This window comes from Lissotriton helveticus, chromosome 8 (genome assembly GCF_964261635.1).
Source record: "Lissotriton helveticus chromosome 8, aLisHel1.1, whole genome shotgun sequence".
NCBI classification, from domain to species: domain Eukaryota; kingdom Metazoa; phylum Chordata; class Amphibia; order Caudata; family Salamandridae; genus Lissotriton; species Lissotriton helveticus.
This window is the reverse complement of record NC_136069.1, coordinates 1,387,880,751-1,388,024,929: the sequence shown is the minus strand read 5'-3', so window position 1 is coordinate 1,388,024,929 and position 144,179 is coordinate 1,387,880,751.

The window sequence follows — 144,179 nt, the reverse complement described above, 5'->3', positions numbered from 1 at the left end:
GTCCGACTTACTGCAGAACGGTGTGCAAAACATTTGACCGCTGTTTCTTTGTTCTTTGCTGAAAATCAATATGTGCAAGTTATGGAGAGCTTTTCATTTGCAGTTTAACAGATTTTTGGCATTGTCATGGGTGATATTTTTTAAATGGCTGTGTGTGTGCGTTTTCTAATGACATGATTTGAAAGTCTTTCACTACATCCCTTTGCAGAGCCAAAGAGAGGAACTATTATAAACAAGTCACATATAAAGTGCAAAACAGTGTTCCTTTTGAGAATATTTTTTAAAGGGTTAGCTATAATACACGTTTTTTGTCATGTTCATCATTCAAGAGTGATGTGCTGGTCGACCCATAAAACATGCCATAAAAGTACCCAGCACCAAGCTTCTTTGAACTCTTAGGCCAGATGTACGACCCGTTTTTGCATGTGCAAATGGGTTTGCGACCCCTTTGCGAATGCACTAACTGTCCTCAAAAAATGAAATGAAAATGTTTCATTTTTTTAAAATGCATCCCGTTTTCTTTTAAGGAAAACAGAATGCCTTTAAAAAAAAATCGGCTTTATTTAAAAGCAGTCCCAGACATGGTGTTCTGCTCTGCCCAGCAGGCCACCATACCTGGGAGGGCCTGTCCTTCCCAATGGGCTTGCAAATTGCGAGAGGCTCATTAATATTAGGGAGCCTCGCAATTTGCGGCACCATTGGGAATTGCAAACAGGGGTCAAAACACTGTTGTACATGCAAAATAGTGCTTCACAAATTGCGAGTCGCAAAAGACTCGCAATTTTCGAGGCGATATTTTGCGCATTGTACATCTGGCCCCTTGTCTTTTGTTATTAAAACTGTTGATTTCAGTCTACGCCATTGCTACCAGACTAGACTTGTACAGTCAACCAAATGCCATGCCTACCTACAGGGCCTGCATGTTTCTTAAGCCTATGCCTACTCATACTCACCCACTTATAGAAAGTTGGTGGCTTCATTTTACGCCCCACCTTTTTTAAACTTTACCAGTCGCACCTGATATTTTGCACACTATTTGTAATTCTTGCAAAGTGGTATTTTATCTTATTTTAAAACATTGATTTTTAGATTATTTGAATCTGCAAAATGATGACTACTTTTGAATACTTGATAAACTAATTATCTAGTTGAACTAATTTGTTAAATAATCCTTTTAAACTCATGTTTATTCTCTTTGTTATTTCTTGTGAAGTCCCAAGAGGTCTTCACTGTTCATGGAAATTAATGTATATTGGTAGCTCCTTAAACACTCTCTTTGATGACTAACAAAGGTCCATACCACCAATGGAGTGGTGATGGTGGATTCTTTGATGATTATTCTTGAAGTTTGAAATACAAGAACCCCCGCTCCGGCAATGTCCAGACCTGCTTAACCACCAATGAAAATGCAAGTCAGGTACATTAAGAGCAGTCTCTGAAGTAGTCATGCGTGTGGCAAGAACTGTTACCACACATGATGAAAGTCCAAATTTTGCAGCTAACTCGCACCCCCACAATTTTCCCCAGATACATTTATTCTGTGGGTTTGTGTGTTGTAAGTTTGGTGTGGTAAGCACCAAAATCTACATGTTATGCCCCATTTTGCAGGTGTGAATTCGGATTTTCGCAGCTCTTCAATTTCGACCCATAGAGAATCAGATTTTAGCTAATTATCACAAGGCTGAGATAGGCGTAATGTAGGACTCTTTCAGAGTGCTCACAGCAACACTCTCTACCAGGACACTCCATTAAGCTTACAACAGAACAGCTTAAGACAGAGTCCCGAACATGCACGGATCCGACGCACTCAATGTATATCTTTAATTGGTTTTTACCACATCCAACACCACTTGTTACCACCAATTACTCCGATTATTTCAAGTGTGTTTTTGTGTACGTGCCCTGTTTAGTTAATTTAAACAATCCACATGACATGAATTAATAGTTCATTATAATTTCATTATTTCACCAGCCTGACGCTAAAACAACACAATGCAATTCAACAAGAACTGAAAGGAGTTCTCCAACATTAAATGAAGAAAATATTTTTGATAATAATTTTGCAAGCAACATTTACAGTTAGAGGAATGCTACGGTGCACGACTCAACTAAAATCAACTAACTCTCCAGCAATTTACATTTCACCTAATATGAAATTCCGTTCATCAGTGTAAGTCGTTTTAAAAAAAAAAAATCTTGCTGTTTAGGTAGGGCAAACGATGGAGAAAAATTCGGCTTCGATTTCCCGAAATTAGCTTTTGTGTGCGTGGTCTATTCAGTTCACTTAAACATTACATGGGACGTGAATTAATATATCAATTATAACTGCGTAATTTTACCGGCCTTGAAAACGCTGCAATGGAAATCTAAGCGCGGTCTATCTGCAATTACAAAAATACCGTTTTTTTCATTACGTTTTTTGTAAACAAAAAATTCATTGCAGCAGTGTGCTGAGTGGTGCATGCACTCAACCAAAACCGAAACTAACACTCCAGCAAGTTCGTCAATGTGTTCAACGAGGTTGCTCCCAATAGATCACCTACATCACAGCCACAGCTGTCAATGAACTGTACCTATCAGCTCCCTGGACTGTGTTTCTTCGGTAATGGCCTTGATAGTAACAGCTGAGAACCCCGAGAGAAAAATGCAAATACATTGACTGTGCTACTAGCATGTGTTTTTTTCGATAAAAAGATATTCATTATACCGCAAATTGTATTTTTTAATAGTTGATAAAAAAACATGCCAGATCAGAACTGATACAAAATATATTAGGATTTGTCCGCTGTAGTCGTACAGCCCATTGCTAGCTCCACTGCAGTTTTTATTTTCTGGTATCCATTCGCAAAACTGTGCTTTTTATTATTATTTGAAATTGGAATGATGGAAAAGGAATCGTTTCGTTTTCGTTTTTTTGAGTGAAAATATTCACGTCTTACCTGTGAAACGTCACCGTACCCTTTTTTGAGACCTTTTTCTGTTTTACTTTTTATCTCTCTGAAGTCATCAGTGATGTCATTTGAGATGTCATCAGTGATGTCATCAGTGATGTCATTTGAGATGTCATCAGTGATGTCATCAGTGATGTCACTGACCATGTCATGAATGATGTAATATGTGACATGATCAACAGTGGATTGCGGGTGCGCGATATATAGTTAGTGCAACTAACTATATATGGAATTTCAATGGTTTTGTGTGAGTAAAAAAAGGTTTTTTAAATGCTAATTCCTAACTATGGGGTCGATTAGGATCGCGGACGGACTTGAGTCCGTCCGCGACCCCTGAGGAGGAGGGAACGTCCGCATGGGCTGCGGCGTTCCCTCCGATCAAATTAGGATGTGACCGCCAGTGTGGCGGTCACATCCTCCATCTCTAACATTGCGGCGGGTGCAGCTTCAAGCTGCATCCGCCGCAATGTAAAAAATCCATGCACAGCATTTGCGTGCACAAAGCGGCAGGCACCGCGCGGTGCCTGCTGCATTGTGCACGCAAATGCAGGGGGGTACCATAGGTACCCCCCATGTGCACCCCCCACCCCACCTTCACCCAGGGGGCCCGCAACGGGCCCCCGAAGTGAAGGTCCGTATGCTTTTCCACGGCGGTAAAGTCGCCGCGGAAAAGCATATATTTTCAGACATCCTAATATGCCTGGCGGTGTCTGATAGACACCGCCAGACATGTTAGTGCTTTTCCGCCGCGGTCGCCTTCCGACCGCGGCGGAAAAGCGGCGGACAGATTATCAGACCCACCAGCCATCCTAATTTGGCGGTGGGTCTTTGGAGTCTCCGCCGCGGTTTTTCCGCATCCTCCAGGCCGGCGGACACTTCCGCCGGCCCGGAGGATGCGGAAAAACCGCCATCCTAATCGACCCCTATATATGGTCTATAACCTATGGTTTTTTCAGTGAATTTTCAAGGTTTTGTAAATGCTAATTCCTAACTATATATGGTCTATAACCTATGGTTTTTTCAGTGAATTTCATTGGTTTTTTAAAAGCTAATATCTATAGCTGTAAAATGTATTCTTCTTTAAATCAAAAAATATATTTTATATGTTTATTAATAATTTTTTTTATTATTATTTTTTTTTGTTCGCTCCCGGTTCGCGAACCGGGAAGCTTCCCGTTAGCTCAATTTGCTGCCGCGACCCGGTCCGCGAACCGGTAAACGTTCCGTTTGCGCAACTGCCGCGTTAGAAATCAACATCGTGACGCGTCGCGGAAGCGCGACGTATCGCGTTGTCGCGTAATGCGTCTTATGACGCGCCGCGTTAGCGCACCCGGAAGTGCTCCGGTACGCGAACCGAGACGCGAAGCGCAGCTCCCCGGAAGCGATCCGGGGCGCGTCGCGAAAGCGCGACGTATCGCGTTGCCGCGTAATGCGTCTTATGACGCGCCGCGTTAGCGAACCCGGAAGTGCTCCGGAGCGCGAACCGAGGCGCGAAGCGCAGCTCCCCGGAAGCGATCCGGGGCGCGTCCCGCAGCGCGTAACATAAGCGTAACAGGTCATGTGACTTGTTAATAAAACTTTTCATTGGTTAATTTCACTTTTGGTTTCCTAATGATGTAAGGCTAGGTCATGTGACCTAAAAATAACACTTTTCATTGGTTTAGAACTATTTTTTTTCCAAAATGATGAAACCCCCACCTTTTTTCTCACTCTGACTTTCAACTTTGTGAAAGGAAGACCTATTTTGCTGAGAAGAAAATGGCTTCAGTAGTAGCTGCAGCTGGTGCACCCCCACCACCACCACCACCTCCTCATAGGAAGAGAGGACCACCTTCACAGTTCCTTCCCAACACAGAGGAGGAAGAGGATGAAGAAGAGGAAGAGGAAATACAGGCAACACAGTTTTTACGTGAGGAGCCCCGGATATCTCACCATAAAAATAGTTTCATTTGGCAGTTTTTTTCTTTTCTAGAAGGACAAAAAAAAGTTAATGCTCGCTATGTGACATGCCTCATATGCAAAGAAGACTTATCTAGAGGCACAGATAAGAAGTATAGTTACGGCAACTATACTATGCACCGTCACATGCAGAGGTGGCATCCACTAAATTACAGCAGGGCAGAGATGCGTGACCTCCAGGACAACCCACCAACTCCTGTGGCCAGGACATCGGCACAGGTAACTCTGTCGGGGCCAGAGGCACGGGAAACAGTGCCAAACATTCAAGACAACTTTGTCCACATGAAGATAGTGTGTTTATATTGTGGTACCTTACTCTCATGTGGCAATAAGAGTATTAATTTGATAAACAGAGCATTTGAAAACCACAAGTGCTCAAAACGCCCCAAAAAATAAATATTTTTTTTGCTCCTGTTGAGCCCTTTCCAATGCCTGTTTTTCGTTGTTTCCCCCCCCAAAAAACCAAAAAAAACATAAAATTGTTCAAAAAATACAAAAAAAACAAAAAATGTTCAGAAAAATAAAAAAAATATATAAAACAACAAAAACATTAAAAAAAAAGTTATTTTCAGAACTACCTCCCCTTTATAAAAAAATTGCTAGAATGTTTAGCACTCTGGCAACCTCTATTTCTTTTGGTTCGCTTCCCGGTTCGCTCGCCGGTACGCGAACCGGGAGCGAACCAAAAAAAAAAAAAAAAAAAAAGAGTAAGTATAAGGGAAGTAAACAGAGAGTAATGTTAAAAGAAAGACAGCTATAGGGACTAAACCAGAGATACTGTTTAATAGATCTATTTATCGAAGAAAAGATGGAAGAGGGTATAATTGTGAAAAACAAAATAGATAAGGAAGTGAAAGAAAAAAAGGAGAGTAGAAGAATAACAAAGAAGAGTTTCTTAGAGAATGTGAGTGAATGTTCAAATTAAGATTAAAACATGTGGAATAACAGAGAGAAAAAACAGAAAGCAGAAAAGAAGAAGTAACAGAAAAAGAATAATTGAAACAGCAAAGAAATCTAAATAACATAGGGGCATATTATCAACATAGGCAATAAAAGTTTTGCAGCTTTTATTGGCAGAAATGTGTCGCTAAAGCCGCTTTTGCTGCAGAAAACTGCCGCTAAAACCGCTTTTGCAGCAGTTTTCTGCCGATAAAAACAGCAATAATTTTATTGGCTGTGTTCATAATATGCCCCTTAGTGTGCTTCAACTACACAGAGAAAGTATAATGAACAAGTAGTGAAAAAGTGATCAGTCAGAGACACTAAGAGTAATAGAGACGGAGTGAGTGAACAAGAGTGAGGAACTATGAGAAGAGAAAGACTGAGAAAAGGAGTGGAAGGAGTAGAGTAAGTAAGTAATAGAGAAAGGAATGAGGGAAGTAGCAAAGGCAGGAAAGTGAGGGTTAAAGAAATGAAGTAGTGAAACTAATAGAAGTTAAATGTGATAGAAATGTAACGAAAAGAGTAGAAAACATTTACCTTATAATTGTCGTTAACTTAGTCACTTGTTATTTTTATACTTTCAATCTGTGAAAGAGAGAACAAACATTTGAAAAATATTAAAACATGTATTTGAAAATTAGAAAAGACAAGGGAAAAGATTGAAGGACAAACAGTTTTTCAACAACTTTGACACTTACAGAAGCTTCTGCTTCTCCAGGCCCCCTACACAGTCCTAAAGATATACATTTTAAACTAACAGTATCTTGATGCAGATGAAGTGAGGCCTATCTTGGAACATGGTGCATCTTTTGCACTGCTGTTGTCTCACAAAAGTGACGCAATGGCAGAGCAAAAGAGGTGCACAATCATCATAAAACTGTTCCTATTATTTTAAATGATTGTTTCAGGATGGCAATAAGGTGTGTCCTATCCAGACGTTTGTTTCAGGTGAGGCCTACTCAGGGTTGCAGATGAAATTTAGGCTGTTGAAGAGTACAGAGGAGATAATACATGTCCAGGCCAACCAATAAAGTTCAGACCTCCTCTGTTTCCCTGGACAGGCCTAAACTTCATCTGCACAATGTGATTCGTAATGTTAGGAAACACAGGTAATGTATTTGAAAAACGTGCAATTTCATTTGCTCATTTCACAATCACATCACTTGTGTTTCCTTTGGTTAGGTATCTCATTGTGTAGATGTAGTCCAGCATATGAAAGAGTATGCACTGCATGCAACAACTTTGACACTTACTGAAGCCTCAGCTTCTCCATGCCCCCTACCCAGTCCTAATTATATACATTTTAAACTGACGGTATCTTGCTGGAAATGAACTGAGGCCTATATTGCAACATGGTGCATCTTTTACACAAAAGTGACGGAACAGCGGCGTAAAAGAGGCACACAGCCTTCATAAAACTGCCCTTAACATTTTAAATGATTGTTTGTAGATGCTGATAAGGTGTAACCTATCCACAGATTTGTTTCGGGTAAGTCCTACTCAGGGTTGCAGATGAAATTTAGGCTTGTTGAAGAGTATAGAGGAGATAATACATGTGCAGGTCTAATAACGAAGTGAGTCATGTCCACTGCACTCTTGAACAAATGTCAGACCTCCTCTGTCTCCTGGAACAGGCCTAAACCTCATCTACACAATGTGATGTGTAATGTTAGGAAACACAGGTAATATAATTGAAAAACGTGCAATTTGTTTTGCTCATTCCACAATCACATCACCTGTGTTTCCTTAGCTTAGGTATCTCATTGTGGAAATGTAGTCTATCATATGAAAGACTATGTAGAATGTGAGCACTGTATGCAACAACTTTGACACTTACAGAAGCCTCAGCTTCTCCATGTCTACTACACATTTCTAAATGTATATCATAAGTACAAAAAGTACAGAATTAATTATACATGTTAAATGGTTTATTTTTGCTGTTCTCAGAATTTATCAAATTTCACTTAAAACAGTGACTTGAAGGTATTCATCATATAACAGCGGGGAAAAAAACCCACAATCAAAATGGTTGTGTTTAAAAAACCCATATAACATAACCAATCAGAAATCAAAACTCCTCAAAAGTAACTTACTTTCCATGACGTCGAAGGATGTCCTATGAACAGCTTACACTCTGTTGTGCTGTTTTTATTTTCAGCCCGCCACTTTCTGAAAGAAAACCTCCATCGTTTTGAAAAATATGTTACATACAATAAATGACTTCTCGCTCTCTATCACACGTTTCCACAAGGCCAAATCATGTAAGAGCCATTTATAACTCTTGGAATTCTTGTAAGCAAATCCCGTCAATTTGTATTTCCGCAACTTTCAGAAAGAAAACGTTCAAGATCACTTTCACAATCCTGGACTAGTAATATCTTACCCTTCTTGCTCACTCATGTTCTACATTTCCTATGCCACTGATACTGCTTACTATGAAGCAGACTTACACTACCTCTATAACTACTACAATTATTTAATTCTCTACATCACTTTTAATCACAAAGCAATATAAAACAGTAGATAAAATTATATCAACCCCTAAAATCATTATAGGCCAGTTACCTACCCTAAATTCTGTCTTCTGAAAACAGAAAGTAAGAATATTTTTAAGTTAAAAGGCAACATTTTTCATAGTCAAATGTGAATCATTTCCGAAACACCAGCTTTTTTTACATTTTAAGCTGTGTAATAAGCGGATGTTGTCAAAGGACCATCATGTCATATAATAGATGCAGTTACAAATGTTCTTCCTAAAATCAACGACTGTGTAGCCACAACATTTGTAATTAAAGTTGAAGACTTACTTTCATCAGGTTTATATAGTTGGAATTTTAAAATGACATTATAACCAAAAGTTTGGTCAAATAATCTAGACAGCATTGCAGACTTACATTACCTCTACTCCATGTTTTTATTGGCTGCTTGAATTAGCTTATAAAAAGAAACAGTTTTTCTGAACTCATTCAAAGTGCAGTTATTTTTCCATGACGTCAAGTGTTATGGTAAGAACACCGTTTGCTTTGGGAAATACTCTGTTGTCCTTTAACTAATCCGTGCCCACCACTTTCTGTAAGAAAACCTTCTTTTTTTCCAGGAACTATTTAAAACTCAAAAATAACTTTTGACTCTGTACTACACTTATCCTCAAGGCCAAATTGTGTATGAGCCATTAGAACCTCTTGAAATTCCTCAGAGCAAATCCTGAGATTCCTTCCCTAAAATTTTGTTTTTAAAAACACCAGGTAAGAATTTTTAAGGTCAAAAGGCAATTTTTTTAAAAAGTTAAAACAGAATCATTGCAGAATGACCAGCCATTTCTAGACTTTAAATAAGCTGTGTAATGTCCTGATGTTATTGAAGGACCGTCATGATATATAATTGCTGCAGTTACAAAAGTCCTTCCTGATATTGACAACTGTGAAGCCACAAAATTGTTTATTAAAGTTGTCAATTTTGTTCCATCAGGCCTACATCGTTGGAACATTAAAATGACATACTGGCCATATGTTCGTATAAATAATGTTGACAACATTTCAGACTTACATTGGCTACACTCCATGTTGTGATCAGCTGCTTTTACTAGCTTATTAAAGGACACTGATTTACTGTCTGGCAAAGTTAAATATATAAATCTTTCTGAGTCTACACTAGTAGTACTTGATACCCTACAGTTCTCGCAGTCATGCTGCCATTGATAAGAAAGCCCAAACAGGTGATCTACATCTACACCTTCAGCATGCAATACATCAAGCATATACATTAAAAACTCCTGACAATCTTGCTGAATATTTTGAGAGAATTGTGTTTGACCTGAACATCTGTCTAACAGATTTCGAATTTCAGACACAATTTCTATTTTTGTTCTATCAGTGCTACATTTCTCTAACACAGAATTCAACAAACTGCAAAATCTCTGATCCGAATTGACCACAATCTCTTCTTTTACATTTTCTAGAGAAAACAAAACATTAACCACTACATTAGCATAGCAGTTGACACCAGAACTGTTTTCAAATTGAAAACCAACAACATCTTCAACAGAATCCTTTTTCTTTCTGCTTATAATTTCAGGTTCATCGACTTTTCGTCTTTTTGCTACAACCTCCCTAGTATTGGTCACATTTCTTCGTTTCCGGCCTACCACACGTTTCTCAAACAAAGGATATTGAGGCAAATGTGGCGCATACTCTCTTCTTAACCTATTGTATTCCTTAACACAATCTAGATCCGCACAAATGTTTGTGACATCACACTCAATCAAGTACAATCCCGATAAAGTTCTAACTCGTGACAATGCCACATATGCCATACCCTCCTTGAACACAGAACTGCCAATATTCACCAATGCACTGTCTACACTTAAACCTTGTGATTTATGGATTGTCACCGCATATGCCAAGCAAACAGGAAACTGCTTACGGCGAACATATAAGTCTTTTACAAGCAAAAATCTAGCAGAACAACTACCAATTAGCTGTACTTCCTCAATGCCATCAAATTTAATTTTTAAAAATTCAATTCCATCTCTATTTCTGTATTTCACAAAATCAACAACATTACCCATTGATCCATTTACCAGACCTCTTTCAACATGTAAATTCCTTCTTAAAATTATACGGCAATTTAAGCACACATTCAGAGTCTTTTCAAAACCCGCAGTTTTAGATATAGTCTTCTCTAATGAATCCAATTTTGTTTTCAAATTCTCAGACAAAATAATTGTTGATCCCATATGCTCTACTCTGTCAATAGCTTCCAGTTTCACAATCTCTTGGTTTTCTAAATACAACATTTTGTTGTTGAAGATGGCACATTCTGCAAGAGTTGGCATCAAACATATTCCAGATTTCTTCTCAGTAATTTTCTGAAAAATATTCTCAGGCACAACATCTTGTTCTGGATATAAATTTGACAGTAATCGTGCATGTAAAGCTTCTTTCCCATGCTCGGTCACTTTTCCAATTCTAACATCTTGTAGAATATTCTGGTAATCTTCATCCTTCGCCTGACGCATATTTTCATGCAGTTCAGCATAATTGAAGTTTAACCATATATTGACGTTGCCAATGCTCCCTAGGCACTTCCTGGTATCTTCATGCGTGAGCATTTTGAACACAGGTTGTCCTTTCACTGGTGTCAGCTGCAGAAGATCTCCGAAAACAATGATGTGTTTGCCACCAAATAACACATCATACTCTGTTTTAAGAACTTCTTGCATTCTCAAATGCACAAAGGCAAGCATGACATTGGAAACCATGCTTACTTCGTCAATGATAAGAAGTTTCATTTTCCTCAAGACTCTTGAAACTTCACAACAAGCATCTCCAGATAACTTGTGGTATTGTAATTTGTTATCATGCTCCCCTGGCAGCATAAGTAGACGATGCAAAGTAATACCTTTAATGTTATGTGCTGCCAGTCCAGTTGGAGCGGTGACAACACAAGACAGCGATGACTCAGTCCTTTTCTGCAAATAACATGAAATTGCTTTAATGAGGAAACTTTTTCCAGTTCCCGCTTCTCCACTCACGTACAGTCGGACAGGCTTCAACGACGTACATGAGCACTCTTTCTTCTCATGACTTAATCCATGATCAATTTTGTTGGTAACCTCGTCATATATTTTCCTTTGCTCAACGTTGAGTTGTCTTTCCAAGTCTTCTAAGTTAACCGCATCCTCCTGAGCATGTGCCATGGCTCTTTCCACTTCATTCATGGCAGTGGCAGCTTCATTTTCGATAACAGGTCCTCCTAGTGGATCCTGACTCAATGAAACAGAACTCTGACTGTCCTGAGAACTGTCTCTGACAATCTCGGCTGCAATCGTTGCTTCCTGCTCGATTTCCGCATTCAACATTTCTAGATATTTGGGAAAAGCAGGACATTCTATGGTCTCCTTGGCGGCAGTGAAAGAGTCTTCGTAACAGAGGAAATCTCCAAGCAGTTCCTCTTCAGGCTTAAAAAGTTGCAAAAGTGCTAAATAGAAAAACTCCTTTTTTTCAGGAGATTCGCCACTCAATTTTTGATGGTTTACCAAGTGGCATTTTCTTTGCTTGACCAGACATCCCTCACTTCCAATTACAGCATACACTCCTTTATCAATATCTTCTTTGATGTTCCTCTTGAATATGTAATTTTGTAGAACCTCATACAGACAAACATTCTCGAGGTGACTGCTTCGATTTGGATAATATGTATCCAACATGTTGGTCTTCAAAATATCGGTACTGTTCGGCTCCTTTTCTGCCAAATACTCAATTTCCCGCACAGGTTTCAGAACTCGATTACGCGTTGCAGCAAGACCAAGACTCGCCCAAATGATACTCCTGGATTTGGCATAGAGACTTGCTGAAGACAACCGGTCAGAACATTCGTAAGCTCCGATTTCTCGATGTGACAACATCTTCAGACTGAAACTGTACAACTTCTTGCTGAGGCTCTTTTCATGGGAAATGTCCTCCCACATATCCTTCAATTCTGTCTTTTCTTTTTTGGTGATGTAAGATGTCACATACCGAGCCACAGCCATACAGTTATCAGCCACAAACTGTATATCCATGTTAGCATTCCACATGGACAAAATCACTGGGTTGTAGTCGTTGACGTACTTGGACTCTTCGTTCCTTTTCAAATTGTATGTGTTTTTAGGTGATTTCTTCATCACATTATGTCGCAGCGAAGACATCAAACTGTTTACTCTTCCTTTAGAAATCACCGGTCGTGGAAAGCCGAAACGACATTTGGTGTAGAACTTGTCCTTGTTTCTGAATTTACGACGACAGTACTTTCCACAACGATGGCTTTGGAAACGTAGAACTTGTTCTCTTAGGCTTTTCTTCTCCTTTGCGTTTGGAACAGCACATGTAGAATACTGTTCTATGAAACTCATCACTAAGTCTTCTGGATCCGTTCCAAATTTAGGTGCATCCTTGATCCACAGAAGCATATGTATATGAGGAGCACCTCTTGCTTGGTACTCCTTTCTCCAGAAGAAATCCAACACCTCTCCAAGAGGTAGATTTCTCTTGTTCATGATGAAAGACATCATAGCTTCAAATCTATGATTGAAGTACCTGCATACATTCACTGGATCCAAAGAGCACAGTTCTCCGGGTGTCTTGAATTCGATATTTTCAATGTTTCCATTTGCCTCTCGTAGAAATTCAAGTAAGTCTTCACAGCCATACTCGGCACAGCTCAGAGTGAGGAACCATGTGGGAGTTCCTAAGTTCCTCAGCATACATTTTAAATCACCATGATGACGGTACCAGTACTCATTAGTACCACGCTGACACGCCATGAGATTAATCAGGTGACAATCCAAAATACTGTCTTGCACATTGACTTTATCCATAAAGTCACTTGCCGAGATGTTTTGCATCTGTGAACCACTTTTCAAGATGTGGTTCACTGCATATGACAGTCCAGACAGATCGCTTTCAAACAGGAGATGAAACAAATAGGGAATGCATTGTCGAAACCTAGGATCTTCTGCATACAATCGTAAAGTCCGGTATTCAGAAGCAGGAATTTGATGAGGTCGCTCATCATATCTTCCTCCTTGACCTGTTGGAAATAGCTGTGGGAAACACCGAGCTTCCAAACTTTCCTCCCAAACACTAATGGGACTCCCTTTGGCTTGTTTCATTTGAAACAACTCAATAGCATTCCCCATGACTTCCTTGGAATGCAAAGGATGAACACTATAATGTTCATATATTTCTTCACTTTTAGAGGGTTCTACTTTCTCAATTTGACCAGCTCACAAATCGCTATCCTCTTCCTCACTTACTTCCTCTTCTGCAACATATACATTCTTATAGTACTTATTATTTTTTTTCAAATACAATGTTGCCTTTTTGACTTTCCTAACATCCACTAAATCTTGCCATATTTTCTTATTCTTTGTCGGAACCCCATTAACTAAGATAACCAGAGGTTCCTCTTCCACTTTTTCTACTCCAATTGTGTTAATGTTTTTCTTCAAATCTAGAGGCAAATAAACAACTCTTCCCTTTAATCCTCTCTGTAAATCTGATGGAGGCAATTTCCCTGTCTTTGGCTTCATTCTTACAATAGCCTGAAAGGGATGGATACTTTGAATCAAAATAGATTCATAAGTATTTAAATCCTTCAATTCAGAAGGAATCTCAACCAATTCCAGATTATTATGAACCGCTCTAGCAGGCATCTGGTTTTGATTTAATTTATTACAACAATAAGTACACACACGTTGATCCAATCCCAAATCAAAACAATTTTCTACCATCAAGTATGTTGCGAAATCCTTCCATTCACTATTATTTTCCCTTTCACTTTTTGCATATAAATCCACTAACTTAGTCTGATTCTTATAATAAGTGCGTCGACAACACACACAAGTGAAATTAGGCCTCTCACTTGATTTCACCTGAAACGTGGCAATTTCCTTCTGAAAATTATCTGTACTGGAAACCTGTACACTATCTTCCACATTACCCTCTTCTTCTGGGTCAATTTCAACATTCTCCTCTTTACTTCCAAAGTAACAAAACTCAATTTCTTCACAAATATTTTTCACATCTATTTCAGAACCATGCAAAAGAGCAGCGCATAATTGTTTAAGCATAGTTGCTGGACTCTTAGCATAATACAACATTCTAACTAATTTCCTCACTTTATTATGATGCACTGCTAGCATCCTGAAATGATGAAAAACACTCTGGCATACTCTCCTGGAAAGACAAGCCAGTGAATGACCATGCAAACCTGTCACTTCTCTCACTCTGCAAGGATCTAATTCTTGCAACAACATCATTTTCTGCTTCAAAATGTTCTTATTAAATGTCCGTACAAAATCACAAAGCAAATTGATGGAATCCTGTCGTACACTGCAAATACTACTACACTTCCAGGTGTACACAGGACCCTTAGGACGTCTTCCTAAAACCTCATTACCTAACACCTCTTCTGTCTCTGTTGTCACAAGTTTTTCTTTTTCAACTGGACAACCATCTTTCACCTCATAAGCTCGACCATTGGTGTCAACTGCATGCACCAAATCATTATCCTGGAAATAACTCTCCTCATTAAAAAATGCCTCACAACTTGAACTATGCATCCATTCTCCGGAAAAAACTTCACAAAAATTACTACGATTAACTATTCTCTTCCATCTACTATTTCTTTTGAAATCATAAATTGCCTTGTTTAGCTTCCTAATTCTATTGATTATCAAAATAAATAACTTTCGTTTAATTTCAAATGCCTGATCAATAACTTTCTCAACTTTTTTTTTCTCTTATAAAAAACCACTTTCTGTTGACCTTTCTTAATATTTTTTAACAAATTGCCAATTATCCTGTTGCGGAACATTCGTTTACGAATGTCCCTAAACTGTTGTTTCCTTCTACTATCATGCACAGAGTAATCTCTTGCTCTAGCAGTAACATTTTTGATTGGCCTTTCCTTTCCGTTTAAATTGCTTCTCTTTTTCTGGACTAAAACATTTTCTGTAGTACTACTTTTTTTTTTACAAATGTTTCTTATGAATGATTTCGTGGTCTTACCCGGTGCTTTCTTGGTGACTTGACGATTTTTTATTGTAGAGTACTGCTGCATTAATTGATGAACCTGCTGTCTTTGACGTTTTGTAGCCTTTCTGATTCTATCCTTAGACGGCATTCTCAAAATTTGAAATGATCTGCAGTTGAATCTGTGGTAAAATATAATAAAAAATGTTATTAACCACTATTACCAAACAGTAAATCAATAACAGTCATCAAAAACTTAACACACTACTTGACATTTTTACCTAGAATATTTTTTAGTGCTTTGGCAAATTTAGAATACACAAATAGCAGAAAAGAAATGGAATTCTTCTTCATTTTACCTGTGCTGTTTTATATGTGAATCTGATCTAATTTTATGAGCATATTTTAATATTTTATTGAAGACACTACACATAACCTGTTTTTGAAGGTGTGTTTAATTTTAAATGAAACGGTTTACATTTTTACTTTTCATTTATTGTAAATTTTAAAAATAAATGTTTATAGTTCCATAGGCACAAGCAGGTCAGCTTCCCACCCTATGTCATACAATTCTGACAAATCGGCATCCTCATCATGTTCTTCATCATCCTCAGGATTTAAATCATCCAAGGGATCTACTTCCACTGACGTTTCAATTACAAGTTCAATGATAAGGTCGAGATCAACTGATTGCTGATTGTCACTCATGGTTGATGTTGTCGTTATCTTTAAAGAAAGAGAACAACAATGAGATGTTGCAGAGTAAGAGACAAATCTCAGAGATTATAATAGTAAAATTGTTTAACAAGAGTAACATTTTGCAGCTATTATTTAGCCATGTCCAGCGATGCTGAGGAGGTGAGGCCTATGTCCACGTTTTCAGTGAACAGGACTCATCTCTTCTTAACCTTGGATAAGCCTCACCGACTCTGTGTCCCCTGCTCATACTTAAATGTAAAGGGGCAGATTTATGCTAAGTGGCGCATCCCCACGGATGCACCAGTTAATGTGCACCGCTGCTCTGCCACCCATGGTGTGCCGCATTTACAATGTGGAGCACCATTGAGCAAAAACAGCACAGATGCGTCGCGCATCTGTGCCGCAAAAGCAGCACATTGCAGGAATCACGTCATAAGAGCGACATGTCTACTGCAATGCACAGGAGGAAGCCTCACATTGCATGGTGCATCACTTCTTATGCCTGTTTCAAACAGGCGTAAGGATTTGATTCAGCAATGCTATAAAGCTGACTCAGTGAAATCTTCTAAATTTCACTGTGTTAGTTTTACAGGGCTTTCATGCAAATTAATGCATACCTTGCAACAAAACACCTATATGAAAACTGACGCAGGTTTCATGTGGCACAGGACTTTACAGCATGACACATCTGCCTAGATGCATCAAGTTGTAAATATGTCGCCACATAGCAAATCTTTTGCACCGCCGCTGCGTCACAAAAGTGACGCACAGTGACGCAAAAGAGACATACACCTATCATAAATCTGTCCCTAACATTTTAAATGATTGATTCAAGATTACGATAAAGTGTGGCCTATCCAGAGGTTTGTTTGAGGTGAGGCCTACTCAGGGTTGCAGATGAAATTTACGCTTGTTGAAGAGTACAGAGGAGATAATACATGTGAAGGCCTACCAATGAAGTAAGTCATATCCACTTCACTCTTGAACAAAGGCCAGACCTTTTCTGTGTCCGTGGACAGACCTAAACCTCATCTGCACAATGTCATTCGTAAACTTAGGAAACACAGGTGATGTAATTGAAAAATGTGGAGTTTCTTTTCCTCATTTCACAATCACTTCACCTGTGTTTCCTTTGCTTAGGTATCTCATAGTGCAGATGGACTCTAGCATATCAAAGAGTACACATAAGTTGAGCAGTGTATACAACAATTTTGACATTTACAGAAGATTCAGCTTCTTATCTTGTTGGAGATGAAATGAGGCCTGTCTTGCAACATGGTGCATCTTTTGCATCACTGCTGCATCGGTTTCATGTGGCACGGGACTTTACAGCATGACACATCTGCCTAGATGCATCAAGTTGTAAATATGTCACCACATAGCAAATCTTTTGCACCGCCGCTGCGTCACAAAAGTGACGCACAGTGACGCAAAAGAGGCATACACCTATCATAAATCTGTCCCTAACATTTTAAATGATTGATTCAGGATGACGATAAGGTGTGGCCTATCCAGAGGTTTGTTTAAGGTGAGGCCTACTCAGGGTTGCAGATGAAATTTACGCTTGTTGAAGAGTACAGAGGAGATAATACATGTGAAAGCCTACCAATGAAGTAAGTCATGTCCACTTCACTCTTGAACAAAGGCCAGACCTCTTCTGTGTCCGTGGACAGACCTAAACCTCATCTGCACAATGTCATTCGTAAACTTAGGAAACACAGGTGATGTAATTGAAAAATGTGGAGTTTCTTTTCCTCATTTCACAATCACATCACCTATGTTTCCTTTGCTTAGGTATCTCACAGTGCAGATGGACTCTAGCATATCAAAGAGTACACAGAAGTTGAGCAGTGTATACAACAATTTTGACATTTACAGAAGATTCAGCTTCTTATCTTGTTGGAGATAAAATGAGGCCTGTCTTGCAACATGGTGCATGTTTTGCATCACTGCTGCATCGGTTTCATGTGGCATGGGACTTTACAGCATGACACATCTGCCTAGATGCATCAAGTTGTAAATATGTCGCCACATAGCAAATCTTTTGCACCGCTGCTGCGTCACTAAAGTGACGCACAGTGACGCAAAAGAGTCATACACCTATCATAAATCTGTCCCTAACATTTTAAATGATTGATTCAGGATGACGATAAGGTGTGGCCTATCCAGAGGTTTGTTTAAGGTGAGGCCTACTCAGGGTTGCAGATGAAATTTACGCTTGTTGAAGAGTACAGAGGAGATAATACATGTGAAAGCCTACCAATGAAGTAAGTCATGTCCACTTCACTCTTGAACAAAGGCCAGACCTCTTCTGTGTCCGTGGACAGACCTAAACCTCATCTGCACAATGTCATTCGTAAACTTAGAAAACACAGGTGATGTAATTGAAAAATGTGGAGTTTCTTTTCCTCATTTCACAATCACATCACCTGTGTTTCCTTTGCTTAGGTATCTCATAGTGCAGATGGAGTCTAGCATATCAAAGACTACGCAGAAGGTGAGAACTGTATGGAACATGGCTATGTAAGTTAAATAATCAAAATCTAAATGTGCCAAGCACACATGGGGGGGTATTTACAAGGACCTTGCACCACAGGGAAAGGTCTTAAATTAAAATGGGAAAAATAACATCAGAGAGACTCAAAGGCCTTATAAATATGCCCCAAGCAACCTATGAAGCTCTAGCATTACATATCAAGAAACCTAATTGATTTCAAAAATCGTTTTTAAACACATCATCTAAATCAATTATATACCTACATTCATCGGGAAGTGACTTAAAATGCCCTAAGACACATGAAAGCGTTTTTTTTAAGCCCTTGCTCCATTTTTAGATCACTTTTAACATGGCTCTGTAAGTCAAATAATCAAGATCTAAATTTGCCAAACACAGATGGGGGCGTATTTACAAGGACCATGCACCACAGGGAAAGGTCTTAAATTAAAATGGGAAAAATAACATCAGAGAGACACAAAGGCCTTATAAATATGCCCCAAGCAACCTATGAAGCTCTAGCATTACATATCAAGAAACCTAATTGATTTCAAAAATCGTTTTTAAACACATCATCTAAATCAATTATATACCTACATTCATCGGGAAGTGACTTAAAATGCCCTAATACACATGAAAGCGTTTTTTTTAAGCCCTTGCTCCATTTTTAGATCACTTTTAACATGGCTATGTAAGTCAAATAATCAAGATCTAAATTTGCCAAGCACAGATGGGGGCGTATTTACAAGGACCTTGCACCACAGGGAAAGGTCTTAAATTAAAATGGGAAAAATAACATCAGAGAGACACAAAGGCCTTATAAATATGCCCCAAGCAACCTATGAATCTCTAGCAGTACATATCAAGAAACCTAATTGTTTTCATAAATCGTTTTTAAACACATCATCTAAATCAATTATATACCTACATTCAAGGGGAAATGACTTAAAATGGCCTAAGACACATGAAAGCGTTTTTTTTAAGGCCCTTGCAACATTTTTGGGTCACTTTTAACATGGCTATGTTAGTCAAAAAATTAAAATCAAAATTTGCCAAGCACACATGGGGGCATATTTACAAGGACCTTGCACCACAGAGAAAGGTCTTAAATAAAAATGTGAAAAATAACATCAGAGAGACTCAAAGGCCTTATAAATATGCCCCAAGCAACCTATGAATCTCTAGCAGTACATATCCAGAAACCTAATTGTTTTCTTAAATCGTTTTTAAACACAACATCTAAATCAATTATATACCTACATTCATGAGGAAGTGAGTTAAAATACCCTAAGACACATGAAAGCATTTTTGTAAGACCCTTGCACTATTTTAGAGTCACTTTTAACATGGCTATGTAACACAAAGAAACAAAATCTATTTGTAAAACACTTGACACAAATCAAAATTTTAAATGCACAACTTTCTTCATAATGTTCTCCCTAAACCCTACTATTCTCTATCTAAATTAAATGAATCTTTTCTCACCTTAGCAAATACTTTATGCGTTTCAAAACAGTATCAGAAACACACCAAATTGTCTTTAGCAGAGCAAAAGGTATGCACTCCAGAGTCTGCAGCTATAAAAAGCACAGAAAAGCTGTAATTCATCACACATATCACTCATGTCACCCAATCAAAACTCTTCCCTCACTTTTTTCAAATCAACACCCTTCCCCCCTCTACCCTTTCTGCCTTTTTTGCATAGCAACCACCTCCTGAAAGACCTCTCATGTTTGCAAGTTCACACAACAATGTTTCAATTGAACTCTGAACTCTCAGTACACCTGCATATCCAGTGCAATCTTTCATAAAATGATTTTTTTTGACCATTCAAATTACATCTTTCAAAGAACTCATCCATGCACCCTAACTTTCTGTTTTCAGCAATCAAAATCCACCAATCACTGCTACTGCTTCATTAACACAGAAACTCCACAGTTCTTTTCATTTTAAACTCTTATTTTTTCAACTCCCATTTCATTGCCACACTTCATCTGACTGCAGCAGAACCTCCTCTCACCATGTTTTCTGTCTGGATTGTTGGACATAGTTACATCTACTGGGCTCAGAGGTATGCTGATAACAGAAATTTACCTAACCTCAATTTACAAGATGTGGAAATTAAGTGGTTTGGCCACAGAGTATTAAAATGTCACCAATTGATACCATTGGTGAAAACCTTTATGCATTTGCCTAAACCTGACCTGTTAATTGTGCACTGTGGAGGAAATGACTTGGACACTTTGACTGGGGTAGGTCTGGAAATGCTTTTAAAGGACACCTTTGAGCAATTGATGGCACTTTTTCCTCAAACTGCCTTGGTATATTCAAATATATGCCAAAGACAGAAATGGAGGTGGTCGAACCAATTTTGTCCACAAATTGAGAAATCGAGGAAGCATGTAAACAAATCTGTTTCAGCTTACATGAGAGACCGTGGAATGGGCTCCATCTACAACAATAACTTACGTTACTACATGCAAGATATCTACAGAGGAGATGGAGTTCACTTCTCAGATGAAGGGAACAGAATTTTCATTCTGAATTTAAAACTGTGCATTGGTACCTACTTATAAGTACCTAAATGTACCATAAACCCAAAAGCTCTTCTCAGAGCTACCCTACATCTGATCACTCACAATTATTATTTTACTCTAACTTTTTTCACTAATTTTCAACAAAGTACGCTCCCCGGAGCGCTACCCGGTACGCGAACCGGAAGCTAACCGCGCGAAATTTATGGGCCTCCTCAGCCACCCTCAGAAAACCTAGGGGGTCAAAATACGTCTACCGTGCCCCCTTCTACCCATTCTGAACATTATTTGCCCTCCATCTTGTATCTTAATTCGACCGAAACACAAAATGGTGGACTCCCGTAACGCTGCCGGTTCGCGTACCGGGGCGCTCACCGGGAAGCGCTCCATTAAAAAAGGTGGGAAAGTAATTTACAGAAGAAACTCTGGAGACACTTTCACCAAATATAGATTAGCTCATACTACATACCAATCCCTACCATTTTCACACATTTGGTTGGAATTCCATTTAGCCATTTAGCCTGTAGACCTCTCTAAATACCCTGAGGTAAATTACTTCACAAAACACATCTGAAGTGTTGGAATTGACAACCAATTAAAATGTTACTTTCATTTTCTACTTTTTTTACCTGACATTTGATTGGTTATGTACCTGAATATATATAAAAAAAGAGAGAGAAACACAGCCATTTTGACTACTACTTCCTGAACTATATTGCAAGATCATTTTCACTCACAACTTAAACTTGTTTTTAAAAGGTAAGATATTATTTTATACATTTGAAAACATTTTCAGATAGTTATATACTATCCCTCTGTAAGAGTTAGACATTGAGAAAGGCTTGTTTATTATAATTATGGATTGATTTAGGTTTCTGTGGTATTATTATGAATTTACATAGGCTTTCTCACAGGCACTTTTTAATAGTACTACTTCATGCCTCAAAAGTACCTGTCTGAACTTAAACCCAACAGTGCCCTATCTCTACTGATATATTTATTTTTTATTCAAATTTCAGCACAAAAATGCAAGGAGAACAGAACTTTTTCTTTGAAATTGTCCTAGACATGAATAATGAGGAAATAATTGAACCCATTGACTTGGAATTCATGGATGAATCACGAGACCATGAACTTCTACAATGTGTAGAATCTGTGGATCATTTACTTCATTATGATGACGGTCAAATGTGGGAAGTTATGTTCACTCAACAAGAGGACATATTGGACAGTCAAATGTTAGACGTTCTATTAAATTTTGAAAAAGAATCAGAAAAATAAAATTATATTTAATATTAAAAAATTGTTTGAGTCTTTAATCATTTTTATATGTAATTCATAAACTAGTACCAAATTGATTATAATGTAAAGTCAGACTTATAGTATACTGTGCACAATTCCAAAAATACATTTATATTTAATAATCATAAATACTGCTACTTAAATAACAAAAAAACAAAAAAAAAACAAAAAGAACAATCAATAAACATACAATATTTCAAAATATCATAGTCTATCATTCTTTTTTCCTTATAGTACGCTCCCCGGACCGCTTCCCGGTGCGCGTACCGGGCGCTACCCACGCAAAAAATTTTTTGTTTTTTTTTGCCCTGCGGGGCCCTTTTAAAGCCTCCACATCAAACCTAGGGGGTCAGGAAGGATCTACTATGCCCCCTTATGGTCATTTCCCCCTTTGTTTTGGCCTCCTCTTGTCTCTCAATCCTACCGAGAGACAAGATGGCGGCCGCTCCGGACTGTTTAGAATGTTGACAGACACCGGAGAGCCAATCAGCTTCGCTTTGCGAAGTTCCGTTACGCATCAGGTACGCGAACCGGGGCGCTGCCCGGAGCGCGCTTACAGATATATATTTTTTTTGAACGTTAATTTCTCAAAATCCACTGGAGCACATATATTGAGACCTAGCAAAGGCACATCGGGCTACCAGTCCCTACAATTTTGCCAAGTTTCGTGCAAATCCATTCAGGCGTTCGGGCTAAAAGTGAGGCCAACCGCCCTATGGAAATTAACATGGGAAAAACGCGTTTTGGGACCCCCCTTTTTTCTCGGCCCCCCCTAGACGAACCCCCCCAAATTTTTAGGGGCTGCTCAGAAACAAAATGTTCAATTTTCCTGAAAATCTCAGCCAATTCCGTCCACAAACGCCAAAGTTATTAGACATAGAATTTTCAAAAATCCCATAGAGAAAAAATCCTAACTATATATACCTACTGGCGACCGCCAGTAGGTAATACATATATATATATATATATATCACAGCTCCAGTCCCTTTCACACATGCCCAGCCGGGCCAGGAATAAAGACACGGCACTCCCCGGTTCCAGTTCATATAGCGAAGATGTTTATTAAAGCAAACGCGTTTCGGGACAACGTCCCTTCGTCAGTGATTTCAACAATGAGCAATGCAGTTTCATGTTTTTAACAACAGCGCCAATGCCTAACATAGACATGAAAAGCGGACTGGTCTGTCCATAATAACATCGCGCCATTTTGGAGTGGTGTCGGTCTATTTTAACGTAATGTATTACTATATGAGATTATACAGAAGTTTCATGCCGTGTATCGGCTAATGTGACTCTATTTTATCGTCACAACAACGTTTACTCATATGTTTATCTATATTTATACATATGCCTGCTGGAGTCTGTTCTTATTGTGGGACATAGTGCTGTAAGCTGAGTTACAGTCATGATGACAATCATGGTCAAAACGACCAGTGATTAAATTGTGTTGAAGTTCACTTCAAGTTTGATATTGCCGTGGATCGGCAATGGCAGCCTATTCGGCTGCGTATATTTACATGCACGTTGTCCCTCTCTAAGAACATCTCTCAATCCAATGATAATAAACCAAACCACTACTCAAATAAAAACTTTTTGATCTCATAAGCCACCACCCACCACATCAATTCAACATTTCATGTTTATCAGTACATCATTTCTTCATTTTCAGAGATTTATTTCTCTGATATTTTGATTTTTCATATTTCAAACAATTAGTTAGTTCGTTTCAACATTATCATAACTTTTCTGAGTCTGAACATCTTAATACCTATGTAGTTCGTTATCCCAGGTGAGTTGACATCTCCTCCCCCATATTAAGGACCCCCGGTGCCTTGGTTTCTAAGTCAATTATGTAACGAGACTCAAGTCTCCTAAGAGTCTGCAATCTATTCCCTCCCCTTGGATTGTCTGGAACACAATCCAGACAGAAAAACCTAAGCAGGTCTCTGTTGCTGTCATGTTTGATCGCAAAATGTCGGGCAACGGGGTAGGTGAAATCTTTATTTCTGATTGCCCTCATATTAACCAATACTCTTAGTTTTACAGAATTGATCGTGCTGCCAATATATTTCAGTTGGCAGGGGCACTGTAAGCAGTAAACTGCATGGTCTGTCTGACAAGTCATACATTTCTCGATCCTTCTTCCATTTTCACAGCCTCGCACCTCATAGGTAAGTGTACGTTTGCTGAAGGCGCAGGCCTTACATTTCCCACATGGGAAAAAGCCCTTTGCCTCCTTCAGTGTGCCCTTCGTGTTACGCATAGGTTCTAGATGACTATGGACCAATTGATCTTTTAAAGATCTCGCTTTCCTAAAGGTCAATTGTGGGGATACAGGTATATCTGATCCTACGATATGGTCCGTTTTTAGAATATGCCAATGTTTGGCCATGATTGCTCTGAGTTTGTAGGAATTCGCCGAATAAGTCGTTATCATGCGAAATTAACCTTCTACATTGGGTCTTTCCTTTTTCTCGAACAATACATTGCGTGGCAATTTTTTTACCCGATTTAAGGCGTCAAGTAGAACTTTAGGTTTATATCCCCTTTCTTCAAATCTGTCCATACTTTCCTTGGCTGCTAGGGTAAAGTCTTCCTCATGGGTACAGTTTCGTTTTAACCTGAGAAACTCCCCATAAGGGATACTATTGATGAGTTTGCGTGGGTGACTGCTGGTAGCAAACAGAACACTATTCCCAGCTGTTGGCTTACGATAAAGGGATGTCGAAAATCTTCCCCCCTTTATTGATACCTGTAGGTTTAGATAATTGACCTGGGTTTCACTGCTCTCCCCCGTAAATCTCAAATTGCAGTCATTGTGGTTCAACATCTCAATATACTCTTGTACTTCATTTATAGACCCATCCCATACTAGGAACAGGTCATCAATGTACCTGTACCAAATCACCACTTTGTTGTTTCATGCGGTGTTTCTTGGACTCCAGGCTTCCTGCTCCTCCCACCAGCCCACGAATAAATTCGCGTAGCTGGGGGCGAAGCAGGAACCCATCGCTGTGCCCGACTTTTGCCTGTATAGGGTCTCCTGGAAAAGGAAAATGTTGTTATTTAGACAGAAGTCTACCAATTCAAGTATCATCTTGTTATGCATTGCACATTTCAATTGTTTTTTCCTCAAGAAATAGTCAATTGCATTCATTCCTTGACCATGTTCGATACAAGTGTATAAGCTTGTAATATCTAGTGTGATCATCACATAAGAAGGTTTCCATACCAGACTTTCGATTTTCTCAATAAAGTCTGTCGTGTCTCGAATATAGGATTTAAGTTCTAACACAAATTCGAAGAGATAGTGATTGAGGAATTTAGAAAGATTTTCAGTCAGACCTCCTATTGAGGAGATTATAGGTCTCCCTGGGGGTTTGTCAATGTTCTTATGAACTTTGGGCAGGTGGTAAAAAGTGGGTATGGTAGGGTTGGTAGTTTTCAAGAATAGATATTCTTCCAGTTCTAACATCTGTTTACCATGCCACTTTTTCAAAAGTTCATGAAGGGTTGCAATGCTGGTAAGGTATTCCTTTTTGTCAATCCGTGTATAGCAGTGAATGTATAATCTCATATAGTAATACATTACGTTAAAATAGACCGACACCACTCCAAAATGGCGCGATGTTATTATGGACGGACCAGTCCGCTTTTCATGTCTATGTTAGGCATTGACGCCGTTGAAATCCGCAACATTCTATTGGGAATAACTTTGGCGCTGGTGGACGAATTTTCGCGAATTTCTCAAATTAGGTGGCCAGTTCCGCTCCGCTCCTTCCCTGAAAGTTTGGGGGGGGATTCGTTAAGCGGGGGCCGAGATAAAAGGGGGGTACCATAACCTGTTTTCCCTATGTTAATTTCCATAGGGCGGTTGGACTCACTTTTAGCCCGAACGGCTGAATGGATTTCCACCAAACTTGGCAAAATTGTAGGGACTGGTAGCCCGATGTGCCTTTGCTATGTCTCAAGATATGCGCTCCAGTGGATTTAGAGTAATTTAGGTTAAAAAAAATATATATATCTATAGGCGCGCCCCGGTACGCGCACCGGGGCGCGCTCTAGCGCGCTACGCGAGTTTGCGCGCGGAAAGCTGATTGGCTCTCGGGTGTCTGTCAACATTCCAAACAGTCCGTAGCGGCCGCCATCTTGTGTCTCGGTAGGATCGAGATATAAGAGGTGGCAAAAATCAAAAGGGGAAATGAGCAAAAGGGGGCAGGGTAGACCCCCCCTGACCCCATAGGTTTGATGTGGGGGCCATAAAAGGGCTTTGCGGGGCAAAAATAAATAAATATTTTTTTCGATTTTCGCGGGGGGGAGCGCCCGGTACGCGCACCGGGGAGCGTACCGGGGAGCGTACCATGGGGAAAACCCAGTGAAACAGTAAAATAATAATTTAAAGTGCTTAGAGGTAGGGTAGCTTTGCATAGAGTTGTTGTGTTGTGTTGGTGATTTAAGTACCAGCATGTAGGTACCAATACAGAGTCTTAAATTCCATGTACACCGTCTCCTCTGTAGATAAATTGCATGTTGTTACAGAAGTTATTGTGGTATATGGAATCCATACCATAGTCTGTCAGGAAAGCAGAAACAACATGGAGGCAGGAGATGAAAAAGAGATGTGAAATACACATTGGAGATAATATAGTGGGAGAAAGGAAGTAACTATGAGCAAAATTACTATGTAACACAAAAAAGTTGCACAGTATACTATAAGTCTCACTTTATATTATATTCATTTTGGTACTATTTCATGAATCAGATATAAAAAAGAATAATGTCTAGAATTTTTTTCAATTATTAAATAAAAATTTATTGCTGTGATTTTTCAAAATTTAAAAGAACTTCCAACTTTATATAGTCAGGAATGTCCTCATTTTCAGTCAATGATTCCATTTCTTCCACACAATTAACTAACTCTTCGTCCAGAGACTGATCCATAAAGTCAAAGTCTTCCTCAGGATTGTTCTCCAGAAGAATTTCGAAAGAAATATCTGGGTTTCCTTCCATTTTCTGGCTGTAAATTGCATTAAAAATAAATATATCAGTAGAGTTAGGGCAGTGTTGGGTTTAAGTTTAGACAGGTACTTCTGAGTTTTTATCAGTGAAGTTATCTTTGTGCAGTGTATGGTATGAGGTAGGAAGTAGAAATATAAAAAAGTGTATGTGAAGAAGCCTAAGTAAAATCATAATTATACCACAGAAGCCTAACTCAATCCATAAGTATAACAGAGAAGCCTATCTCAATCTATAAGGGACAGTAAATAACTATCAGAAAACGTTTTTACAAATTAACTTAAAGTGCCCCTTACAAATTAACAACTTACCTTATTAAAGGTGATGAAGATAAATGGAGAAAATTCTTTCAAGATGTACCTCAGGTAGTTGTAGTCAAAATGGCTGTGTTTCCCTCTCATTTTTCATATATATATTCATGTACATAACCAATCAAATGTCAGGAAAAAAAGTAGAAAATGAAAGTAACATTTTAATTGGTTGTAAATCCTAACACTTCATATGTGTTTTTGTCATGTAATTTACCTCAGGATATTTAGACAGTGCTACAGTTCAAATGGCTCAATGGAATTCCACCAAATTTGGGAAAATGGTAGGGACTGGTATGTAGGAGGGCCTATTCTATATTTGGTGAAAGTGTCTGCAGTGGTTTTTATGTAAATTAACTTTAAAAAATTTTTGGGAGCGCTTACCGGTGCGCGCCCCGGTAAGCGTACCGGCAGCGCAACGGGAGTCCTCCATCTTGTGTTTCGGTAGATTTGAGACACAAGATGAAGGACAAACAACGTTGGGAATGGGTAAAAGGGGACACGGTAAAGACCCTCTGACCCCCTAGTTTTTATGAGGAGGCTTAGGAGGCCCATATAGGCCCAAAAAAAGATATTTTTTTAATTTTCGAGGGGGGAGCGCACGGTTCGCGCACCGGGGAGCGTACCGGGGAGCGTACTTTGGTGAAAATTAGTGAAAAAAGTTAGAGTAAAATAATCATTTTGAATGATCAGATGTAGGGTAGCCCTGAAAAGAGCTTCTGGGTTCTGTGGCTGATTTAGGTACCTACATGTAGGTTCCAATGCACAGTCTTAAATTCAGGAGGAATATTCTATTCCCCTCATCTGAGAAGTGCACACCATCTCCTCTGTAGATATCTTGCATGTTGTAACGCAAGTTATTGTTGTATATTGAACGCATTCCATAGTCTCTCATGTAAGCAGAAACAGATTTATTCACATGTTTCCGTGCTTTCTCAAATTGTGGACAAAATTGGTTGGACCACTTCCATTTCTGTCTTTGGCATATATTGGAATATACCATGGTAGTTTGTGGAAAAAGTGTCATCAATTGCCCAAAGGTGTCCTTTAAAAGCATCTCAGACCTACCCCAGTCAAAGTGCCTAGGTCATTTCCACCACAGTGCAAAATTATGAGGTCAGGGTGTGGCAGATGGTAAAAGGTTTTCACCAATGGTATCAATTGATGACATCTCAATCCTCTTTGGCCAATCCACTTGATGTGCACATTTGGTAAATCAAGGTTGTGAACATTTCTGATAGCTGCATACCTTTGAGCCCAGTGAATGTAGCTATGTCCAATAATCCAGACAGAGTACATGGTGAGAGGAGGTTCTGGTGCAGTCAGATGAAGTGTAGGAATGAAATGGCAGTTGGAACAGTAGGAGTTTGCAAAAACAACTGTGGAGTTTCAGTGCACTTGAATCACAAGCAATGATTGGTGGATTCAGATAGTTGAAAACTGAAAGTTAGGGTGCATGGTTCTGTTCTGTGAAAGAAGTAATTTGAATGGTTAAGAAAAAGTCATTAAAAGAAAGATTGCACCTGATAAGCTGGTGTATTGAGAGGTCAAACATCCTTGCTGAGTTCATTTGCAACATTGTAGAATAAACTTTTAACCCTGAGAGGTCAGTGAGGAGGGAGTTGCTATGGTAACAGGCAGAAAGGGCTGAGGGGGGGAAGGGTGTTGGTTTGAAAATAGAAAGGGAAGAGTTTTAATTGGTTAACATGAGGGATATGTGTGTAGAATTAGAGGTTTTCTGTACCATTCATGGTTGCAGTGCCTGGAGTACATACCTTTTGCTCTGCTAAAGAAATATTGGTGTGTGTATCTGACACTGTTCTCAATCTCCCAAAGCATTTGTAAAGGTGAGTTATGATTCATTCAATATAGATAGAGAGTTCAGATTAGGAAGCACATTGAGCTTCTTTGCTGTTGGTTTGTGTGATGCTTTTTGAAAATGCATGGTATCAATATTTGCAAGATAGAGGATTTGTATTTTGTGAAATAGTGAGGTTTTAGTAGTGAAATTGAATGCTTGTACATAGGACCTGCGCTCTGTTCTAAAATGTTATTTAAAAATCGATTTTAGGGCAAATCAATGGGTTTCAGTAGTGAAATTGAATGCTTGTACATAGGACCTGTGCTCTGTTTCTAAAATGTTATTGAAAAAACGATTTTGGGGCAAATCAATGGCTTTTACATTTTTGAGAAGGAATAAATAGTGTGTGCATGATTACATAAAAATATTTGAACCTTTCACAATCATGTCACCTGTGTTACCTCAGATTAGGAAGCAGACTGAGCTTCTTTGCTGTTGGTTTGTGTCATTTTTTTGGTAATGCTTGGTAGGAATGTTTGCAATAGAGAGGAAATGTATTTTGTAAAATAGTGAGTTTTCAGTACTGAAATGGAATGCTTGTACATAGGATCTGCGCTCTGTTTCTAAACATTTTACATTTTTGAGAAGGAATAAATAGTGTGTGCATGATTACATAAAAATATTTGAACCTTTCACAATCATGTCACCTGTGTTACCTCAGATTAGGAAGCAGACTGAGCTTCTTTGCTGTTGGTTTGTGTCATTTTTTGGGTAATGCTTGGTAGGAATGTTTGCAATAGAGAGGAAATGTATTTTGTAAAATAGTGAGTTTTCAGTACTGAAATGGAATGATTGTACATAGGACCTGCCCTCTGTTTCTAAAATGTTTTTCAAAAAATGATTTTCGGGCAAATCAGTGGCTTTTACATTTTTGAGAAGGAATAAATAGTGTGTGCATGATTCCATAAAAATATTTGAACCTTTCACAATCATGTCACCTGTGTTACCTCAGATTATGAACCAGACTGAGCTTCTTTGCTGTTAGTTTGTGTCATTTTTTTGATAATGCTTGGTAGGAATGTTTGCAAGAGAGAGGAAATGTATTTTGTAAAATAGTGAGTTTTCAGTACTGAAATGGAATGCTTGTACATAGGACCTGCGTTCTGTTTCTAAAATGTTATTCAAAAAACGATTTTGGGGCAAATCAATGGCTTTTACATTTTTGAGAAGTAATAAATAGTGTGTGCATGATTACATAAAAATATTTGAACCTTTCACAATCATGTCACCTGTGTTACCTCAGATTAGGAAGTGGATTGTGCAGATGAGGTGAGGCATGTCCAGGGGTGCAAAGGAGTTGAGGCCTGTGTCCATGAGTGCAATGGAGAGGACTTACCTCCTCTGACCCTTAGACAAGCATTATCTAATCTGCGCCCCTTGGACAGACCTTAATACATTGAGTATAATTGATGGTAACAGGGTGCATATGAGAAGAGGCGTGTCCAGGGGTGTAGATTAACTGAGGCCTGTCTAATGGTGCAGATGATTTGAGGTCTATTCAGGGTTGCAGATGAGGCGAGGATTGTCCAGGAGTGCATAGGAAGTGATGCCTGTGTTGAAGAGTGTAGTGGAAGAGAGGTCTGTCCAGGGGTGGAAAGAAGGTGAGAGCTGTGTCTAAGAGTGTAGTGGGGGACAGGCTTCATGTATTCCAGTACAGTGCACTCTTAGACACCGGTCTCACCTATGCTCCCCAGGACAGGCCTTACCTCTTTTGTACAATCTGCTTACTAATCTGAGGAAACACAGGTGATATGATTGTGAAATGTGCAAATATATTTTTTAATTATGCAGATACTATCTAATGTAAAACCAATTAATGTGCCCGAAATATTTTTTTAGAGTAACATTTAAAAAACAGAGATAAGGTCATATGTATAAGCATTATAGTGTTTATATTGTTTGCTTATTGTCATTGCTTTGTTGTTTGGTAATAGTGGTCTATAATGAGTTTTTTTTTTAATTTGTTTACCACAGATTGAAATCAAGATTTCAGTAGTAAGGAAATATGCCCTCAAGGCAGAGGACACGGAAAGATGCTAAGCGGAAAAAATCAAAAACAGCAATGGAATTAAAGCAGTCTCCTACAACAAATACTTCAAAAAACGCGAAAAAAGCTCCAGGTAAGACAACTAAGTCTTTTTTTCGGAACATATGTAGATCCAAAAAATACATGTGAATGTACAGAAGGAGAGAGCAAAGTTGAAGAGGAAGGAGAGATCCCCAAAAAATGTTACTACTGCAGCAGGAGACAATAATATGTATAGGAATAGAAGGCAAAATCAATTTAGGGACATTCGTAAACGAATGTTTCGCAATAGGGTGGTTTTAAATTTGTTAAAAAATATTAAGAAAGGTAAACAGAGAGCTGCTTTTTATAAGAAAAAGAAAAATGTAGAGAAGATTGTTGATCAGGTTTTTGAAGTTAAGCAAAAATTATTTATTTTAGTAATCAATAGAATTAGGACACTTAACAAGACAATTGATGTTTTCAAATCAAAGAGTAGATGCAAAAGAGTAATTAATCGGACTAATTTTTGTATGCATGGTTCAAGTTGTGAGCCATTTTTTAATGAGGAGAGTTACTTCCAGGAGAATGATTTGGTGCATGCAGTTGACACCAGTGGTCGAGCATATGAGGTGAAAGACGGTTGTCCGATTGAAAAAGAGAAACTTGTGCCTAGAGAAGCAGAAGAGGTGTTAGCTGATGAAGTTTTAGGGAGACGTACTAAGGGTCCAGTGTACACTTGGAAGTGTAGTAGTATTTGAAGTGTGCGACAGGAATCAATCGATTTGCTTCCTAATTTCTTACGTACATATAGTAAGAACAGTTTAAAACAGAAAATGAAGATGTTGCAAGACTTAGATCCTTGCAGAGTGAGAGAAAACACAGGTTTGCAAGGGCATTCACTGGCTTGTCTTTCTAGAAAAGTATGTCAGAGTGTTTTTCATCATTTTAGGATGTTAGCAGTGCATCATAACAAAATGAGGAAATAAGTGAGAATGTTGTATTATGCAAAAAGTCCAGCACTTAAGCTTAAACAATTAAACAGTGCTCTTTTGCATGGAACTGAATTAGATGTGAAGAAGATTTGTGAAGAAATTGAGATTTGTTATTTTTGTGAAAAAGAGGACAGTGTAGAAATTGACACAGTAATACAAGGTAATGTAGAAGACAATGTACAGATTTCAAGTACAGAAAAGTTTGATCAGGAAATTACCAGGTTTAAGGTGAAATCAAGTGAAAGGCCTAATTTTACTTGTGTGTGTTGTCGACGAACTCATTATAAGCATCAAACTAGATTAGTTGATTTATATGTAAAAAGTGAAAAGATAAATAATTATGAGTGGAAGGTTTTTGCAACTTATTTGTGGGTGGAGAATTCTTTTGATTTGAGTTCTGATCAGCGTATTTGTAAATATTGTTATAATAAATTAAATCAAACCAGAATGCCTGCTAGAGCTGTTCATAATAATCTTGAGTTGGTAGATATTCCTCCTGAATTGATGGATTTAAATACATATGAGTCTATTTTGATTCAATGTGTCCATCCTTTTCAGGCAAATGTTCGCATGGAGCCTAAGATAGGGAAATTGCCTCCTTCAGATTTACAGAGAGGATTAAAGGGAAGAGTTGTTTATTTGCCTCTAGATTTCAAGAAAAATATTGATACAATTGGTGTAGAGAAAGTGGAAGAGGAACCTCTGGTTATTCTAGTTAATGGGGTTCCGACAAAGAGTAAGAAAATCTGGCAAGATTTAGTGGATGTTAGGAAAGTCAAAAAGGCAACGTTGTATTTGGTCAAAAACAATGAGTACGACAAACATGTATGTGTTGGAGCAGAGGAAACAGCTGCAGATGAAGACAGTGATTGTTCAACTGGCCAAATTGAAAAAGTTGATGTGTCTACAAGTGAAGAAATATATGAACATTATACTGTTCATCCTTTGCATTCCAAAGAAGTAATGGGGAATGCAATTGACTTGTTTCAAATGAAATCAGCAAAAGGAAGTCCCATTAGTGTATGGGAAGAAAGTTTGGAAGCTCGTTGTTTTCCACAGCTATTTCCAACAGGTCGAGGTGGACGATATGACGATCGACCACTTCAAATTCCAGCATCTGAATACCGGACTTTAAGATTATATGCTGAAGATCCAAGGTTTCGTCAATGCATCCCATATTTGTTTCATCTACTGTATGAAAGTGACTTGTCTGGGCTTTCTTATGCAGTAAACCATATACTGAAAAGTGGAGCACATCTGCAAAATGTTTCGGCGAGCGACTTTATGGAGAAAGTCAATCTGCAAGACAATATTTTGGAATCTCATCTAATCAATCTCATGGCATGTCAGCGTGGTACAAACGAGTATTGGTACCGCCGTCATGGGGAATGGAAATGTATGCTAAGAAACTTAGGAACTCCTACATGGTTCCTCACTCTTAGCTATGGCCGAGTATGCCTGGGACGACTTACTTCAATTTATACGCGAGGCAAATGCAAATATACAAAATATAGAATTCAAAACACCTGGAGAACTGTGTTCTTTGGATCCAGTGAATGTATGCAGATATTTCAATCATAGATTTGAAGCTATGATGTATTTCATTACCAACAAAAAAATCCTCCCCTTGGAGAGGTTTTGGATTTCTTTTGGAGAAAGGAGTATCAAGCAAGAGGTGCTCCTCACCTACATATGTTGTTATGGATTAAAGATGCACCCAAATTTGGAACAGATTCGGATGAAACAGTGATGAGTTTCATTGAAGAGTATTCAACATGTGCTGTTCCGAAAACTACAGAGGAAAACAGTTTAAGGCAACAAGTTTTACTCTTTCAATCCCATCGTTGTGGGAAGTATTGTCGTCGAAAATTCAAAAACAAGGAAAAGTTCTACACAAAATGTCGTTTCAGCTTTCCACGACCAGTGATTTCTAAAGGAAGAGTAAATAATTTGATGTCTTCTCTATGACATACTGTGACGAGGAAATCACCCAAAAATACATACAATTTAAAAAGAAACGAAGAATCCAAGTACATCAACGACTACAACCCAGTGATTTTGTCCATGTGGAATGCTAACATGGATATTCAATTAGTTGCTGACAACTCTATTGCTGTGGCTCGATATGTGACGTCTTACATCACAAAAAAAGAAAAGACAGAACTGAAGGAAATGTGGGAGGATATTTCACATGAAAAGAGTCGAAGCAAGAAATTATACAGTTACAGTTTGAAGATGTTGTCACATCGAGAAATTGGAGCATATGAATGTTCTGATCGATTGTCATCAGCAAGTCTATATGCCAAATCTAGAACCATCATTTGGGTGGGTCTAGGTCTTGCTGCAACACGAAACCGAGTTTTGAAATCTGTACAAGAAATAGAGTATTTGGCGGAGAAAGAACCAGAAAGTACAGATATTTTGAAGACAAACATGTTGGATACATTCTATCCAAATAGAAGTCCTTACCTTGAGAAGGCTTGTCTCTATGAAGTTCTGCAAAGATATATTTATAAGAGGAACATCAGAGAAGATATCAATAATGGAATATATGCTGTCATTGGATGTGAAGGATGTCTAGTGAAACAGAGAAAAGGTCATTTGATTAATCATAGAAAATTAAGTTGCGAAAATCCAGACAAAAGGGAATTTTACTATTTGGCTCTTTTGCAACTCTTTAAACCATGGCGTACAGAAGAGGAACTACTTGGAGATTTTCTCTGTTACGAAGACTCTTTTAATGCAACCAAGGATACCATAGAATGTCCTGTTTTTCCTAATTATCTTCAAAAGTTGAACGAAGAAATAGAGCAAGAAGCAACAAGTGCTGCAGAGATTGCGAGAGACAGTTCTCAAGACAGTCAGAGTTCTACTTCATTGAGTCAGGATCCACTAGGAGTACCAATTATTCAAAATGAGGCTGCCACTGCCATGGATGAGGTGGAAAGAGCTATGGAACAAGCTGAAGAGGATGTAGTTAACTTAGAAGATTTGGTGAAACAACTAAACCTTGAGCAGAAACAGATATATGACGAATTCACAGAACAGGTTGAACATGGATTCAGTCATGAGAAAAAAGAGTGCTCATGTACATCATTTAAGCCTGTCTGACTGTATGTGAGTGGAGAAGCGGGACCTGGAAAAAGTTTTCTGATTAAAGCAATTGCAACTTATCTGCAGAAAAGGACTGAATCACCGCTGTCTTGTGTTGTTACCGCTCCAACTGGGCTGGCAGCACATAACATTAAAGGGATTACTTTACATCGTTTACTGATGCTACCAGTTGAGCATGATAACAAATTACAATACCACAAGCTATCTGGAGATGCTTGTTCTGAAGTTTCGAGAGTCCTAAAGAAAATGAAACTTCTTATCATTGTTGAGGTAAGCATGGTCTCAAATCTTATGCTTGCTTTTGTGCATTTGAGAATGCAAGAAATTCTTAGAACAGACTGTGATGTCTTATTCGGAGGAAAACACATTATTGTTTTTGGAGATCTACTGCAGTTGACTCCAGTGAAAGGACAACCAGTGTTTAAAATGGTCACGCATGAAGATACCAAGAAGTGCCTAGGAAGCATTGGAAACATTAATATATGGTTAAATTTCAAATATGCAGAACTGCTTCAAAATATGCATCAGGCAAAGGATGAAGATTATAAAAATATTCTACAAGATGTAAGAATCGGAAAAGTAAGTGAGCATGGGAAAGAAGCATTACATGCACGATTAATTTCAAATTTGTATCCAAATGAAAACATTCTTCCAGAGAATATTTTTAAGAAAATTACTGAGAACAAATCTGGGACATGCTTGATGCCAACTCTGCAAGAATGTTCCATCTTCAACCACAAAATGTTAAAGTTAGAAAATGAAGAGATTGTGAAACTGGAAGCTATAGATAAAATAGAGCATATGGGAGCAACAATTATTTTGTCTAAAAATTTGAAATCAAAATTGGATTCATTAGAGAAGAGTATATCTAAAACTGCTGGTTATGAAAAGACTCTGAATGTGTGTTTAAATTGTCGTATCATTTTGAGAAGAAATTTAAATGTTGAAAGAGGTCTGGTAAATGGAGCAATGGGTCATGTTGTTGATTTTGTGAATTACAAAAATAGAGATGGAATTGAAATTTTAAAAATTAAATTTGATGGCATTGACGAAATAGAACAAATTTGTCGTTGTTCAGCTAGATTTTTGCTTGTGAAAGACTTATATGTTCGCCGAAAACAGTTTCCTGTTTGTTTGGCATATGCGGTAACAATTCATAAATCTCAAGGTTTAAGTGTAGATACTGCTTTGGTGAACATTGGAAGTTCTGTGTTTAAAGAGGGTATGGCATATGTGGCATTATCACGAGTCAGAACTTTATCAGGATTGTACTTGATTGAGTGTGATGAAACAAAGATTTGTGCTGATCTAGATTGTGTTAAAGAATACAATATGTTAAGAAGAGAGTGTGCTCCACATTTGCCTCAATATCCTCTGTTTGAAAAACGTGTGGTAGGCCGAAAAAGAAGAAATGAGAATAATTGCAGTGAGGTAGTAGCAAAAAGACAAAAAGTAGATGAAACTGTAATTGTAAGCAGAAAGAAAAAGGATTCTGTTGAAGATGTTGTTGGATTTCAGTTTGAAAACAGTTCTGGTGTCAACTGCTATGCTAATGTAGTGCTTAATGTTTTTTTTTCTTCAAAATGTACAAGAACAGATTGTTGAAAATCAGGATGAAACATTCTGCTGTTTATTGAATCCAGTGTTTGAGAAATGTAGCAGTAATAGAGCAAAAATAGAAAGTGTTTCAGAAATTCGAAATCTTCTAGACATATGTTCTGGTCAAAATCAATTTTCACAGAATATTCAGCAGGATTGTCAGGAATTTTTAATGTATATGTTTGATGTATTGGAAGATGAAGGTGTAGATATAAAAAATCTTTTTAGCCTTTCTTATCAATGGCAGCATGACTGCGACAACTGTAGTTTATCAAGTAGTACTAGAATAGACACTGAAAGATTTATATATTTGACTTTACCAGACTGCAAATCAGTGCCTTTTAATAATCTAGTTAAAGCAGCTGATCACAATATGGTGTGTACCCAATGTAAGTCTGCAATGCTGTCCACATTATTTTTACAAACTTATGGTAAATATGTCATTTTAATGTTCCAACGATGTAGACCTGATGGAAGTAAATTGTCAACTTCTATTAAAAATGTTGTGGCTTCTCAGTTATCAATTTCAGGAAGAACTTTTGCAACTGTAGCTATTATTTATCATGATGGTCCTTCAACAACATCAGGGCATTACACATGTTATTTAAAATGTTGTAAAGGTTGGACCCACTGTAATGACACTCATTTGACTTTCAAACAACGTTTGCCTTTTGACTTAAAAAATTCATACCTAGTGTTTTTAGAACCAACATTTAAGTAAAGGTAATTGCCCTATGAAGACGGGAGCAGTTAATAAAAGTTAGTCTGCTGTTTAAAATTATATTGTGAGTAAAAGTGATGAAGATAATATAAAAATTATAGTTCTCATAAAGGTACGGTAAGTGGATCGCATATTAAGTGATATCAGTATTATAGGAAATGTTCAACATGAGAGAGCCAGAGATGGAATTATGAATATTTAAATATTGTGAAAATGTTGTTTGAGCCTTTCTTTCAGAACGTCGGGAAAACGGTAATTTTAGAATTTGTTTTAAGTAATTTGAAAATATACTGATACATCTGACACTATTTGGCCTTAAGGAAAAGTGAAGGAATGAGCAAAGAGTCATGACTGAAAAAAAGCAGTATATGAAAACAATAAAACATATTTCAGATGTTCTTCGAGCTTTTCTTCTAGAAAGTCGATGAAATGGAATTTTTAGAGAATAGCAGAGTACTTTCCAACGAAAAGGACCTTCATGATGTACTATTTGGCCTAAAGGAAAAGTAAGTGAATGAAAGATTAGTGTACATTTGTGATTTTTAAGTTTAGATGTTTTTTTTTAAAACACAATCTTTTTGATTGTGTTTTTTTTTCCCGCTGTCATACGATGAGTAGTTTGAACTCACTGTTTTAAGTGAAATTCAATATATTCTGAGAACAGCAAAAATAAACTATGTAACATGTTGTACAAGTTATTCTATAGTTTATATTGTGTAATTTAAATTGTATTCCCATTGTCTCACACTCACTTTGCTTTTTGTATTCTCTTTCAGCTCTTTTTACTCACTTATAATGTCTTTCTCTCACTCTGTTTCACACCCATTCGTTTACTGCACTTCTTTCACTACTCCTCATTTTCATTTCAACTGTCTGCATCCCCTCTCTCCCTTGCACCAATTTTCAGCTTTCAGTCTCTCTGCTTTACTTCCCTTTTCCGTCTTTTCGTCTTTTGCTCTTTTAGTACTTCCTCTTTACTCACTCAGCAGTATTGTCGCACTCTATCACTATAACTCACCCACTCTCCCTCGCTTATCTTTTTTGCTCCTTTCTTTTGACCTCTTCTCTCTATTTTCCGTTCACTACCTCTATGTCCTCAGTCCCTCACTCTCCTTGTGTTATGTTCACTTGTGTTTATCTACCTTCTATCATTTCTCTTACAACAACTTCACTGCTCCTCTCTCATCGTTCTTCATCCCATTTCTTTTACTCTGGTTCCATTACTACCCCTCATTTCCTATCTTTCAGTGTCCTTCTCTTTACTTTCATCACCAAATCACTTTCTCTCAGTACCACTGTTTTAGTCCTCTACTCTTCTCTTTACTTTTTTTGCTCCCTTACTCATTTCCTTTCCTTACTCATTGTACTCCACTTCACTCAGTCCTTCTCTTAGTCTCTCTGTCTACTAACTTCCTCACTCCTTTTCCATCAATCCTTCTATATTATCCTCTCTCCCTTCATGCCTTCACTCTATGACTCTCCTTCACTTACTCTCAGTTATCTTCCATTCCTCATTCTTCTAAATGCATCCTTAATTAGACTCCTTTCCCTCTCAGTCATTATCTTTTTACTTACTCCTGTTTCCTGATTTAGTTTTGCTAACTCACATTCTTTTAGTATCTTTCTTACCTTCAGTTCATTTCTCTCTTCTTCTCTTCCTCTCTGTCAGTGTATCTATATGCCTTACTCTTAGTAATTTGCTCTCCTTCTATTTCTTTTTCCCTCTTTTTGTCCTTCTACCTTACTTTATTTCCCTTTCTGTGTCCTTCACTCTTACTTTATTTCTAAATACACTGTTATGATTTTTAACCTCTTCATTTGTATCTTTTATTTTAAAATACATATTTTACTAATTATAACTTATTTGTTCTTCTCTCTTTCACAGATACAAAATGTAGTAAAAAAATGTAATTAAAGTTACATTAATGATATGGTAAGTGTGAGTAAAAAAATGTAGTTTGTCATCACCCTTTGCTTTAACCTCACTACTATTTTCTCACCCTACCTCACTCCTGTTTCTTTACTCTGCTTCCCTCACTTATTCTTATCCTCCATGTTTACTCCCCTTTCCCTAACTCCCCTCCCACATTCAACTTCTTTCAGTCCCCCTGCTTTACTTCCCTTACCCTCTGTTCCCTTCCTTTGCTCCCTCACTCATTCCCTTCCCCGTAACAATTTACTTTACTCCTGTCACTCCTTCTCTCAGTCCGTCTGTTCTCACAGTTCCTCATTTCCATTCCCTCACTCTGTCTCTCTTATCGTCGCTGTCTCTGTCCCCTCATTCTGTCAATACTCTTTCGTCATGCTCACTCCCTACAAGTCACCCACACTCCCTCACTTACCTTTCTTTGCTGCTTTACTCACTACCTTTCAGTCACTCCTTCCTTTACTCTCTGTCTCTTTTCTCTCTGTCACTTCCCATGTCTTACCTTTATTCACTTGTATCCACCCTCTTTCACCCCTCTTTACTTACAGTCACTGCTCTTTTCTAACCCTCCATCACCGTTGTTCCTTTACTCCGGTTCCGTCACTACCCCTCATTCCCCATCCTTTACTGTCCTTCCCTTTACTTTCAACACCCACTCACATTCTCCCAGTACCTCTACTTTAGTTTTCTTCCTCTCTCTTCCCTTCTTTCGCTTCCTTATTCATTTTCCTTTTCTCACTTACACCCTATTATACCTTCTCTCTGTCTTACTATGTAATACACAGTCCATCTGTGTTGCTCCCTCTAGCTCTCTTTCTCTTAACATCACTCTCTCTGTCCCCTTCCCTCATGCTCACTCCTTCATTATTTTATTTTTATTTTTTTTCGGTGCGCGCCCCGTTGCGCGTACCCTGGAGAAAAAAAAATGACAGAGTTTTTAAAAAATATAGCATTTTTTAATAAATTGGAGGTAGCTCTAAAAAGAACTGTTTTTTTTATTCTTTTTGTTGTTTTATATTTTTTTATTGTTTTTTTGAACATTTTTTACTTTTTTTGGTTTTTCAGAACAGTTTTATATTTTTTTTGTATTTTTTATGGGGAGAAACAAAAAACAGGGAATTGTAAACGGCTCAACTGGAGCAAAAAAAAATCAGGAAACAATTAGGGTTTTTTGGGGCAATTGTGGTTGTCACCAGCAAGGACGATGAGTTTTACGCTCTGCTCACCATAGCTGATGGTCTTACCACAAAAAATACATGTCACCCTGAATTCACCAAACCGTGGTTGTATGATTGGCATCGTCTCCCTTGTGTCTGGTCCCGATGGAGTGGGTTGCTTTCTTTTGGAGGTGCGGGGTGAAGATTGGGGAGGGTTACTGGCCAGTTCTCTCACCTCTGCAGCAGCATAGTTGTTGGGATGCTTGCGCTGCATATGCCGAATCATGGTGTAATTACCAAATGAATATTTTTTATTAGGGTTGCCCCTTGAAAGTTCCATGCCACAGATTCGGCAAGTTACCTTGGGCGCATTCACTTTCTTCTTGCCCTCTGGGATGGAAAAAAACTCCCATACAATGTGCTCCTTTGGCATATATGGGGTATTGTCTTCTGGGAGGAATGTCCTTCTCCCCTCCTCGTCCTCCTCCTCCTCTTCTTCTTCTTGACCACCAATGTGATGTTGTGGTGGTCCTCTTGGTGGTGGTGGTGGTGGTGGTGGTGCAGATGCTCCAGCTGCTGCTGCTACTGTAGCCATTTTAAAGTACAAAAGATCAGAGACAGATCTCCAAACAGGTCTTCCTCAGTCAAAGGACAAAGTCAGAATAAGGAAAAAAGGTGGGGGCTTTCATCATTTGGAAAACAAAACTGTTCTGGACCAATGAAAAGTGTTATTTTCAAGTCACATGATCCCGGCTTTCATCATTTGGAAACCAAAACTGATCTGCACCAATGAAAAGTGTTATTTTCAGATCACATGACCCGACGCGCTTACGCTACGCGCCCCGGGGCGCACCCGTAGTCACGCCCCGGGGTGCGCCCGGCGGCGCGTTGCGTAAGCGCATCAGGACGTTTCGCGATCGTATGCGCTCGCGTGCTTCCGGGTCGCTTACGCTGTGCGTCATATGACGCATCACGCAGCTACGCGATACGTCACGATGTTGTTTTCATTTGCGGGAATAGCGCTAACGGGACGCTCACCAGTACGCGCCCCGGGGTGCGCCGTAGCACTGCGCTTACCGGTGAGTGCATCGGTACGCGCCCCGGGAGCGCTCCGGGGCAAAAAGAAAAAAAAACTATTACATAATTATACAATATAAAATTCGTTATAAAAAATATTACATTTCATACCTATAGAGAGTTGCTATTAAAAAACCTATGAAATTCACTGAAAAAACCATAGGTTTCACACTAGTTATAGTTAGGAATTAGCATTTAAAAAACATATTAAATTCACTGAAAAAACCATTGGTTTCACTCCAGTTATAGTTAGCTGGAAATTTTACTTGCATAAAACCATTGAAATTCCCACGTTATAGTTAGTTGGACTCACTATAACTTGCGCGTGCAATGCACTGCTGATGACGTCACATATTACATCACTCATGACATGGTCAGTGACATCACTCATGACATCACTGATGACACCATCCTTGTGACACAGTGACAGACCTCCAATGTAACCCTTGAAACACATATTCAAAAATAGAAACTAAAATTTTCAAAAAAATGGAGATACCCATATCAGTTACAGCAACCAATTCAATAATTCCACCATCTATATACACATCCACTCATTCATCAACAGTTCTATATAGTCACTCATACATATACTCACTCATCATATGTAGTGATGCACCTATACATCCTGTTACACACCGACAGTCATCCAAAAGTTACTCACACACATACTCACACATGCAAATAAACTATTGAACATCCATTTATTTGCATATACAGCTATACACACACTACCACCTTACTTCTAAGGAAACTTACACATACTTACTCTCTTAAACAATCACTTATAGAAACACATACTTATTTAAACAGGAACTCTTACAATCCCTCACTCTCACATATACTCACTTATATACATCAATATTCACATATACTACATTAAAACATATGTAGTTACTTATAAAGACACTAGTGAGACAGTCATTCACTCACTAACACACACATATACACACTCATCCACCCATACAGTCCCACACATATGCTGTCTTCAAAACACATACAAAGAGAGAGTCAGTCATTCATGCATCTATGTGCTAAGTAATACCCCCACCAAACCATACAAACACTCATACTGATACTAAGAAAAACATCTAATAACCCATATGCATACACATGTAGCTACTCACCAACCCATGCAGCCACTTATACACAAAGTGAAACACTAATACATATATTTAAATATTTAAACATTACTCTCTAATATATGTATTCATTAAGATACACTTAATAAACCAGTTAACCAATCAATTTAAAAAAAAAACATCCATGTAAACAGTTATTTAAACATTTATTCTTCCATCAACTTTTACATATACATATATAACACATATTTTTTTTTTAAAAAGACACACATTCACTGGATGGTGTCATCAGTGATGTCATGAGTGATGTCACTGACCATGTCATGAGTGATGTAATATGTGACGTCATCAGCAGTGCATTGCACGCGCAAGTTATAGTGAGTCCAACTAACTATAACGTGGGAATTTCAATGGTTTTATGCGAGTAACATTTCCAGCTAACTATAACTGGTGTGAAATCTATGGTTTTTTTCAGTGAATTTAATAGGTTTTTTAAATGCTAATTCCTAACTATAACTGGTGTGAAACATATGGTTTTTTCAGTGAATATATATATATATATATATATATATATATATATATATATATATATTATTATCACCCACTCGCTGACTGACCTGACCAACTGGGAACACTGTATGAAGTATCAAAGGAAGTAAGAAACATCAGAGTTACCATAGACTCCAAGCTGTCATTGAATTCCCATGTTGACAAACTAGCAAGATCAAGCTTTGTTACTATAAAAACTCTGTGACGCATCTTCCCCCTTCCACACAAGGGCCAGCTACTATCTCTCTTATTATATCTAAACTTAATTACGCCAATAGCCTCTACCACGGATTATCTTTAACAACTATGAAAAGACTAACTCGGATTCAGAGCTCTGCTGACAGAATACTCCTACATATCTAATCCACAAGTTCACATCTCCCCTGCCTTGAAAGCCCTACATTGGTTACCGGTTGTCGGAAGATCCACATTCAAGCGGCTTTGTATAATACACAAAGTGATAAATGGAACAGGACCACTCTTCAACAGGAATAAAATTACCACATACAGACAACAAAGGAATCTCACTCTAGATTGGCACCTAGCCTCAAAATTCCACCATACAAGAAAAAAACATATGTGGCACGTTATTCTGTTCAAGCAAACAAACGATGGAACTTTCTACCCCCAAACATAAGATCCACCGATAACTCCCTTATCTTCAGCAGACTACTCAAGAGTTGGCTCTTCCCCACATAGCCACCATACTCAACCATAAGTATACAGCATATCCCTGTGTATATAAAAATGCATTTAGACAATGTATATGTATCTACGGTGTGTATTGCTTGTATAAACATATATACTGATTATAGTTTTAAATACATAGATATTCACTAGTTCTGCATACAAATGTACATATTACTTATGGTAATATTCTATATTGAACATATATATGTCCCTGCATAAATAAGTACATCTTCATCTTAGCTATTTATCTATAATTGCTTCACTATTTAATTACAAAAAAAGAATTAAAAAAACAAACAAATTAACTTAAAGTACAGCAACACTTGAAAGTCTGAGTTTATTAAATACAACTTAAATCTACATATATTACCTTCTTTATACATAGACCTTCCATGTACATATGTATCTTTATATGTATTACTTTATTTCTAATTCAGCATCTCCAATGCACTACCCTATATCTCACCCTTTACCTCTCTCAATACATCCTCTACCTCCACTCTCTGACTCATCCCAAACCCCATTATACTACTATGATCTTCAAAATATGCCTTTCTAGGCTCTTCCCTCCACTACCTCTCCTTGCATCATCTCATACCTCTTTTACTATTCGAATCTTCCAAACAAACCTTTCTAAACCCTTCCCGAGACTCTTCCCCATCCCAAATCTCCTACTACTACTATAAGCTACAAAATTCTAGACACTTCCCTCTTCTATCGCTCCACTATCCTTTTGAAATCCAACAAACAGACAAACATGTCCACCGCTCAAATTAATTTCTTATTTTCCTATACTAACTCCCCCCTAATCATGTTTGGGATCCGGAGTAGCATGCTACTCACCGAAAAGCACTTCAACACCTCATCACGCAAACCCTTCTGAAGTGCTGTATAATGCCTCAGATGAATTACGAACTGCAGACACAGTGATATGATAAAACAGAAATTAAGTTTATTCCATAACATTAACCTCCACCCGGTCAGCTGTTTCTCAAACTGTCATATTCATCTTTACCTACAACATTCTACATCAGCCCTTTCTAACAGAGAACAAAATAGAGGGTGGAAATGAACATACCATTGTGAAAAATAACACACAAATACCACACACCTCCCTCTCCCTAACCCAAAGAATAAACAAACTAAAAAAAATTATAACGTTATACATTTAATAATACAGAAGTAAATGTTATGAAAATGAAATATGCAAAAAAATGCATTGTATGAAGGATAACTGCAAAATAAAGAGATGATGTCAAATTTTTTGACAGCAAAACCACACGCGTCAAATTCCAAATTCACCCATCATCTAACTTAACTGCCCCTTTAAAGACTTTGATTACCTTGCAAGGTTTACTAAAATTTGATAAGATAAACTACCTAAAAATCTAGCCAGCTTCCCTTTAATCACATCTCCCACTCTGATATTTATTTGTTGGACTGCTTTACGAAGATCATACGTCACTTTTATGCCAAGTTGAACGTGTGATTCTCTCACCCTGCTTTTTTCATTAGATTAGCTATTACAGGATGATACTTCTGATATGAATCTATCCACGGTGGATTACGTTTTTTAAATTGTACAAATGGGCTTAAACTTGAAGTGGTGTGGGGTGTGTATCTATATACCTCCACTCTGCACCTTACCACATCTAATCAATCTACCTGTTAGAAATAGGATTTCTGGTTGGCTACGGTTTGCTCCTAAGCCAGGCAGAAACCACCACTCTAGTCAGGGCAAGAGAGTAACACGCTGAAGATAACCCCTGCTCACCCCCTTGGTAGCTTGGCACGAGCAGTCAGGCTTATCCCAGAGGCAATGTGTAAAGCGTTTGCGCAACACACACACACAGCATCAACACACCAGGCACACCACAAAAGGAACTCCACACAAGGTTATATATAAAAAAAATCTTTGTATTATCAGAAACATATTAGAATACTGATCACACAATCTACACTGTGCCAACTGGCACTAGGCAATATTTACAGGAGATTATATACACATGACAGGGCCAATTGGGCCACTGTCAGAACCATCACAAAGTAAAAATAATACATGTAGAAAATAACCAGTAACTACTGGCAAAACACTGTACTCAGTATTATATCCTGCAACATAAATCATATTATGCAATCAGCATCACATTGGGCGTAACCACATTATGTGCCAACCTTACCAGCATAAATACATTATGCAATAACCTCATAAGTAGAAATCACATTAGAGGCATGAATCACCATAGAGAATAACCTCACAAGCATAAACCTCAGATTAGGGAATAACCTCCTAAACATAAACACAGTATGCAAATAACCTCATAATCATAAATCACAGATTAGAGAATAATATCCTCACCAGCCTAAACACAATATGTATAAATCACGGTGCATAAATCACATTTCCTAGGCACCACATACATCACATTAGGTCCTGGTGTCCTATCAACCTAACACTGTCCCCCTGGCCAACTGGCTTTCTCAGAGGGCTCAAATGCCCTATGTCCAAAACATCAGGGCAGCTGCCAATGCAGCAGAATCCATAAGTGGGCAATTGTGCTGGCCTAACAGTTTCAGCTGCCACTAATTGCTGTGCAGCTGTGAAAATCACTGTAGACCATAACGCTCACTGTGCCTTCTGGGCCCCGACTGGGGCTCTCTCAACAATTGTGCCCCCACATTTCAGTGCCCGCTATGGCAGCGCCACTCAGGTCAATACATCAGAACTAAGCGGTACAAAAGGGGGTGGTGATGGACAGAGCATCTGAACCAATCAAACACTCACACCCAGTGAACAGATCTGGGTTTGATCCATCACCGTTCTTTAGCCCACTCTGCCACCATAGTTCAGACATGGCCATATGCAAATCAGTCTGGCCCTGTGCCTCATGGGAACAGTCCAGCTCGAACTGCCAAGCCATGCCTTCCCTGGACTGGAAACAAGCTTCCTAGGACCGGTTTCTGGCATTTCAGCCATCTTCAGCCAGGCTTGCTTGAATCCAGTGGCAAAGTGAGCAAGGGACTCGCGTCTGAGCATACCCTGCCAACTTATGGCGAACAAAGCGGTACAAAAGGGGGTGGTGATGGATGGAGCATGTGAACCAACTTATCACTCACACCCAGTCAACAGATCTGGGTTTAATCCATCACCATTCTTTAGCTCACTCTGCCACCCCAGTTCAGACATGGCCATATGCAAATCAGTCTGACCCTGTGCCTCATGGAAACAGTCCAGCCTGAACTGCCAAGCCATGCCTTCCCTGGACCGGAAACAAGCTTCCTAGGACCGGTTTCTTGCATTTTAGCCGTCTTCAGCCAGGCTTGCTTGAATCCAGTGGCAAAGTGAGCAAGGGACTCACGTCTGAGCAAACCCTGCCAACTTGTTTCCGGTCCAGGGAAGGCATGGCTTGGCAGTTCGGGCTGGACTGTTCCCATGAGACACAGGGTCAGACTGATTTACATATGGCCATGTCTGAACTGGGGTGGCAGAGTGGGCCAAAGAAAGGTGATGGATCAAACACAGATCTGTTGACTGGGTGTGAGTGTTTGATTGGTTCAGATGTTCCGTCCATCACCACCCCCTTTTGTACCGCTTTAATACATCAGAACTGGCACCACTGTGCCTCTCCTGTCCCACTGGGACTAAGTAAACAAATAGGCCCATTGTTGTAACTGCCCGCTCTGGTGCGGCACAACTGGTGATAATAACTGAAGCCTTGGCACCCTGGGACCCTGCTCTGGGACTCACAGCACAAAAATGCATCAATATTGCAGCTGCCCACTACCAGGCAGGGCAGCTGGGGTAATCCCTCAACAAGAGGCCCTTCTCTGGGACTCTATGAAATAATTGCCCCCCAATTGTAGGAGGGCCTACTCTCTGGTGGGTCCGCTCAGGCACCGACAATGTGCCTCGAGCCTGACCCCTCTCCTGTGACCTTTCAGAGACTGCGGACATCGTAAATGGAGCTTGCGAGGCTCCGGCCTGCCCCACTGCCCCACTCAATGGGCTCTCTGTTGGACATTCCTCGGGTCTCCACTGGACTCCCTCCGCGGTGGGGGGAAACTCGGCTCTTCACCCAGTACATGGGTCTTCACGATGGAGCCCGCGAGGCCCTGGACGGCCCTCGGCAGCGGGCAGGTCTCCTCCTTCTGGCCGCAGCTCTGCTCCGAGTCAGGCAGCTTGCCTGGCTTCCTGGTCACGCTGCGGCAGCACCCTTTCTCTGCAGCGGCAATACAGGGTAGGCTCCTGTTTTAAAATAAGGATGATTGCGGGGGGACATTCTCCTCAAATGAAGCACCACATGCGGGGGATGCACCCGCTCCCAAGGCACCATAATGCGGGGTGGGCACCCGGTATTTTTTAATATATATAAAGCGGGATGGGCTCCCGCTCGGTATGCAAAGAATGCGGGGTGGGCACCCGCTCCATGAAGTATCATGGGGAATCCCTACGATGGGGATTCCATCTAAAAAGACAGGCAGCTCCGCGATGTGCAGCCCACGTTCTCCTCTTTCTTGGGGCATTTAAATTAAAGCGCTCACAAGGCGCTAGAGGTCCATAAATTCCTTAGAGGTCCATGGGGCATAGCTTGGCCCAGGGAGGCCAGCACACAGGGCCCTCCAGCAGGGAGGCAAGCCCCTGTGGCGGCTCCTCCTTGGCCTCCAGCAGCAGCAAGCACCCAGCAAGTCCAGAAACAGCATGCAATTCATGGGGTCACAGCCCCTACATTTATACTTATTTTATCCTTTGTCTGCAGTACAGGTCTTGAGGGAACCATCAAAAACTGGTTCAGGGGGGAATGGAGCACTCTGTTTACCAAACTCCTCTTCCCCTTTGCCAGGTGGGGGCTCGGTTATCAGACACTACACAGGGGGTGGAGCAGGCATTGTACAGGGCAGGGCACACCTATTCAGGGTCAGGGGATTACTCCTCCCACTACTTCCAATGCAGATGTCCCATTCAGCCTAGTGCTGACTCACCCTGCCCTCCTGGAGCCACACACACCTTCCAGCCCCTGTCAATCAAAAGCCAGACATGCAATTCACATCTGGCAGTCACATAGCACACAGAAATGACAACTTCTAAAAGTGGTATTTCTAAAATAGTTATAATAAATCTGCGCACACCGTTCCACAGCATTTATTATTATCATTCCAAATATACTAAACTTGACCACGCTGCTCCTACATATCAGGAATTACCACTGAAGCACTTATCAGGGAATCCCCAATGCATTCCTTTGGGAGGGCAGCCCCACAGTAGTGAGAAACCAAAATGGCTGTTTTTCACTACCAGGACATGTCGCACACTTAAGGTACATGTCCTATCTTTTACCTACAATGAACCCTGCCCATAGGGCTAGCTAGGGCCTACCTTAGGGGTGACTGACATGCAGGAGAAGGGGGTTCACAGACATGGCACATACTTTAGGTGCTACTTCACAGCGGCAGCCACACTACGCGCACAGGCCCTGCAGTGGCAGAGGCCTGAGATAGGTTTGAAAGGCTGCTTTGGTGGGTGGCGCAATCAACGCTGCAAGCCCACCAGTAGCATTTAATTTACCAGCCCTGGGTTTATGAGATACCACTTTAAAAGGGACTGACAGGTAAATTAAATAGGCCAAACAGGTATAGACCAATCTTACCGAATGTAACACAGAGAGCACCCGCACTTTACACTGGACAGCAGTGCTAAAGTGTCCAGAGGCCTAAAACCACCAACACCATGTCAGAGAAAAGGCTAGGAGAAAGGCAAAAAGTTTAGGGATGACCCTGCAAAAAGGGCCAAGTCCTACACTACCCCTTTGAGTTTGGCAATTCGAATAGTCTCTTATAAAGTTCTATTAAACCTTTCAACTATGCCATTTGACTCAGGGTGGCACAAGGTGCACTTTTGGTGCCTAATTCCTCGTGAATCTAAGAATTCTTTCTTGCACCGCAAATCTGTAAGTATTTGCATTAGGTTGCCTTCTCTAGAAATTACTTCAGTAAGGAACTTCACCACAGAGGTTGCGGTAACATCCATTATGACCATAATTTCAGGCCATCTAGAAAGCATAAATATTTACAGATGGATCCACAATGTATTGGTCCCAGTATGTATAAATCAACGTCCTCCCAAACCTCCTTAGCTATTTCACGGCACACCAAGAGGGGTGTTATTATTTTGTAACTGTAAGAGGGATGATTTGATGTATAGACGAGGAGGCGGCTGTTTATTCTCAAAGATGTTTTATTAAAAGTCCAGATTGTAAACAAAATAATGTTGAGAATGTTTTTTTCAGATCTACACAGGTTGTGGTTCCTGACTATTCTTCTTCTTTCTTCTTCCTTATAGGAAACTTCAGTGAGGGGGAAGGGCCCGGAGTCTTGGAGAAAGGGTAGAGGTAAGTATGGTGTTTTTCTCTGGTTTATCTATGTTGCCCTTCACCTCACCCTTTACTGGTGTAAAAATAATGAATAAACCTGAGAGTTGGTCTGCTCCTTCACTCTGGTGAGTTTCCCATATACAGGGTTGACTTCTCCTGAAGAAGGCTCAACTCACCTTGACTTTCGCAGACAAGAAAGCCAATTATGAAAATAATGTGATGAAGTAAAGCAAAAAAAAAGTATAACATGAAAGCTGGTAGCATATACCCCTGTGGGTTATTTTCTTTAATGTCAGTAATACTATTAATTTAGAGATTGGACTGTTAGTAAAACAGAGATGCCGCATTTACTCTGTATGTGGGTCTTTAGTGTCAACAAAAAAGGGGGGAGTGTAATAAAGGAAAAGGCGGTATGGAGCTCCTTGCTACATGCGAGCCCAAAACATAAGATACTCTCAGATTACAATTCCTGTGCCCTTCCCATTAGATACCCCTTCCTCTGTCCCATAAAAACCATCCAACCCCTGTTAACCAGACTCTCCCGCTATGCTGTAACTCTCCTGAGTTGCGGCGGGCTTGCCAGCGACCAGCAGACTTCACTGCACCAGTTCTGTGGCATCAACCTGGTCCACATTTCCTCATTATCCACAGCGTCTTTCCCGGCTCATGGGATCTGGAGGTGCTCCTCTTTGTCCCCTTTGTTTTTGCTTTGGTCGCCCTAAGTTGGCAGGGTATGCCCCAACATGGGTCCCTTGCTCACTTTACCACGGGATTCAAGCTTGCCTGGCTGATGACGGCTGAGTAGCCGGAAACCAGTCCCAGGATGCTTGTTCCCGTTCCAGGGAAGACATGGCTTGGCAGTTCGGGCTGGCCTATTCCCATGAGGCACAGGGTCAGACTGATTTGCATCTGGCCATGTCTTAACTGGGGTGGTGCAAAGTGTGCTAAAGAATGATGATGGATTAAACCCAGATCAGTTGACTGGGGGTGAGTGCTTGCAATGTTCAACACTCCGTCCATCATCCCCTTTGTTTTTGCTTTGTTCGCCCTAAGTTGGCAGGGTATGCCCCGATGTGGGTGTCTTGCTCACTTTGCCCCTTGATTCAAACTAGCCTGGCTGATGCTGGCTGATTAGCCAGAAACCGGTGCCAGGATGCTTGTTTCCAGTCCAGGGAAGACATGGTTTGGCAGTTTGGGCTCGACTGTTCCCATGAGGCACAGGGTAAGACTGATTTGCATATGGGTATGTCTGAACTGGGGTGGCGGAGTGAGCTAAAGAATGATGATGGATTAAACCCAGATCAGTTCACTGGGGGTGAGTGCTTGCAATGTTTAACACCCCGTGCATCATCCCCTTTGGTTTTGCGTTGTTCGCCCTAAGTTGGCAATGTATGCCCAGACTTGGGTCCCTTGCTCACTTTGCCACTGAATTCAAGCTAGCCTGTCTGATGATGGGTGATTAGCCAGAAACCGGTCCCAGGATGCTTCTTTCCGGTCCAGAGAAGACATGGCTTGGCAGTTCGGGCTGGAATGTTCCCATGAGGCACAGGGTCCGACTGATTTGCATATTGCCATGTCTGAACTGGGGTGGCAGAGTGAGCTAAAGAATGATGATGGATTAAACCCAGATCAGTTGACTGGGGGTGAGTGCTTGCAATGTTTAACACTCCGTCCATCATCCCCTTTGGTTTTGCTTTGTTCACCCTAAGTAGGCAGGGTATGCCCAAACGTGGGTCCCTTGCTCACTTTGCCACTGGATTCCAGCTAGCCTGGCTGATGACGGCTGATTAGCCAGAAACTGGTCCCAGGATGCTTGTTTCCGGTCCAGGGAAGACATGGCTTGGCAGTTTGGGCTGGACTTTTCCCATGAGGCACAGGGTAAGACTGATTTGCATATGGCCATGTCTGAACTGGAGTGGCGGAGTGAGCTAAATTATGATGATGGATTAAACCCAGATCATTTGACTGGGGGTGAGTGCTTGCAATGTTCAACGCTCCGTCCATCATCCCCTTTGGTTTTGCTTTATTCGCCCTAAGTTGGCAGGGTATGCCCAGACGTGGGTCCCTTGCTCACTTTGCCACTGGATTCAAGCTAGCCTGACTGATGACGGCTGATTAGCCTGAAACTAGTCTCAGGATGCTTGTTTCTGGTCCAGGGAAGACATGGCTTGGCAGTTCGGGCTGGACTGTTCCCATGAGGCACAGGGTCAGACTTGTTTGCATATGGCCATGTATGAACAGGAAAGCGTAGTGAGCTAAAGAATGATGATGGATTAAACCCAGATCAGTTGACTGGGGGTGAGTGCTTGCAATGTTCAACACTCTGCCCATCATCCCCTTTGGTTTTGCCGTGTTCACCCTAAGTTGGAAAGGTATGCCCAGACGTGGGTCACTTGCTCACTTTGCCACTGGATTCAAGCTAGCCTGGCTGATGACGGCTGATTAGCCAGAAACCGGTCCCAGGATGCTTGTATCCCATCCAGGGAAGACATGGCTTGGCAATTCGGGCTGGACTGTTCCCATGAGGCACAGGGTCAGACTGATTTGCATAGGGCCATATATGAACAGGAGTGGTGGAGTGAGCTAAAGAGTGATGATGGATTAAACCCAGATCAGTTGAATGGGGGTGAGTGCTTGCAATGTTCAACACTCCATCCATCATCCCCTTTGGTTTAGCTTTGTTTGCCCTAAGTTGGCAGGGTATGCCCAGACGTGGGTCCCTTGCTCACTTTGCCACTGGATTCAAGCTAGCCTGACTGATGACGGCTGATTAGCCTGAAACTAGTCTCAGGATGCTTGTTTCTGGTCCAGGGAAGACATGGCTTGGCAGTTCGGGCTGGACTGTTCCCATGAGGCACAGGGTCAGACTTGTTTGCATATGGCCATGTATGAACAGGAAAGCGTAGTGAGCTAAAGAATGATGATGGATTAAACCCAGATCAGTTGACTGGGGGTGAGTGCTTGCCATGGTCAACGCTCCGTCCATCATCACCTTTGGTTTGGCTTGTTCTCCCTAAGTTGGCAGGGTGTGCCTAGACGTTGGTTACTTGCTCACTTTGCCACTGGATTCAAGCTAGCCTGGCTGAGGATGGCTGACTAACCTGAAACTGGTCTCAGGATGCTTGTTTCTGGTCCAGGGAAGACATGGCTTGGCAGTTCAGGTTGGACTGTTTCCATGAGGCACAGGGTCAGACTGGTTTGCATATGGCCATGTATGAACAGGAGTGGCGTAGTGAGCTAAAGAATGATGATGGATTAAACCCAGATCATTTGACTGGGGGTGAGTGCTTCCAATGTTCAACGCTCCGTCCATCATCCCCTTTGGTTTTGCTTTATTCGCCCTAAGTTGGCAGAGTATGCCCAGACGTGGGTCACTTGCTCACTTTGCCACTTGATTCAAGCTAGCTTGGCTGATGATGGCTGATTAGCCTGAAACTGGCCTCAGGATGCTTGTTTCTGGTCCAGGGAAGACATGGCTTGGCAGTTCAGGCTGGACTGTTCCCATGAGGCACAGGGTCAGCTTGATTTGCATATGGCCATGTATGAACAGGAGTGGCGTAGTGAGCTAAAGAATGATGATGGATTAAACCCAGATCAGTCGACTGGGGGTGAGTGCTTGCCATGGTCAACGCTCCGTCCATCATCACCTTTGGTTTGGCTTGTTCTCCCTAAGTTGGCAGGGTGTGCCTAGACGTTGGTTACTTGCTCACTTTGCCACTGGATTCAAGCTAGCCTGGCTGAGGATGGCTGATTAGCCTGAAACTGGTCTCAGGATGCTTGTTTCTGGTCCAGGGAAGACATGGCTTGGCAGTTTAGGCCTGACTGTTTCCATGAGGCACAGGGTCAGACTGGTTTGCATATGGCCATGTATGAACAGGAGTGGCGTAGTGAGCTAAAGAATGATGATGGATTAAACCCTGATCAGTTGACTGGGGTGAGTGCTTGCAATGTTCAACGCTCTGTCCATCATCCCCTTTGGTTTTACTTTGTTCGCCCTAAGTTGACAGGGTATGCCCAGATGTGGGCCCCTTGCTCAATTTGCCACTGGATTCAAGCTAGCCTGGCTGATGACGGCTGATTAGCCAGTAACCAGTCCCAGGATGCTTGTTTCCGGTCCAGGAAAGACGGGGCTTGGCAGTTTGGGCTGGACTGTTCCCATAAGGCACATGGTCAGTCTGATTTGCATATGGCCATGTCTGAACTGGGGTGGCGGAGTGAGCTAAAGAATGATGATGGATTAAACCCAGATCAGTTGACTTGGAGTGAGTGCTTGCAATGTTTAACATTCCGTCCATCATCCCCTTTGGTTTTTCCTTGTTCGCCCTAAGTTGGCAGTGTATGCCCAGACGAGGGTCACTTGCTCACTTTGCCACTGGATTCAAGCGAGCACCGCTGATGACGGCTGATTAGCCAGAAACCAGTCTCAGGATGCTTGTTTCTGGTCCAGGGAAGACATGGTTTGGCAGTTCGGGCTGGACTGTTCCCATGTGGCACAGGGTCAGCCTGATTTGCATATGGCCATGTCTTAACTGGGGTGGCGCAGTGAGCTAAAGAATGATGATGGATTAAACCCAGATCAGTTGACTGGGCGTGAGTGCTTGCAATGTTCAACACTCCGTCCATCATCCCCTTTGCTTTTTCTTTGTCCAACAGGCATCTTCCTTCCTCCGGTATGCTGTTTCTGGACATGCCCAGTCCCTCTCTGCTGACGGGGACTTTTTCTCTTCCTCTCTGCAGGAGTAATTGGTTCTTCTCTGTTGATGTGTCTCCCTACTGTTTAAAGAAACAGGACTCCTTATTACGGGAGGTTGAGTTTCTGCGGGGTGTGTTAATCCCTTCGCATATGATTTCCTCCAGGTATTTTCTACTCAGTCTTGGTGTTTACGTATGTGGTGTAGAGGGGCGTACCGGGATCTTTCTCGGTCCTCCTCACAGTAACTCTTGTCTGTCACTTTGCATTCCACACACTCTCTAACTATTCTCTCAATTACCAGATCCATATCCTGCTCCAATAAACAGTCCCAAGTCTCTCTTTGGTTTTACTTATCCCTTAATGTTCTTCATGGGACAATTTGATCAGATGATCCCTTAACCCTAAGCGCTGTAGTCATTTTTAACCTCTCAAGAGAACACCATTAGCAGAAGAAACTCTGGATAATCCCATCATGGCAGTAGACAACTTTGCCATCACAGAAGGAGAATGGGACAAGTACATGGAGGAAGACAAGGAGTTATTCAAGCTTAGAGACATCATGGTAAAAGGGTGGCCCGACAAAAGGAATGAACTCGAGGAGGAACTGAGAGAATACTAGCAAGTTCAGAAACGAGTTGAGTATCATTGGGAGAAAGGTGTACCACCAATGCAGAGTGATACCACCTACAGGACTCAGGAAAAGAATAATAGAACTGGCGCACGATGAGCACCTGGGGCTCAGCATCACGAAACAGAGACTCAGGGCGATGTTCTGTTTCCCCAAGATGGACGCCATGACGGAGCAACAAGTCAAAGACTGTTTAAGCTGCGCAAAGAGCGACAAGTCTAAAACCTTACGCAAGGCACCCCTCTCCCAGGTCAAGATACCGATCAAACCTTGGAGCAAGCTAGCCATGGACATCATAGGACCCATGGACAACCTGGGTATCCAGAGGCGATTTATGCTCGTCCTAATTGACTACACCTCACAGTGGATCTCCCAGAAGTTTGTGCATCGCGTCAGCACCAACACTGTGTTGGAATTCATCAGAGATGTATTCTCAAAGGAGGGCATACCCTCTACCCTTATCACAGACAATGGGGTCCAGTTCACCGCGCAGGCCATGAAGGATTTTCTGAACAATATGGATGTAAAACATGAATTAACGGCACTGTACTGCCCAAAAGCCAATGGCCTAGTTGAACGAGCTAACAGGATGATCAAAGAACACATTCAATTGGCTGTGGCCAACTGTCATGATGTACAGCACTGTTTGTAGGCATATCACACCTCCCCGAACCTGGTTTCTGGTATCTCCCCTATTGTCTCTCTTCGCAGGAGAGAACCTTGCACCAAATTTGACCCTAGTTGGCTGGAGGGAGGCAGAGAAGCAAACCCCGACTGAGAAGAGGGTACGAAGAAAGTGGTCTCTTATCAATCCAATTACAAAGAATGGTATAATCAGAAACAAGGGGAAAACACCTGTTTGGGAAGCTGGGGATGTGGTACAAGTTAGGAGAAACACGAAAGACTGGCATACCCAGAGTAAGTTTTACCCTCCTTGCCGCATTTCCAAAGCTCTAAAAAATGTTGTCAAACTCGACAATGGGCAATGGTGGAGCTGTGATAAAATTATAAGATCTGAAATGTGACCAACTGTTTTTTTTGTTAGTCTGTTATTTCTCAGGCTTAATTGTGAGTTACACCACGTTCCCTGTTTCATTTCATCCTCCGTGGTATAGTTAAGTACTTTTTACCTCCGTTATTGTATAGGAATGGAGGTGTGTTGTAGTTTGTTCTCAAGTGGTACATTCCGTCCACCCCTCACCTGCCCTCTCCTTGGTATGCCCCTCTACAGCTCACCTTAGAATGTTGGGGTCATCAGGAGCTGTTGGAGAGTGGATGGTCAATAAAGAATACGTACTGATGAACTCTTCCGCTGTCATTTCATCTTTTCAACACATTACTCTTCAGAAAGACAACCATCAGTCACAGCGCACACCTTAATGTCATCATCCACCCACCACGCATCTGGTATAACCTCTGAATCTTCTATATTACTTCTTAATCTTGACAAGCAATCAGCAGACTTATTTTCCACACCAGGAATGTACTTTATCACAAGATTCTTGGAGTGGTTTCTAGTCATACTGTACAGCAAATCACACACTCCTCAAAATGTGCTTCCATTTTGTGAGACTCCAAAACACAACTTCCCTTTCTTTGGTGGAATACTGTGATTCCACACCTAAGGGGTCTTGAGCAAATGCAGTGGTTACTTATTTTCCATCTTGCATCTGTTTTAGTACACACTCAAGACCTTTGTCACTGGTATCTATTATCATAAAACAAGGTAGAACTAGATTAAAATTCTTCAAAGATTGTGCTGAGGATAAAGCTTGTTTGGCGTCATCAAACTCCACTTGAAAAGAAGGAGTCCATTCAAAATGACTACCTTTTTAAAATAACCCCCAATGCCATAAGAACGCTTAGCAAACTTTGGAACATAAGCATAGAATTCTGCCATCCCCAGAAAAGTTTGTGTCTCTTCTTTTATGCGGATAGCATCAGTTGTACAATGGTGTCAACTAATTCAGCCTTGGTTTTGACACCTTCTTCATTAATGACGTGTCCTAAACAACAAAATTAGCATTTTCCATACTTAAGTGTAATCCCTTTTAGAACAGAAAATATCCAACACCTCTCTGCTTTTAATCATGTGTTCCTCCAATGAATCAGTGAAAATATGTACCTCATCATGGAAAATTGCATTCCAGAAATCTCACCATACAACCTACTCATGAGCCTCTGAAAAGCAGACACTGCTGAACAAGACCAAACGGCATCCTTTTAAACCTGTAAACATCAAACGGTGTTCTAAATGCTGTTAGGTCTTTGGACTCATCACACAACTCCACTTGATGATAGGCGGCATTAAGATCTAACATTGTAAAGTACTTTTCCAAGTACACTAATCCTCTAAGTAATGTTAGGTAACAGGAATCTATCCTCAATAGCCTCTTTGTTCAATTGGTAAAGATCGACATACAATCTGATGTCCCCTGAACTCTTGGAAGCAATTATCCATGGGGAAGCCTCAGCAGTTTCTATAACCCCCTGCCCCAGTAACCTTTTCAATTCTACCTCAACAGCCCCTTGCAAACTAAATGAAATATTCCTTACTTTACAGATGACAGGTACTGCATCCTCTTTTAAAGGGATCTGATGTCATGCTTGTGCCCACGCGCATACATTATCCAATGCCCAGTCAGCCGACACATCCACTTACCACATGTAAATATGGTATCACACATAGCGCCACAGATTGTTGTTACCGATCATGGCCATTGCGCTTCCACTCGGGGTTGGCAATGGTTGGCAAAAGGAGACTGAGGTACGGTGAACGCATGTGCAAGAATAGCGCATGTGCATTGGCCTGATAGCATTATTTAACCCCGTCCAAGACGCAGAGGAAACGCTTCGCGTTTAGCCAGCTTGTTGTGATTCTCGTTCCGGGTCACGGTGACGGGCGTCCGAGGAGTTAGCGGTTTCCGGCGTTTTCGAGTGTTCTGCGTCTTTATTCTTGGTTGTCGTGTAAGTTCCGAAGCGGCTTTGCTTCTATGGATACCGTTTTTTGTTTCTTCTTTGCGATTGCTTAGTTCGTTCATATCTTCACTTAAGCCTTACTTCACCTTCTGGGTAGGCTTATAGTAGTATTGTATTCTACTCGTTTTAGAGGTTTCGCATAGCGTGAGGTGTCTTGTGCTGTTAACAAGGTTACACTTCAGTTGCCCATTGGTATTGCTTCAGATTCCTTTACAGAAGGTTACAAAATCGTTTGGGGTGAGTTCTATGCAACGTAGATATATATATCCTCTGAAGGTATTCAAATGTTTAATGGGTGTTTTCCTCTACAGTCTTTGGCAACCTGGTTTTGTACTCTGTTCTTTTTCAATATTGTTTCCTGGTAATCCCTGCCTCTCCTCAGTGTTCCAAAGGTATATAAGTTCCCTCAGATTCACATTTTGAGAGTAGTATAGGGAGGTTTTGTTTTTCATGATTCTTTATTTCTTTCTCTACAGCCCCGGACTAGAGAAGACACAGAAGTGACTCTATCCTTGGTGAAGATTGAGGAGAGCTGTGTTTACCCCCCTCTATCCTTGTTTTGTTCCCCTGTTTCCCCCTTGTCACTACCTGGGAGTTGGTGTTACTTCCTGACTCCCGTTGGTGATAGGGGTGAGGCAGAGAGAGTAGCATCAGACCTCCAGGACACTCCCGAGACAACAGGTGCGTGCATGACAAAACGCGAAGCCTCTATAAATTTGTCTCCCGAGTGTCATGGATCTCACACTACAGGATGTGGCCGGTATGGTGGGAAATCTCCAAAGAGAAACCCAGAGCCTCTCAGATAAAGTAGAGGCGTTACGCATCCATAGAGAGGAAGGAGCTAGTTCCAGTGCTAACACACAGGTAGTCCAAGTAGTGACACCACATACTATTCCCTTAGCTCCCCCTGAGCGTTTTTATGGTGACCCGTCTAAATGTGCTGCTTTTCTTACGCAATGTCAATTACATTTTTTGTGTAAGGCCTCTTGTTTTCCGAATGACCAAGCGAAAGTAGCCTTTGTTCTTTCTTACTTGGACCATACCTTTAATTGAAAAAGATGATCCCCTGTTACTGAATTATAGCGACTTTAGACATGAACTGCGTAAAATGTTTGATAAGCATACTTTTACGCATGCTGCTGATACAGAGCTGTTGAACCTTAAGCAAGGGTCCAAAGACCTAATTACCTACATCTCTACCTTGAACAGACTAGTGGTAGAGGCAGATTGGCCACCAGAGAAACGCAGTGCGCTTTTTTATAAAGGCCTGCGTGACGAATTGAAAGACGCCTTGGCACATGTAGTGGACCCTCCTGCAACCTGCCCTGAGTTAATAGACCTGGTGGTAAAATTAGATCATAGGTTGGGAGAGAGACGTAAGGATCGGGTCCGATATGAGTTCCCTAGAATAGGAACCAGAGAGAAGAAACCTGAAACTGAAGTCAAAGTAGATGATTCTGAACCTATGCAAATAGGTAGCATTAAGGGACCCCTGAGTGAAGCTGAAAAACAAAGACGACGTGAAAAGAAATTGTGTCTTTATTGTGGCAGGGCTGGACATTTTCTAAGAGAATGCCCTGTGAAACCAAAACAGTTCCGCAAGTCGGAAAACTAATTGACCCGAAGGTAACAGAGACCGCACCATCGGGTCCTTCAAGCCATATGGTCTCTTCATTGTTAATGAACAATGGACATTTTTTTGTCTCTTCAGAAATATCTTGGCCTACCAAATCCATCTTACAAGCCATCATGATAGATTCAGGGGCTTCAGGTAATTTTATGGACCGAAAATGGGCCACTGCCCTTTGCATTCCTGAATTACTAAAAAACACTAAGGAGGAAGTATATACTATAGCTGGCAGCCCATTGAAATCCGGGCCGATCACTCATTCCACCATACCTCTAGACTTACGTGTCACTGTTACTCATTGGGAAACTCTCACCTTTGATTTAATAGAATCACCTCAGTTTCCTGTGGTATTGGGACTCACCTGGCTGTGTTTGCACAATCCCATAATAGATTGGCAACACACTCAAATCACGTTTAGAAAGGAGTGCAACGAACACATCCTTGAAAACAGTATGGAACAGCTCAATACGGTGACATCCAGTTCTGACTCTCCTAGACACCAAACCATCACTTCAGTCTCTCCTGCTGTGGAGGAACAGTACACGGTAGAACAACCTGACATTACCTTACCTTCTGAATATCAAGAGTTTAGTGCAGTCTTTGATAAAGAGCAAGCTACCATTCTGCCCCCTCATAGGGTATACGACTGCCGTATTGATTTGCAGCCTGGGGCTCGTATACCTACAAGCAGAGTATACTCCCTAACGGAAAAAGAAAATCTCTATTTGAGGGAGTATCTTGATACCATGTTAGAGTTGGGATACATTCGGCCCTCCAGATCCCCTGCTTCCTCCGCCCTTTTTTTTATCCCTAAACGGGAGGGGGGCTTACATTGCTGCATAGATTATAGATCATTGAATAGCATTACGATGAAGAACAGGTACCCTTTGCCACTCATCTCCTCTTTGTTAGATCAGATTAAAGACGCTGAATGGTTCACGAAATTAGACCTACGTGGAGCATACCATCTTGTTCGCGTCAAAGATGGAGATGAGTGGAAAACTGCGTTTTGTACCAAATTCGGCTTATACGAATATTTAGTTATGCCCTTTGGGCTTTGTAATGCTCCCTCCGCGTTTCAGTATTTCATTAACGAAGTACTAAAAGAGTATCTTGACAAAAGCGTCATCGCTTACATAGATGACCTACTCATCTATTCTAAAAGTCTGAAGGAACACATACTACATGTGAAAGAGGTGTTAAGTACGTTACAGAAGAACTATCTTTTCTGTAAATTGGACAAATGCTTTTTCCATCGTCATCAAGTTGCCTTCTTGGGGTATATAGTGTCAGCACAAGGTTTAAGAATGGACCCACAAAAGGTCAATGCTGTATTACAATGGCCACCCCCTAAAAGCGTAAAAGAAGTTCAGCAATTTATAGGGTTTTCCAACTTCTACAGACGCTTTATTCATTGTTTCTCAGAAGTTGTTGCCCCTATTACTCGTCTGTTACGAAAAGGTGTCTCCTTTTGTTGGTCCGAAGAAGCAGATATCGCTTTCAACACTTTGAAGACAGCATTCACACAAGCTCCTATTTTGACACATCCTGATCCCAGGAGTCCCTTTGTAGTGGATCTAGATGCCTCTCAAGTAGCTGTGGGGGTATTTTGTCTCAGGCGGATGCTATTACGGGGGAACTACATCCAGTGGCCTATTATTCCCATAAATTGACCCCTGCGGAAGCCAATTATGCAGTGGGTGAAAGAGAACTCCTTGCCATTAAAAAAGTTCTGGAAGAATGGCGTCAGTACTTATTGGGCACTCACCATACTGTTACTGTATTGACAGATCACCGTAACTTGCAATACCTCAAGACTTCTAAGGCTTTGTCCATGAGACAATTGAGATGGACACAATTCTTTAGCGAATACGATTTTGTTATACATTTCAGGGCAGGTAAACAGAACAGGAAGGCAGACACATTGTCACGGTTAGGGTTTGAGCCTTTCCCCCTTGAAGACAAGCCTCCTTGTATCATAGAGCCCCAAAAGATAATAGGGGTGCTCACCATGGAAGAAGACTTCATCCAGCAAGTTAAACACGCTCAACAAGACCCATCAGTACAGCCCGTGTTGGCACAACAGACTTCTCTTGTTAAATCAGGTCTACATTACATACAGGGTGGGTTGTTTGTTCCTACGTTACCCCTTCAAAGACTAGTGTTGGAATGGTGCCATTCCCATGGGGTCGCGGGACATCCTGGATATAAGAGAACACTAGAATTGATGAAGAGATATTGTTGGTGGCCTCGTGTGGCCAGTGATGTACAGCAGTTTGTGAAAACCTGTCATGTCTGTGCCCAGGAAAAGGTGTCACACGAGGGACTAGTAGGTCTTTTACATCCTATCCCTACTCCTCCAGCACCATGGCATTCAGTCTCCATGGACTTCATAGTTGAGTTGCCATGCACGAAGGAAGGGAATACCACTCTTCTTGTTGTAGTAGACATGTTCACCAAGGCAGCTCATTTCATCCCTATGAAGAATCTGCCCACTTCCATTGTATTGGCAAAGGTCTTTCTACAGAACGTAGTCAGGCTACATGGTCTACCTTCTGTTTTGATTACTGATAGAGGAACACAATTCGTCTCTCGCTTCTGGAGACAACTCTGTAAGACCTTGGGTATTGATGTGCATCTCTCCTCTAGTCATCACCCTCAAACGGACGGGAAAACCGAGAGGGTGAACCAATGTTTCGAGCAGTTCCTTAGATGCCAATACTTACAAGATCAGAAGGAGTGGGATGAGTTGGTTTGGTTGGCAGAAATGTCCTACAACAATAGTCATCAGTTTTCAACCTTGTTTACTCCCTTCTATGGGTCATATGGATTTCATCCTCGAATCTTGCCCTTTTCTCCTCTGAAACCCTGCGATACTCCAGCTGTGCTAGACCTAGTAGCCCACCTTCAAATAGTCCATTCCAACATCCAGGACAATCTTGACAGAGCTAAGATGGAGTACAAGAGAAAAGCAGATGCACATAGACGTCCCGAACCAACGTACAGAAAGGACGACAAAGTATGGCTTTCCACCAAATATTTGGCTTTGAAAGGAACCTGCAAATTCAGGCCCAAATATGTTGGTCCTTTCTCTATCTTGCAAGTTATCAATCCAGTAGCTATGAAATTATGTTTACCGCCTGCCATGAAAATACATCCAGTGTTTCACGTATCCCTACTGAAACCGGTTGTGCCAGGTACTCGTCTTCCACCAGTCCCTCTTCCTACCTTGATTGATGCCAGTGAGGAATATGAGGTGGGGGCTATTATTAATTCCCGACGGGTACGCCGTCGCCTCCAATATCTCGTGCATTGGAAGGGGTATGGTGTTGAGGAGCGCTCATGGGAACCAGCTAGTAATGTGCATGCTCCCCGGCTGGTGAGAGCATTTCACAGACGCTATCCTCACAAGCCCAAATCGGTGGGGGGTGTTGTGGGAGGGGTGTTCTGTCATGCTTGTGCCCACGCGCATACATTATCCAATACCCAGTCAGCCGACACATCCACTTACCACATGTAAATATGGTATCACACATAGCGCCGCAGATTGTTGTTACCGATCATGGCCATTGCACTTCCACTCGGGGTTGGCAATGGTTGGCAAAAGGAGGCTGAGGTACGGTGAACGCATGTGCAAGAATAGCGCATGCGCATTGGCCTGATAGCATTATTTAACCCCGCCCAAGACGCAGAGGAAACGCTTCGCGTTTAGCCAGCTTGTTGTGATTCTCGTTCCGGGTAACGGTGACGGGCGTCTGAGGAGTTAGCGGTTTCCGGCGTTTCCGAGTGTTCTGCGTCTTTATTCTTGGTTGTCGTGTAAGTTCCAAAGCGGCTTTGCTTCTATGGATACCGTTTTTTGTTTCTTCTTTGCGATTGCTTAGTTCGTTCATATCTTCACTTAAGCCTTACTTCACCTTCTGGGTAGGCTTATAGTAGTATTGTATTCTACTCGTTTTAGAGGTTTCGCATAGCGTGAGGTGTCTTGTGCTGTTAACAAGGTTACACTTCAGTTGCCCATTGGTATTGCTTCAGATTCCTTTACAGAAGGTTGCAAAATCGTTTGGGGTGAGTTCTATGCAACGTAGATATATATATCCCCTGAAGGTATTAAAATGTTTAATGGGTGTTTTCCTCTACAGTCTTTGGCAACCTGGTTTTGTACTCCGTTCTTTTTCAATATTGTTTCCTGGTAATCCCTGCCTCTCCTCAGTGTTCCAAAGCTGTATAAGTTCCCTTAGATTCACATTTTGAGAGTAGTATAGGGAGGTTTTGTTTTTCATGATTCTTTATTTCTTTCACTACAGCCCCGGACTACAGAAGACACAGAAGTGACTCTATCCTTGGTGAAGATTGAGGAGAGCTGTGTTTACCCCCCTCTATCCTTGTTTTGTTCCCCTGTTTCCCCCTTGTCACTACCTGGGAGTTGGTCTTACTTCCTGACTCCCGTTGGTGATAGGGGTGAGGCAGAGAGAGTAGCATCAGACCTCCAGGACACTCCCGAGACAACAGGTGCGTGCATGACATCTGATGATTGTATCCTATAAAACACTGTACTTTAGCAGAGTAAGCATCTGGATACTCTTTTAAGAGAAGTTCACAAAAAGTGTACACTTTCCTATTTGTGTCTGGGGTTAGATTTGGGATGAACACATATTCCCAGCAACTCTTGATGGGCCCGGCTCAACATTGTATTGCCCTTCACAGGCACGTACACCTTGCCAAATGTTCCATTTCCTAGAAATGTTATGTTGGCCTCAAAATACCCCTCCAACTCAATGGGTTTCCCACTATAACTGTAAGGGGTCACATTTGGATCAAATAACTGAATATTTCCTTCAAATGATTGGAAAAATCTGTCAGAAATGAAAGGTAATTTTGCACCAGAATCCATCATCATAGGAATGCTAATACCATTGTGTTGGACCTAGGGAATCCCAAGTCACATACGGTAGCTTGGCACTAAGTGGGAAGGCCTAACTCCAGGGAACATGTGCTAAGTTTGCGTCACACCCTTCAGTAACAATCCATCCATCCACTCAAAAATGACACTACACCTTTCTTTTTCTATAAAAGTAGAAAAGCTTTATCCTTTCTTAAATTAGTTTTGTAGTTGCATACAATTCTTTAAATCAACATCAAGGTTGTTCCTCTGACACATAGGTACCTGAAAACATTTATGAAGTTATTGGTACTAAAAATACAAAAGCAATTCTTCTCTGGCACTTTTTAGATTATCAAAGCAGATAAGACTTCATAAACTCATCACATTTCAGTAGGAAGCAAAAGAGAAACTATACTGTAAATTTTAATGAGGAATTCAGGCAGTCATTAGCCAGCAGAGTAATTGCAAGTCAATATGAACCCCTAAACTCCTCCCTTACATTTAGTTTTCCGCTTCTGTTAAATCCTCAGTTCAGGAATCCCCTAAGAATTGGCTTAAGCTTTTGGGAAAGCTTCTTCTTCTAAGAGGGCAGGTTCCTGAGTTTACCCACTCAATAGAGGAACAGGCGCACCCACTCAATAGAGTAACAGGCGCTGTACCATCTAGTATCCTTGCCTACTATCTGAGAAAGGACAGTCAATGCTTCCGTTAGGTTCTCCCCAGTACTCCCACCTTCTAGTTGGCCCAGAGTAAATAACAGTTGAGGAGTTACACCTCCCACACACACCGGAGCCAGCTCACTGTATCGTTATTTCTCCTTCGGGGTCTCTTCCTACCCAGCTCCTCTGTTTCCGCTTTGGCCAAACCTAGCTTGTGTGTCAGAAAGCTCTCGTCGCTTGACCCGCCTCCCCCTCCTCACTTACTTCGTACTTCTGAGGGGAACAAGCGGGACGGGACTCAGCTGACCGGAGGATCCAGTCTCCTCCCTGCGCTTCTCTTTTGGATGCACAGGCTTCTAGGGCCGGTCCCCCGAGGAACAGGGAGGTCTCCGCCCATGCTTCCTGGTGCTCGCTCCTCCCGCCGGACCTACGCGGAAAGGAGACACCGCGGTACCTCTGTCAGCGCCTCCCCTCACCGTTCACTCGCGAAGGGCTGTTGTGAAGCGCTGCGCTTCCGGTCCTGCGCGGGAGTTGTACGACGTCGCCGCCTCTCACCTCTAGGCTGGCACTTCAGGCCGCTCCCTCTCCAGGACTCTCCTCACGGTCACGCCTCCACCGAGCCTGCGCGAAGGGGAAACACTGCTCTCCTCTTCCCGCGCAGTAGCGGAACCAGCAACACCACCGCTCAGCGACTTCCTCAAGCCCCCTCACCACTTCAATGGTAGATGGCAAGCCGATGACGGGGAAGTGCACACGGCAGAAGTGTGGTAACCCCCTACAGCACCCGCCGTGCCTTTAACGCCACTGGGGGTAAGGTGAGAGATGGGAATCAAGGGCGTCTTGCGGCTCCTATCTTTTTGGGGGTCCCGGTACAGCCTTCAGTCATCGAGGACCAAGCCGGGTCAGATCCACTCGCGGGGATGTGTCAACAGTAGGGGAAAACAGCCCCAATGACCATAAACCTGCCTTCAATGCACTATCCTCCTTGACCGGTGGTCTAGACTCCTAGCTGGCCTCTCAATGGTTCTCCTCACATCTAAAATGGCTGCCCTAGCGTTGACCCATTTATAGGCTAGCCCCAGGCTTCCAGAACCAGCTGGAAGGTTCTAGAGCGTCCCTATGTTGTCCTATGGGTCTATCTCAGGGGTAACAGTTATGGCAGTTGAGAACCACCATTTTGTGTAACCCTTACTTCTAGTCAGGAAAGGCAACTAGGCCTCAGGTAAAAACTATGAGGGCAAAAGAGCATCTAACCCCTGCCAACACCACAAAAATATCCAGTGGGCACAAAAATTAAGAGGTATGAGGGGCAAAAAGGGGACAAAATAAATAATAAGTTGGAGGGACTACCCACAGGCAGACAGGTCTAACACATTGAGTTCAACAGTATCCACAGGACATTCACATGTATTACTCGTGATACAATTTTCATGGAAAATAAAATCCTGCTCACCACCCAGATCCACTTCACTAACTTTGGTTTTTGACTTTTCACCAGATTGATAGCATTTGGCAAAGTGTCCTATCTTTTACAAAATTTGCAAACACTGTGTACAGCAGGACAATCTTTATGGTTAGGTGATGCACATCTACAACACAGCAGTTTACTTTTTCCTCACTCTACACTTTCTAACTTTGATTTTATAGCAACAGAAATCAGAAGAGGCAATTTCTTTAGATTTCTTCAATTCCTTGATACATAAATGGAGTTTTCCACCTGTTTCGTAATCACTAAATCGTTTGAGAGTTTGGGATAATTTTTCGACCAGAGTTCCTCATGAACGTAATCTAAATTACATTCTAACATGACTGGTCACGTATACGTTCTTCAACTTATCAGCAAAATCACAGGTAGCATCAAGTTAACGCAGCACAGTAACAAAATCCTTGATAGATTCATCATCACCTTGTTTGCAATTCCCAAAATAATACCTTTTTAAAATAATAGACTTTAGAGGTAGAAAATGATTATTTAACTTAACAAAGCCTTAATCAAATTGATTTAAAGGAGCATCACCATCACCTCCACCAATGTCAGGTAAAGTTTTAAGTAGTTCTTGCAACTTAGTGCCCAAACTATGCAGTAATAGAGATGTTCTTCTTGCTATGGATAAATTGATACCACAAACTTGTGAATATTTTAAAAATAATTTCCTCTATTTGGACCAGGGTGGTGCTATAAAATGTTGCATGGTATAGACTAAGAGTTATATTTAAAAATAAAATAAAATAAATCGTGCAATATGGTTTCACCGGTACTCAAAATAGTAACTGAGATCCCTTCAGTAGAAGTAAATACAATTTATTAAAAACAAGAAAACATAAAATAAAGCAATTCTTTTTATGTTCAGTCCTTTCTTCCACACCATCAGTCCCTTTTCTGTCTCAGTGACAAAGAGACAGGAAATTATGTCACTAGGCAGAGAAAATATGGTTAACAATCCTGTAGAATGCAGAACACAGCTACATTTGCTTGTAGATCAGCACAGGTCAAAGGAACAAAGTACAGTTTTCTTAATTGGAGAACCGAAGTAAGTAGCCAAAAATACATTGCATGCAGATCAAAGCAAATGTAAGTACCAAAAGCAGGCTGAGGCATATAGTACACCAAAGGAAAAAGAACACTGGACTACATAGAGTTTGTATTAGCGATTCCTTTTAATCGGAACAGAAACCACATTTCACTCCAAGCATCGCTTCTAGACACAAAGGTCTTTGTCATGGTCCTTTGGTATTCAAGATTATTGGGGAGATGCGGTCTTAGTCCGGAACATTGCACCAGCAGTTAGAGTTTTCCACCTTGACCACTTTGTGGAAGCAATATATATGGTGTGTTCACAAAAAATAACAAAGGTTACAAACACGTTATTGTTAGGAAATAAAATGTAAAAAAATGTAGAAAGTCACTTAAAAAAACAAAGGTTACATTGACGTTATAGTTAAGCTCAGATCAAATAGAACCTGTGAAATTCCACAGTTATAGTTACCTGATCCAAATATTAAACCCGCAAGGCACTGCTTATACCTCACATATTACATCATTCATGACACGGTCAGTGACATCACTCATGACATATATACTGAGGTATCAAAAAAGTTAAATTAGTATACTTTGTGTACTTTGTTAACATAGTTTATGTGAATCTCTGTGCGACTGTGTGTATCTGTTATTGAATGGGTGTCTGAGTGACTGTACAGATGTTTGAGTGGGTGTGTGAGGGGCTGTAAGGGTGTATAAGTGGGTGGCTGAGTAGCTGTGTGAGTGACTTTGTGCTGTGTGAGTAGATGTATTAGTGAGTGAATGGGTGTGCCAGCGACTGTATAGATAGGTGACTGAGTGGGTGTCTGAATGGCTGTATGAGTGAGTGACTGGGTATATAAGTGGTTGTATGGGTGAATGAGGGGCTGGGTGAATGTTTGGTTAAGTGAGTTAGTTTGTGAGTGGCTGTATGAAAGAGTGAATGTCTGTGGGATTGGCTGTATGGAGAAGTGAGTGACTGTGTGAGTGGCTGTATGGATATGTGAATGGGTATGTAAGTAGTCATGCAGGTGTATGAGTGGTTGTGTGGGTGAATGAGTGGTTCTGTTGAGAGGCTCTATGGGTGAGCGAGTGGGTATATGAGTGGCTGTATAGGTGAATAACAGGGTGTGTAAAGAGCTGTATGGGTGTGTGGCTGTGTGAATGGCTGTATGGGTGAGCAACTGGTTGTATGATAAGGCTCTGTTAGTGAGAGGGTGTGTGAGTGGCTCTATGGATAAGTGAGTGGTTTTGTAAGTACTTGCATGGGTCTGTGAATGGGTATGTGAATGGTTGTGTGGGTGTGTGAGTGGGCATATGAGAGGTTGTATGGTGGTGTGAGTGGGGGTGTGAGTGTTTCTGTTGATAATGTCATCAATGATTTGCTGTTCAGCGAAGGGTTGTCAGTGTTCAGAAATGAATGGCGCACAACTTGTAGTGGTTGAGTAGTAACGAAAAGATAATGCTGTTTGGTGCTGCTTGTTCAGAGAAAACCCTGGAAACTCTGAAACCAAAGGGTAAGGAGACTAACCCTTATGTTAAAGGAACTGCCAAGTCAAGCGCACACAACAAATACTGATTTGAGTGATCAAGGTAAAGTATTTCAAGGATAAGATCACACACGAATGTTCTTTCTATTCCTGTTTTAATTGGTATGTAAATGGTTCTCCTATTCAGGGGGATCCATAAAGAAAGAAAACCAGCCGACACGTGTTTCGCCAGTAAGGGCGTTAACCCAATGACTCTTCAGGGCTGGAGGTGATGCAAAAAAAGGGGGGTGTGGGATTGTTGTAAAGCCAAAATTGAAAGAACACAATTAAAGGGTAACGAATTGAAAGAAGGAATACCTTAAGTGTGTGGAAACCATAAGAAGAAAATGGTGTAAAGGACATGAATAGTGACTGGCACATCTATAAAGAAAACACCTGAAGTGAAATAATAAACACAATTTGTGATTCATAAGGTGATTGGTGTCATGAAGAAACAAAAAAGGGCCCTAGATGCGAGTACTTGGAAAAGAGGAAAGTAGTAGGAAAGCACGGAAGTGAGAAACACAGTGGACCTAAATGAAAAGTCTGCATGAAGATCATGGTCCTGGTGGGGTACCTGTAAATAGAGAAATGAACAAAAAACAAAAAAACAGAATACACAGGAGCGACTTGTAAATGCGTGAAGTGAGGTGAAACCAGTGATGCAATCTAATCACTCGTAAAAAACACAATAGCATTGTATAAATGTATTTGTTTACAATGCCATCTCGTTGAGTTGTCCTGCCGCCTTTGGAGAAAAAGAGAGAAAAAAAGCAGGTATATATTCCTGGGTCGGAAAGTAATAGTCACAGCGTCTATAACTATGCATGTTAAATCAAACAGATTGAAAATGTCTCGACGAGTATTCTACCTGGTAAGGGAGAAAAAGACAGTATATTTTGCCCGCTACAATTGAAAAATATGGTGGAAGTATATCTGAGCACATCGTCAACCTGACAAAATAAAGTGAAAGCACAACTGCAATAATCTAGCTACAACATAAATCATCGGAAAGAAGTAAAAGTGCCTGCTGTGTACAGGACCAGATAAGAGAGATAAGGTTTAAGGTGGTGTAGAAAGAAGACAGATCAAATGGTGTTTAAGAAAAAGGTTAGAGGGAGGGTAAGAGAAGAACCAAAGGTCTACACGGCAAAAAAAAAAAAGGAAAAACAGCAGTGAGATGGTACCTGCAAAAGTATAGGATATTGTGGTATCTGTAGGAGGAAAAGAGGAAAAGAGGGGTAGGAGTTAAGTAAAGATAGAGCACCAGGTTGGAGGTGCCATATCACATAATTCAGTGCGTTTAAAATTAAGAAAGGGAGCGTCTGACTCACCGGGGGACCGGTGATAATTCCAATCCGGTCCAAATCGGGTATTAAAGCCTCAATGTGCAAGGAATCGCACACAATGTTAATGGCTGTCGGAACAGTAATGCGTAAATGGACGTAGGCGGGTAATACCTAATGTCAATGCAACAACGGCTGTATGAGGAACAAAAAGGGATAAAGAATATTTTAAGTTAAGCGTAAGGGCAGCAAGGAAAGGGGGGGAAAAAATGGGAGCCCGTGAGTACTCTTACCGGTATGCCGCAGGGTAACGCGGAGGGTATTGCCGGATACGGGAAACACCCTGAACTGAGTTTGACTCGTCTTTAAAAAGCCCAGAATGCAGAGCGTCAGGTGCAGAGACTAGAACGCTGAATGTTTCATAGAGGCGAACGTTACTGGAAAGATAGATGAGAGACTAAACTCTAGAATGACTTGGCGATTGCTAAGCAAAGAAAAAACCGAGTTAGGAAAAAAGAGAAAATTAAAGGACGATAGAAAAATGAAACAATAGGAAGGAACCGAATGTTGATGGGAATATTATCATCATATAAAGAGAAAATGGAATTAGTATTTGTGGGTATCACAAGAAAATGTACTGTAATAGGAAAATTCTGGGTGGTGGGACTGTGCCACCCTCAAGCAATATCTCAGGCTTCACAGAGTTCCAAGGGGATTACGTTCACAGACTTTTCCCACCTTCGAAGACTTGGATGACGACTTATTAAGCAAATGGGAAGAAACACTCACTAACAATTCCAACACACTAATACTCATTTTAATTGAAAGTGCAGAACGTAAGATGGCTAAACTGCAGGCAGAGATCAACGAGTTGGAAAAGGAAATCCAAGACTTAGACCTCAAAGACGCAACTGAGAAAAATTACAAAATAATGAATGACATTCTACTAAAACATCAAAATGAAATAAAAGACCGCAAAACAAGACAACTAAAGAGAGATGAAGCAGATTACCGTGAAGGGCGAGTCTTTACGTTTGCTAAAAAGTATGATCAACTCATCAAAAAAACACCACGCTCTGATCAGAATACCAGAGCAGAAGCCTCATCTATCTCCTCCAGTTCCACCTCACTTAACAGTATCCCCCAACAGCGATAGCGAAAATGAAAACCAAACCGCATCTGCATCCACTAACACCGCTGGTCCCAGTACCACCCCATCAGGATCCTCCAACAAGAATTTTTTACGCGAAATACAGACAATCAGACGAGAGACTCGCACTCGATCAAATACCACGGACAGAAGACCCGGAGAGGCAACAGAGCAGGCAAAATACAACTACAAGGAGAAGCTACGTTCAGTGAACAAGAAGTAAATATGGAGAACAACATAGAGGTTCAAGTTGTTAACCTCTCCTCTGAGGAATTGGACACCAACATGATTTCCCTTTTGAGCAAAGGTCTCAGTTTTAACCCCCATGAACAAGGGGATCCGTGTAGGGTCAAAATAGATCTCTTCAAATTCATACGGGGACTCAAACTAAAAAAACATTTCTTTGGTCATCCAGAAATACTAGAGAGGACATCCAGAACACCTCATAACGATCTCCCAAACGCCCTTAGCATCAATGATGTACAGGCCACTCATCTCTTACTCTCCTTAACAGACTTTGATGATCCACCAAACTGTGGCCTCAAAAAGAAATCCAAATGGACTCCAACCCTACCAGGAGGCAACCCAGTTGACATATTCTACAATTTAGTCCTCAATGACATTGAGAAACATGAGAAAAAACTCAGCACAAAGAAATCTAGACATACTGATAACCTGTCCAGGGATGAAAGACTTGCCCTAAAAACTCTCAGTAACAACCACGATCTTATCATTAGAGAAGCAGACAAAGGAGGAAATGTTGTAGTTATGAATAAAGTTGATTACCACAACGAAATCCTCACCCAACTATCTGATACCAACTGTTATTCGCCACTAGACTACAACCCCATAGGTCCACTTACCATTCTTATCAATCAACACCTCTCGGAATGGCACATGCAAGGACTAATCAATGAAGACGAATTCTTGTACATGAAGGTAATAAGACCCACCTATCCCTGGCTATATACTCTGCCCAAAATCCATAAAGCAGGTGCATTCCCTCCTGGAAGGCCAATCGTTTCAGGCATCGGAGGTCCTACTGAGAAACTATCTCAATATGTGGACGTATTTCTAAACCCAATGGTCAGCAATTTACTATCATATATACAAGATACAAAACACATTCTTGGCATCCTAACGGATATGGAGTGGCAACCCAATCTAATCATGGCCACCCTGGATGTAGTCTCCCTCTACACCTTAATCAATCCCAGCATGGGATTATCAGCAGTGAATACATTTCTGAGGAACAGACCAATCACTCTATGGGAACACACCAAGATGCTTACCGCCATGATGAGCATCATACTAATGAACAACTTTTTTCTCTATGATAAACAGTGGTACAGACAAACTAAGGGAGTAGCCATGGGGTCCAGATTCTCCCCTTCCTTTGCCAACCTCTACATGGGAGCACTGGAAGCAGAATTCATCTGGGGCAGTAGAGGCCGACCCCGGGTTGACTACATAGTTTACTGGGGCAGATATATTGACGATTGCCTACTTATCTGGTCTGGCACACAAGAGAAACTGGTTGATTTCTGTGAATATCTGAACAACAACAACATGGACATGAAATTCACCAGTCACATAAGCGCTACAAACGTTACTTTCCTAGATGTTGAACTTTACATCCAAGACAATGCCCTACACAGCCGTCTGTTCCGAAAAGAAACCTCGTGCAATACGGTTCTACATGCTGGCAGCTCTCATCCCCTTCACCAGATCAACACCATTCCATATGGGGAATTTATACGTGCGAGAAGAAATTGTAGTGACAATACAGAATTTGACCTATGCATCCAAGACATGACAAAACGCTTCTCGAAAAGGGGATACAAATCACAGGTACTACACAAAGCAAAGAACAGGATCAAACGAATCAACAGGGAAGCCACGCTCACCAGTAAGACCACAGAGACCACTGCACACCAATCAGTGAGACTGATAATGGACTTCAACGAAATGAGTTAAACAGTGAAAAGAAGCATTAACAAACACTGGGGCATCCTACTAGCAGACAGAACGTTGAAAGATGCAATCACTCCTAGACCCCAAATCACATATCGACGTGGAAGAAACCTGAGAAACAGACTATGTCCAACAGTTCCTCATGGCACTAAGAACACCACATGGTTAACAAAGAAATCCAAGGGCTTCTACAAATGTGGTTTTTGTGGTATGTGTAGATGGGCCAACCATGGCATCAAGACTTTTAGTGGTTTCAACAAACAACAATTCACCATTAATACCAACATAAATTGTGATTCCCGATATGTGGTATACATTATTCAATGCACTTGCCAAAGTTTATATGTGGGCATCACCATCCGACCCTTAAGAGAACGAATCAGAGAACATGCACGTGATATTTTTCCAACAAGATGCACGTTATCCAATGGCAACACACATGGCCACTTGTCCAGCACAAGGTACTACCAAGAATTTCACTTTCTTTGGGATCGACATAACAGATGCAAATGTAAGAGGTGGCAATCGATAATTAAGACTCAGACGCCAGGAAGCCACCTGGATCATGCGTCTTCACTCAGTAAAGTATGGACAGAACACGGATGATGAGCTCCATTATTTTCTAGGACCTTGAACGCGGACAGATATAACACATTAATGTTTCATTATCTAAAGGCAATTTTGATTAAGTGTATGAAAATTCTAAATGTCACTAATTATCAATGTACATTTCTCACTACTGTTACCTAATTTTTACATAATGTTACACCTATTCTCTCTCTCTTGCTTTATTCTTCCCCATATATCCTATTTCTCCTAGTTACTTCAGCACTTTTTAATACTGTGCCCCCATTCTCTAAAATATGTTTTACCCCCGTCCTATTACAGTACATTTTCTTGTGATACCCACAAATACTAATTCCATTTTCTCTTTATATGATGATAATATTCCCATTAACATTCGGTTCCATCCTATTGTTTCATTTTTCTATCGTCCTTTAATTTTCTCTTTTTTCCTAACTCGGTTTTTTCTTTGCTTAGCAATCGCCAAGTCATTCTAGAGTTTAGTCTCTCATCTATCTTTCCAGTAACGTTCGCCTCTATGCAACATTCAGCGTTCTAGTCTCTGCACCTGACGCTCTGCATTCTGGGCTTTTTAAAGACGAGCCAAACTCAGTTCAGGGTGTTTCCTGTATCCGGCAATACCCTCTGCGTTACCCTACGGCATAACGGTAAGAGTACTCACGGGCTCCCATTTTTTCCCCCCTTTTCCTTGCTGCCCTTACGCTTAACTTAAAATATTCTTTATCCCTTTTTGTTCCTCATACAGCCGTTGTTGCATTGACATTAGGCATTACCCGCCTATGTCCATTTACGCATTACTGTTCCGACAGCCATTAACATTGTGTGCGATTCCTTGCACATTGAGGCTTTAATACCCGATTTGGACCGGGTTGGAATTATCACCGGTCCCCCGGTGAGTCAGACGCTCCCTTTCTTAATTTTAAATGCACCGAATTATGTGATATGGCACCTCCAACCTGGTGCTCTATCTTTACTTAACGCCTACCCCTCTTTTCCTCTTTTCCTCCTACAGATACCACAATATCCTATACTTTTGCAGGTACCCTCTCACTGCTCTTTTTCCTTTTTTTTTTGCCGTGTAGACCTTCGGTTCTTCTCTTACCCTCCCTCTAACCTTTTTCTTAAACACCATTTGATCTGTCTTCTTTCTACACCACCTTAAACCTTATCGCTCTTATCTGGTCCTGTACACGGCAGGCACTTTTACTTCTTTCCGATGATTTATGTTGTAGCTAGATTATTGCAGTTGTGCTTTCACTTTATTTTGTCAGGTTGACGATGTGCTCAGATATACTTCCACCATATTTTTCAATTGTAGTGGGCAAAATATACTGTCTTTTTCTCCCTTACCAGGTAGAATACTCGTCGAGACATTTTCAATCTGTTTGATTTAACATGCATAGTTATAGACGCTGTGACTATTACTTTCCGACCCAGGAATATATACCTGCTTTTTTTCTCTCTTTTTCTCCAAAGGCGGCAGGACAACTCAACGAGATGGCATTGTAAACAAATACATTTATACAATGCTATTGTGTGTTTTACGAGTGATTAGATTGCATCACTGGTTTCACCTCACTTCACGCATTTACAAGTCGCTCCTGTGTATTCTGTTTTTTTGTTTTTTGTTCATTTCTCCATTTACAGGTAACCCACCAGGACCATGATCTTCATGCAGACTTTTCATTTAGGTCCACTGTGTTTCTCCCTTCCGTGCTTTCCTACTACTTTCCTCTTTTCCAAGTACTCGCATCTAAGGCCCTTTTTGTTTCTTCATGACACCAATCACCTTATGAATCACAAATTGCGTTTATTATTTCACTTCAGGTGTTTTCTTTATAGATGTGCCAGTCACTATTCATGTCCTTTACACCATTTTCTTCTTATGGTTTTCACAGTTAAGGTATTCCTTCTTTCAATTCGTTACCCTTTAATTGTGTTCTTTCAATTTTGGCTTTACAACAATCCCACCCCCCCCTTTTTTTGTATCACCTCCAGCACTGAAGAGTCATTGGGTTAACGCCCTTACTGACGAAACACGTGTCGGCTGGTTTTCTTTCTTTATGGATCCCCCTGAATAGGAGAACCATTTACATACAAATTAAAACAGGAATAGAAAGAACATTCATGTGTGATCTTATCCTTGAAATACTTTACCTTGATCACTCAAATCAGTATATTTGTTGTGTGCGCTTGACTTGGCAGTTCAATGTCATCAATGATGTCATTTAAGATGCCATCAGTGATGTCATGAGTGATGTAATTGACCATGTCATGAGTGATGTAATATGTGAGGTCATACGCAGTCATTGCAGGGGCGTAAATTATAGTTAGATCAGGTAACTGTAATGAGGAAATTTACTGGTTTTGTTCGAGTAAAACCTGAGCTTATAAAGTCTATGTAACCTTTGTTTTTTTCAGTGAATTTCTAAGATTATTTTAATTCTTTCTCATAACTACAACATACCTGTAACCTTTTATTTTTCAGTGAACTTCTAAGGTTCTTCAAATTCTATTTCCTAACTATAACCTCCCTATAACCTTTGTTTTTGTAGTGAATTTCTATAGTATTTTAACTAGTAGTCATGTTTGCAGAGTGGTAGAGAATGGGGGTGGGGCCTCCAACCAGCTCTCGGGAATCCTGCTGTGTCAGACTTACTGGAGGTATAACATGATATGAAATATATTTGTAGAGCGCATACTAATGCCTGGAGGTGTCTAGGAGCTACCCACACTGAGAGATGGGCCCGCAAAAGAAGAGTAGCCACCAAAGGGAACAGAAACAGAACAACCTATGTTACTGAATAAAGAATGAAGTTTTGAGCACTTTTTTACACACTAACAGATTTTAAGCCAATTTTTGGTAAGAAGGCAGGTAGTTCCACAGTTTAGATGTGGCGGGGACTAAGCTCCTACCACCCCAGCTCTTGAGCTGGTACTTTGGGACTTCAACTAAGTTGACAAAGGAGGATCGGAGCTCTCTTTGGGGATTGTACCATGAGAACCTGTATTTAAAGTACTGAGAACCAGCTCCATGCAGGGCCCTAAAGGCAATGCAGGGGGCTTTAAAACTGATCCTTGCCTGCATAGGGAGCCAGTGACGATAAGCAAGCGATGGTCTAGTTGACTGCCGTCTGGAAATTTTTAACAGTAGTCAGGCAGTCGTGTTTTGCAGAACTTAGAGTCTGGTCAAAAGCCAGGGTAACAGGAGGGCTTCTGGGCCCCCAAGAATCCTCAGCATCCAATGGAAATTCATCCCCCAAACAGCAGTGCACCAGGAGTAGCGTTTGCAGAGTGGTGGAGAAAGGGTACGTGGCCACCACAGACCTCTAAGCAATCCCAGTGTGTGGGACTTACTGAGGTTAACAGGAGGGCTTGTGGGCCCCCAAGGGGACTTCATCCCTCAACCAGCAGTGCACCAGGAGTTGCATTTGTAGAGTGGTGAAAAAATGGTGTGTTGGCTCCGAAATCCTCTCAGCAATCCCTTTGTTTGGTAATTACTGGAGGTAGTAGGAGGGCTAGTTGGCCAACAAAGACCTTCTGCAGCCAAGAGAACTTCATTCCCCAACCAGTTGTGTGCCAGGAGGTTTACAGAGTGGTGGTGAAAGGGGACAGGCATTCTGGTGTCATTTTGGTAATTTATTCTTTCTTTATTTGTGGCCCCCTCTTCTCTAGGCCAATTTCAGGACTGGGGGGACCCCACCCCACAGGCCAGGTCTTGTTTAAATGTGGGAGGAGTTCTGTGCACCCCTACTCCCTGGGGCAATATTGTCCTCGGGGACCCAATCCCCCGGGGCCCAGCCTTTTTTTAAAAAACATTTTTTATATATTTGATGGGAGGGTGGCTGCTTTTGGCCCCGGGGACCGCATCCCCTGGGGTCCTGCCTTACTTGTGGGTGCCCTAATCTCACCCAGGGCACTCACTCACCAAGGATTGGGACCATGGGGGGAGCCTCATGGCCCCCTCAGTCACTACTGGCTCCCAGCCTTCTACAGGAGCCGGCATTGCTTTGACACAGAGGGAGCTGCTAACAGGCAGCTCCCTCTGTGTCAAAGACATTGTGCTCCACTTTGAGCAAGTGAAGCACAGTTTGCTATGGCTTGGCAGGAACGGTAAAGTTCTCTCTAAGCCATAGCAAATGGCTATGTCCCGGGGTGGGCACCCCGGGACATAGCAGGAGCTGGCCCTTGGGGGTGGTGGTCCCAAGGGCCATCTTTGACAACAGGAGGGGTAGCCGAATGGCCACCACCTTTCTTGTAATATGCCATAGGGAGGTGGTGGTCCCCTGGGCTGTGAGGGTCCACGCGAGCCCCGCATTTCATTTTAATTAAGCCCCAGTGAGGCAGTGGTCCCTGGGGCTGCGGGCCCCCACATTTCTATCAAAACCTTGACCCAGGGAGGTGGCAGTCCCTGGGGCTGCATGGGGGGCACCCCACATAGTATTACATATGCCCTGGGACCTGGCCAATGTAGGTGCTTTTATAAACACAAGCAAAGGCCCCCCACACTTGTATAAAACATTGCCCTGGAGTGTTGGCAATCCCTGGGTTTAGTAGGGGCAGTGAGACCCCGTGTTTCAAGAATTTATTGCCCAGGGGAGGTGGAGGTCCCCAGGGCTGCAGGGGAGTTGTGTGGCACCCCGTCTACTATTACACATGCCCCGGGACTTGGCCCACATTGAGACTTTTAAACACAAGCACTGGAGCCCGAGCTTGTGTTTTCAAATAATTTTTACAGCAGATTCATCGCAACCTTGCAGTAAAATTAAAAGAAAATTCTTTTTTTGAGTGGCGGGGTCTCGGAAGGATCCCAAGTCCATGGCTTGAAGGTCAGAGTATTACCACCCTGCCCTCTTTTCTTTATATTCACTTTTTTTGGCAGAAGGGATTCGATGAAGTCGAGTCCCAAGATGGCTGCTAGCACTTTCTGACTAAAGTGTTGGCAGCCAATCAGAGCTGTGCATTTCCCTGCACAAGCTCCTCTTTTTTCGCAAAGGCTTCATGGCCAGAGATATCACAAACATTTTCTTCTTAAATTTCTCAAAAACTACTGAACGGATTTGCACCAAATAATAAAAAGCACAAGCTTCGTAACAACATTTACCTTTCTGCCAGATTTGGTGTAATTTCGGCAAGTGATTCGGGATGTAGTTGTGTTGACAGGTCCGGGAATTAACATGTGAAATGCATCCTTTTTATGACTCCTTTTTTCTCAGCCCCCACTTAACGATTCGCTCCCAAACTGTCAATGTGCAATAAAAATCACAAGAGCACTGTTTTTGTAAAATTTCATGAAGATTCTGCAAACGACGCCAAAGTTATAGGCAAGTTAAAAAGTTATTTTACTACGAAAACATGGTCCTAACTATAACTACCTTCTGGCGATATATATCTATAACTAGGGGAAGTGTCCCGTCCCAAAAGAATCAGTCCGTAATTTAGGGTTTCACATAGACAACAAGTTATCCATGAAAGACCAAGTAAATCCGGTAGGCACCTGTTTTGGAATAATGCGGAGTCTACGCAAAGTCCTTAAATGGATACCAACCGAAGCACGTCGAATTCTGGTTCAGGGCCTCATCATAAATAGGCTACATTATGGAAATTCACTTCTTCTTGCCATAAACGAGTACCATATCAGGAAACTACAGGTTGTACAAAATATGGCTGCTCGTCTGATTTTAGATCTACCCAGACGATCCCCCTCATTGCCATGTTTGAGAATCCTACATTGGCTCCCTGTAAAAAAAGAACTATTTTCAAGACCCTGTGTTTGGTTCATAAACACATGTATGGTCGAGGACCAAAATATTGGACTCAGTCAGTCAGTCAGTCAGTCAAAATACGTTTATTCGATTTTGATAAAAATCATAAAAAGACGAACATTTCATACATGTTAATATAAAATGATACCTTTACAAACATAGTTTCAGATACATGATAAAATTAATAAAAACATTTTCAGAAGTGTTTACAAAGTTCATTTTATAGGGCAGAAAAAAGTCAAAAGTGCAAATAGGCAATGTGCAGTGCAAAATGGCAATGTGGAACTAGGGGAGTAGGCGGTTATGAAGTACTAGCTGGAGATTCATGACTCAATTTAATCCGTGAAGCTGCCGCCAAATAATTACCCATGCAAAACATGGTGCGAATATTAGACATAGACTGAAGATACAGAAGTGCCGGTCTAACTTGGGTGAAGCCAACCTCCCTCAGCATTGGTAACAAATATTTATTGCGGGGAACTGAAAATAAAGAACATAACATAACAAAATGCATAGTATCCTGGGTTGAAAAATTGTCACAAGGACAGGGGGGAGCTAATTCTGGTCTTACCCAGGATTGGTAGTTACCCAAATGATAATGAATGAGATTAAATCTAAATTTGGTCAAAAGAAATCTATGGAAAAGTCTAGTGACAATGCTGAGGTACGGTTCCATAGAAGGGGAAATGATTGTAATGTAATGAGACCTCACCGTCGGCTTCTGCAGTTCTTTTTCCTCATGCACTAGTCTAGCCAGGGACAGGAACTGTCTCTTGACTAGAGCTACGTCAGTGTTACTAATACGTGAGGGAGATTCAAAAAGATCCAGTCTCCCTATTTGCTCAAAAGACTTCCTCAGGTAGTCCAGCCACGGAATCTTTTTAAAATGATATAAGGACATGACATCCTCCATGATTAAATGATTCAGGGAAAGCTCTTTGTTAAGCCATGTCCTTAGCCAAAAGATCAGCGGGGCCAAGCTAAGCCTGTCTGTGATATAGTCCAAACCAACCTCCGCGTGAATGGAATATGTTGGGGTGGAGGTAGGAACAGTCAATAAAGATCGTAAAAACCTATTTTCTGCCCTCTGTATGGGTTCTAGCTGTGCATATCCCCAAATGGGGGCACCATACATTGCAATAGGGATACATTTAGTGCTGTATACCTTTAAAAGGGCCTCCATTGGCCTAGCCCCCAATCTTTTTGAGAAGGCCATTAGGGCCCCCGCTGACCTGGCCACTGATACACTTTTTGCCCTCACCTGGGGGCCCCACGAGCCCCTCTCGTCAAAGAGCACCCCCAGGTAGGGAAAAGTTGCCGTTATAGAGACTACTTGTCCCTTGCATCTAAATGTTTTTGGCTTCCCTTTGCGTCTATGGGCTCCAATCACCATTGTGTGAGATTTGCCAGCATTAACCTTCATGTCCAGTTCATCCATGAAGGCGCCAAATGCATGCAACAAATTCTGCAGTCCATTACCAGTGCGAGCAATCAGGACAGCGTCGTCCACGTATAGGAGAGCCGGGATCCTGGCTTCTCCTACACGCGGGACGTCCCGCTCTAGCTCCTCAAGGTAGCTCCCCAATCCGTTAATGTATATGGTAAACAGTAAGGGGGCCAATATGCAGCCCTGCCGTACCCCTCGCATGGACTTGAACGAGGGGCTGCATCTTCTCTCCCTGGTGACCCTGACCTTAGCGGACAGGTCCTGATGAAGGGAGGCCATGAAGCTAACCAGGGCCTCATCTATACCTATCCTCAACAGGGAGGTCCACAACTTTGACCTGTTTACCAGATCGAAGGCCGAGGAGAGGTCCATAAACCCGAGGAATAAGGACCCCTCCTTGGCCACGGTATACTTGGCAATCAGGAGGTTCAAATTAGAGCACTGCTCCATTGTCCCCCGCTTCTCCCTAAACCCATATTGGATGTTAGCCAACCCACCACAATTCTCCATACTCTCCCTCAACTTGGTTAGAAGGACTCTGCCTAGAATCTTAACCACAGAGTCCAGGAGGGATATAGGCCTGTAACACCCGGGGTCGTCGCGGCGGCCTTTCTTGAAAATTGGGACTATGATGGAAGTTGCCCATGAGGTTGGGAGGGAGTTACCTGTGGCTGCATTAAATACGTTTGTCAGGACTTCCGCCCACAGGCCTGGGGAGTGTTTAAAAAAGTCAGCCGGAACCCCATCGGGGCCCGGAGCTTTATTCTTCATGGTTGCGTGAATAACTTTTTCCACCTCTCCCTTAACAAAAATTATTGGGGAAGTCTCGCAAGCTGCGTGCCAGCTAAAAGTACAGTCCGCTGGCGCTCCCTCATATACAGCACTGAAGTGGGTGATCCATTTTTCATCCGAGATCACACAATCCATGTCTGAATTGGTGGAGTCGGAGAAAAAGGGCTGGTTTATTACTGACCAGAACTGGCTGCTGTCCCTCAGGACCTCCACACTGAGAAGATTTTCCCAGGCTGTCTTCTTAATTTCGTCTCTCCTTGTTTTAAGAGCCAGCTTGTATAGCTTCCTCTGGGAGGCGATGTTACTTTGATCCCTCGGTGAGACTTTGAGTGCCAGCATCAAGGATTTATGAGCTTTGGAGCAATTTGAGTCGAACCAGCGGCAGTGCTTGGGGGCTCCTGCCCTCGAGGTAGCAGTTAGCTTGAGCGAGATTTGACTACAAATAGCTTCAAAGGCCCCCGTTATCTCATGTGCCTGGGCCATGGTGTTTTGGCACACCTCTAGATGGCCTTTGATTTTAGGTAAAATTACTTGGTAAAATGTGTCGGGCATCACACTTGACCACTTTAGCCTTCTCCCCTGATCCACTGGGCGTATTGAGGGCAGTGCCTCAAATGAACGGGGCTTTGACCCCATGTGCTGCCCCCAGGCTACCTCCAATACTACAGGATTGTGGTCACTATGAGCAGAGACCATAGTATAGTAAGAAATGACCCTGTTCAAAATCCCTGCGGTCGTGAAAATGTAATCTATAATGGACCCCGGACATGATCCCTTATAGGTATGGGTTCTGTGTTTCCCTTCAGGGGAGTTAGGTTCATAAAAGTTGTGAACGGCCAAAAGGTCTTCTAGTTCCTCTCCAACCCGAGTGTGTTCAAAATTTGGGCTCACCAGCTCTGCTTGCCCCTCATTGTGCCTTGTGCCGCAGAGGTCTTCACACGGATGGACATTAAAATCCTCCCATAATAATGAATTCATAATTAAAACGTGTGTTTTGACTGACTGAGGATAAAAGGGAATCTAGTATGGCTATACTAATGTTGCCAGAGTCCTTATTCCTTGAATTATAAAAGTTAATATAAAATGTACTCTTGGTGGGAGAGACTGACCGTTGGACTATTAGTATATTTGGGGAGGGGGTTTTAACCAGATTGAGGGAGCCTTTAAGATTTAGGGAAAAAAGGGTTGTGAGACCTCCCATAGCTCTGCCCGCTCTACTTGGGGAAGCAGCTAGGACAAAACTGGTGAAGCCATCCAACCAAAAGCTGTCTGAAGTGTCCCATGTCTCTTGGAGGGCAATAACTTCATACTTAGAGACCAGGCTCACCCACTCCACGTACTTAACTTTGGATTTGAGCCCTGCACCATTCCAGCTAAGAAGTTTGCATGATGAAATCGTCTCTTGGGCAGGTAGACCAGTTAGAGAGGTCTGTTCGTTGGCTAGTGGTCAATCGATGCCCTCCATACCCTCCTCATGTAACAGGGGTGCAAAACGATTGCTAATAACGAGGCCACTGTCCGCTGCCACGCCGTTGAGCGCCTGGGTGTAAGTTGGCGATACGACGGACCCAGCCCTCTGGCCGCAAGATTGAGGAGGACCCACAATACTGCCCCCCCTCGGTAGTACGTTCAATGATGGGACCTTGATGGAGAGGTGATAGCTGGGGTAAGCTCGCTGTAAGGGGGGGTAGAAGAAACCCAGAGGTACAGGTCTCACAAAGTCCTTTGCTGTTATAGCTGAACCATCCCAAAAGAGTTTATCAGCCACATTGGGCTTATTGAAACTTATGATGACACAGTCCCCCTGCATAGTCTTAGGTTGGTTTCCAACCCAACCCACCCTCCTTGCGAAAATTTGTGAATTTGAAATATCTTTCCTGCTGCAGGAATCTGCACACCAACTCTTTGCTTTAGATAGTAGGGCGGTAGTGGATTCAGTCTCACCCTCATAGAGCGGTGGCACCCCTACAAACACTGCGACCAAGGGGGCAGCTGCCGGTGGCAAAGATAAATGAGACTTGTTTGGAAATGGTTTCCTCCTGTGTGGCGTGGTGGGCTGTGGCAAGGTTAGAGGGGGAGATGTAGTGCTTTCCCGACATAAGGAGGGAGCACCCGGAGGGATCTGCCCAACGGAGACTGTGCCCTCACCCCTCTGCCCAGGAGCTGAAGAGCTTGAACTTGTCCCTTCTGACTTTGCCAGGCTGTGTGTTGCTGGGCAATTCTTAGGCGTCTCCACAGGTAGGGAATACGAGTTGATTAATTTATCCAGGAGTGAGCATTTCTTGAGGAGGCCCAACAGACATGTGTTCAATGTGTCAACAATATCCCTAGCAATCCCAACTAGCATAGGCTCAATTCTAGCCACAAAAAGGGCCTCGAGTTGGTCACCAAGGAGGTCATGAGGTGCAAGGAGTTCGCTTGCTTTGGTGGTTTTTTTCCCCCTGGTCCGCTTCGAAGGTTGGACGGTCGGACAGGGACGCTGCGCTGGCTCATCAGCCGAATGATCAGGGGTGATCAGTGTTGTCACAAGGGTGGGGTTAGTTACGATGGTCACCACGGGTTCCAAGCGAATTGGGGCCACATCGGCCAGAGGACCCTGGATGCTTAAACTTGTGGCCTCAATGTAGGGAGCCTCAGGTAAGCAGGGGACTGACAGACCCAGTTCTTGTTCGGCGTTCTCGATTTCCTTGCTAAGAACCCCTACCGCAGACGATAAATATGATAGTATGGACTTAGAGTGTCTGGGCATTTTGGCGTTATTCCCCTCCTCCTCGCAATTTGTAATTTTCTTGCGCTTACCCATGCGTAGTAGATGTTAAGGGGGTGGCCCCGCCTCGCCTCCTTCTCCCTCGGACTACCAAAGACTGTCCCGTCCTTGTCCCGGGCTTCTCCCGGGCAGCTCTCGCGCGCGACTCGTGGGGCGAGAGGCGTTCCCTGGTAATGAGGCGCCTCCTGGCGCGTGTCAGGCGTCACGACCGCCGCGTCCACCTCCGGGGCAGCTGGGTGTTGTGGTTCCCCAGCTGTTGCTGCACCGGGTGGATGGCGGTGAGGCGCTAGCCGTTTCCCTCACGGCGCGGTTCTGGTGCAGGGCAAGGTGTAGTTGTTCTGCCCGCTAGCCGTTCCCGTCACGGCAGGCTTGAAGAATACTTTTGTGACTCCGAGAGCGCTTCGGCGCTCCCTGGTAATGAGGCGCCTCCTGGCGCGTGTCAGGCATCACGACCGCCGCATCCACCCCCCGGGGCAGCTGGGTGATGTGGTTCCCCAGCTGCTGCTGCACCGGGTGGATGGCGGTGAGGTGCTAGCCGTTTCCCTCACGGCACGGTTCTGGTGCAGGGCAAGGTGTAGTTGTTCTGCACGCTAGCCGTTCCCATCTCAGGATTGTCCGCATGCGCCATGAGACTCCTCCGGGATGTGATATGTGCGCAATACAAGTATCCAGACTAGACTAGACTAGACTATATATATATCACCTACTGGCGGTTGCCAGTAGATAGTTATAGTTAGGACTTAGTTACCATAGGAAAATCGCAACATTCTAGTCCCAATAACTTTGGCGCCAATTGACAAATCTTCGCAACATTTTCAAAACTAATTCTTTGTTGATATCAGTTCCTATGTTAAAAGTTTGGGGGTGATTCGTCAAGGGGGGGCTGAGAAAAAAGTAGGTTCCCAAAATGTGTTTTCTCCATGTTAATTTCCTTAGGAAACTGTAGACAAGGCTACAGGTCGAACGGAATTAGCCGAAATTTGGCAGGTAGAAGGGTCTTGGTCTAGAAAGCACGCTTTTGTTTATTTGGTGTAAATCCGTTCAGTAGTTTTTGAGAAATATCGAAATTTACAGATATCGATATTTGGGAATTCTGCCATCTGATTAGCTGAGGCGTTACGAGCACGAGCTTGCTGCTGATTGGCTGCGAGCAGTTGCAACTAGGAAGTGCTGGCCGCCATTTTGTGATTCTGTTGAAGTGAGTAAGGGGAAAAAGGGTGAGAAATGTGGGAAAGAGGAGGTTAGGAGCACTGTAACCTCTGTGAGGTGTTTAGGGTGTGCTATGGAGGGGGTGCGAAGCAAAGTATTCACCCCTAGCTGTGTGAAAGTGGTGGGTTATGGAAAATAAGTGAGGTATTGCCTAGAGTCTGTTGCTGGTAAGGTGAGGTGGTGCGGGACTTGGGGATTAAAGCGTGAGCCCAAACTGTGTATCTTATGCTGTGAAGTCATGTGCCGTGGCCGCTGCGCTATACTTGTGGTACGTCAGCATGTGTTTATACCTACTAGGATGAACTACTAACCCGTACTGGTCTGAAAGTCCTGGGGTACGGAAAATATGTGAGGTAGTGTCTAGAGTCTCTTGCTGCAAAGCTGAGCTGCTGCCGGACTCGAGGATGAAAGTGCGAGCCCAAACTGTGTGTCATATGCTGTGAAGTCACGTGCTCTAGCCGCTGTGCTACATCTGTCCAAGTAGTGTCAGCATGTAGTTATTGCTACTCGCAGGAAATTTTGTTTCGAACATTGTAATTTGTGTATGGTGCTTAGGGGATGTTATATAGGGAGTACGAAGGTAAATTTGTGTGTATGAAATGAATTTGGTATTTGGAAAGTGGAAAGCACTGACTTCTACAGGTCTGATGGCACTGGGGGTGTAAGCTGAGGTGCTGTTGAGTTGGGGATAAAGCTGATGAACTACTGACCCCTATTGTGAACTTTTAACTTGCACGTGCCGTGAAATGTTTGCTAAAATGTTGCAAAAGTATATCATTAGGTTGCAAAAAAATAGATGAACTTTTAGCCTGCAGGTGTAGTTGAATGTTCCAGAAAGTGCGGTGATAAAATAGGTTGAACTTGTGACCTGTATGTGGCGTGGAATATTAAGTAGCTTTTCGGATGGAAAATTCAAAATTAACCAATGGAGATAAGTTTTGTAATGTCGTTGAAGGAATGAAGTATTCTGATTTGTTCTTTAAATGTATTTATGTGTGGAGCGACAGAGAAATTGTGCCATTTCTGGTTCCAATCAGTTCTTTACATGTATTATGTGACAAAGAAAGAATTGTATGCGTGGGTGACCATTGAAATCTGGATAACAACTACAAAGGTGAGTTAGAAATGAAGAAGGTGTGTTAAGTGTTCTGTAGTAGTGATTAAGTATTTGAGGTGATGTTTTTAATTTTGAAAGTACTTTTTATTTCAAAGTAATATAGTGTTAGTAAAATGTAGTGTTTGATATTGGTTGTAAAATATGCATAAAACGTGGTTAAATAAGTACTTTATAAATGTTTAGGAATTTTTCACAAAGAAGAAGTGTAGTTTGTCATCCTTATAGGACTGTATGGTCTTACAAATGAGGTACAGCTTTAATTTGGGTTTGTAATGTATTCGGGGAGATAAACAAAATGTTGCACGGTTGCAAATTATACTTTTTGTGGAAATAGTGGGGTGGGGGGGTGGTACGAGATGTATGTGTTATTAAGTTAAAAGCGATGAAACGAAACCCAGAAATGTTATGTGGGCAGGTTGTGGTCTCATTTTTGACACTGAGATGTAATTTTGAATGTAAGTCAAGGTAGGTTGTTTTACTGTGAGGCCATCTACAGTGTTTGGAGATTACATGGAGCGGAGATGGAGATAGGAAAAGTGATACGTTCTTTTATATGTACGCATCATGGTTGAATCAATAGGTTGAGATGTAATATGAACATGGTTTCTGGTTTGCATTTGGGTATAGTTAATAGTTTTTGTAGTTTCTTACTAGTGATTAATGAAAAGGTACATATACTAAAATATATGGTAGTAAACGTATTAATTATTGTCTATTCTTATGGAATAGAAGTGGTTGGGGAGTGCTTCTTTTGAAGAGATGTTTTATAAATGTGTGAGAGATAAAAAGAAATGGAAATGTGCGGTATATTTTCTGTATGATTTTGTTGACATTAGAGAACTACATGTGATTTTAAGTGATACTATTTGTTAGGCTGTGTTCCTGTGCTGGATATATGTAGGTGTTCCTGGTTTTACCGATGCTGAGCTTCACTATCCCTTTTGAGACACTCGCCAATTTATTCATTCCATTTAATGTCTTTAATATAGATACAGTAAAGGGACGGTATATCAAAAGTTTGGGAATTAGAACTTTGTTTACTCTCCCCATCCCCTGCTATACACTCTACAGAGTGTTTAAACAACTTTCATAACTTATAGATGTCTAGCTAGTAAAGGTGGTATAGTTCGACTGGGCCCATTTATAAACCGTGCTATGGGATGGTTTATGTTTTACCCTCCAATTTGGATGTTTGAATACTTTTTGCTGATAAGTGTTCTGGCAGACACTTGTTAAAACTAAAGTCGTATATGGGTATAGTGGCGCTACTGGGAATAATGGGGGTGTCTGATTTCGTATGGTTCAATCAATCAATCAATCTATTTTTAAAACACGCTACTTACCTGTGAGGGTTTCAAGGCACTGAGGGGAGGAGGGATGCTGCTACTGTTAAAATAGCCAGGTCTTGAGGAGTCTCCTGAAGGTCAGTAGGTCCTGCGTCCACCTTAGGTGGAGGGGGAGGGTGTTCCATGTCTTGGCGGCAAGGTGGGAGAAGGATCTGCCGCCGGTGGTGGCTCTTTGGATGCGGGGGACAGTGGTGAGGGCGTGGTTGGTTGGTTGGTTAACCAAGGGTGGGTGTGGGTGTGGGGGAGGTGCTTATGTTGCTGATTGAAACACAGAATATAGTAACATGCAGATGTCGAGCTACTAAAGGTGATATAGTACAACTGGGAGCACTTATAAAATGCCGTATGGCATGGGATATGTTTTTAGTCGCAAATTTGCATGTTTTAATACCTTTTGCTGCTGAGCCTTTTGGGAGACATCTGTTAAAATTAAGCCTCTTTATGGCTATAGAGGCGCTTCTACTTTTGATTGAGCTCTTTGTTTTATTGCGTAAAGTTAGGCTAGGGCGGGTGTTGTGACTATTTATAAACCGTCTTATGGTATGGTGTATATTTGAGTTGCAAAATTGTAGGTTGTTTGATTTCGTAAGGTTAAGCAAGTGCATGGGTGGGGTGGGGGTGGGGGAGGTGCGTATGTTGCTGATTATAAGATGGACATTTGTAACGTGGACTATTTAACTATTATTAAACCGTCTTATGGTATGGTGTATGTTTGAGTTGCAAAATTGCAGGTTTTAATAGCTTTTGCTGATGACCGTTCCGTCAGACATCTGTTGACATTAAGTCTATGTAAGTCTATGTATGGCTATAGTGACGGTAACGGGAGTGCTGGGGCTAGTTGTTTGATTTTGTAAGGTTAAGCATGTATATGTTTTACCTGCTAATTTGCATGTTTTATTACGCTTTGCTCATGAGTGTTCCGGCAGACAGTTGTTGAAATTAAGTTCCTGTATTGCTATAGTGTGTCTACTAGGTTTGGTGTTGCTCTTTCTTTGATTTTGTAAGGTTACGGAAGGAAGGGGAAGAGGGTGGTGCAGTGGCAGTGTGCCCATTTATGAATTGCTTTATGGTATGTATATGTTTTTCTAGCAAATTCGCATGTTTTAATTCCTTTTGGTGATGCGTGTTCCAGCAGACAGCTACACAAATTACACAACATTTCTGTGGATAAGAAATCGTGCTGATAGACACTCTTGTACTGTGGTAGAAGGCTGATAGCGTTGATGGAAAATTATGAAACTTGGTGCCATCGTAGATTTCAATGGAAGCTTACACTGTTTCTTTGTTACTATGGTGTAGTTAGGGTTCTAAGTGGGAGAAAAAAAGTGGGGGGCTCTAAAAGGGGAGGCAAAGCTCTTAAAGCGGTGTGGGCTATGAAAGTTGGGCAGTGGTCTAAATCAAGATAAGTATCATTGTGTGCTTTGGAAAATCCTCTCCAATTATCCTACGTTCAGAAAAAAACCTTCTTTAAAGGATTTCCCTTCCTTCTACAACGTGGGTAACCTAGCGTGATATCTCCAGTTCTCAGTAGTGAGCAAAATAAGCATGCCTACATTGATGTGCATGCTCTCACTGCAAGCAAAAAAAAAAGGTGACTATGTTTGCGAGGGTCGAAAATAGAGCCAAATAGAGATCCGTTTTGAGGCTCCCTGAAAATAAGTGCCGGTCCTCAGACCTGGCCCAATTAAAGCCCAGCATTCATCCATCCTAAGCAACGCGCCATCCAACCATCTTTTAATTGATGAATACATTCCTACTTTTATACATACATACATCTGAGCCTATTGTAAGCACTGTGCCATTCATGCAGCCATAGGTCTATATATCCATAGATACATCTGTCCCAGAATCAATCCTAAGCATCATCCCACCTGTCTATCGTAAGTACTGGTCCCTCCATTCATTCATCCTTCCATCCATCCATGCATTGATACACCTATGTATCTATGCATTGATGCATCTGGCCAGGCATCCACTCGCCCTTTATTCAACTATACATTCTTATTTCCGTGCATCGTCCGCCCCGATCCTAAATACGACATATTATACTCATCCACCGAACCTCTTAAGGGGTCGAAAAGGCTAGCGAAAAGTATTGACAGGCCGATTTTTTAATAAAGAATAACAAAGCTTTGAGTTGCTCTTTGTGGAGCATACTTCACCACCCTTCTCTGGTGGTGTTTTAAACAAAGGTACATCTAGCGAAAGAAATGTAAAGGAGCTTTTAAGTGTAAGACGTTAATTTAGAAACATAATGTTTTGTCGAATTGTATATAGGTACACTGTTTTAAAGTGGCCGTGACTGACAGATACTGAATACCTGTACTTCTTACATTTGAGAGAATATACCAGAGAGCTAATTTGGGGTGGTGAGAACCTGCAGTTCTATATTTCCATGTGAAGCACAGTATAGGAATATAAAAGAAATTGCAAAGCTTTTATCTTCATATTAAAGAGGGTGTGTGAGAACTAAGTGATCCAGGCAAAGCGGGTGTTTTGGTAGCACTAAAACAAGACACTGTGTAAGGTCAGTGCAGGGTCGTGCTGGAGTTGCCTGCTTGTGTTTGTCTGCAGAGGCGCAACCAGAGTGAAATTTCTGGGGAGCCTAATTCTTTCAGCAATAGGCACAGTGGGGATGTAGGGGCTGTAAAAAGGGGTGAAAAAGAAGTGAAATACTCGGGTGTGGCTGTGTGTGTGTGCGCCCGGGAAGCTGTCTGAGAGAGTCCAGGGCAATGGGCAATGCGCGCCTGGTGGTCTGTTTGCTAATTACCTCATGATGATGTTGCTCCTGCGTTGCAAAAAGAGGAGGGAAATCCTGAGAGAAAATGTGTCTTTTTAAAGGATTTCCCTTCTCCTACAATGTGAGTCACCTGGCATGATGTCTGCACTTCTAAGTAGTGAGAAATGTGCATGCTCTCACAGTTTCACTGTAGTGCAATAAAGAAAAAAAACGGATGATATTTGCGAGGATCGAAAATAGACTCCCATAAAGACCTGTTTCGAGGCCCCCAAAAATTAAGTGCTGGTGCTCAGACCCCCCCGCCCCCCACTTAAAGCCCAGGGTGCAGTGTTATGTTTGGGAAGTTGTAGATAAAATTGTAGGCTAATAATGATAATTTTTGTGTGTGCTGTTTGGTTGATAATATCATCCTAAGTACATAGATACATTTTTTTTAAAATACTATCTATGAAGTTGTCTGCGGTGGGTTGCAGAGAGAGTGCTGTGGGGTGGTGGGGTGCGGCAGAAAGGTAATACGTACGAGGTAGGGCAGTAACATATAAATTGTAAAGGTGTATGTAAATAATTAAATAAATACCTGCTGTATGTTCAATGGCACTACTTGTCATCGTAGTGCTCCTCTGTCGTGCTCTATCACGTTGCAGCACTGTGTGTGGAATTCGTTAGTGGAAGTTTTGTAATTGTATGTTATTATTTTAACATAGTGAACAAATGTGAAAAATAATTGAATCTATTTTTTGTTTTTCAGAAAATTATTTCATTTGGATTAAAATTTGGAAATACCAAGAAGAAGTGAAAAAAAGAAAAGAGAAGAAAAATATATATTTCAGCAAAAGGCAAATTCTTCAATTAGAAAAAAATACCAGTAGCACAGAAACAGTTTGTACTACTATAAGTACAAGATAGTTTGTGAAAAAAAATATTACGAACCTTTAATGAAAAAAAGATCACACAAGTGGAAAAAGAAGAATTTTTCATGTAATGATAAGCAGAGTTAAATTTCAAATACCAGGAAAAGGAAACATGATAAAGAAATAGTATCTGTTACTCGGAGACAAAAGCAGTTTCATGAAATTGGTCAGAGACTTTTTCGATCTAGAGTGATTCAGAATTCAATGAAAACATGCTGCAAATATGAAAGGAAAGTGTTTCAATTCAAAGAGAAGCAGTGTATTGAAAGTATAGTGGATAGTACCTTCAATTTAAAACAGAAGTTATTCATTGTGATTTTGAAGAGAAAGTATTAAACAGAAGGTTAAGTTGTTACAAGGACTATATCCATGTCGTGTAACAAAATATACTGAGAAGTATGGGCATTCTCTGGCTTGTCTTTCAAGAAAAGTTTGTAGAAGTGCTTTTTATCAGTTGAGGATGTTAGCAGTACGTCATTCAGAAATGCGGAAGTTTGTGAGGAAAGTGTACTATGTAAAAAGTCCTGCATTATTTATAAGTGAACTGAGTACAAGTGTTATATATGCTTCTTTATTAGTTGTTCAAAAAAAGTGTGATGATATTGAAATGCGATATTTTGGTACAGAGGAGCAGTTCATAGAAAGTGAAAGTTTGACAATTACAGATGTTGGAGGAGATGGGAAAGTGATTATCACCGATCAGTTTGAAGAAGAAATTGGAAAGTTTAATGTAGTGTGGTCTGAAATATGCAAAACTATGTTTGTGTTTGTTGTCGACGTACTCATTATAAAAGTCAAAGTAGTCAAAAGGAGAACAAGGTAAGTGGGTAGAATTTGCAATTTACTTGTTGGTGGAAGGTCAATTTGAGTTAGGTAGTGAACAACGTATATGTAAATATTGTTACAACAAATTAGAAGAGAACAAAATGCCTTTTAGAGCAGTACATAATAACTTAGAATTAGTAGCTATTCCGGAGTAACTGGCAGAATTGAATACATATGAGTCTTTTCTAATTCAATGTGTTCATTCTTTTCATACTATAATTCGGATGGAGTGTAAAACAGGTAAACTGCCACCAACAGACTTGCAAAGAGGTTTGAAGGAAGAGTGGTGTACTTTCCTTTGGATTTTTAGAAAAATATTGAAACTATTACTGGAGTGAAAGAGGTAAATAAGCAGTAGTCATTCTAGTAAATGGTGTAGTAAGAAAAAGTCAGAAAATATGGCAAGAATGTGTGGGTGTTAATAAAGTTGAAAAGGCTACCTTATATCTGATAGAGAACAGTATTTATTTCAAAACTGTAAATGTGGGTGAACAGGTAATAAGTTTAGAAGATGAATCTTGTTGACCGATATTCTGAAGCTGCAATCTGTACAGGTCGATCATTATACCGTCCACCTTCTCCTGTAGGAAACAGCTGTGGAAAATAATGACCTTCCAAGCTTTTCTCCCATACACTCATTGGAGTTCCCTGTGCTTTTTCCATTTCAAATTACTCAATGCTGCTTCCTATTACTTCTTTTGAATGCCAAGGATATATTGTGTAATGTTCATAAATATATTCAGTTCTTGACTTGTCCACTTTCTCAATTTGACCACTTGAAATTTCAGATTATATTCTGAAGATCCTAGATTTTGACAGTGCATTTCATACATATTTCACCTTTTATTTGAAAGTGATCTGTCTTCTCTGTCATATGCAGTGAACCACATACCTAAAACTAAAGATCATCAATAAGTTATTTCTGCGAAAGAATTTGTGGAGAAAGTTCAAGAAACAGATGAAAATTTAGAAGGACACTTAATCAATTTAATGGCTTGTGAACGTGGAGCAAATGAGTATTGGTATTGTCGTCATGAAGAACTCAAGTGTATGTTAAGGAACTTAGGTACAACAACATGGTTTGTCATACTTAGCTGTGCAGAGTATGCATGGGAAGATTTGCTTTAGTTTCTAAGAAAAGCGAATTCCAATATAAAAAATGTTGAAATAAAGACTCATGGTGAACTGTGTTCATTGGATCCTGTCAATGTGTGCAGATATTTTAATGATAGGTTTCAAGCTATGATGTCTTTTATCTGCCATAAAAAGAATACACTTCTTGGAGAAGTTACCGATTTCTTTTGGAGAAAGGAGTATCAAGTAAGAGGTGCCTCATATACATTTGCTACTATGGATCAAGGATAAACCTAAGTTTGGAAATGTATTGTCTTTCATTGAATAGTATGTGACATGTGAGATACCAAGAGAAGGAGGAGATAGAAACTTGAGATAGCACGTTTTACATTTCCAAAGTCACAGTTGTTGAAAGTATTGCAGAAGAAAATACGAGTCCAAAGGAAAATTTTACACCAGATGTCGGTTTGGTTTTTTCTGTCCAGTCATTTGTAAAGGAAGAGTAAATTCTTTTTTTTCTTTTGTAATGCACACAATAACTCAAAAATCTCCAAAGAATAACTACAAGTTAAAAAGAACGGAAGTGTCAAAGTATATCAATGATTACAATCCAGTCATTTTTAAAATGTGGAATGCGAACATGGACCTTCAGTATGTTGCAGATAACTCAATTGCTGTTGCATTTTATGTTACATCGTACATAACAAAATCAGAAAAAACAGAGATGAAAGAAATGTGGGAAGAAATTACACAAGAGAAAAGCCTTAGTAAAGAATTGTACAGCTTTACTTTGAAAATGCGTTCCCACCAATAAATTGGATTGTATGAATGTTCAGACTGCTTGTGCTCTTCAAGTGTAAATTCAAAGTCACAAGGAATCATTTGGGTAAGTTTAGGTCTTGCCTGAATACGAAATAGAGTGTTGAAATCATTTGAAGAAATTGAAGAATTAGCAGTAAATGAAACAAACAGTACAGACAATCTTAAAACTAATACGTTGGACACATATTAACCGAAAAGGAGTCAACATCTGGAACAGCTATGTCTGTATGAAGTATTTCAACATTACAGCTTAAAAAGAAATGTTAAACAGAATGTAAAAGAAGGAAAATATGCAGTAGTAGGATGTCATGGTGGTTTAGTAAAACATGCAAAGAGTAATCTCATAAACCACAAGAAAGTTAGTTGTGAAACTTTAGATATGCGAGAATTTTACTATTTAGCGCTTCGGCAACTGTTTAAACCCTGGTGTAGTGAAAGTGAATTACTTGGAGACTTTGACTGTTACGAAGATTCTTGTAATACATGTAAAGGTAGCGTTGCATGTACAGTTTTTGCTCTATATTTAAAAATGTTGAATGATGAAGTTGAACAGGAAAAGTCTATTACAACTGTAATGAAAGTTCTCAAGATAGTGAAACTAGTGGTCCACGTAGTCACTATCCTCTTGGATGACCAATACTGGAAAATGAAGCAGCCATTGCTATGCATGAAGTTGAAATTGCAATTCGGTACAGCAGTTCCGAACAGTGAAACGGGGTCTTGATTCTATGATTGAGGATGTCAGACGTTAGTCTCTGATAATTACTGTGTACCCCCTCTGACCAGGTGCAATCAACTTTAGGTCCCAACAGTGAAATTGTGTCTTGATCCCACAATGGACGATGTTAGAACTGAATCAGAGAGTGGAGATTAAGGTACTCCCTTTGACCAGGTGCAACCAACTCTAGGTTCCAATAGTGGAACGGTGTCTTGATTCCACAATGGCCGATGTCCGAAATTACCTGCTGCTGGCTTTTCATAGAACTCCCTCCATTGAGGTGCATCAGACTATGTGCTTCCGTAGGTAACTGCTGCACATGATTATTGGGCTTGATTGACTGTAGTTGGTGGACTACAGCGTGATACACAAGGCTTGAACAGTGAAACGGGGTCTTGATTCTATAGTTGAGGATGTCAAAAGTTAAAGTCTGTGATAATTTCTGTGTACCCCCTCTGACCAGGTGCAATCAACTTTAGGTCTCAACAGTGGAACGGTGTCTTGATCCCACAATGGACGATGTTAGAACTGAATCTGAGAGTGGAGATGAAGGTACTCCCTTTGACCGGGTGCAACCAACTCTAGGTTCCAATAGTGGAACTGTGTCTTGATTCCACAATGGACGATGTCCGAAATTACCTGCTGCTTGCTTTTCACAGAACTCCCTCTGTTGAGGTGCATCTCAGTGTGTGCTGTACAGGATTATTGGGCTTGGTTGACTGTAGTCGCTGGACTACACCTTGGTACAGCAGGTCCGAACACTGAAACGGTGTCTTGATTCTATGATTGATGATGTCAGAAGTTAAAGTCTGTGTTTAATTCAGTGTACCACCTTCGACCAGGTGCAACCAAATCTAGGTCCCAACAGTGGAACGGTATCTTGATCCCACAATGAAAGCTATTCAATATTAACTACTGCTTTGTTTTCATAGAACTCTCTCTGTTGATGCGCATCAGACTCTGTGCTGCCGTAGCTTACTGTTGCACATGAATATTGTGCTTTGTTGACACTAGTCGGTGAAGTAGACCGCGGTACAGCAGGTCCGAACAGTGAAACGCGGTCTTGATTCTATGATTGAGGATGTCAGAAGTCAAAGTCTGTCATTAATTCTGTGTACGACCTCCGATCAGGTGCAACCAACTCTAGGTCCCAACAGTGGAACGGTGTCTTGATCCCACAATGGACGATGTTAGAACTTTATCTGAGAGTGGAGATGAAGGTACTCCCTTCAAGGAGGTGCAACCTACTCTAGGTCACAACAGTGGAACGGTGTCTTGATGCCAGAAATGGAAGATTTCCAATATTACTTGTTGCTTGGTTTTCATAGAACTCCCTCTGTTGAGGTGCATCCGACACTGTGCTTGCATAGCTAACTGTTGCACATGATTATTGTGCTTGATTGACACCAGTCGGTGGAGTACACCGCGGCACAGCAGGTCCGAACAGTGAAACGGGGTCTTGAATCTATGATTGAGGATGTCAGAAGTTCATCTCTGTGATTATTTCTGTTTACCCCCTCTGATCTGGTACAACCAGCTTCATGCTTTCGAATTCAACAGTACGTGGCTATGAGGCGTTGATGAATAGTGCCTCTGTCCTACACTGAGGTCAGCAGGGCTCACAATTTAGATCGAGTGGTGATTGTTTAATTGAAGAATCCAGTAGTTAAGTAACTAGAACGTCTATTGAAATATAATCAATATCCTTTTAGTATACTTCGTTGAAGAATTTTTTTTAGATGACTAATAGGTTTACTACAATGGCCAAATGTATCTTGCAAGTCCAAAAGAACACTGAATAGTCTACACTATGGACAGCACAAATCGCAATTCGAATTATTTTGATGTATTTATTGCAGATTGTTTTGTAATTTATGTTATTGCATTTTGTGAAGAGGAAGTGAGAAAAAGTATTCATGGATGTCTGTACGAGTACTGCCTTCAATTAACACTGATGACAGAAGTGTTCACAATTCAGATTGAGTCGGTATTGTAAATGAGGTAGTCCTGTAGGAAAAGAAATTGCTGAGGTGTGCTGTGTCTGCACCACGGATACACATCATCGCAGGCTACACACATGCTTTTTCTTGCTTCGCGTATGACAAACTGGGCAGCTCAAGTCCACGTTAGGTATAGGTGGGCTATTAATGATCGCTCTCTCTGGCCTACACTGCAGACACCAATGTTCCCAATTGGGATCGAGTCGCTATTGCAGATGATGCTGTGTTGATGGCAACAGATGTTACTCCTAGTACGACCTGCCCATAGCACGCATCCTCGCTGGCTGTGCACATGCTGAATGCTTTTGATGTGGCTAGTGCACTAGAACTGATGAAGCCTTTATGATACAATATTTTTGTGTATTATTTCAGATCTATTGATTTTGTCTCAGTGTACTACAAGTTGTAGTTCTACTGTCCCTATCTTACTGCAGCACAAACTATTGACTCTTTCATTATTGAATGTCTGTGTGTGATCCAATTGTTACTGTTGTAGTTAATGATAACAGCAACCATTCCCTGAGGGCTAGTTTACACTCACTCCACACGCATCCACCACAGACGTCACTGGATATGTGACCCTGGTAATAAAAAGGTGTCGAGCGCACTTGCCCGTACACACTTCCACTATCTATCTGTGTCCGTGTGTTCATTAGCTATGCATGATACTGCCCCTGAGCGTACTACATTACATTGTGCTGTGGATAGCGTATGCAACTGTGTTACCTCTGGAGGTGGGTAAAAATACAGTTATGTAACTTTTAGGTGTATGGCTCTCACAGGTGGAAGGTTACTTTACGGACAATGAATATTGATGAAGATGATGGTTGTATGTTGTGTGTAGTGTAAGATATGTGTATATAGCAAAAAGTTTCAAGAAAGGTCGCTAAACAGAAGAGATGTGTCTCATCGAAATGCTGTAGAGAGAATGACTAACATGGGTGGCGTTTTGCAACTGCTACAATGGGAAATGTTATGAACTAATGAAATGCTTTTTTTTTAAGGTCACATGGCAAGCATGCATGGAGTCTGCAACCAATGTGATTTTGAGACAATATATTTACTATAATATAAGTTTATTACAGTTAGAAATATATAAATGTTTAAAATATTTTAGATTATCGCTTGCTCTCATATACAGTTTAAAGTTATTTACATATACTTTTGAGACATAAATAAAAAGGAGGGAATTGCGTACCTGGTGCGACAACATAGTCTATGACATAAGACGGGGCCTGGCAGCGTGCACTTGTCACATGTGCAATGCACAGTGGGTGTGACCGCATACATACATGAGGTAATGCGCGGCTTGGTACTGCGTATCCGTTGCATACCAAACTAGCAGCTGGCGCGACCTCATACGTATATGAGGTTACGCGGGACGTGGTGCCACGAATCTGTCGGATGCGAAATGCGCATCATTTACGAGTTTAGCAATATGGCCGATAGGATTCGCGTGGTGATGGAGCTTGGTACACTACCGGTATGGGACTGCAGTTTTCTCAAAAAAATAAGATATACATATTTTTTGGGGAAGATATAAAACCTTACATAATTTTTAAAGTTAAAAAAAAGAAGTATAATAGAGTTCCAAAATATTTTTTTTAAAATAGAAAAAATATAGGTCTTATAAACATTAAAATATGAAATTAACATTTAAAAAAACCTTTGAAATTCACAGACAAAACATAGGTTTTACAGACGTTATAGTTAGGAATTAGCATTTAAAAAACCTTAGAAATTTGCCTGTTATATAGTTGAGCTAACTATAACTCGCGCGCCCACAATGCACTAGTGATGACATCACATTTTACATCACTAATGACATGTCAGTGACATCACTGATGACATCTCAAATGACATCACTGATGACATCATCCACGTGAAAATCTGATGCATATACTGATGCCCTTGAAACATGCACTCTAAAATACAGACTACTATTTTTGAAACCATACACAAAACAATGCCAGATACTACATACCACCCACTATTTCCTAGGTCTATACACACATCCAGTCACTTATACATGCAGTTACTCATCAACACAGTACTATAATATGCACTCATACACCTACACATACAGTAACACTCCGGCACTAATCCATGAATTTACTCACACACCTAGTCAGTCATGCAAAGAATCACTCACATACCAATGTACTCATGTATACAGTTATACACACCAACTCCGTTATTTATACACACACCACATCACTCATTTATGCAGATACTAACACATACTTACTGTCTTATTCCATCACTGATACAAGCAGATACTCATTCATACACTCACTCTTCAAATAACTTACCCTCACGTATAGTCATTTATATATTCCAACACTCACATATACTGCCTTAAAACATCTGTAGTTACTCACACATATACCACTGAGACATTCATTCACTCACTAACACACCCATACACACACTAACTCACTCATACCGCCCTTCCCAGATGCAACTTTTGAATCCATACAACCAGTGAATCACCCACTCAGACATCTAAGCACAGAGTCACACACCCTCCCACCTACCTAGACATAACCCTCATGTAGCTACTCACCAACCCATGCAGCTGAGAGACTAAGAGAATGAGAGACTAATACAGACTTTCACACAGTTTAGTCACTAACCCATGCATTCAGTAAGACACGTTCAATCACTCACCTATACAGTCAGTCACACACCTACTAAATAATCCATTCAGGCAGTTGTAAATCCACTCATTCTTCAATACACCTTGGCATAAATACATATGAAAAATATTTACACTTTCCAGAAACACACATTCACTGGATAATGTCATCAGTGATGTCTGTCATGAGTGATGTCATTTGAGATGTCATCAGTGATGTCACTGATCATATCATGAGTGATGTAATATGTGACGTCATCACAAGTGCATTGCGGGCGCGTGACTTATAGTTGTCTCAACTAACTATACCAGGTAAATTTCTCTGGTTTCATATGAGTCAAATGTTCAACTAACTATAACGTCCCTGAAACCTATGTTTTTTTAGTGAATATATTACCTACTGGCGGTCGCCAGTAGGTATATATAGTTAGGATTTTTTCTCTATGGGATTTTTGAAAATTCTATGTCTACTAACTTTGGCGTTTGTGGACGCAATTGGCTGAAATTTTCAGGAAAATGGCACATTTTGTTTCCGAGCAGCCCCTGAAAATTTGGGGGGGTTTCGTCAAGGGGGGGCCGAGAAAAAAGGGGGGTCCCAAAACACGTTTTTCCCATTCATTTTTCCATAAGGCGGTTGGACTCACTTTTAGCTCGAACGGCTGAATGGATTTACATGAAACTTGGCAAAATTGTAGATATTGTTTGCCCGATGTGCCTTTGCTAGGTCTCAATATATGTGCCCCAGTGGATTTTGAGAAATTAACGTTCCAAAAAATATATATATCTGTAAGCGCGCCCCGGTTAGCGCCCCGGTTTGCGTACCTGACGCGTAACGGAACTTCGCGAAGCGAAGCTGATTGGCTCTCCGGTGTCTGTCAACATTCTAAACAGTCCAGAGCGGCCGCCATCTTGTCTCTCGGTAGGATCGAGAGACAAGAGGAGGCCAAAACAAAGGGGGAAATGACCATAAGGGGGCATAGTAGATCATCCTGACCCCCTAGGTTTGATGTCGAGGCTTTAAAAGGGCCCCGCGGGGCAAAAAAAAAAAAAGAAATTCGTTTTTTTTGCGTGGGGAGCGCCCGGTACGCGCACCGGGAAGCGGTCCGGAGAGCGTACTATGAGGAAAAAAGAATGATAGACTTTTCAAATATTGTATGTTTATTGATTGTTCGTTTTGTTGTTTTTTTTTTTTTTTTTTTGTGATTGTTTTTCAAAATTTAATAGAACGTCTAACATTTGACTGTCCGAAATGTCGTCATTTTCAGTGAACATAACTTGCAACATTTGAGTGTCTGAAATGTCCTCATTTTGAAGGAGGAAATCTACAGATTGTACACATTGTAGTAGGTTATGGTCCTGTGATTCATCCATGAATTCAATGTCATTTGGTTAAATGTTTTCTTGATTGGTCTCTTCAAGGACAATTTCAAATGACACTTTTTGTTCTCCTTCCATTTTGCCTGAAATTTGCTTAAAAAAATATATATATATCAGTAGAGATAGGGCACTGTTGGGATTAATTTAACAGTGAATGTATCGTTGGGCAGTGTATGGTATCAGACTGGTAGTAGAAATATAGAAATGTGTTTGTGATGAAACCTTAGTAAATTCATAATTATACAAGACAAGCCTAAATCCATCCATAACTATAACAGAGAAGTCTATCTAAATCTATAACTATTACAGAGGGATAGTATATAACTATCAGAAAAAGTTTTCCATATTAACTTAAAGTGCACAATATACTTCAGTTTTCAAAATAACATCTTACCTTTTAAAAACAAGTTTAAGTTGTCAGTGAAAATGCTCTTGGAATGTACTTCAGGAAGTAGTAGTCAAAATGGCTGTGTTTCTCTCTCTTTCTTTATATATATTCAGGTACATAACCAATCAAATGTCAGGTAAAAAAAGTAGAAAATGAAAGTAACATTTTAATTGGTTGTCAATTCCAACACTTCAGATGTGTTTTGTGAAGTAATTTACCTCAGGGTATTTAGAGAGGTCTACAGGCTAAATGGCTAAATGGAATACCAATCAAATTTGTGAAAATGGTAGGGATTGGTATGTAGTATGAGCTAATCTATATTTGGTGAAAGTGTCTCCTGTGGTTTTTCTGTGAATTACTTTCCCACCTTTTTTAAGCGAGCGCTTCCCGGTGCGCGCCCCGGTACGCGAACCGGCAGCGTTACGGGAGTCCTCCATTTTGTGTTTCGGTAGAATTGAGATACAAGATGGAGGGCAAATAATGTTCAGAATGGGTAGAAGGGGGCACGGTAGACGTATCCTGACCCCCTAGGTTTTCTGAGGGTGGCTGTGGAGGATCATATGTGCGAAAAAAACCATTTTTTTTTCACATTTTTCCGCGGTTAGCGTCCGGTGCGCGTACCGGGTAGCGCTCCGGAAAGCGTATATCGTGAAAATTAGTAAAAAAAAAGTTACATTTAAAATTTGTTTACAGTGATCATAGTTAGGGTAGCTCTGAGAAGAGCTTTTGGGTATGTGGTAGATTTAGGTACTTATAAGTAGGTACCAATACATAGTCTTAAATTCAGGATGAAAACTCTGTTCCCCTCATCTGAGAAGTGAACTCCATCTCCTCTGTAGATATCTTGCATGTAGTAACGCAAGTTATTGTTGTAGATGGAGCCCATTCCATGGTCTCTCATGTAAGCTGAAACAGACTTATAAACATGCTTCCTCGATTTCTCAATTTGTGGACAAAATTGGTTGGACCACTTCCATTTCTGTCTTTGGCATATATTTGAATATACCAAGGCAGTTTGAGGAAAAAGTGCCATCAATTGCTCAAAGGTGTCCTTTAAAAGCATTTCCAGACCTACCCCAGTCAAAGTACCCAAGTCATTTCCTCCACAGTGCACAATTAACAGGTCAGGGTTTGGCAAATGCAAAAAGGTTTTCACCAATGGTATCAATTGGTGACATCTTAATCCTCTGTGACCAACCCAGTTGATTTCCACATTTTGTAAATTGAGGTTGTGTAAATTTCTGTTATCAGCATACCTTTGAGCCCAGTGGACGTAACTATGTCCAACAATCCAGACAGAAAACATGGTGAGAGGAGGTTCTGCTGCAGTCAGATGAAGTGTGGGAATGAAATGGCAGTTGAAATAGTAGGAGTATGTAATGAAAAAGAAGTGTGGAGTTTCTGTGCTAATGATTCAGTAGCAGTGATTGGTGGATTTTGATTGCTGAAAACAGAAAGTTAGGGTGCATGGATGAGTTCTTTGAAAGATGTAATTTGAATGGTCAAGAAAAAATCATTTTATGAAAGATTGCACTGGATACGCAGGTGTACTGAGAGTTCAGAGTTCAATTGAAACATTGTTGTGTGAACTTGTAAACATGACAGGTCTTTCAGTAGGTGGTTGCTATGGAAAAAAGGCAGAAAGGGCAGAGGGGGGAAGGGTGTTGATTTGAAAAAAGTGAGGGAAGAGTTTTGATTGGGTGACATGAGAGATATGTGTTATGAATTACAGCATTTCTGTGCCATTGATGGTTGCAGCCTCTGGAGTGCATACCCTTTGCTCTGCTAAAGAAAAATTGGTGTGTGTCTGAGACTGTTTTGAAACTCAAAAAGTATTTGCTAAGGTGAGAAAAGATTCATTTAATTTAGATAGAGAATATTATGCTTTAGGGATAAATTTATGAAGAAAGTTGTGTATTTAAAATGTTGCTTTGTGTCAAGTGTTTTACAAATAGATTTAGTTTCTTTGAGTTACATAGCCATGTTAAAAGTGACGCAAAAGTGGTGGAAGGGCTTTAAAAATACGCTTTCATGTGTGTTAGGGCATTTTAAGTCACTTCCCCATGAATGTGGGTAAATAAGTGATTTACTTGAAGTGTTTAAAAACGTTTTTTGAAATCAATTAGGTTTCTTGATATGTACTGCTAGAGTTTCATAGGCTGCTTGAGGCATATTTACAAGGCCTTTGAGTCACTTTGATGTTATTTTCCCCATTTTAATTTAAGACATTTCCCCGTGCTGCAAAGTCTTTGTAAATACGCCGCCATGTGTGCTTGGCAAATTTAGACTTTGTTTCTTTGAGTTACATAGCCATGTTAAAAGTGACGCAAAAGTGGTGGAAGGGCCTTAAAAATACGCTTTCATGTGTGTTAGGGCATTTTAAGTCACTTCCTCATGAATGTGGGAAAATAATTTGTTTTTTTGATGTGTTTAAAAACGTTTTTTGAAATCAATTAGGTTTCTTGATATGTACTGCTAGAGTTTCATAGGCTGCTTGACGCATATTTACAAGCCCTTTGAGTCACTTTGATGTTATTTTCCACATTTTAATTTAAGACATTTCCCCGTGGTGCAAAGTCCTTGTAAATACGCCCCCATGTGTGCTTGGCAAATTTAGACTTTGTTTCTTTGAGTTACATAGCCATGTTAAAAGTGATGCAAAAGTGGTGGAAGGGCCTTAAAAATACGCTTTCATGTGTGTTAGGGCATTTTAAGTCACTTCCTCATGAATGTGGGAAAATAATTTGTTTTTTTGATGTGTTTAAAAACGTTTTTTGAAATCAATTAGGTTTCTTGATATGTACTGCTAGAGTTTCATAGGCTGCTTGACGCATATTTACAAGGCCTTTGAGTCACTTTGATGTTATTTTCCACATTTTAATTTAAGACATTTCCCCGTGGTGCAAAGTCCTTGTAAATACGCCCCCATGTGTGCTTGGCAAATTTAGACTTTGTTTCTTTGAGTTACATAGCCATGTTAAAAGTGACGCAAAAATGGTGCAAGGGCCTTAAAAATACGCTTTCATGTGTGTTAGGGCATTTTAAGTCACTTCCTCATGAATGTGGGATTTTTCTTTTTTTTGATGTGTTTAAAAACTTTTTTTAAATCAATTAGGTTTCTTGATATGTACTGCTAGAGTTTCATAGGCTGCTTGACGCATATTTAAAAGGCCTTTGAGTCACTTTGACGTTATTTTCCCCATTTTAATTTAAGTCATTTCCCCGTGGTGCAAGGTCCTTGTAAATACGCCCCCATGTGTGCTTGGCAAATTTAAGTACTGACAGGGTGTGCTTCTACATAGGAGCTGTGTTGTGTTTTCAAATTATGACCAGAAAATCGTTTTTTAAAAAAAAGAAATGCTTTATTGTGAGTAATGTACATTGCTCTGTTGCATACAGTCCTCATCTTCTGCGTACTCTTGGATATGCTAGACTACATCTGCACAAGGAGATACCTAAGCTGAGGAAACACAGGTGATGTGATTGTGAATTGAGCATAAATATTTGCACGTTTTTCAATTACATCACCTGTGTTTTCTAACATTACGAATCACATTGTGCAGATGAGGTTTAGGTCTGTGCAGGGAGACAGAGGAGGTTTGGCCTTTGTTCAAGAGTGAAGTGGACATGACTTACTTCATTGGTAGGCTTTCACATGTATTATCTCCTCTGTACTCTTCAACAAGCGTAAATTTCATCTGCAACCCTGAGTAGGCCTCACCTTAAACAAACCTCTGGATAGACCACACCTTATCGTCATCCTGAATCAATCATTTAAAATGTTAGGGGCAAATTTAAGATGGCCGTGCGCCTCTTTTGCGCCGCTGTTGCGTCACTTTTGTGACGCAGCAGTGGTGCAAAAGATGCACCATGTTGCAAGATAGGCCTTACTTCATCTGAAACAAGATACCGTCACTTTAAACTGTATACATTTAGGACTGTGTAGTGGGCATGGAGAAGCTGAATCTTCTGTAAGTGTGAAAATTCTTGCATACAGTGCTCACCTTCTGCGTACTCTTTGATATGCTAGACTACATCTGCACAATGAGATACCTAACAAGTGATGTGATTGTGAAAAAAATTGCACGTTTTTCAATTACATCACCTGTGTTTCCTAACATTACGAATCACATTGTGCAGATCAGGTTTAGGCCTGTCCAGGGAGACAGAGGAGGTCTGGCCTTTGTTAAAGAGTGCAGTGGACATGACTCACTTCATTGGTAGGCATGCACATGTATTATCTCCTCTGTACTCTTCAACAAGCCTAAATTTCATCTGTAACCCTGAGTAGGCCTCACGTCAAACAAACCCCTGGATAGGCCACACCTTATCGGCATCCTGAACCAATCATTTAAAATGTTAGGGGCAGATTTATGATGGCTGTGTACACTTCTTGAAGTCAATTAGGTTTCTTGAAATGTACTGCTAGAGTTTCATAGGCTGCTTGGGGCATATTTACAAGGCCTTTGAGCCACTTTGATGTTATTTTCCCCATTTTAATTTAAGTCATTTCCCCTGGGTGCAAGGTCCTTGTAAATACGCACCCATGTGTGCTTGGCAAATTTAAGTACTGACAAGTTGTGCTTCTACATAGGAGCTGTGTTGTGTTTTCAAATTATGAGCAGAAAATCGTTTTAAAAAAAAAAAAAGCTTTATTGTGAGTAATGTACATTGGTCTGTTGCATACAGTCCTCATCTTCTGCGTACTCTTGGATATGCTAGACTACATCTGCACAATGAGATACCTAAGCTGAGGAAACACAGTTGATGTGATTGTGAATTGAGCATAAATATTTGCACGTTTTTTAATTACATCATCCTTTGTTTCCTAACATTATGAATCACATTGTGGAGATCAGGTTTAGGCCTGTCCAGGGAGACAGAGGAGGTCTGGCCTTTGTTCAAGAGTGCAGTGGACATGACTCACTTCATTGGTAGGCCTGCACATGTATTAGCTCCTCTGTACTCTTCAACAAGCCTAAATTTCATCTGCAACCCTGAGTAGGCCTCACTTCAAACAAACCTCTGGATAGGCCACACCTTATCGTCATCCTGAATCAATCATTTAAAATGTTAGGGGCAAATTTATGATGGCTGTGCGCCTCTTTTGCGCCGCTGTTGCGTCACTTTTGTGACGCAGCAGTGGTGCAAAAGATGCACCATGTTGCAAGATAGGCCTCACTTCATCTGCAATAAGATAACGTCACTTTAAACTGTATACATTTAGGACAGTGTAGGGGGCATGGAGAAGCTGAATTTTCTGTAAGTGTCAAAATTGTTGCATACAGTGCTCACCTTCTGCGTACTCTTTGATATGCTAGACTACATCTGCACAATGAGATACCTAAGCAAAGTAAACACAAGTGATGTGATTGTGAAATGAGCAAATAAAATTGCACGTTTTTAAATTACATCATCCTTTGTTTCCTAACATTACGAATCACATTGTGGAGATCAGGTTTAGGCCTGACCAGGGAGACAGAGGAGGTCTGGCCTTTGTTAAAGAATGCAGTAGACATGACTCACTTCATTGGTAAACAATGTATGTTATCCTGAGCACTCTGTGAACTCTTTCAACAAAGATTGCTTTAAATTTCCTGGTGGGAGCCCTCGTCGTCGCACGTAGCCTAAACGTGCCTTGGAAACTGAGAAGAATATTGAGGTTAGGACCACTAGCCTCTAGACTGGGCTCTCCAATTATCACGAAAACACAGTTTTCTCATTAGGTTATTCACATTTATTTGCAGTTCAAACTTTTCGAAATCTGTTTTTTGACTTGATATTTGCTGTTTATATTTCTTGCCAACATAATACCATCTTATGTTGTATTAACCATAGTTGAATTCATCCAAAGCTTTCAAATTTTCAAAATACCCAATGCATTTCGGGTCAAACAACAGCCATGACCCTTCGTCAGGGGTCTAAATAAAGGAAACCAAACAGGACCAAATTAGTCACCCGGCAACATGGTCAAAAATAACGGAAAACGGAAAGGTAGTGCAACAAGAACCCAAAAGAACCCGAGTCAAACGATACATACCTAGCTAAACTATGCAGAAATGAGCAAAAGAAGGCTCCACCTATGTGCTTATAAGAAAATCTACGCATTAGTTGCTGGTTTAAGATTAAACGCACTGGCTTAACTGTACACAAGCGAAATGCAAACCAATAAACAAACTTACAGGTTTAAACGCGCGTTCGCGCTTCAGTGGATAACAACCGGTTTGTCACTCCCCAACTAACTGCGTACTCATAGGTTGTACTACATGTCACGTGATCGCGGTTGCAACCTCTAGCGTTGCAGGACGGCGGCCACGTGAACTGAGTATAGCGGCTTCAAAACAACAAGACTACAGTGATCGCGTTAAATAAATATGCATTAAGCGCATAGTGGTGAATGAAAAAAGGAACACACATGTATACAGTAAAACGAAAAAATGTCAGAATGATTAGACAAAACTACTATCGAACATCATCTCATGGCAACTTGACATATATAATGTAGGGAAACAGGGTCTGAGCACAAGACGATGAATCATAGAACCCACGCGTGCTCTATGCGATCATTCAACCCAATCGGCTGGGTGGAGTTCAATTTTTTAATCCAATAATACTCTGCTTTGAGTCTTTGTTTCACAGGATCCATGTCGGGGCGCTGATGGATGACCTCTAGAACCATGAATTTTAACTGTGATATCTGGTTGTTGGATTCTTTCCAATGGCACGCTATTGCTGATTTCAGGTTACTGAGCCTGATGTTACTTTTATGTTCTGTGATACGGATTTTCACTTTTCGCTCTGTTTGACCGATATATACCTTGCCACATGGGCATTTTATTAAGTATATACAATTCATAGTGTCACAACTGCCAGAATACTCCAATTCAATAGGGAAGCCTTTGGTTGGATGCATCAAGGTGTTACCGCAAATGACGTTGTTGCAATGAATGCAATTAAAACATTTAGTCATTCCTTTCCAGTTCTTTTTCTCTTTGCTAGGGGTATTCAGCAATTCCTTCAAATTTTTGGATCTTTGATATGCAAAAGTGACATGATCATTGTATATGTCTTTTAAATCCGGCTCATTTTGTACCAGGTGCCAATGTTTGTTGATGATTCTTTTGATTTTTGCAGAATCAGTGGAGTATTTCAATACACATACGGTTTTTTGAATGGTTGATTTGATTTTAGGTGTCAATAGATCAATTCTCTTTATTTTGTCAACTTTAGCTAGGGCTTGTATGAGAATGTCATTAGGGTACCCTCGTTTTTTGTACTTGGCTGTTTGTTGCAACATTGATTGTTTGGCTTGTTCTCCATCTGATGTTATTCGCTTCAGTCGAGTGTATTGCGAGAATGGCAAATGTTTTTTCAGTGGCTCAGGATGGAAGCTTTGGAAAAGTAAACTTGAGTTTCTATCAGTGGGTTTTTGGAACACTTTTGTGCTGATCTCATGGTTGACGATGTTGATGTGTACGTCAAGAAAAGATATCGCGTCTTGAGATATGGTGTAGGTAAATTTGATCCTTTCATTTTGATCATTGAGTGTCTTAATGTTGTCTTCCAATGTTTCTCTAGAGCCGCACCAGATCAAAAAAATATCGTCGATAAATCTTTTAAACATGGTCAAACCTTCAGTCCATGTTTGGTTGCCAAGTATATGATCATTTTCAAATTTTTGCATAAAAATGTTCGCATATGAGGGGGCCCCCCCAAAACCCATGGATGTTCCATTAGATTGATTATAAAAAGCTCCATTCCATTCAAAATAACTGTGATAAAGTGCATACTGCATCAGTTCCAATATCAAGACTCTCTGATAGTCTTCTAAGTCACTGTTCAATAAACTCCATTCCAAAGCTTCAATTCCCTCTTTGTGTGGAATTGAAGTGTATAATGCCACGACGTCAATCGTGCATAACCAGTATGTGTCGCTGGGTGATAGTTTAACACTGTTTAACATATTCAAAAAAGAAGTGGTGTCCTTGATGTATGTAAGGCTTTTTTGAACAAGCGGTTGTAAGAATTTGTCGACGAACTTGCCAATCGGTTCCGAGATCGACCCACAGGCCGAGACAATGGGTCTGAATGGTGCTCTAATGGGGTCCTTATGTATCTTGGGCAACATGTAGAGTTGCGGTCTCCTGGGAAATTTAAGATGAAAGAAAGCGTGAGTCTTCTGGCTTATCCATTTCATACTCAATGCGTGGTCTACAATTTGGTACAAAATTTTTTGATACTCTGCTGTTGGATCTGAAGTAAGTGGTAGATAAATGTCTAAATTCTGAACATGATCATTAACGCTGGATGTATAAAATTCAGTATCCATGACTATCAGGGCGCCACCCTTTTCGGCTTTTTGGAAAGTAAGCTCTTTGTCATTACTGAGGTTTTTTAGCGTGTTCCATTCTTTGATGCTTAAGTTTGATTTCTTGGCTTTGCTAAAGGAAATTTTTTGAATTTCAGACATCACTGACCTCTCAAATGCTTCTAATGTTTTGTGAGTGGTTGGAGCACAAAAGGTGCTTGGTGGTTTGAATTCTTGATCCCACACTGGGATGAGATCAGTTTGACTGGTGTCTTTAAAGAAATATTTCAACTTTAAGTTCCTGAAAAACCTGAAAAGTGAAAGTTCTGTCTCTCCAATATTCGACCTGTATGTAGGTACGAATGTGGTGCCTTTATTTAGTACTGCCAGCTGCATGGAGGTTAATGGTTTCTCCGAGATGTTGATCACTAGGTTGTTTTCTGTACTTGACTCCGTGTTCGCTTCGCGATTTCCTCTGCTGTTTCTTTTCCTTTTTGCCCTTCTTGTTGCGACATTGTAGTTGGAGCGTTTGCTGCTGGACTTATGTCTAAAAAAGTTGGTTGCGACGCGTTTGTTTGGCCGGCTGATATTGCTTCTGCTTGTTTGCTGGTTTTCGTTAAGGGTGGTCTGTTTTGCGCAATATCTGCGTCGGATACCACTCAAGAAAGCGTGGTATCCGACGCAGATATTGCGCAAAACAGACCACCCTTAACGAAAACCAGCAAACAAGCAGAAGCAATATCAGCCGGCCAAACAAACGCGTCGCAACCAACTTTTTTAGACATAAGTCCAGCAGCAAACGCTCCACCTACAATGTCGCAACAAGAAGGGCAAAAAGGAAAAGAAACAGCAGAGGAAATCGCGAAGCGAACACGGAGTCAAGTACAGAAAACAACCTAGTGATCAACATCTCGGAGAAACCATTAACCTCCATGCAGCTGGCAGTACTAAATAAAGGCACCACATTCGTACCTACATACAGGTCGAATATTGGAGAGACAGAACTTTCACTTTTCAGGTTTTTCAGGAACTTAAAGTTGAAATATTTCTTTAAAGACACCAGTCAAACTGATCTCATCCCAGTGTGGGATCAAGAATTCAAACCACCAAGCACCTTTTGTGCTCCAACCACTCACAAAACATTAGAAGCATTTGAGAGGTCAGTGATGTCTGAAATTCAAAAAATTTCCTTTAGCAAAGCCAAGAAATCAAACTTAAGCATCAAAGAATGGAACACGCTAAAAAACCTCAGTAATGACAAAGAGCTTACTTTCCAAAAAGCCGATAAGGGTGGCGCCCTGATAGTCATGGATACTGAATTTTATACATCCAGCGTTAATGATCATGTTCAGAATTTAGACATTTATCTACCACTTACTTCAGATCCAACAGCAGAGTATCAAAAAATTTTGTACCAAATTGTAGACCACGCATTGAGTATGAAATGGATAAGCCAGAAGACTCACGCTTTCTTTCATCTTAAATTTCCCAGGAGACCGCAACTCTACATGTTGCCCAAGATACATAAGGACCCCATTAGACCACCATTCAGACCCATTGTCTCGGCCTGTGGGTCGATCTCGGAACCGATTGGCAAGTTCGTCGACAAATTCTTACAACCGCTTGTTCAAAAAAGCCTTACATACATCAAGGACACCACTTCTTTTTTGAATATGTTAAACAGTGTTAAACTATCACCCAGCGACACATACTGGTTATGCACGATTGACGTCGTGGCATTATACACTTCAATTCCACACAAAGAGGGAATTGAAGCTTTGGAATGGAGTTTATTGAACAGTGACTTAGAAGACTATCAGAGAGTCTTGATATTGGAACTGATGCAGTATGCACTTTATCACAGTTATTTTGAATGGAATGGAGCTTTTTATAATCAATCTAATGGAACATCCATGGGTTTTGGGGGGGCCCCCTCATATGCGAACATTTTTATGCAAAAATTTGAAAATGATCATATACTTGGCAACCAAACATGGACTGAAGGTTTGACCATGTTTAAAAGATTTATCGACGATATTTTTTTGATCTGGTGCGGCTCTAGAGAAACATTGGAAGACAACATTAAGACACTCAATGATCAAAATGAAAGGATCAAATTTACCTACACCATATCTCAAGACGCGATATCTTTTCTTGACGTACACATCAACATCGTCAACCATGAGATCAGCACAAAAGTGTTCCAAAAACCCACTGATAGAAACTCGAGTTTACTTTTCCAAAGCTTCCATCCTGAGCCACTGAAAAAACATTTGCCATTCTCGCAATACACTCGACTGAAGCGAATAACATCAGATGGAGAACAAGCCAAACAATCAATGTTGCAACAAACAGCCAAGTACAAAAAACGAGGGTACCCTAATGACATTCTCATACAAGCCCTAGCTAAAGTTGACAAAATAAAGAGAATTGATCTATTGACACCTAAAATCAAATCAACCATTCAAAAAACCGTATGTGTATTGAAATACTCCACTGATTCTGCAAAAATCAAAAGAATCATCAACAAACATTGGCACCTGGTACAAAATGAGCCGGATTTAAAAGACATATACAATGATCATGTCACTTTTGCATATCAAAGATCCAAAAATTTGAAGGAATTGCTGAATACCCCTAGCAAAGAGAAAAAGAACTGGAAAGGAATGACTAAATGTTTTAATTGCATTCATTGCAACAACGTCATTTGCGGTAACACCTTGATGCATCCAACCAAAGGCTTCCCTATTGAATTGGAGTATTCTGGCAGTTGTGACACTATGAATTGTATATACTTAATAAAATGCCCATGTGGCAAGGTATATATCGGTCAAACAGAGCGAAAAGTGAAAATCCGTATCACAGAACATAAAAGTAACATCAGGCTCAGTAACCTGAAATCAGCAATAGCGTGCCATTGGAAAGAATCCAACCACCAGATATCACAGTTAAAATTCATGGTTCTAGAGGTCATCCATCAGCGCCCCGACATGGATCCTGTGAAACAAAGACTCAAAGCAGAGTATTATTGGATTAAAAAATTGAACTCCACCCAGCCGATTGGGTTGAATGATCGCATAGAGCACGCGTGGGTTCTATGATTCATCGTCTTGTGCTCAGACCCTGTTTCCCTACATTATATATGTCAAGTTGCCATGAGATGATGTTCGATAGTAGTTTTGTCTAATCATTCTGACATTTTTTCGTTTTACTGTATACATGTGTGTTCCTTTTTTCATTCACCACTATGCGCTTAATGCATATTTATTTAACGCGATCACTGTAGTCTTGTTGTTTTGAAGCCGCTATACTCAGTTCACGTGGCCGCCGTCCTGCAACGCTAGAGGTTGCAACCGCGATCACGTGACATGTAGTACAACCTATGAGTACGCAGTTAGTTGGGGAGTGACAAACCGGTTGTTATCCACTGAAGCGCGAACGCGCGTTTAAACCTGTAAGTTTGTTTATTGGTTTGCATTTCGCTTGTGTACAGTTAAGCCAGTGCGTTTAATCTTAAACCAGCAACTAATGCGTAGATTTTCTTATAAGCACATAGGTGGAGCCTTCTTTTGCTCATTTCTGCATAGTTTAGCTAGGTATGTATCGTTTGACTCGGGTTCTTTTGGGTTCTTGTTGCACTACCTTTCCGTTTTCCGTTATTTTTGACCATGTTGCCGGGTGACTAATTTGGTCCTGTTTGGTTTCCTTTATTTAGACCCCTGACGAAGGGTCATGGCTGTTGTTTGACCCGAAATGCATTGGGTATTTTGAAAATTTGAAAGCTTTGGATGAATTCAACTATGGTTAATACAACATAAGATGGTATTATGTTGGCAAGAAATATAAACAGCAAATATCAAGTCAAAAAACAGATTTCGAAAAGTTTGAACTGCAAATAAATGTGAATAACCTAATGAGAAAACTGTGTTTTCGTGATAATTGGAGAGCCCAGTCTAGAGGCTAGTGGTCCTAACCTCAATATTCTTCTCACTTCATTGGTAGGCATACACATGTATTATCTCGTCTGTACTCTTCAACAAACATAAATTTCATCTGTAACCCTGAGTAGGCCTCACGTCAAACAAACCCCGGGATACGCCACACCTTATCGGCATCCTGAAGCAATCATTTAAAATGTTAGGGGCAGATTTATGATGGCTGTGTGCCTCTTTTGCGCCGCTGTTGCGTCATTTTTGTGACGCAGCGGCGGCGCAAAAGATGCGCTATGTTGAGACATATTTACAACTTGATGCATCTAGGCAGATGTGTCACGGTGTAAAGTCCTGTGCCACATGAAACCTGCGTCAGGTTTCATGTGGGCGTTTTGTTGCAGGGTGGGCATTCATTTGTATGAAAGCCCTGTAAAACTAACACGGTGAAATTTAGAAGATTTCACTGAGTCAGCTTTATGGCATTGCTGAATCAAATCCTTACGCCTGTTTGAAACAGGCATAAGGAGTGATGCACCATGCAATGTGTGGCTTGCCTCTGTGCATTGTAGTAGACATGTCGCGCTTATGACGTGATTCCTGCAATGTGCCGCTTTTGCGGCACAGATGTGTGACGCATCTGTGCTATTTTTGCTCAATGGTGCTCCACATTGTAAATGCGGCACATCATGGGTGGCAGAGCAGCAGCGCACGTTAACTGTTGCATCCCTGGGGATGCGCCAGTTAACATAAATCTGCCCCTTTACATTTAAGTATGAGCAGGGGACACAGAATTGGTGAGGCTTATCCAAGGTTAAGAAGAGATGAGTCCTGTTAACTGAAAACTTGGACATAGGCCTCACCTCGTCAGCATCACTGGACATGGTTAAATAATATCTGCAAAATGTTACTCTTGTTAAACAATTTTACTATTATAGTCTCTGAGATTTGTCTCTTACTCTGCAACATCTCATTGTTGTTCTCTTTTTTTAAAGCTAACGACAACATCAAGCATGAGTGATAATGAGCAAACTGTTGATCTCGATATTATCATTGAACTTGTCATTGAAACATCAGTGGAAGTAGATCCCTTGGATGATTTAAATCCTGAGGATGATGAAGAACATGATGAGGATGCCGATTTGTCAGAATTGTATGACATAGGGTGGGAAGCTGACCTGCTCGAGCCTATGGAACTATAAAGAGTTATTTTTAAAAGTTACTGGAAATGAAAAGTAACCATGTTAACCATTTCATTTAAAATTAAACACGACTTTAAAAACAGCTTGTGTGAAGTGTCTTTAATAAAATAGTGAAATATGCTAATAAAATTAGTTCAGATTCACATATAAAAGAGCACAGGTCAAATGTAGAAGCATTCTATTTCTTTGCTACTATTTGTGAGTTTTAAATTTGCCAATGCACTAAAAATTATTGTATGTAGAATTGACAAGTAGTGTGTTAATTTTTTGACGACTGTTATTGATTTACTGTTTGGTAATAGTGGTTAATAACATTTTTTATTATATTTTACCACAGATTCAACTGCAGATCATTTCAAAACTACAGTATGCCATCAAAGCAAAGTAGCCGAAAGGCTACAAAACGTCAAAGACAGCAGCTTACTACATGCTTGCAGCAGTCCTCTACAATAAAAACTCGTCAAGTCACCAAGAAACCTCCGGGTAAGACAACGAAATCATTCCTAAGAAACATTTGCAGAAAAAAAAGTATCACTGAAGAACATGTTGTAGTCCAGAAAAAGAGAGCCAATTTAAACGGAAAGGAAAGGCCAATCAAAAATGTTACTGCTAGAGCAGGAGATAACTCTGTGCATGGTAGTAGAAGGAAAAATCAGTTTAGGGACATTCGTAGACGAATGTTCCGCAACAGGATAATTGGCAATTTGTTAAAAAATGTTAAGAAACGTCAACAGAAAGTGGCTTTTTATAAGAGAAAGAGAAACATTGAGAAAATTATTGATCAGGCATTCGAAATTAAGCGAAAGTTATTTATTTTGATAATCAATAGAATTAGGAAACTAAACAAGGTAATTTATGATTTCAAAACAAATAGTAGATGGAAGAGAACAGTTAATCGTAGTAATTTTTGTGAAGTTTTTTCAGGAGAATGGATGCATAGTTCAAGTTGTGAGGCATTTTTTAATGAGGAGAGTTATTTCCAGGATAATGATTTGGTGCATGCAGTTGACACCAGTGGTCGAGCATATGAGGTGAAAGATGGTTGTCCGGTTGAAAAAGAAAAACTTGTGTCAACAGAGGCAGAAGAGGTGTTAGGTAATGAGGTTTTAGGAAGACGTCCTAAGGGACCAGTGTACACCTGGAAGTGTAGTAGTATTTGCAGTGTGCGACAGGATTCCATCAATTTGCTTTGTGATTTTGTAAGGACATTTAATAAGAAAACTTTAAAACAGAAAATGAAGTTGTTTCAAGAATTAGATCCTTGCAGAGTGAGAGAAGTGACAGGTTTGCATGGTCATTCACTGGCTTGTCTTTCCAGGAGAGTATGCCAGAGTGTTTTTCATCATTTCAGGATGCTAGCAGTGCATCATAATAAAGTGAGGAAATTAGTTAGAATGTTGTATTATGCTAAGAGTCCAGCAATTATGCTTAAACAATTATGCACTGCTCTTTTGCATGGTTCTGAAGTAGATGTGAAGAATATTTGTGGAGAAATTGAGTTTTGTTACTTTGCAAGTAAAGAGAAGATTGTTGAAATTGACCCAGAAGAAGAAGGTAATGTGGAAGAGAGTATACAGGTTTCCAGTACAGATAATTTTCAGAAGGAAATTGCCACGTTTCAGGTGAAATCAAGTGAGAGGCCTAATTTCACTTGTGTGTGTTGTCGACGCACTTATTATAAGAATCAGACTAAGTTAGTGGATTTATATGCAAAAAGGGAAAGGGAAAATAATAGTGAATGGAAAGATTTCGCAACATACTTGATGGTAGAAAATTGTTTTGATTTGGGATTGGATCAATGTGTGTGTACTTATTGTTGTAACAAATTAAATCAAAACCAAATGCCTGCTAGAGCGGTTCATAATAATCTGGAATTGGTTGAGATTCCTTCTGAATTGAAGGATTTAAATACTTATGAATCTATTTTGATTCAAAGTGTCCATCCCTTTCAGGCTATTGTACGAATGGAGCCAAAGACAGGGAAATTGCCTCCATCAGATTTACAGAGAGGATTAAAGGGAAGAGTTGTTTATTTGCCTCTAGATTTCAAGAAAAACATTAATACAATTGGAGTAGAGAAAGTGGAAGAGGAACCTCTGGTTATCCTAGTTAATGGGGTTCCGACAAAGAGTAAGAAAATCTGGCAAGATTTAGTGGATGTTAGGAAAGTCAAAAAGGCAACATTGTATTTGAAGAAAAACAATAAGTACTACACCAATGTATATGTTGCAGAAGAGGAAGTAAGTGAAGAAGAGGACAGCGATTTGTGTGCTGGACAAATTGAGAAAGTAGAAGCCTCTAAAAATGAAGAAATATTTGAACATTATAGTGTTCATCCTTTGCATTCCAAGGAAGTCATGGGGAATGCTATTGAGTTGTTTCAAATGAAACAAGCCAAAGGGAGTTCCATTAGTGTTTGGGAGGAAAGTTTGGAAGCTCGGTGTTTCCCACAGCTATTTCCAACAGGTCAAGGAGGAAGATATGATGAGCGACCTGATCAAATTCCTGCTTCTGAATACCAGACTTTACGATTGTATGCAGAAGATCCTAGGTTTCGTCAATGCATTCCCTATTTGTTTCATCTACTGTTTGAAAGTGATCTGTCTGGACTGTCATATGCAGTGAACCACATTTTGAAAAGTGGTGTACAGATGCAAAATATCTCGGCAAGGGACTTTATGGATAAAGTCGATGTGCAAGACAGTATTTTGGATTCTCACCTGATTAATCTCATGTTGTGTCAGCGTGGTACTAATGAGTACTGGTACCGTCGTCATGGTGATTTAAAATGTATGCTGAGGAACTTAGGAACTCCCACATGGTTCCTCACTCTCAGCTGTGCTGAGTATGGCTGGGAAGACTTACTTGAATTTCTACAAGAGGCAAATGGAAACATTGAAAATATCGAATTCAAGACACCTGGAGAACTGTGCTCTTTGAATCCAGTGAATGTATGCAGATACTTCAATCATAGATTTGAAGCTATGATGTCTTTCATCATGAACAAGAAGAATACACCTCTTGGAGAGGTGTTGGATTTCTTCTGGAGAAAGGAGTACCAAGCAAGAGGTGCTCCTCATATACACATGCTGCTATGGATCAAAGATGCACCCAAATTTGGAACAGATCCGGATGACTTAGTGATGAGTTTCATAGAACAGTATTCTACATGTGCTGTTCCAAACACAAAGGAAGACAAAAGCCTAACAGAACAAGTTTTACGCTTCCAAAGCCATCGTTGTGGAAAGTACTGTCGTCGTAAATTCAGAAACAAGGACAAGTTCTACACAAAATGTCGTTTCGCCTTTCCACGACCGGTGATTTCTAAAGGAAGAGTGAACAGTTTGATGTCTTTGCTGCGACATAATGTGACGAGGAAATCACCCAAAAATACATACAATTTGAAAAGAAATGAAGAGTCCAAGTACATCAACGACTACAACCCAGTGATTTTGTCCATGTGGAATGCTAACATGGATATACAGTTTGTGGCTGATAACTGTATGGCTATGGCTCGGTCACCAAAAAAGAAAAGACAGAATAGAAGGATATGTGGGAGGACATTTCCCATGAAAAGAGCCTCAGTAAGAAGTTGTACAGTTTCAGTCTGAAGATGTTGTCGCATCGAGAAATCGGAGCTTACGAATGTTCTGACCGGTTATCTTCAGCAAGTCTCTATGCCAAATCTAGGAGTATCATTTGGGCGAGTCTTGGTCTTGCTGCAACGCGTAATCGAGTTCTGAAACCTGTACGGGAAATTGAGTATTTGGCGGAAAAGGAGCCAAACAGTACAGATATTTTGAAGACCAACATGTTGGATACATATTATCCAAATAGAAGCAGTCACCTCGAGAATGTTTGTCTGTATGAGGTTCTACAAAATTACATATTCAAGAGGAACATCAAAGAAGATAATTATAAAGGAGTGTATGCTGTAATTGGAAGTGAGGGATGTCTGGTCAAGCAAAGAAAATGCCAATTGGTAAACCATCGAAAATTGAGTGGCGAATCTCCTGAAAGAAAAGAGTTTTTCTATTTAGCACTTTTGCAACTTTTCAAGCCTTGGCATGCAGAAGAGGAACTGCTTGGAGATTTCCTCTGTTATGAAGACTCTTTCAATGCCGCCAAGGAGACCATAGAATGTCCTGTTTTTCCCAAATATCTAGAAATGTTGAATGCGGAAATCGAGCAGGAAGCAACGATTGCAGCCGAGATTGCTAGAGACAGTTCTCAGGACAGTCAGAGTTCTGTTTCATTGAGTCAGGATCCACTAGGAGGACCAGTTATCGAAAATGAAGCTGCCACTGCCATGATTGAAGTGGAAAGAGCCATGGCACATGCTCAGGAGGATGCGGTTAACTTAGAAGACTTGGAAAGACAACTCAACGTTGAGCAGAGGAAAATATATGACGAAGTTACACACCAAATTGATCATGGATTAAGTCATGAGAAGAAAGAGTGCTCAGGTACGTCGTTGAAGCCTGTCCGACTGTACGTGAGTGGAGAAGCGGGAACTGGAAAAAGTTTCCTCATTAAAGCAATTTCATATTATTTGCAGAAAAGGACTGAGTCATCGCTGTCTTGTGTTGTCACCGCTCCAACTGGACTGGCAGCACATAACATTAAAGGTATTACTTTGCATCGTCTACTGATGCTGCCAGTGGAGCATGATAACAAATTACAATACCACAAGTTATCTGGAGATGCTTGTTGTGAAGTTTCAAGAGTCTTGAGGAAAATGAAACTTCTTATCATTGACGAAGTAAGCATGGTTTCCAATGTCATGCTTGCCTTTGTGCATTTGAGAATGCAAGAAGTTCTCAAAACAGAGTATGATGTGTTATTTGGTGGCAAACACATCATTGTTTTCGGTGATCTTCTGCAGCTGACACCAGTGAAAGGACAACCTGTGTTCAAAATGCTCACGCATGAAGATACCAGGAAGTGCCTAGGGAGCATTGGCAACGTCAATGTATGGTTAAACTTCAATTATGCTGAACTGCGTGAAAATATGCGTCAAGCGAAGGATGAGGATTATAAGAATATTCTACAAGATGTTAGAATCGGAAAAGTGACCGAGCATGGGAAAGAAGCTTTACATGCACGATTACTGTCAAATTTGTATCCAGAAGAAGACGTGCCTGAGAATATTTTTCGGAAAATTACTGAGAAGAAATCTGGAATATGTTTGATGCCAACTCTTGCAGAATGTGCCATCTTCAACAATAAAATGTTGAATTTAGAAAACCAAGAGATTGTGAAACTGGAAGCTATTGACAGAATAGAGCATATGGGAGCAACAATTATTTTGTCTGAGAATTTGAAATCAAAATTGGATTCATTAGAGAAGACTATATCTAAAACTGCTGGTTTTGAAAAGACTGAATGTGTGCTTAAATTGCCGTATAATTTTAAGAAGGAATTTACATGTTGAAAGAGGTCTGGTAAATGGATCAATGGGTAATGTTGTTGATTTTGAGATCTCGAGTAAAAACAAGAGAGTGTAATTAGGGTCCACGCCTAGGGGAGATAATAAGGAATTACAATAATATATGGCACCATAGTGTCCAATACAAATAAACCTTTCTTTGTCAGCAGAACATATCCAGTTCTTCAGCCAATCCAGGCGAATATATGCCCGTTCAGGAGGAATTTTAATCTTTTCAAGGTAAGAGGAGGAGGGACAGACTTAAGTATTATATTTACTACATCAGATAGGGGAAGCACCCTAATCATGCCCCCCCCTTGACCTTATAGATATTACGCATAAAAATCAGAGGAGTTAACTACGCCTCACTCAACTACACTACAGAAAAATCCATTCACCGACCAGGAATTTTTATAGAAGGTAAATATAATTATAAAATACCTATTGACCCATCTAGGTTAGATTAACGATAATGATAAATACCCAGTACATACATATGTCTCCCCGCAGGAGGAAGATTCGACATCCATATTTACAGGGATTTTCTGGAGGTGTCCTTCCCAACAGTCACGTACCAGAGTGTAAAGAGCAAACAATCCAGGGGTAAGATGATAAAGGGAGGAGGGCAGACTCACAGAGGCACCCCATGGGGGGGAAGCATGAATGAATGAGATCCCTGAGGGCTGCCCCCATTTCCCATTGGGGGGAAGCATGAATGAATGATGACTCGGAGGGCTGCCCACATTTCCACACTGAAAGTGAAACGGAGGGCCTGGTTACTCATAAAAATCTGGAATTTGTAGGAATAACAATACATAAAACCTACATGATGTATAAAGCCAGACCCTGCCCTGGGAAAAGATGGCCTTTAAACTCCAAATGCTCCACCTTAAGTCCCACGAGGGTGTGCGAAATAGACCCCAAGGGAAAGGGGAGGGAGACCGACACCATGTATGGATTGAGTATAAGATAGGTGGGAGGTGTTGACCCAAGAGAAGGTGATATGGCTACAACCTAAAGAGGCGCAATATAGAATTAGGTTGATGTGATAAATCGCCTCATAATAGTGATACCATGTTTCTTCTCTATGTATTTGCACAGAGATTGTTACCAATAGTCTATGAAGCCGGTGACCCCAAAGAAACGGCAAGTCCTGAAGAAGGTGTTAAAGTATCCAGAGATAGAACACCGAAACGCGTCGACGCATTTGTTACTACATAAAATCCAAGTAGGGTCGTTGGAGTAACAGATACTCATATAGTGATGATACTGTATACTACACCGCCTATCTAGAAAAAGGCCATTGGATTTAGAAAATTAGAGTGGTGAGAGAATATCAAGGCCACATTGTGTTAGGGGTTTTTGTGTGTAAGGATCCAAATGTAATTTTATTTTATAAAGAACTGCATTTATTGTTTTAATTTGGAAAAAAAATTCTCATTGTATAAATTGAATGTACTTGATGTTAAGCATGGGCGGATTTTGCGTATCCACGATTCACGAATTTGCGAATTCACGGATCGTGGATCCGCAAAATCCGCGGATTTTGCGGATCGGCGGATTTGGGGGCGGGGCTTCCTCGAGTGTGTGGGCGGGGACAAACGGACGGGGCTTCCATGCGAGCGCACATGCCTCTTGTGTGTATAAAAGGTCAGAGACCGATCAGAGCGGCAGATTAAGAGACAGAAGCTCCTGGTCACAGGAACAGCACGGGGATTGCGCTCGTGAAAGTCAAAGATGCAAATGCCTCTGGCCTGCATCACAGCGGATTTTCGATGGTATATTTGGGAAGAAGGCACACCTGCCCAGCCTCCACAACGCTCACGATTGATTTTGGGCTGATGAATGAGTCACTGAATTTAAGCTTCAACTAGGGCACATGCTTTATTGATATCTGCAAGTGTTTCCTGTTGAGGTTTATTTTTTGTGCCAGGACCGTCGTGCCAGAATGAACCCTGCCCTTCATATTTATTCAAGAAGACACCACCGTTTTTCCCCATCGTAAATAATTTACGATGGCGCCGGCAAGCTGCCAGCGCCATCCTGAAAAAGTTACTTAATTAGCTTCAACAGGAAGCTCCACCTGATAAAATAAAGCAGGCGCTCGAGCCCCTGCTGTATCTTATCTATTAGAGCTTCCTGTTGAAGCTAATTAAGTAACTATTTGAGGATGGCGCTGGCAGCTTGCCGGCGCCATCGTAAATTAGGCTTTGAACTTTTGACCGCGGAATCCGCCGCTCGCGGATTGCGGATTTTCGGTAAATTCGCGAGAGTTCGCGGACCGCGAATTTACTGAAAATCCGCAAAATCCGCGATCGGAGCGGATTTTGCGCTCATGCTTACTTGATGTTACTTATTTTCATGCATGTAATTAACTGTAATTAACTGTTGATTTTACTATATATGTTCAAAGACTGTTCTTTGAAATTTTAATTTTCTTTGGAGAGAGGGTATTCCTCATGTTTTAAAAAAATAATAAAATAAGACTGTGAACGTTCACTTTTAGTGTGGAAATTGATCCCTTTTCACCAATTCTAGAACTATAGTATGTGTGTGAGTGAATAGAACTTGTGTGGAAACACAATAAGCTCTTATGTCAGCAAATACCCAGGGATATTCCCTTGACCGGTTGATTTTGAGAAATACAGAAATAGAGATGGAATTGAATTTTTAAAAATTAAATTTGATGTCATTGAGGAAGTACAGCTAATTGGTCGTTGCTCTGCTAGGTTTTTGCTTGTAAAAGACTTATATGTTCGCCGTAAGCAGTTTCCTGTTTGCTTGGCATATGCGGTGACAATCCATAAATCGCAAGGTTTAAGTGTAGACAGTGCATTGGTGAATATTGGCAGTTCTGTGTTCAAGGAGGGTATGGCATATGTGGCATTGTCACGAGTCAGAACTTTATCGGGATTGTACTTGATTGAGTGTGATGTCACAAACATTTGTGCGGATCTAGATTGTGTTAAGGAATACAATAGGTTAAGAAGAGAGTATGCGCCACATTTGCCTCAATATCCTTTGTTTGAGAAACGTGTGGTAGGCCGGAAATGAAGAAATGTGACCAATAGTAGGGAGGTTGTAGCAGAAAAGACGAAAAGTCGATGAACCCAAAATTATAAGCAGAAAAAAAATGGATTCTGTTGAAGATGTTGTTGGTTTTCAATTTGAAAATAGTTCTGGTGTCAACTGCTATGCTAATGTAGTGGTTAATGTTGTCTTTTCTCTAGAAACTTTAAAAGAAGAGATTGTGGTCAATTCGGATCAAAGATTTTGCAGTTTGTTGAATTCTGTGTTAGAGAAATGTAGCACTGATAGAACAAAAATAGAAAGTGTGTCTGAAATTCGAAATCTGTTAGACAAATGTTCAGGTCAAACGCAATTCTCTCAAAATATTCAGCACGATTGTCAGGAGTTTTTAATGTATATGCTTGATGTATTGCAAGATGAAGGTGTAGATGTAGATCATCTGTTTGGCCTTTCTTATCAATGGCAGCATGACTGCGAGAACTGTAGGTTATCAAGTACTACTAGTGTAGACTCAGAAAGATTTATATATTTAACTTTGCCAGACAGTAAATCAGTGTCCTTTAATAAGCTAGTAAAAGCAGCTGATCACAACATGGAGTGTAGCCAATGTTAGTCTGCAATGTTGTCAACATTATTTATACGAACATATGGCCAGTATGTAATTTTAATGTTCCAACGATGTAGGCCTGATGGAACAAAATTGACAACTTTAATTAAAAATGTTGTGGCTTCACAGTTGTCAATATCAGGAAGGACTTTTGTAACTGCAGCAATTATATATCATGACGGTCCTTCAACAACATCAGGACATTACACAGCTTATTTGAAGTCTAGAAACGGCTGGTCATTCTGCAATGATTCTGTTTTAACTTAAAAAAAAAAATTGCCTTTTGACCTTAAAAATTCTTACCTGGTGTTTTTACAACCAACATTTTAGGGAAAGAATCTCGGGATTTGCTCTGAGGAATTTCAAGAGGTTCTAATGGCTCCTACACTATTTGGCCTTGAGGATAAGTGTAGTACAGAGTAAAAAGTTATTTTTGAGTTTTAAGTAGTTCCTGAAAAAAAGAAGGTTTTCTTACAGAAAGTGGTGGGCACGGATTAGTTAAAGGACAACAGAGTATTCCCCAAAGCAAACGGTGTTCTTACCATAACACTTGACGTCATGGAAAAATAACTGCACTTTGAATGAGTTCAGAAAAACTGTTTCTTTTAATAAGCTAATTCAAGCAGCCAATCAAAACATGGAGTAGAGGTAATGTAAGTCTGCAATGGTGTACACATTTTTTGAACAAACTTTTGGTTATAATGTAATTTTAAAATTCCAACTATATAAACCTGATGAAAGTAAGTTTTCAACTTTAATTACAAATGTTGTGGCTACACAGTTGTTGATTTTAGGAAGAACATTTCTAACTGCAGCTATTATATGACATGATGGTCCTTTGACAACATCCGCTTATTACACAGCTTATTGAAAATGTAAAAAAAGCTGATGTTTCGGAAATGATTCACATTTGTCTATGAAACAATGTTGCCTTTTGACTTAAAAATATTCTTACTTTCTGTTTTCAGAAGAAAGAATTTAGGATAGGTAACTGGCCTATAATGATTCTAGGAGTTGATATAATTTTATGTACTGTTTTAAATTGCTTTGTGATTAAAAGTGATGTAGAGAATTAAATAATTGTAGTAGTCATAGAGGTAGTGTAAGTCTGCTTCATAGTAAGCAGTATCAGTGTCATAGGAAATGTGGAACATGAGTGAGCAAGAAGGGTGAGATATTACTAGTACAGGATTGTGAAAGTGATCTTGAACGTTTTCTTTCTGAAAGTTGCGGAAAAAGAAAATGACGGGATTTGCTTAGAAGAATTCCAAGAGTTATAAATGGCTCTTACACGATTTGGCCTTGAGGAGAAGTGCGGTAGAGAGCGAGAAGTCATTTATTGTATGTAACATATTTGTCAAAACGATGGAGTTTTTCTTTCAGAAAGTGGCGGGCTGAAAATAATAACAGCACAACAGAGTATAAGCTGTTCATAGGACATCCTTCGACGTCATGGAAAGTAAGTTACTTTTGAGGAGTTCTGATTTCTGATTGGTTATGTTATATGGGTTTTTTAAACACAATCATTTTGATTGTGGTTTTTTTTCCCCGCTGTTATATGATGAATACCTTCAAGTCACTGTTTTTAGTGAAATTTGATATATTCTGAGAACAGCAAAAATAAACCATTTAACATGTATAATTAATTCTGTACTTTTTGTATTTATGATATACATTTATAACTGTGTAGGAGGCATGGAGAAACTGAGGCTTCTGTAAGTGTCAAGGGAGGTGAGTAATGTACATTGCTCTGTTGCATACAGTCCTCACCTTCTGCGTACTCTTGGATATGGTAGACTACATCTGTACAATGAGATACCTAAGCTGAGGAAATACAGGTGATGTGATTGTTAAATGAGCAAAAATATTTGCACGTTTTTCAATTATATCACCTGTGTTTCCTAACATTACGAATCACATTGTGCAGATGAGGTTTAGGCCTGTCCAGGGAGACAGAGGAGGTCTGGCCTTTGTTCAAGAGTGCAGTGGACATGACTCACTTCGTTGGTAGGCCTGCACATGTATTATCTCCTCTGTACTCTTCAACAAGCCTAAATTTAATCTGTAACTCTGAGTAGGCCTCACCTCAAACAAATCTCTGGATAGGCCACACCTTATCGGCATCCTGAAACAATCATTTAAAATGTTAGGGGCAGTTTTATGATGGCCGTGCGCCTCTTTTGCGCCGCCGTTGCGTCACTTTTGTGACACAGCAGCAGTGCAAAAGATGCACCATGTTGCAAGATAGGCCTCACTTCATCTGCAACAAGATACCATCAGTTTAAAATGTATATATTTAGGACTGTGTAGGGGGCATGGAGAAGCAGAGGCTTCTGTAAGTGTCAAAGTTGTTGCATACAGTGCTCACCTTCTGCGTAGTCTTTCATATGCTAGACTACATCTGCACAATGAGATACCTAAGCAAAGGAAACACAGGTGATGTGATTGTGGAATGAGAAAAAAAAATTGAAAGTTTTTCAATTTCATTACCTGTGTTTCCTAACATTATGAATCACATTGTGTAGATGCCTCACTCAGTCTGTATCTGACACTCTTTCCTTCACTTCCTCTGTCTCCTCTCTCCCTCACTCTCTTTTCCTTATTCACCCTTTCCTTATATAGTTTACCTTACTCACTTTCTTTTAGTAGCTTACACAACTTCAATTTAGTTTTCTCTTCTATCCTTCTTTTCTGTCACTGAAAGTATCTTCTTTTTTTTTCTCTTAGTAATTTACTCTATTTCAATTTCTTTTTGTGTTTGACTGTCTATCACCGTTTCTTTCTCTTTTTTTTCTGCATGTTTATCTCTAACTTTATTTCTTTGTAAAATTGGATGATTATCAATCTTTTCCCTTGTCTTTTCTCATTTTTAAATACATGTTTTAATATTTTTCAAATTTTTGTTCTTTCTTTCACAGATTGAAAGTATAAAAATAACAAGTGACTAAGTTAACGACAATTATAAGGTAAATGTTTTGTACTCTTTTCGTTACATTTCTATCACATTTAACTTCTATTAGTTCCACTGCTTCATTTCTTTAACCCTCAGTTTCCTGCCTTTGCTACTTCCCTCATTCCTTTCTCTATTACTTACTTACTCTACTCCTTCCACTCCTTTTCTCAGTCCCTCTGTTCTCATAGTTCCCCACTCCTGTTCTATTACTCTCACTGTCTCTGACTGATCACTCTTTCGCTACTTGTTCATTATGCTTTCTCCCTGTAGTTCAAGCACACTAAGGGGCATATTATCAACACAGGCGATAAAATTATCGCTGCTTTTATTGGCAGAAAACTGCCGCAAAAGCGGCTTTAGTGGCAGTTTTCTGCCACAAAAGCGGCTTTAGCGGCAGTTTTCTGCCGATAAAAGCACCGAAAATTTTATCGACTGTGTTGATAATATGCCCCTATGTTATTTACATTTCTTTGCTGTTTCAATCATTCCTTTTCTGTCACTTCTTCTTTTCTGCTTTCTGTTTTTTCTCTCTGTTATTCCACATGTTTTAACCTTAGTCACTATCATACATCTTGTTTTATTCATATTTACTCTTGCTCACTGTTTTCTTAACACTTTCCCTCAGGATTGTTCTTTTAGTCCGGTTCTATCCCCACCTCTCATTCCACATCCTTTACTATTTTTCTTCTTATTTTGAACATTCACTCACATTCTCTAAGAAACTCTTGTTTATTATTCTTCTATTCTCCTTTTTTTCTTTCACTTCCTTATCTATTTTGTTTTTCACAATTATACCCTCTTCCATCTTTTCTTCGGTAAATAGATCTATTAAACAGTATCTCTCTGTTACTCCCTCTAGCTGTCTTTCTTTTAACATTACTCTCTGTTTCCTTCCCTTATACTAACTCTTCTTTTTTAAAAAAAAATTTTGGTTCGCTTCCGGTTCGCGTACCGGTGCGCGTACCGGGAAGCGCACCAATGAGAAAAATGAAGTCAAGAGTGCAAAAAATGTTAGTAATTTTTTTAAAATGGGAGGTAGTTCCGAAAAGAACGTTTTTTTAATGTTTTTGTTGTTTTATATATTTTTTTTAATTTTCCTGAACATTTTTTGTTTTGTTTGTATTTTTTGAACAATTTTATGTTTTTTTGGGGTTTTTTGGGGGGAAACAACGAAAAACAGCCATTATAAAGGGCTCAACAAAAAACAAGAAACAAAAAACTGTGAATTAACTGGCTCGAGAGGAGCAAAAAAAAAACTACTGCTTTCTTCTCTTGCTGCAGTTGTGGTTGTCGATGGAATCATTAATAAGGTGAATGCTTAGTTCCCCGTAGCAGAGGGTCTTTCCGCAAAAAATGCAGACCATTTTTATTACACCAAATTTTTTTGGGATATTTGGTACTGTTACGCGCCCTTCTGGTGCTGCAAATGAAGATTCACCTGAGGAGGTGCTGGCCTGATGGTCTCTTTTTTTCTGAGCCAGATACCGTACCTCAGCTTGTGCCAGATTGTTAGGGTGCCACCTCTGCATGTGGCGGATCATTGTGTAGTTCCCAAATGAATATTTTTTATTTGGGTTGCCCCTGGACATGACCTCGTTGCAAATTAAGCATGTCACCTTCGGGGCATTCACTTTTTTTTGCCCCGCAGGGATGGAAAAATACTGCCATATATAATGAACTTTGACATGGCTTTGTCTTGGTTCTTCAGGCAAGTATGTTCTGGTTTGTTGGTCCTCATCATCTTCTTCCTCCTCTTCTTCAACTCCTGGAAGGATCTGGGGTGGTGGACCTTCCTTTCTGGGTGGTGGTGGTGGTGGTGGGGGTGCGTACCGGGGCAAATAATAAAAAAAAAATATTTTTACATTTTAAAATTTCTAATAAAAATTATTACTTTCATACATATAGATATTTGCTATTAAAAAACCTATGAAATTCACTGAAAAAACCATAGGTTATAGACCATATATAGTTAGGAATTAGCATTTACAAAACCTTGATGTCATTGATGTCATTTGAGATGTCATCAGTGATGTCATCAGTGATGTCATTTGAGATGTCATCAGTGATGTCATCAGTGATGTCACTGACCATGTCATGAATGATGTAATATGTGACATGATCAGCAGTGGATTGCGGGTGCGCGATATATTGTTAGTACAACTAACTATATATGCGAATTTCATAGGTTTTGTGTGAGTAAAATAAGGTTTTGTATATGTTAATTCCTAACTATATATGGTCTATAACCTATGGTTTTTTCAGTGAATATATATCTATATGGATCAGTTAGATATAGTCAGGACCGAGTTTCCATAGAATTTTCTTTTAGACTTGCCTTTATCTTTGGCGTTATTTGATGAATCTTCCAGAAATTTTCCAGAAAAAGTGCCTTGGTGGTTCTTATTGTGCATGGAAAGGTTCAAGGCATTCTGTAAAGCGAGGTCGAAGAAAAAGGGGTAGTCGAAAAAAATTGCATTTTCTATGTTAATTTCCATAGGAACTTTAGACCCAACTACAGCCCGAATTGCTGAATGGTATCATACCAAATTTGGCAGAAAGGTGGCTGTTGGTCCAGAAAACAACCTTTTTGTAAATTTGGGTTAACCTGTTCAGTAGTTTTTGATATATAAATTAAATTGTGTATATATATATAGGGACATGGATCCTATGAGGATCCCACTTTCCAAGTGCTGAGATCTGATTGGCTGCCAACAATTCAATCAGGAAGTGCTGGCAGCCATCTTGGGATTTGGCTTAAGTCGAGTCACACAAAAACGTTTACAAAAAAGAAAAAGGGATAGGGTAGGAATACCATGACCCTGTAACTGTACTCCTGAGGCCCCCTTTGGATCCTGAAGGGAAAAAAAGCATTTTGTAAACCTTTTTCAGCTGGAGTTGCACTGGATCCGATGCTCCAGATGAAAAAAAAGTGCAGGGTCCCACGCATCTCTACTGTTTAGATCCTGGGTGGGCCAGGTCCCAGGGACATGCAGGATTAAAAAACAGGAGGGGGTGCATCCGCCCTCCCTCCTGAGGCTTTTCTAAGTCCCGGGGACTACCACCTGTCCGGGGCTTTTATGATATAGTGGAGGGGTTGCGTGGACCCCCCTCCATGGGCTATTTTGATCCCCAGGACAACCAACACCTCTGAACTTTATTTTGAATTCGGTGGGGGGCTGTACAGACCCCCCTCCTAGGATGGGTTCAAGCCCGTGGACCACCACCTCCCCAGGCCAAAATACAAAGGAATGGAGGGCCTCACTGATACCCCCTGGACCCCAGGGACCACCACCTCTCTAGGGCTAAGTTAAATATGGAGCGGCCCGCATGGACCCCTGTGCCCTATGGACCACCACCTCCCTGGGGCTTTCTTTTCTTTTTTAGAAGGAGGGGAGCTATTCTAGGCCCAGGGGACAACCATCTCCCTTGGGCAGGCCCCTGAAAATCAAAGGAGGAGAGCAGCATGGCCCCCCCTCCTGGAGCCATACCCTGAGGACCGCCAGACTACTGGACCTCCTGTTCCACCCTGGGATATTTCTATTTGCTTTAGGTTGGCTGGAGCACACAGCTCCTGCCAAGCCAGAGCAAACACTCCAATTTCAGCAGGCAGGAGCTGTCAAAGTGCTCCTGCCCACTGGAAACGGAGGAATCATCTATTTTCCTGCCCTCAGACATGTGGGCAGGGAAAGAGGTGAAACGATTGCTCATGCACAGAGTGAGTTGCCTTTCCAGCAGCACACTCTGTGCAGCAGCAATGCTGGCACCCTCAGAAGGCAGGGAGATGCCTAGGACCGTAGAGGCTTGTGGATCCTCCTGTGGTCCCGGGAAAAGAGAAGAAAGTGGCAACAAATGGTGACAAATAAACAGAAAGAGACAGAAGAAAGGTCAGAAACGAGCAGCAAGAGGCAAAATAAAGATGAGAAATGAACAGAAAGAGGCAGAAGAAACTTCAGAAAAAAGCAGAAAGAGTCAGAATAATGGTGAACAACCAGCAGAAAGAGGCAAAATAAAGGTCAGCAACAAGCAGAAAGAGGCTAAACCGAGGGCAGAAGAACGAGATGAAAGGCAAAACATAGGTCAGAAAAAACAAACAGAAAAGGCAAAACGAAACAGAAGAGGGCAAAATAGAGAGCATTCAGACACACACCAACTCACAGACTCACTCAGAGACGCGCACACCCTCTCACAGACTTACTGAGACACTCAGGCACTCACTAACACACTCACTGTCAAAGGTTAGTGGTTACTTTAGGAAATAAACCTTAGAAATTCACTTAATAAACAAAGGTTGCAGGGATGTTATGATTAGGAAACAACATTAAAACACCTTAGAAATTCATTGAAAAATCTAAAGGTTACACAGACTTTATATTTAGGAAATAAAATTTAAAAAATCTTCGAAATTCACTAAAAAACACTTAATTTCACTGTAATAAAAAGGTAAAAAGAGGCCATTAGAATATACTTCTTTCCCACACCATCATGAGTGTGAGGAATTATTGGAGGCAACCCCGTTTACTTTACCTATTTTAGCAAAAAGGAAAAATAAAAAGGAAGCAAGCATTTGTGCCCCGTAACTATAATACTGTTCATCTTCCACGCCTCTCCAGGAGTCACAATGGTACCTAGCTAAGCCACGCTACTCCTGGAGTGTGGCAGGGCATACCATTTGTCCGGTGGCCTCCTGGCTCACCCTCAGCCTCGTCAGTCTTCCCCAGGATGGTCTGCTCGGGAGCCGGTTACTCAAAGTCTTCTCCGCAAGCGGGACTTGCATCTCAATTCTCTCAATCAAATTACCATTTTCTTCCTCCCTTGTTGGCTTCCTTCAGTCTTCTTGTCGCATCTCCTTCTCCTCTTCCGGAGATCGGCATCTGATGTACACCTTGTGTCTGAGACTGGTGGGGATTTGAAGGGGCTGCGTCCCGTATCCTCTAAGGTAGGTGTTTCCCTCTTCTTTTCTGTCTCTTTAATGGTGGCATTTCCTGCTGTCTCAGTTTCTCCTGCCTGGCCTTGCACAGCGGTCTGCAGGTGAAAAACAAGGGAATGAGAGTCCTGCAGGTTCCACCCGTCCAGTGCCATGGCAAGTTATCATCCAGCTCTTCAGGAGAATATGTATAATCCTTACCCTTGTGACACACTCACACACGGATACACACAGTCACACACCCACTCATATAATAAATAGTATCAGTCATTAGTATTACTCAAAGTATACTATTTTAACCTTTGCAGTAGCTTTGTATATATGTTTAACACTCATAAACATTCAGGAAACTCTCACAATCACTGGATGATGTCATCAATGATGCAATTTGAGACATCATCAGTGATGTCACTGAACATGTCATCAGTGATGTAATAAATGAAGGCATAAGCAGTGCGTTACGGGGCGTATGTTATAGTTAGCTCAGCTAACTATAACAGAATAAGACTGGTTTTGTACAAGTGAAATCTGAGCATAACGATAATGTCTCTGCAACCTTTGTTTTTGCCAGTGAAACTGTATATCTATATCTATATACCATAGGTTTCAAACAGGTTATAGTTAGGAATTAACATGTAAAAAACCTTTGAAATTCACTGAAAAAACCATAGGTTTCAGGCAGGTTATAGTTAGGAATTAGCATTTAAAAAAGCTTAGAAATTCACAGAAAAAACTATAGATTTTAGGGGTGTTATAGTTAGCCGAACATTTCACTCATACAAAACCATTGAAATTCCTCCGTTATAGTTAGTTGTAATAACTGTAACTCTCGCGCCCGCAATCCACTGGTGATGATGTCACATATTATATCATTCATGACATGGGTCAGTGACATCACTGATGACATCACTGATGATATCTCAAATTACATCACTGATGACATCGTCCAGAGAATGTGGTTTGGTTTGTTATTTAAATATGTATTATATATTCACCAATCTGCATTGAAGAATCAGTGGATATATAAATATCTGGATAGAGGATTTAGTAGCAGTGTGATTGATTGTTTACTTGAGTAATTTATAGTGTCTCACTAAATATATTGGATAGTGACTAAACTGTGTGAATATCTGTATTACTTGGTCAGTTGTTGTATAAACTGCTGCACCAGTTGGTTACTAGCTACGTCCAAGTCTATATTTATTACTGATTATTTGTATGGGAGAGTGAATGTGTGTGTGGTTCGGTGGGGGTTCTGTGACTGCCGAAAGATATGTGAATAGTTAATTCAGTACGTATCTGAGGTTAAGACTACATGTTATAATAGTTGTTTGGGTGAGTGAATATCTTTATGGGTGTGATGATGAGCAAAAATATTTCTTAATGGTACATGTCCAACAATGTAGAAAAAATAAAAGACAGTGTATGTGACAGTTGTTGTATATAAATAAGTGTACATAAAACTCCTTGATTGCATGAGTGACTGTATAGATAACTGTATACTTGTAATAGTGATTTCATAACACACTAAGTATGAGTTACTATCCATATGAATAAATAAAGTGCTATTTGTATAAGTGTGTAGCTGAGTAAATGTAAATAGGATACATTGTTTGCAAAAGTGGGTAGAATAGTGTGTGCTGATGTGTCAATATAAGTGTATAAGTATATTTGATTGTGTTCTATTGATCTTTGACAACATGTATGAGTGAATCTATAGGTAATTGATTAGATGTGTGTGTGTAGAACTAGCAATCACTGAGTGGATTTTTAGATACTTGTTTTGCTGTGTCATTGGATTAAAATATGGTACTCTGTATTTTACAGTGACTGATGAAAGATTATAGTAGTGTATGATGAGGTGTATCTGATTATCACGTGGATGATGTCATCAGTGATGTCACTGACCATGTCATGAATGATGTAATATGTGACATTATCACCAGTGGATTGCGGGTGCAAGAGTTACAGTTGGTACAACTAACTATAACGGATAATTTTCAATGGTTTTGTGTGAGTGAAATGTCTGGCTAACTATAACACCCCTAAAACCTATTGTTTTTTCAGTGAATTTCTAAGGTTTTTTAAATGCTAATTCCTAACTATAACCTGCCTGAAACCTATGTTTTTTTCAGTGAATTTCAAAGGTTTTTTAAATGGTAATTCCTAACTATAACCTGCTTGAAACCTATAGTTTTTTCAGTGAATTTCGAAGGTTTTTTAAAGGATAATTCCAAAGTATAATATGCCTGAAACACAAGGTTTTTTTCAGTGATTTTGAAAGATTTATTCAAAAACAATTTTTAAATCAATTAATTGTTATAATTATTTCTTTGATACTGATTTACAAATTTATTTTAAATATATTTATTTTTAGATATCTTATTTTTAAAATTACATCACACATTTTTAATATATATATATATATTTTTAAAATGTAATATATATATTTTTATAATTTTAAAAATATTTTTATAATATTTTCAGTTTTCTTTTTTTTACAATTTTTGTTAGCAGTCCGCACCCAAAGCGCACCTTTCTCGATTGCTGCGCAGAACGTAGCTGCCATTTTACAAATGTTCTGTAGGATGCACATAGGGTGTGCGATGGGTACACATTTTCATGCGTGATTGCTATGCGACCCGTACGTGACTTCAAGCGCATACGCAACATATACGTATCATGCCACACCGCACGCGCAGATTTCCACATGATGTCATGTACGTGTTCAACGTGGTGAGCGCGCGATATCCGCGAAATTTTTCGATATAAAAAAAATATATATATATGTATTTAATATAATTATTAAGGGGAAAAAATAATATTCTTTTAGTTTTAATAAACTTATATTACTTTTAAATGCAATTTGGAGAAGTCGCGCTAGATGCGTGCTGCGTGTACGCACCCAACGCGGATCCCATGTGACCAAAATAAAGAGCTTTCATTGGTTTATAACACTTACTGTTCTAACTATTGAAGAACCCCACCCATTTCAATTACTCTTGTTAGACCTTCCTTAGGAGAGGACCTATCCTGAAAAAAATGTCACTTTTTGTTCATTGGAAACCTGGACTTCTTTTTTGGAGTCAAAAATGGCTACACCACTGCAAGAATCATCATGCATTGTAGCGTATATTGTAAGAAAAAAATGAGGAGAAATGAAAAAGATTCCACAGCATGTTTACAAGCTCTGTGTGCCACCAGTACGTCACTTTTTGTGAATACTGGTTGCGCAGGTGGCTCCTCCAAGGAGACAAAAAGTTACCCTGCATGACTTTTCCTTTCCTTCTAAATAAGTCCCCTTCATACACAACTCTTTACGAATATATATTACATCATTCATGACATGGTTAGTGACATCACTGATAACATCACTGATGACATGTCATATGACAACACTTAAGACATCACTGATGACAGCATCCAGTGAATGTGGTTTGATTTGTTAAAAAGAATCTGGATAAAGATTGATTGTTGACTTCAATAATTTATAGTGTTTCATTAAATATATTGGATAGTGACTAAACTGTGTGAATATCTGTATTACTTTGTCAGTTGTTCTGTAAACTGCTGCACCAGTTGGTTACTAGCTACGTGAAAATATATATTACTTACTGATTAGTTAACTGAGTATTTGTATGGGAGAGTGAATGTGCGAGTGGGGGGGGTCGCTGGGGCTTGTCTGACTGACCAAAGATGTGTGAATAGTTGATTCAGTAGGGATATGACGTTAAGACTACATGTTATAACAATTGATTGGGTGAGTTAATATATTCATGGGTGTGGTAATAGCAAATATATCTCTCAATGCTACATGTACAATAAAGTACACAAATAAAAGGCAGTGTTTGGGACATTTGTTGTATATAAAGAAGTATACATATGACTAAGTGATTGCATCAGTAACTGTATGCATAACTGTATACTTGTAATAGTGATTTTATAACTCTAACTATGAGTTACTATCTATATGAGTAAATGAAGTGCTGTTTATATAAGTGTTAGGGGTAGTGTTTTAGGGTTTCGGGTAGTGTAGTGATGTTTGTGTACTGAACGGGTTGTGCTGGGGAAAGATTTAAGGTTTAACAAAGTGCATTGGTCTTTGTGTAGGGTAGGGGTCGTGTTGGTGGAAGATTTAGCGTTTAGGGTAGTACACTGGTGTTTGTGTAGTGTAGGGGGTCGTGCTGAGGGTAGTGTTTTAGGGTTTAGAATAGTGCAGTGGTGTTTGTCAACTGTAGGGGATAGTGTTTTAGGGTTTAAAGAAGTGCAATGGTGTTTATGTACTATAGAAGTTCATGCTGAGAGTAGTGTTTTAGGGTTTAGTGTAGTGTAGTGGTGTTTGTGAAGTGTAGGGGTTATGCTGGGGTATGTATTAACATTACACTATGACCACCCAAAGCACAATTATCACTACTAACCACCAAAACATTTCAGGGGAAGTTATCAGCAGAAAGAAAGGAAAACGTTTATCAATATTAAATGCTTCTAATTAAGTAAATTTCAAATCATTACATGCAGTGTCCCACAAATAATATTACCACAACAGTAAGTCTCCCCAACTTACATTTAAAGTGGATAAACATGTTTCATGTGACAGACCCGTAGGCCAATGCTGCAGCTTCCACATGCTTCAACACCCTCCACTTACTCAGCAAGACCTTCAAATAGACCCACACCCAGTATAAAGGAAGACCATCACCTAAGCATTCATCACCAGCAGGCTGGACTACGGGAACGCCCTCTATGCCGGAATCCACACATTTCTTCTCCATAAACTTCAGACTGTCCAGAACACCGCAGCCAGACTCATCCTTAGTATCCCACAACAAGACCACATTACCCAGCATAAACAAGCACTCCACTTGTTCCCCATCGAAAAAAAGAGTGACCTTCAAGCAGCTCCCACACACCTATAAAGCTCTCCACAACACCGGACGCCAATACCTCAATCTCCTACTACACCCCCAAAAGAAACCTCCACTCCGCTGACCAGGCCTTGGCTGGAATTCTCTTTATCCACAGAAACTAGACAGGAGGCACACCCTTCTCCTACATCATGGCCAAGACCTGAAATGAACTCCCCTCAGCATCAGATGAGCCCCCACACTGAAAGCATTCAGGAAAGACCCATAAGACCTTGCTTTTCGAATCACCAAAGCTGCACAAATCCCCCCCACATACTCCCCCAGCACCTGTAAACCCTCACAGGTGAGTACTGCGCTCTATACATCCCTAATTGATTAATTGATTCGCCACCACAAGGTGTGTTTGAGTGTTATCAACAGGCCCTGCAATTCGTTTGGCTGTCTGTAACTCTTAAGGGTAGTGAAATGAGCAGTACTACCTTCTTTAATATACACAGAATCTCTGAGATTGGCTTGGTTTAGCTTCACCTCTGAGAGCTACTTTCAGAGTGCTGGTGAGCTACAGTAGCTCCCGAGCTACTAGTTGGAGACCCCTTGTATGTATAGAGAGGTGGAAATTGTAGTCCTGAAGCACAAATGTGAAGGTTATTACACCACTACATGCATAATACATAGCACTTTGAATCACTCCATTACCTAAAGCCTGCCTCACTGCATGAGTACATGCTTACTGACTGAATGTTTACATTAGTATATGTAAATACACTGGGTGAATTCTTAATTGGTTGATTTTTACTTTACAGAATACATTACTACATGGTACTGAAAAACTCATTTTTAAATTGCAACGGCAGTCACACTGTGTTTGCTGGAGTATATAGATAGTGACTGGGGAATTGTAGGCCTAAATCACAAATGTAAAGCTGGTTACACCACTACATGCATAATGCATAGTAGTTTGAAGCAGTGCATACCCTAAAGCCTGCCTTACTGCAAGAGTGTAGGTACGTACGTATGTAACTGCAAACACATCAACCAACCAAATCATTCTCTCTCAGTTTTGCCAAATGGACACTGATTCATAGTGTGATTCTAGACAAATAATAGTAACCCTTGCAGTGTATAAAGAAAGATTAAAAATATTAGATAAACAAATGTATTAAAACTCACAGTAATGGAATTAAATAAATTAATAGTCGGATATAAATTAGAATACTCAAAGTTTAATACAAATTATCTCTGGCACGGGATACAGGGAAAATAGGGGTTTAGGGTAATGAAGAATAATAAAAAAAGTTTTACAAAAAAATGGAAGTTACTAGAATGATAAGTCAAAAAAAAGGTGAATGAATGTTAATACTCATTAAAAAAAAGAAACCTATAAAAATGCTTTAATAAGAAAAACAAATTTAAATATAGCATTTTAGAAATTATACGAAAGTTAAAAAGTATGGCACGTTTACATAAACACGTGACGCACTATAACAAGGGAAATGAGAACACCTGTCAACTGAAAAACGTGACTTAAAAGTGGGAGGAGCAATACATTGATCCCATAGAGTGTTAAGTAACCAAAAAGTATATAAACCACACCCGTGGGAAAATTAGTTTTGTTTCAGAAAATTAATACGGGCGAAGAAACTACGAGCAAGGTAATGATTCGGGGCTGCGGAAGCATCTTGAGAATATCTTTCATTTCCTCAGAGGGAACATATTGTTAATGTATATTTAAAAATACATTAAACATTATCTTCCTTCTAGAGGAGTTGGATGAATTTCTACGGAGGAAGGAAAGAATATCGAAGAGAGGTAAATTATCTGAATGGGTATATGTTTGTTATTTTTAAAAAAGAAAGCAAAAAAATGTAAATGATTATAAAATGTGGAATGATTAAGTTTAAAAGTAATATAATAACAAGTTGACGAAACAACCATCACAAGAAATATAAGTTAATTAATGAATTACTACATGCAAAGTAATAATTTGGAGTGAAACCATCATCTTGAATGTATCTTTCATTTCCACAAAGGGATCATATTGTTAATCTATATTTTAATTTATATATAACTTTATGATCCTTCAACTGGAGTTGGATGACGTTCAAAAGAGGATTTCAAAATATAATAAATAATATTTTTTTGTATGGAAGTATTTCTTAATGATTGAAAAATGTAGTATAAATAAAGTATCAACGAAAAAACTAAATACTTTGGAATAAAAGAGTATACTCTTTGTCTTCTAGAGTGAAAATGGGCTAAAAGTATTTATATTGAGTAGTGCTTTCACCAATTTTCACTTGTGAAGAACAGGAGGATTATCTTCGCAAGCACTTTTTTTGAACAAAATAATATAATTGAGGCTTCAAATGTTAATAATTCTTTCCATTTTAAAAATGATTGTTAAATGTAATATTAAAATTAAATGTACATAAAAAAGAAAGATGAAGTATTGAGGGAGTGTTTGTCGTAGCAATTCTATTCTACTTTATCTGAAAGTAAAAAAGTCCAAACATTTAAATGAAAATGATGGATCAACACTTATATAATGTAAACATAAGGAATGAATGCTTATGATAAAATAAAATAGATGTGGTCCAACATGCGATACCAATAATTGAAAAAAGGATTTAGCATTTCACCCATGTAAAATTATTTTGACAACGTGTGCATTTTTCTTTCAAGGATGGTTTGAAGAATTATACATTTAATGAAAGGACAAAGTACTCCACGCTAAAGGAGAAAACTCAGCACAATTATGATAGAATAGAAAATAGAATAATATTTTTAAATACCTTAACAGTCAACAAACTGGTAAGCACAGTAGACAGTTTCAATTAAAAACACCCTACCACAACTGTGCGCGTATTATCAAGGAGGGTTTGAAACGCATTGTACAAAATGGGCTACACTTTAGAAAGAGAGGAGCGCAGTTGCACCGGGTTTTGTGCCTGTTATACAAAAAGAGGAAGAACGTTGTGCTAAGGAATCAACTGACACTATGTGTTCCTGATATATTCTAATATTTTAATTATTGTTATTTCATCTTTTTTGTAGGAAGTTTTTAGTTAATATAATATTTATGCAGATAAGGTTCTAATACATATGACATAAATATTGTGAATAAAAAATACAAAAGTGATAACAAACAATCAAATTAATTCATAAAATACAGAAGATCATTCCCATTCAACGTGTTTCGGCGTGAGCCTTCTACAGGAAGTCTGTATTCTTACACAAAACCGTTTACTGAAGTAGGGTTCAAAGGAGATGACTATCCTCTGCAGATGTGTGGAAAATAAATATCACTACGACTCTTATGTGTGTTGCATCACGAGAGACCTGATGGAAGACGTTCGCTCCACGTACCCGGTCGTACTTTTTCAAATTGTCCAAACATAGGAATGATGACGGAATTCATACAGCTTCAGTAGAATCAGAACCCCACGCTCAGCCGGGACTATTTATCAAGCAAAGCGATCCTTCTATGAGCGGACGATGATTTTCTTCTCCATCCACTAATCTTCGCAATCCCCGTGTTTATTATCCACAAACGATGATGAAGTCTACCAGACAAGTCACGATGCAACACACATAAGAGTCGTGGTGATATTTATTTTCCACACATCTACAGAGGATAGTCATCTCCTTTGAACCCTACTTCAGTAAACATTTTTGTGTAAGAATACAGACTTCCTGAAGAAGGCTCACGCCGAAACGCGTTGAATGGGAATGATCTTCTGTATTTTATGAATTAATTTGATTGTTTGTTATCACTTTTGTATTTTTTATTCACAATATTTATGTCATATGTATTAGAACCTTATCTGCATAAATTTTATATTAACTAAAAACTTCCTACAAAAAAGATGAAATAACAATAAATAAAATATTAGAATATATCAGGAACACATAGAGTGTCAGTTGATTCATTAGCACAATGTTCTTCCTCTTTTTGTATAACAGGCACAAAACCCGGTGCAACTGCGCTCCTCTCTTTCTAAAGTATTGTTTCCCTGCTAGGGTTTATCTCATTAGGCAGGGGCCCCTTCCTTCCAAAACAAAATGGGCTACATACATGGTGAGGGTATCATAACGTCATATAGAAAAAACAGTAAGGTAGAGTAAACCACACAGCAGCCGATCAAATGTTTTTCAAAATTTGTGCAAGGAAACGGATTTGTCGGTAATATGTCTTCTTAAAATGCTTCACAACCAATCAAAAAGAGGTGTAGAAAGTTTCTGTTTTTAACATACGAGCGAATCAGATGTCCTTGCAAGTACACGCAGCGAGAGGCAATTATCAAAGATGACTTCCTTTCGCAAGACCCCGAAAGGCTTCTTGAACTTTCTCTTCTTCCAGGTTCACAGTTTGTCTCCTTCTCTTTTAACTGCTTTCTTTTTCATAGTAATTGTCACTCATATAGTATCCAGCAAATACCCCACAGATGCAACCGCCTGGATTTGCAATAGTAATTGTTACTCATACACTATCCAACACATACTCTACAGATGCACCCTCCTGGCATTAGAATACTAATTGTTACCCCTACACTAACCTGCACCCTGCTCTCTCTTTCAAAATCCAAATCAGATTTACAACACCCTTGCACCACTTTCGCATCACTTTTCCCATCTTAAAAGTAATGTGGGGAGCCTGCGCGACCGTGGAGACATTGTGGCTCCCCCCACTTTCCCCAACATTTTTTATAAGACACGGGGGATATGGTCCCCAGGAATATTAGAAATTACTGATAAGGGCTATTTTTATGGAAAAATAAAAGTTGCGCACCCAGCGCAGCGCTCAGTGCGGCCCCCTGGTGTGCACACGCTGGATGCACGACTCATAATCTGTAAAGTGCACAACTCCAGCGCCTTTGCTGCACAACTTCTACACATTTGGGAGCCAGCATTACTTTTCCACATGGCGAGCTACTAACATGCAGCTCCCCATGTAGAAAAGCAATCTCATTTACTTTTTGAAAGAGAGAACAGATTTCCTTGTTATGGGAGGGTGGGATGGACACACCGGGACACTGCAGGAACTGGCTCTCCCACAATACATAAAGCCCCGAGGAGTGGTGGTCCCCGAGGCTTTGGAGACCTTACAGCCCCCCAACCATTTGTGTTGTAGCCCCGTGGGGTAACAGGGCTCTTGAGTGCTCCAAGAGGGGGGCCACGCAGTCCCGCTCCCACAATACATAAAGCCCCGGGTGGTGGTGGTCCCCGCAGCTTTGAAGACCTTTGACCCCTCCCCCCACCATTTTTTTCTTTTTAGCCCCAGGGGTGATGATTCCCAAGGCTGGGGGGCCCCTCTGGGCCCCACATACAATTTAATAACGTTGCCCCCGGTATTTAACGCCCCGGGGACTAATTATTAAAAAAAACACTGTTTTATTTTATTTATTTTATGGCACAGTCCGCGCACCCTACACGCACCTGCCGGGTTTAAAAAAAAAAGAAATGTGGGCCCTGGGGGTCCTTCTGGGACCCCCTAAGCAGGTCTAGAGGGTAAAATTATTTCTACCCTGCCCCCTTTCTCCGTTTTGCACACATATTCCACTGACTGCGCATTAATTAAGATACTATTGTGCATTGCTGCCTTTGCCTGCTTAACTTATT